The sequence below is a fragment of the Phoca vitulina genome, unplaced genomic scaffold (genome assembly GCF_004348235.1).
Source record: "Phoca vitulina isolate PV1807 unplaced genomic scaffold, GSC_HSeal_1.0 scaffold25, whole genome shotgun sequence".
In the NCBI taxonomy this organism is placed as follows: Eukaryota; Metazoa; Chordata; class Mammalia; order Carnivora; family Phocidae; genus Phoca; species Phoca vitulina.
Window position 1 is genome coordinate 29297170 of NW_022589728.1, and position 144179 is coordinate 29441348.

At 38.0% G+C, this 144179-nt stretch overlaps 1 protein-coding gene and 2 long non-coding RNA genes across 5 annotated transcripts; 1 reads left to right on the forward strand and 2 right to left on the reverse strand.

The window, feature by feature from the left end:
* Positions 1–3444: 3444 nt before the first annotated feature.
* Positions 3445–18609, reverse strand: LOC116642916. The gene is made up of 3 exons (XR_004301434.1): positions 18502–18609; positions 4464–4508; positions 3445–4025 (listed from the first exon to the last, which is right to left on the reverse strand). It is a non-coding gene; the product is annotated as an uncharacterized LOC116642916 (long non-coding RNA).
* Positions 18610–18846: 237 nt separating this feature from the next.
* On the reverse strand, positions 18847–80565 carry LOC116642915. 2 transcript variants are annotated; one of them, XR_004301433.1, is made up of 6 exons: positions 80126–80565; positions 79383–79654; positions 77936–78041; positions 67871–68137; positions 35737–35973; positions 18847–19153 (listed from the first exon to the last, which is right to left on the reverse strand). It is a non-coding gene; the product is annotated as an uncharacterized LOC116642915 (long non-coding RNA). The 2 variants fall into 2 exon arrangements; XR_004301432.1 differs by having other exon boundaries at positions 77936–79654.
* Positions 79648–112241, forward strand: ZBTB10 (zinc finger and BTB domain containing 10). Of its 2 annotated transcripts, none has more exons than XM_032421538.1 (6): positions 79648–79811; positions 91706–92591; positions 105130–105228; positions 109494–109670; positions 109882–110054; positions 110315–112241. In XM_032421538.1, the coding sequence occupies exons 1-6, from the start codon at positions 79713–79715 to the stop codon at positions 110618–110620; spliced, it is 1740 nt and encodes a 579-aa protein (XP_032277429.1). In that variant the 5' UTR covers positions 79648–79712; the 3' UTR covers positions 110621–112241. The 2 variants fall into 2 exon arrangements, with proteins under 2 accessions (XP_032277429.1, XP_032277428.1); XM_032421537.1 differs by lacking the exon at positions 79648–79811 and adding an exon at positions 80717–81718.
* The last annotated feature ends 31938 nt before the right edge of the window (positions 112242–144179 follow it).

Genomic DNA, 144179 nt, shown 5'->3' on the forward strand with positions numbered 1-144179 from the left:
AAATTAATAAAATTGATAAATACCTAGAAAGTTTGGTCAAGAAAAAAAGAAAAAATATATAAATTGCTAATATCAGATGTAAAAGAGGGAATATCACTGTAGTTCCAATAAATTAACAATTTACATGAAAGGGACAAATTTATTAAAAAACACAATTTATAAAAACCGATACAAGGAGGAATTTTAAAAAGCAGTATAATTCTATATCAAAGATATTTAATATATTATTAAAAACCTCACCACATGAATTTCAATAAAATTTTTATAAAGAACCCCCCCCCCCCCAAAAAAACCACTCCAGGTCCCAGTGATTTCTGGTTAATTTTATCAAACATTTGGGAAAAAAACCAATCCCAAACCACACAAACTCAGAACACAGAGAATGAGGGAACATTTCCCAACTCCGTTTCTGAGGCCAATATTAACCTATAAAGCCAAAGAATTTACAAGAAAAGAAAATGACAAGCAAATATTCCCCATGAATCCAGATGCAACAATTCTTAAGAAAAAATACGTAAATCACAACTAGAAATATATTGAAAAGATAAGGCATCATGACCAAGTTAGTTGGGTTTGCTACAGGAATATGCATTTTAAAAATCAATGTAATCTACTATGTTAACAGAATAAAAGAGAAAAACTATATGCATATCTCAACAGATGCAGAAAAAGTGTTTTACAAAATCTAACATCGATTCATGATAAAAATTCTTAGCAAACTAATAGAAAGGAATTTCCTGAATCTGATCAAGGGTATCTTTAGTTACTATTATAATTACTGAAACACTGAATTCTTTCCCCTTAAGATGGAGAACAAAGCAAAGAAGGATGTTCAGTCTTACCACTTTTATTCAACATTACATGAGACATCCTAGTCAGTAAAATAATACAAGAAAAAGAAATAAAAGACATATAGAGAGAAATGAAAGAAAAAAAACTGTCTTTATTCATATATAACATAATCATGCACATAGAAAATCCTAACGAGTTTACCAAAAGCTACTAGAACTAATAAATAAATTAAGTTTGTAGGATACATGGTCAATATACAAAAATCAATTGTGTGTTTCTATGCACTATGTGGATAATTAGAAATTGAAAGTATTTGAAATTTTATTTATAGTAGCATTAACTTATATAATAGCATCAAAGTATATCAAATACTTAAGGATAAATTTAACAAACTATGAATAAGACTCGTACAATGAAAACTATAAAACATTGCTGAGAGAAGTTAAAGAACTAAATACATAGAAAGATAAATTTTATTATTGAATTAAATGACTCAATATGGTTAAAAATGTCAATTCTCCCCAAACTGATCTATAGAACCTATGCATTCCCAGTCACAATCCCAAAAGGCTTTATTGTAAAATTGACAGGTTTGTTCTACAATTTAAATGGATATGCAAAAGATCTAAAATAGCCAAAATAATCTTGGAAGTAAAGAACAACGTTGGAGGACTCACACAATTGTATTTCAAGACTTAATATAAGGAGACAATATACAGCAGTAATCAAGGCAGTGTGGTATTGGCATAGACAGATCAGTGAAACAGAATAGAGTCCAGAAATCGACCCAAACTTACATGGTCTAAAGATTTTTATAAATGTACTTTTTCAATGGGAAAATAGTATCTTCTCAACAAATGATGCTGGGGATAACTGAATAAATATGTTTAAAAAAATTGGACTATGGTCCCTATGTCACACTATATATTGAAATTCAAGATGAATCTTTAACCTAAATGTAAAAGCTGAAACTATAGAGTTTCCAGAAGAAAATATAGGAGAATATTTTTACAAACTTTAGTAGGCAGATTTTTTAAGAAAAAGTACCAAGAAAGCACTAAACATAAAAGTAAATGGATTAACTTTATAAAGAATTTAAATTTTGAAATTTTGCTCATTATAAAATGCCATTAGTAAATGAAAAGGCAACCAACTAAAGACTAACAAAAGTCTTGTATCCAGAACATATAAAGAATTACAAATCAATAATAAGACAACCCTATAAACACTCAAGATTTGAACAGGCGTTTCACAGAAGAAGATTACAAACCATTAAGCAAATGAAGATGTTCAACATTATTAGTCATCAGAGAAAGGCAAAATAAAACCACAAACAGATCCCATTGTATCCTGTAGGGTAACTAAAATTTAAAAAACTGACAGCACCAAGTATGTGGGAAGATGTAGAATAACTGAAAATCTCACACGTTGTGGATGGGCATTAAAATGGTACAAACATTTTGAAAAACTATTTGGTAATTCCTTATAAAAGAAACCCAGAAATTCTACTCCTAGGTGTTTATCCAAGAGAAGTAAAAACAAATGTCCGCTAAAAGACTTGCATAAGAATGCCCCTAGTAGCTGTATCCACAAGAGCCAAAACATGGAAACAACTCCAATGCCCATCTAAAGAAGAAAGGATAAATAAATTGTGATACATTTATACAACACGTTATTTACTTCTCAGCAACTTAAAAAAATGAAACTATTGATACACAGAAGAAAACGGAAGTCAGGTACAAGTGACAGGAAGTGTAAGAAGAGGCAAAACTAATCTATGGAGATGGAAATCAGAAAATGTGGAGTGGGCATCAACCAGAAGGCAACACAAGGGAAACTTGTGGGGTGATGGAATATTCTACATTTTGACAGGGAGGTTGGTTACACAGGTATATACATTTTTCAGAACTCTTTGTACACTTAAGTTTTGTGCATTTCATTATGCATAAGTATTGGCTCAATTAGATAAGTGCAAATAAATAAGAATAGCAAAAATGAGACTGGAAAGATACTTACATATAAAGGGCCTTGAACACTGTGCTAAGGAGGTCAGATTTAGCTCTGAAAAGCAACAGGGAGCTATAGACAGGCAACTATTGACAGGCCAACAAGTAGGAGAGTGCCTTAAAGACTGCATTTAAGGAAGGTTACTAAGGTGCTTTATATGCAGAAAGAAGCTATCTGTCCTAATAGCCATTTTTTATATCAATATCATCAATGGAAATGTTTGAGGCCCTTTGTTGTTAAGCTTAGGATAACACCCGCATGAGGACTTTGCTTACCCTCCCTCCACCACTCTATCTCCAAGAGATCCCTTCTATATCTTATTTTGTTCTATAGAAAATTAAAAAGTACAATTCCTGTATCAGAATTATTTTCATAAGTGTATTCTATAGGCTGATATGGAAATCTGGAAGAGACCCAGAATTTCATTTTTTTACAAAATAGAGTAGACTCTAGACTCCAGAAGGCAAATGGTTTGGCTTTAGAAATGTAGTTTTAGGGCGCCTGGGTGGCTCAGTTGTTAAGCATCTGCCTTCGACTTAGGTCATGATCCCAGGGTCCTGGGATCGAGCCCCGCATCGGACTCCCTGCTCCGCGGGAAGCCTGCTTCTCCCTCTCCCACTCCCCCTGCTTGTGTTCCCTCTCTCGCTGTGTCTCTCTCTGTCAAATAAATTAATAAAATCTTAAAAAAAAAAAAAAGAAATGTAGTTTTAGTTGCAGTCCAGGAGCCTTAAGGGGGGGAGAAAAGAGTCAACAAAAAAAAAACCATGAAGATTCTACATAAAAATGCAGATCTGTGGTAAGTTACAGCCTGTACTCTCCCTTCTGAAGCAGCTCCCTCTCTTCTGCTCCATGCTGTCCTTGTCCCACATAGAGGCTGTGGCTTTTAATGGAGATGGTGTGTCCTGGAGCAGTCTTGACAATGTCTCTGAGGAGTTATTTTATTTTTGTTAGTGTCGTCTCTTTCATTTATGGTTGTAGAGAATGTAAATTAGGATTAAAGACAAGAGGGAGGAGGCCTTGAGCCCATATGGCTCACAGAACATGGTCTGGTTAGGTCTGCTTTGTTTTATAAATATGTAATCAAACTGGATTTCTGGTCACTGGTGTGCTTCCTCCAGAATTTTCTGGAACCACACATTACCTTTCCATCTTCTCCTCTGATAATTTTTCAGAAGCCAAGCCCAGCAGGCCCACCAGTTCTCAATGAAGGAGCTATTTCTATGAGGCTAAGCAAAATTTCTGGTTAAAATGAAACACTTACGTCTGCTCACTCAGCTGTATCACTTCAAAGAGAAAAACAAATAAAACCCAGCTTCCTGTCATCTCCCAGCATTAAAGGAAGACAAACTACAATTGCTTTCCATTTTGACTAGAAGCAAAACTACAGATGAATAACATGATAGATCAAAAAGCCAAACAAACTTAAGTAACCTCTTCATCAGCAAAAGTCAACTAGTTAAAGAGTGAAAACCTCCCACACTGATACCTTCTCTACCTCCCAAAGAAGAAAAAAAGGAAGAGAAACTCTTTTCTAAACATAACCTAAATAAAACCTTGTAAATTATAACCCAATACTATACCTAAACTATTGAAATCTGCAAGTACTTTTCAACTATTTACAAGGAATAAAAAAGAAACGACTAAAATAATAGAATTGTACTCACCATGGAAGCTTCTCCTTTTCTAGAGATGAATTCTCCTCCTGCCACCTGACAGAAGTTTTGACTATTAGTGACCAAAATGGGGACTTTTCAGGTACTCTGAGACAGTCATCACTCTACCTGAACTTTTTCCATCCTGTTTTGGGGCAGGATTCATTGGCTCACTCATTCATTTATTCACCATGTACTCATTCATTCATGCAGTGTCTACCCTCTGTCCACAAATATTGTTAAAGGGCCACATGGAAACATTATACATTATACTTTTATGGTTGTTGCTTTTTTTAAAGAAAGATTTTATGTATTTATTTGAGAGAGAGAGCAGCAGACTCCCCGCAGAGCAGGGAGCCTGATGCAGGGCTCGATCTCAGGACTCCGGGATCATGACCTGAGCTGAAGGCAGATGCTTAACCAACTGAGCTACCCAGGCACCCCATATGGTTGTTGCTTTTTGATGATGCCAACATTTGATCACTTTGTAGAGCAATAGCATTCTTTCAAAAATTTCCAACCCCATCCTCACCCCTCAAGGTAAGAATAGAAGCTTTTCATAAGAAGACAACCATGTTCCAATTCCTGGTCTTTTAGAATATAAGTAGAAGGATGTCAAGAAGAGCTGTGGAAACACTTTGATGACAATTACATTAATCAGATCACCAAAGATCATGGGCAAGCCATACCTTCTACCCTCAGCATCCTTACCTATAGAAGAGTTTAGAGTACGGACGCCTGGGTGGCTCAGTTGGTTAAACACCTGCCTTTGGCTCAGGTCATGATCCTGGGGTCCTGGGATTGAGCCACGTCAGGCTCCCTGCTCAGTGGGGAGTCTGCTTCTCCCTCTCCCTCTGCTGCTCCCCCCCTTCTCCTGCTCATGTGTACTCTCTCTCTCTCTCTCAAATAAATAAATAATTCTTAAATAGAGTTTAGAGGGTGCCTGGGTGGCTCAGTCATTAAGCGGCTGCCTTCGGCTCAGGTCATGATCCCAGGGTCCTGGGATCGAGCCCCGCATCGGGCTCCCTGCTCAGCGGGAAGCCTGCTTCTCCCTCTCCCACTCCCCCTACTTGTGTTCCCTCTCTCACTGTCTCTCTCTTTGTCAAATAAATAAATGAATAATCTTTAAAAAAAAAAAAGAGTTTAGAGTAATTAAGGTTTTTAAATGTGTGGTCTATGGGCTCGAAACTACTTGGGGTCCTTTTTTAAAAAAAATGTACATTCCTGGGCTCTATCCCTAGAGCCTGCTAAAAAATAATTTCTGGGACTGGAGTCCCCAAATCTGCTCTTAAAACAGGCACCCCAAAGAGATTATCATATGCTGCAAAGTTGACAACCATTGAACTAATGATCTCTAAGGTCATTTCTAGTTCTAAAGGTCATGACCAAGGTCTGCCATGTAGCAGAAACACTGCCTCTGAGAGGGTGAGACTTTATTGAGGTGGGGGGATGTTGGGGTAGGGAGATAATTTTGGAAAATAGAACTTTACAAATTATACAGTTGAGTATACATAGAAAAATTATATAAAAACAAGTGTGACATTTACCCCTCAGAGAAGTAAAAACAATATTATTTTGAAACGAATACTTCTAGTATGTTTTGTAATGGCAAAAGATACTAAGAATAACCATGTTAATTATAAAATGTGTGGTTGATAATTAAGCTATAATTAGAAAGAGAATAAGAAAATAAATTCCAGATGCCTCTATTTCATGAAGCAGCACAATGACACTTAAGCAAGCGCTGTTCAACTTAAGTTGGAGATGACAAGGGTTTGCCACAGAATGGAGTAAATATTTCTGGTAGAATGTCTTTAATCATCATTCTGCTGGTGGATTATACTTCATTGCTGATAGAAGGAAAACAAACTGAAGGATCTTAGCATAACTGAGGAAACATAACATTTGGATTTACAGTTAACGGTGATTGTTTGGAAACTGTCATTTATTCAGCTGTTTTTGAGAGCTGCTGAAATAAAAAGCATATTTCTGGGTCAGGAAAATCACAAAAAGGAAAACATTTTAAAATCCAATAAATCCTGTCAGTAAGTAAACCAACCTCTCTAGGCTGGAAGTAGCCGTACACATTCACCGGAATTTTCAGTCTCTCCCAGGAATATAATTAATTATTGAAGGAGCCGGGTTGGATGGGTTGGATGATGTTCTCAAAACAGACACAGGGAATTCCGGCCATAGCAACACTTTAGGCCACGCCCATTACCTCTTGCCCTGACCTAAAAATTAATTTTGAAAATATATGTGTCCTTCTAAGTTTCTGTGTGATGGTCCTCTGGAGGGGTCTAACCTTATTACATCTGCAAACCTGTAGGTCTGTTAGAGCTCCCAGGGCCTCCTGACAAATGCAGAGTTTATATAAGTATTGTCCACCTACACCTCAGTGAGCACTGCATCCTGTCTGGTGACACCATAGCTATCAACCTGTGGGATGCGCTGCCCAGTACTTTCGTAAATAACGCCATGCATCCCAATCCGTATTGTTGTGTGGAAAAACCATGTGCAGCCCAGATTTCAACCACTTTGTCCCACTGTCTGCTTAAGAACATTGTTTGCTTATAGCACCATTAAAGATAACAAGAATACAGGTCTCATTCAATTATTTAAAACTGATCTGTAGGCAACTTCCTCTCCACATCCCCTTTGCGTTAAGTCATTCTGCATTTCTGTTGCTCTCCTCAATCCATGCCCTCTTTGGATCAGATCAGCAGCTATCTCTTACCTGCCTAACTGCTACCTGTCTTTCAGTTCTCAGCTTAAACATCACTTCCTTCAGGAGGTTTGCTTGATTATACACTAGCTTAAGTCCCCTTCAAGATCACTCATAGATCTCCATACTTCCCCTATCAGTACTTTTTATTTGTTACCACTTGAGTAATCGTCTGTCTTCCCCAATAAATTATAAACTTGATGGAGTCAAGGACTGGATCTCTCTTCTTTCCTGTTGTATCCAAGGCACTAGAAGGGTGCCCAGTATTCCATAGGAACTCAACAAATGCTTCTTAAATAAATAAATGGATTATATTACATATCACATTGCTATAATAATTTGTCTAATAGGCCTTTCTTGGAGAGGACTGTTCTACTCATAGTTGCATGACTAGCACTTAGTACAATGCCCATACCTAGTAGGCAGTTAATAAATATAAGTTGAATGAATGAGCTGCAATCAGCAAATCAGAACAGCTGTATCTTTTTACTGAGCTCGTGTGGGCATCTTTGACTCATTCACATTACAGTCCTCAGTTCATCTGCCTAGGACTGTAGACCCACAGTTAATATAGATATGTTATTGTCAATAGAAATATGTTTCTCCCACTGGAAATATAAGCAAGAACATAAATTGGTCCAAGTTTGGTTTCCTCTCTTATTCTTCAAGCATTATGAGAGTGATACTAAATTATATGTTAATCTCTGTCCAAAAAGGAGTGGGCAGAGAATATGCTATAAAAAGAGTATTAAAAGAGAAGGAAGAAACAGGGAACTAAGATCTTTTATATACACACATTGAGCCTAACTGTACTAAAATAGCTCTATGAGGCAGTATAATCATGCTTATTTTTGCAGAAAAGAAAAATAATGCTCAGTTGGTTGGGAAATTTGATGAAGACTGGTTGGCCACTAAATCCCATACTTTTCCAATTATAACATACTATGTAGGCGCAAAAGTTGCCTTATTACTTCAATATTCTCTTTTGTGTTGTACTTCTTCCACTTATAATTATTTTCTAAACAAATGAGTTAACAATCAGAGCCTACTATGAGCCAGGTACTAAAGCTTTAGATAAACTTCTCTTTGAAAAATTGTATGAGCTTAGTATTGTCCCCATATTATAGATGTCAAAACCGAGTCTCAGAGTTACTTTGAATATAGTTCATAAGCAGTAAGTTATAGAACAGGAATTCAAACCCTGAATTGTATGACTATAAAACCCCTGGTCTTTCCATTTTACCATGGTGAGCATTATATTTTTGTTTAACTAAATAAGGATGAAACTTCACATAATCACTCTAAAATGCCTCTGGATCTTGCCCTTGCCTTGGTTCTGGTAGGGGATAAACATTCCAGCCTATCATCTGGCACCTTCGACCTCTTCAGTGTATAAACCACGTCATCGTAGTAAGCCCTCAGCCTTTGGGGCAGAAAAAGGATGAATGGAATGGAGAAATTTTGTGCAAGTCAGTTTATATAGAATAAGTAGGAAAAGCTAAGCTATTCAGGCTGCTTTCCCATAATTTTAAGAATGGAATTTACTTTTCTTGAGATAATTTTTTAAAATTTATGTAATATATTTAAAAACAAGTTCTTTGATCCTGGAAAATATTGAATGTACCTAAATATAAGAGTGGACTTTTAAAAACATATTTTCCAAACCTGAATGCACAGTCTGATTAAAAAAAAAAAAAAAAGAGTGTAATTAAAGGATAACAAGATAGAATCTTTGCAATTGGGACTGTTCTGAAAAATCTTGGACACAGAGTGACCATGACAATCATATAGCGTTTTTCACTTTTCATTATCCTTTAAACAAGTAGTCTGCAGTTCCTAAATGTTGGCAATGCAGTGTTATGAATTTAAACGGATCACAGTAAATCATCAGAATCTGTTATTTATGTCTGAAAAAGAATTAAGTCATGCAGAAAATGCCTTATGGTGTCTTTTGAGTGCTCATGCATCAGTACACTCTATTGCCCTGAAAAACTTCTTGGAGGAGAGGCAGTGACAGATTCCTATTTGCTTCTTAGGAGAATCATAAATGTGCATCCTCTACTTTCAAGTTTATTTCCATTTGCTCAATCAATGATTCTGCTTCATTCATAAGAATCTGAGAGTAAGGAAATCAGAAGAGATGGATCTAGAAGCTGTTTGCTGCCACTTACTGGATAGCCACTCTTCTTGCCTAAACAAATGGAGAAGAACTTTTAACTATTTCTTGACAGTCATATATATGAACCTTCAAATTTCTACAAGTGTCAGAAAAATGTTAGGGACAAAATTGATAAGAAAATTACTTGTCAAAGGTTACATGTCTTCTTAAGAAAATATACACTCCTTCCTGCTATCTGCTTTATTTTTTATTTTTTGCCCAGGAGAAGAAAAGTATAGTTTATATCTAAAGTAGAATATCCAGGAAAAAAAGAGCGGATGAGTAGAATACCACATAGAGTGAGTAAAGAACTAAGAAGAACATTAGTAGTTAATTATAACTCATAGAGTGTTCCAATAGCACAAAGCTACAAAATGGGAAGTTTTTCTCAGAATGAGTATCATCTGCTGCCTTCACAAATGTTTGTACGGCTTATTTGCTTTGGTGCAAAATATTCCAATTGGGTAGTCATGTCATCTAATGCAGGTCATTTCCCCCATTCATGTAGTACCACAAATCTATTAGAAAGAAGTCTTTGAACAATGTCACGGTCAAACAGGTGTCTAATCTTTCTACTACTACATTTTTCACTCTTGATTGTGTCTCAGCTGTTACTGAAGTTTGCATACTTAAAGCTAGAAACATCAGCTCATTCAAAAATCCTACTTGGAGGGTGATTTTGGCTTGTAAAATAGTTGCAGCCTTTTGTGGACATCTGTGTAAATTTAGTCAGAATGTCTGTAGTTCTAATTCCAAGTAAAGTTTTATCAAAAAGTATTATCAGAAAAAATATAACTGAGTTGAATTAGCCCTCTATGACATAATGTTATGTATTTGAGCTGGAATCACCTTTAAAGGCAATTAATAACCCTTAGATAGTGGAGTAGGCTAGTAGTTTCTTTCTCTCATATAAATAAAGTATAGGAAGCTATTTTTGAAGTAAAGGGTAATGGTGATATTGATGATAATTAACATTATGGAGCACTTTGCATGTGCTAAGCATCTTGCAGACTGTTGCATTTATTCTGCACAACACCATGAGTAGGTAGAAGAATAGCATTTGACAGATAAAGAAACTGATACCCCAAAAGGTAGAGCAACTTTCATAGGGTACATGGCTAAGTAGGGCAGAGCTGGGACTCTTACTGACTTTGACAACAGGGCACACCTCTTAACCACTATGCTTTCTTACATCCCCAATTAACTTAGATAAGTATTAATATTCTTGGCATAATACTCTTTTGGCTACCATTTATTGATATTACAATTAATAAAAATATTAGTTTATATACTTTAAAAGATATGTATAGAATAAGCATCTATATCTCTAAGCCAGATATGTTGGGGGGGGATTTTGACTCTCAGTGGGCCACCTTCTCCACTCTCACCTCTCTCCTCACTCTCAGTATATCCCAAGAAGACTCTGTCCTGACCCCTAAGAGTACTCCTCATTCTGTGTCCCCATGGCAGCAAAGGCAACATCATCTATCTACTCAGTTGCCCAAACCAGAAACCTGGGTATCATCTGGCTTTTTCCTTCTCCCTTTCTCTCTACATAAAATCACTAAGTCTGCAATATGCTAAGTATCTCTTAAACCCATCTACCTCTCCGATAGTACCCTGACGGGGCTCCCCTCTCTTGCTACCCTCCAAACTTCTTCACTCTTCAAATTGTTCTGCCCCAGAGCTACTGCCAAGTATAATTTCATTCTTCATTCTCTCCCTTGTTTAAAAATTTTCACTGGTTCTGCATTTCTCTTGGGATCAAGTCTCTTCTCAATATGACCTTCAGCAATATGAGTCCTGCTTACCTCTCTAGTAGGAGAGACAGATAAAAACAACCCAACAAACAAATACAGGCATTTACAAGTTTCTCTAAATGATGTGAAGGAGGGGCGCCTGGGTGTTTCAGTCCCTTGAGCGTGGGACTCTTGATTTCAGCTCAAGTCGTGATCTCAAGGTCGTGGGATTGAGCCCCGTGTCAGGCTCCACGCTCAGTGGGGGAGTCTGCTGGAGATTTTCTCTCTCCCTCTGCCCCTCGCCCTGCTCACACACACTCTCTCTCTAAAATAAATAAATAAATCTTTAAAGAAAATAAATGGTGTGAAGGAAATAAACAGTTAGCTGAGATAGACACAGTGGCTGGAGGCTGTGCCACTGGGGCTCCTTTGAGAATAGGGAAACTGAAAATTTAAAGGCCGTAGGTAGGAGAGAGTAAAGCACTATCAAGGACTTGAAAAAAGTCTGCGCAGCTGGGGCAAGATGATCAGAGGAAGAGTGGTATGAGCTGAGGTTCACAGCCTTGGACCCTGGGATGGAGTCTGGATTCTATCCAAAGAGAAATGACAATCCTTTGCCAATTAAGCAGATATCCCTGCCTGCTTTGTGGAGGGTGGGGCGTTGAGCATACAATAACAGAAGCCAGTAAGGAAGAGATTGCAGAGGTCTAACAAAAAGAATGGAACCAGACTAGAGTGGTGGCAGAGGAAGGGAAGACTGCTGAGTAGATCTGTTACATTTTACAGCAGGGACTGGCGGGACCTGCCAATGATTTGAATGTGGATGTTCTGGAAAGGAAGGAATATAGGATGTCTCTAAGTTCTTGACCAAAAGTCCTAAGCGGGCCACTTTATGAAAAGGGAAGCTTGGGTGAAAAGCAGGCCTAGAATCAAAAGACTTTTTTGAACATGTTAAGTTTGAGATGTTCATGAAACAGTGAAGTGGAAGAGTCAAGGAGGCAACATGGAATCAAGATAGGTTTGGATCAGAAATTAAGAGTAGGAATATGTACCCATATAGATAGCACATGTAAACACCTCCAGCAAACTTCTCCTGACTTGCAGTCTGGGTTGGGAACCCCTTGTGTCTAGCATCGCACCCTGAACTTCTCCTCTACTGTACGGATGATTTTATCCTTTGCTGTACTAATACCATCCCACAATTAGCATGTGTCCTCCATCCAACAGTGAGCTAGTTTCATGAGGCCAGTGACTGGTCTCTATTCACTACTGTGCTCCCAATCTAGTCCTGTGAATGCTCTTCACCCAAAAAGAAAGTGGATATCCAATATTAGCCCACACTTAGTGGAAGAATAAGCTCCAAGCTCCACCTCTTGAAGGGAGGAATTTCAAAGAATCTGTAGACATGTTTTTTGTTTCTTTTTGTTTTAAGATTTTATTTATTTACTTCAGAGAGAGAGAGAGAGAGAGATTATGAGCAGGGGGAGGAGCAGAGGGAGAGGGGGAGAGAGAATCCCAGGCAGACTCTGTGCTAAGTATGGAACCCGACGTGGGGCTCAATCCCAGGACCCTAGGATCATGACAAGAGCCAAAGGCAGACGCTTAACTGACTGACCCACCCAGGTGCCCCTTGGCAAAATATTCTTTAGTTTTTGTTTGATTTGAGTTTATACAAGCAATCTCTGAGTGTGTTGAACTATGAAATTTCATCCTTAGAAAATTTTTGAGATGGCTAATTACAAACCAGATTCTCACTCTTCTCATATTTGACTGCAAGGTTATCCTTGTTTTGAGCCCAAACTTGGAATTATGAAAAACTTTATAACTAACAGAATTGTTCTTACTTCTAAATAAACATACACAAAAGAATACTCAAGAGTGATTAATTTCATTATTAGTTTACATTGATAGTTAAAATAATATTACCTGTCTGCCATCAGACTTCTAGGATAATGAAAAAAGAACCCCACCACTGAAAAAAGAATGCTTGCCAACCTTGCCATGAATAATTTTGAGTTTTAATTGTTAATTTACTTTGGTTAATTTACAATGGGCAGTAAAATGGTTAAGTGCTCTTCTTATCAATATCTATTCTTTCAAGAAAGTTTGCTGAGAAGTGGAAATATTACCGCTAGTCATGAGGTTTTTGTTTGTTCTGGGATTAGTAAGGCAAAGAGAGCCAAAGGCCACCCATAGAATGTACGTGATATTGTTATCCTAATATATCATTAAATGAAGGCTCTGCTAAGTCTTTTTTTTTTTTTTTTTTAAAGATTTTGTTTATTTATTTGACAGAGAGAGACCCAGCGAGAGAGGGAACACAAGCAGGGGGAGTGGGAGAGGGAGAAGCAGGCTTCCTGCTGAGCAGGGAGCCCAATGTGGGGCTCAATCCCAGGACCCTGGGATCATGACCTGAGCTGAAGGCAGACGCTTAACAACTGAGCCACCCAGGCACCCCATCTGCTAAATCTTTTTAAAAGAAGCTGGGAGAAGTCCCTTATTTAAATTTGCTTTCAAGAAACTATTTTACAATGTCATACATTTATTATATTTTTATCAAGGCATTTTTATCAAAGCAACAATGGAGATACAAGATCTTCATTTCGATGCTATAACTCGGGTGTTAACTTCCTGTTTTCTTCTGAAAAGAAATTATTCTTTGCTCTCCATTTTCTCTGCCATCACTGACTTTTCCTATAGTCAACTAATACTAGCATTTCCTGCTGTTGAAGAGCTGACCTGAGCTTTTCTCTTCAGTGGATAAACTGCCAGATCACAGAATATTGTCAGGTAGACATATTTTCACTGTTTAAAAAAATGATGCTCTGTGAAGGCCGCAGAGAAGAGCAAATCCAGACCCTCAACTGCTTTTGTATTGAGGGTCCAGGGGTCTCTTCCCATTAGATGGTCGTTTGCTTCCTGCTGGAGGCCCTGAAGAGGTGGGTACTCAGTGCCTCAGAAGGCAGCCGCTCCATTTTTAGACACCCATAATTATTTTATATAGAAAATTTCTCTTTAAATTGAACAATTCACCTCCCTGTTCTTTTACCTCACTGCTTCTATTCTGTCTCCCAGGGCTGTGCTGCATGATCGCACTCCTCTTCTCTGACTCAAGTGCTTCAACTATTTCTCTTTTTCTTGTTGAACAGTGTTTGTTCTTCCAGCCGTTTCTCATGTGTTAGATTTCCTAGATCCTCCCAACCCAGCTCCCTGTATCATACCTTCAGGCCCACTGTTTTTCAGACGTGATCTAAGCATTCAGGGTGGTATGGCTGAATACTGTCCCGCTGTTTTTCAATAGTGAGCTTTCAGGAATCTGTTCCCAGCTAAGAGTTTGGTCAGACAGACCCGGACCTGCCCCGAGCCCGATCACATACAGGTCCAATTCCGTGGAGGGAGGATGTCCTTACCCACACACACTGGGTGGGACGGAGGCAGTAACAGGACATGACCCAAGGCTTGTTGTGTGGAGTCAGAGGATCATGTGAGGCATTTAGCCCATAACCTGATAGACAGTAAGCATTTAGTAAATGTTAGCCATGTTTGTAATTTAAACATAGAATCCCCCTTTTCTCAACATACTGTGGGAAAGAACTGTCAATTCCTGAATCCTGAATACCAGAACACTCTGAATGTAGCTCAAATCCATATTAACTTTCAGCACCCTCACTGTACATGGCTGACTCATACTGAGATAATCAAAACTCCTCAGTCTTTTTTACATATGATTCCAGTTGACCACATCTTTCTCATCTGTCCTTGCACAGTTTTTTGGTTTTGCTGTTGTTATTCGTAGTGTGGTTTTTTTAAAAATGACTTAATCAATGCTAATATATTAAGTGTAACTGATCATCCCAACCTATAGACATCATTTTGGATTCTGTGTATTCACTGTACTTCCCAGCTGAACGGAACTACTGGAGAGTCCAGTTGCTGTTGGCATCCCTGCCACTGAGACTTTACAAGATACTGTGTATTCTTTGCCAAAAAGAACAGCTTTATTCCTAACAGCTCTTTGCCCGGCTGGCCTCGGAGCAGCTCCAAGTTCCCAGTTAGCTTCAGGCTTTCTGAGGGGTTCTAGGCTTCCGTGAATCCTCTGGTGGTTCTTCTTCCTGATGAATGCCAAACAGCGGCCCATGTGTGTTCTGGCCACTTTTCACATATTGTTTGCCCAGTAAAACTGTGGGTCATGTCAATGCCAATGAACTCTCATGTTACCATGTCCTGTGCACTAAGCACACGGGAGGTAATGGAATTGCTAGAGAAGATATGTATGAGGTTTACACAAACCCCCACCCCCTGCCCCTTGCATTAAACTTAAGACTTTCAAAACACACACTCACATCCTCCCTTTTGAGAGGACAAAATACTTACAAGTCTAAGTTTCTATCTAATTGGGTTATCTTGGACAAATTAGTGAACTTTTCTGGCCACAAGAAAATGAGGGGGTTGAATTGAGATTACCCCAGTTGCCCAAGGAGCAGAATTCTATAGTTCATTTTAATGCTGTTTCCATTGAAAAATTAGTCTTGTATTAGGGTCTCCCTAGATCTTATAGGATTATAGTATCCGTATTTTCCAGCTTTATTGTTCATCCATAGCATTGAACTAAGGATGCAAAGTGATCCATGGTGATCATAATTTCCAACACAAGCCTACAGCAAAAGTATCTTTGGGTGTCTCAACATTTTCAATTTTCTGACGCTCAATGTCACTGAGTGCTATTGAAACACATTACCCTACATCAGTCAAAACTACCTCCTCTTCCTCTCTCCCCTGCCATTGCCTGAGTTTATGCCGCTCTCTGTAATAGCCTCCTGGCTCACAGTTTTCCTGTCTGTCCTCCACAGTGCTGCCAATGCAGTCAATCAAAAATACAAATCTGATCATGAGGTTCCCTAGACCCTTCAAAGCTCCTTTAGCACTTGACACACAAAGCTCACATAATCCAGAGCCTCCAGCCTCATGTCCTGATGTCCTGCCACCTAGAAAGTACAGGTGGAACTGTTGGAAGAGAGGCTGGGACAGTGTGTAGAGGCTGACTACCTCCCATAAGAACTTAGAAGATGTTCAAAATCATTAACCATCAGGGAAATGTAAATTAAAACCACAAGGAGGGGGCCCCTGGGTGGCTCAGTCGTTAAGCGTCTGCCTTCGGCTCAGGTCATGGTCCCAGGGTCCTGGGATCGAGCCCCACATTGGGCTCCCTGCTCCGCGGGAAGCCTGCTTCTCCCTCTCTCACTCCCCCTTCTTCTGTTCCCTCTCTTGCTGTGTTTCTTTCTGTCAAATAAACAAATAAAAATCTTTAAAAATGAAAAAAAAAAAAATAAAACCACAAGGAGGTGTTAGTGTTACTACACATCTGTTACTATACAATGGCTAAAATACTAGTGACAACACTAAATGCTGATGAGGATGTGGAGAAACTGGATCACTCATACACTGTTGAAGGGTATGTACAATGGTATAACCACTCTGGAAAACAGTTTGGCAGCTTCTTAAAAAATGATACCTGCAACCATATGATAGCAATTTTAGTCTTGGGCATTTATCCCAAAGAAATGAAAACTTATGCTCACATAAAACCTATGCATGAATGTTCATAGCAGCTTCATCTGTAATAGCCCCAAACTGGAAACAGCTCAGATGTCTTTCAATGGATGACTGGTTAAACAAACTGGGGTACATCCAACATACCATGGAATACTACTCAACAGTGAAGAGGAATAAATTATTGACACACACAAAAACTTGGATGAATATCCAAAGAATTATGTTGAGTAAAAAAAGCCAAAAGGTTACATGTTATATGATTCTCTTTATGTAATATTCTTGAAATGAAAAAATTTTAGGAATAAAGAGCAGATTAGTGGTTGCCTAGAGTTAGGGAAGGAGGATGGAGGGAAGGAGGGAGGTGGGTGTGGTTAATAAAAGGGCAACAAGAGGGATCCTCGTGATGGAACTCTTCTCGATCTTGACTGTGATGGTGGACACATACAAGATGAAATTATATAGAACTACACACACATACAAACACACACACACAAAGTGAATATGAGTAAAACTGGGGAAATCTGAATAAGTTTGGAGGATTATATCAATGTCAATATCCTGGTTGTAATACTATACTATAATTTTGCAAGATATTACCATTTGGTGAAACTGGGCAAAAGGTTTACAGGATCTCTTTGTATTATTTCTTCCAACTGCATGTGAATCTACAATTATCTCAATGAAACTTTCAATTAAAAAACAGATCTCTGAAGAGAATGGACTGGAATTGAGGCCAGGAGCTGTTAGAGTGGATGCAGGGAGACCGATTATGAGGTGATTACCATGAAGATAATGATGACTTGGGCCATGTGGGTTGCTGGGGAGAGTGGCAATGGACAGGAAGATAACTGGGTTTGATGTGGACCTAGAGTCTACACCTTTGACTTTTGAAAGGAATTTTCCCAGAGAGCTTCCCAAATCCCCAAATTTGTTGTTGTTGTTGTTGTTGTTGTTATTTTAAAGATTTTATTTATTTATTTGACAGAGACAGAGATAGCGAGAGCAGGAACACAAGCAGGGGGAGTGGGAGAGGGAGAAGCAGGCTTCCCGCAGAGCAGGGAGCCCGATGTGGGACTTGATCCCAGGACCCTGGGATCATGACCCGAGCTGAAGGCAGCCACTTAATGACTGAGCCACCCAGGCGCCCCAAATCCCCAAATTTGTAAAAACCATGATAATATATAACAATGATGTTAATTTCAATAATGTATACTTAAAAATTTATTAATATTCTTTAGTTCTCTTGGCCTCAATGATACAAAAACAAGAACAAAGCCAAATTATGAGTGGAGACTGGGTACCTCATCCCTCTCCCCATCTCCTTGTGAGTGGAATCTGGTGCCAAGCCTTCCTGCTGTCCCTACCCTTACCAACCCAAACATCTACAAACCTAGCACTGTCCTCAGGACCTCACCCCTCTCCATCTTTACTTTGAATGACAAAGCGATAAGGAAGATGGCAGGGTCAGGTTTGCTTCCTATTTCCCCAGGCATCCCAGAAACGCACCATCTCACACATGCCACACCTTCTTCTCATTACATGTGTCTTCTTCCCACCCTGTGCCTGAGATTAAGCTCCATTCCTTCAAAATTATATGCTTTCTGCACAGACCTCTGAGGTACTTTTACAAGAAATGTTAAATTTCTGAATACCAAAGGTCTACTCTGCTATTGTTTCCATGTGGAGAGGACAGTGTTTTTCTCTGGTGAGATAAAATGACTTTTATCCAGAAATGTCTTCAGAGCCATGAATAATAATTTAAGATCTAAACAAGATCCTGGCCCCAAAAGATAGGAAACAATTCAAAGAAAGTGAAGTACAATTCTAAAGCAAATGTTAAAAAAAAAAAGATAAAATGATAAATACAACACTTACCTACATTTATTATATTCACCACATTAAAAATGAGGAGTACCAAGCTGTGTAGCTGGGAACTATTACAGATTATGACTGTTTTCACATCACTGGTTCACAGCGTCTTGATTTTTATTTATTTATTTTTTTTTTATTTTTTTTTTTTTTTAAAGATTTTATTTATTTATTTGACAGAGAGAGAGAGATAGGGAGAGCAGGAACACAAGCAGGGGGAGTGGGAGAGGGAGAAGCAGGCTTCCCGCGGAGCAGGGAGCCCGATGCGGGACTCGATCCCAGGACCCTGGGATCATGACCTGAGCCGAAGGCAGACGCCTAACGACTGAGCCACCCAGGCGCCCCTCACAGCGTCTTGATTTTTAGAAAAGCACTGGACATCTGGCCCTTAGTAACTCTACTGCGGCTTTCAAATATCAGGCCAGAACGGAAGGAAGTGATGAAGTCCAGAATGTTCCTGGTGAAACTAACAAGGACAGTTCAGCTACTGGAGGGTCCAAGAGGCCCCTAGTCCACTGGATTCCCAAGTGATCAGGCACAGAAGACATCAGTTGTAGAACGGCTAAGTCCTTAGGAAGTCACTGGGAAAGTTGCAAGGGTGCTGAATGATCCATTTCCACAAGCTGACAGCTGAGTTACAGCTTTAGGAGATTTGAAACTGAAAAGAAAGTTTAGAAATGAGTCAAGTGCCTGGATTCTTCAGAGTGGCATTGACTATCACCTCTGAAATGGAGTGGGAGGTGACAGAGCTACTGGGAATGAGAATCCTGTGGAGAACTATTAGAGCTAAAAGGGACCTGAGAACACAGGATAAAGCTCCAAAAAAATACATCTATTTGTTTCATGACAATTCACTATTTTATCTACTTCTTTACCTCTTGAAAAATGTACTTTTAAATTTTATTTTATTTTAGGGAGAGAGCACGCACATGCCGCTGGTGCAGGGCGGGCTGGGGGATGCAGAGCGAAAGGGAGAGAGAATCCCAAGCACAGAGGCCAATGCAGGCAGCTCCGTCTCACCACCCTGAGATCATGACCTGAGCGGAAACCAAAAGTCCGACGCCCAACCAATGAGCCACACAGGCCCCGGGGAAAATGTACTTTTAAAAAGATTTACTTTGTAGCATAATGTAGGTGAAGATACATACATAACGTTTTCACTGTTGAGGCATTTTCCTTAAAACTGCTGTTTCTTTCCCATCCTACCCCCCCTTTTTTCTCTGTATTTTTGTCCACATACAAAAAGTCATATATTTTATTTTTATTTATGTATTTATTCATTTATTTTAAACTTATCTTTTTTTTTTTTTTAAGATTTTATTTATTTATTCGACAGAGAGAGACACAGCGAGAGAGGGAACACAAGCAGGGGGAGTGGGAGAGGGAGAAGCAGGCTTCCCACGGAGCAGGGAGCCTGATGCAGGGCTCGATCCCAGGACCCTGGGATCATGACCTGAGCCAAAGGCAGACGCTTAACTGAGCCACCCAGGCGCCCCCAAAAAGTTATTTAAATATCACTTAAATTTCTAAACACTTGGTAAAATTTGAAGTAACCTTATCCTTTAACTTTAAGCTCATACTCCTTTTCTTTCTGAAGCCTTCCTAAGAGACAGTGTCCTCCCCTCTGTGTCCCACTCCTTCGTCTCTTAGATAGTAAATATCTGCTTCCTCACCCGACCCCCCCTTTTGTTCATAGTGGAAAGTGTGAGGGCCTTTTTTTCACCTTTTTATTTTTCAGATTACTACAGGACCTGTAACATAGTCGGGCTCAATAAAAATCTATTGAATAAAAGAGAAACCAAACAAAAGTGGACATGGTAGGATTGATATTAAATCATTAAAATCATCAGCTCCTCTGATCACATGATTTGCAAGGCCTGTGACAAAATTCCAGAGCAAGGAATCGTCACTGGTGTCCCTTGTCATATCATCATTTGCATGCCTGCTTCTAGAAAATCCTGTAGAATGGCCTTTAACTAGGGTGGCAGTGCTGAGCCTCTGTATGACTGGGGCATGGTGACCTGCCAAAGATAACCATCCCATCAAGCTTCTTGAGCAGTTTACGCATTGTCACTAAAAGGAAAAACAAGCTTTTCTCATTGTAGCATGGCAAAAGTCACCACCTATCCCAAGGTCACTGCTTACAGCTGATAGGTCCCACTAAAATCTGCTTTGGGGGAACTTGGCTGGACATGGATATTCAAAACACAAAACACACAAAGGCAATGAAATATATAAATAAATATACATATAAACAATCTCAAACTCAGAGAAAATATACACATATAATATAAAAAACTGTTTTTCCTTACCCATTTGAGAGTAAATGGCTGACATTATGCTCCATTACTCTCCAACACTTTTGTATTTCCTATAAATGAAAACATTCTCCCATATAACCGCTAAAGTCAGGAAATTAATATTGATACTTTACCATAATTCTCAGGTTCTATTCAAGTTCCTCCAATTATCCCCAAACATGCACTTTGTAAGAAAAAGAGGCAGTCCTAAATCCAGATCTTGCAAAACAGACAACACCTTTAGTTATCATGTCTCCTTAGTTTCGTTCTATCAGAACAGTCCTTGGTCTTTCCTTGACTATCATAAGCATGATACTTTCAATGTTTATAGGCCATTTATTTTGCATAATGTTCTTCAGTGTGGGTTTGTCTGATGCTTCTTCATGATTAGGTACCTGTTATACATCTTAGGCAGGAATACCACACAAGCGATGATGCGTTCTCATTTTATCCTATTCAAGTGACACATGATTCGTATTTGTACCATTACTGGTGACATTAACTTCAATCACTTGTTTAAGTTCCTGTCTGCTTGGCTTCTGCACTGTGAAATTACTTTTAATAAATATTTTGTGAGGAGGCTTTGAGATTATATACCACTCCTCATCAAACTATTAACTTATTCACTACTTTTTTTATACCTGTTTGAACTCATGGTTTCCTACTTTATTGAATACATTATAGTCTATGCTTCATTTTCTTGCTCAAATTGCCCCACCTTTTTCCAGTAGGAGCCCCAACAAGGTGGTGTCTGTGTTCCCGTCATTCTTTGAGCACTTCTTTATTTCAGGCTCTAAAAGAGGTTCTGGGCTCATCTTGTATTTTCCCTACCTCAGTACTGAAGTCAACCAATTCTCCAAGGACCTCTGAAGAAGAGTACTTAGAAACTAAGATCTGAATGCTAGATGTACTCAATGCTTTTGGGATGCCACTGCTCCCAGACTCTCTCAGTGGACAAAACTAGGAATATATGTATTTGAATATCTCTCCCTCTCTCTTTCTTTCTCTCTCATCTGTTCATTGAAAACCATGAGTTCATAGTGGAATCTTCAATTCCAGCCCAACACCATTATCCTTAGTATTTTCTTACTTGATCAATCAATGTAAGGATTCCTCCATGGCTGACACAACTACCTCCAACCATGTGGACGCCCCATGCCAGACAGCTCCTTCATATGAACACACTCCTCACCTTGCTGAGGCTCTGACAGCCCACCCAGGCCACCGCGAATCTATTCATGCACCGGCACCGTGCACAACCTTGCTCAATCCCACCTAATAGCTTTTGGACCAAACTGAACAGGGCTCAATTCCTAGTCTCTGGGCTGTGTCCGTGACCTCCTGCTCTCTAGGTATACATCTTAATATAAACTGGGGCTCCAGGCTACAGATTTTGTTAGCCTCTTCTCAAGAACAATGAGCCCTACTACAGCCGAGGGCTTTAAAAGCTGTCAATCTAACACTCTCCCACTACCTCAGATGGGGCATCCTTACTCTCTGTTACCATATAAGAACCACAGGCCTGGCCGGCTTCCTAGCAGACCTAGAGTGTGTCAGGCCACACCTTCATCATGCCTACTGCTGTAAGTTTTCTTCTCTTTCTGGCCCATAGACATTTAAATCTTGTTTTGAGCACTGCTATATCTTCACAGATTTCTCTTTTTGTACTTTATGTAACATTGTTATCTATTTGGAATACAGAAAACGAGACAGAATCTGGGAAGAGTTAAGAAATGGGAGAGAGGTTCTGTATCTTTGAACAGGATGATAATATAGGTAGAAAGGGTCATAAAAAGTTAAAGTGCCAAAATCTTTTTAAGAAGCAGTATGGAATTAGACTCCTTTGTGGTAATTTTTATTATGATGATTATAAGTTCTGTGGGAGAGAGTGAGAAGGCTGCTGCTTGAGGGGCTCCATGCGTCTGGCCCTCAGCTTTGCAGGATGGTACACCCAGAGCTGAAGGGCTCTCAGCACCTGCACTGATCCTACTTCAATGGCTTCACTGTGATGCTGACAAAGGTAAAGCTTCAGGCCCATTTGCCTGTGCTCGTCTGCCGTGGAAGCAATTTCATATTTGCCATTTTGTATTCTTTTTCTCAAAGAGAGCCCCCCTAATTCTAAAAAAAATGTTTACAATTCTGGATCCGTCCCTCTCAAATTCTGGATCTGTCCCTGCAAGGAACTTATGGTTAAATCACAATGCAAATTTCCAATGAAGGAAGGTAATTTTCTAGAGAGCATTCCAGTTATCAGTGGATAGAGGTGTTAGGAGGCTGAATAGATCTTCAGAAGGTTGCTTAGGTTGCTTAGGGAGCCAAGAGAGATGGGTGGTCTTGGGGGTTAGTTTGTGTAGACCATGTAAATTTCAAAGCCATTCTCACCCACCTACAGAGTGTGTCTATAATTCCTGTGTGGTCGGGGGCGCCTGGGTGGCTCAGTCGGTTAAGCATCAGAGCCTTGATTTCGGCTCAGGTTAGGACCTGAGGGTGGTGAGATACAGCCTGCTTGAGATTCTCTCTCCCCCTCTCCCTCTGCCCTGGTCGCTTCTCTCACGCGCATGTGCTCTTTCTCTCAAATGAATAATAAAAATAAAATGAAAAAATAAAAATTCATGTGTGGTCAGTTCAGTATATCTCTTGACTATCTCTCCCAAAAGAATATTTGATTAATTCTGTCCAAAATCTTACTTAATGGCTTTTTCTTTCTTTAGGATTTTATATATACCACCTCCTGCCAGTTCTTAATGAACATGTTCTTTCTTTGTTAGGGTGTAATATAATTGATTAGGTAACAGCTTTCAAGATTCCTCTACCCTGCTTGCCCCTTGATAAAAATCTGACTATTCCTAATCCTTTCTACTTTATATAATATCATCTCCTAGGGTGGGTTAATTCTATCACCCACTCTACAGATTTGCTGCTTCCAGTTTAGTTCTCTGAAGGCCATCTTGTTTCCAGGTTATAGAGTCATCTATTGTCCCCATGCATTAAGTCTTGAAACTCTAAGCACAATTTGAAATTAAAAATAGTTAAATAATTTAAAAATTGGGGAAAATTCTTACAGAAAGTAGACATGTAAAAAGTTTCTCCCTTTATTATCTTTATTGGGGAAAGCTTCTAAAAGGCCGCAAATAGAAAAGGCACCTAAATTATATTATCCAGACAGCAAAAGCAGAATATCCACAAATAAGCAGAAGATACATTTTACACTTTCTTTAGGTGCAATTTCAAGAGTTGTGGATTAATTCCATTGCAGACAACCACTGCTTTAGATCTACAGCACACAGGGCAGTGTACATAAAGCAGTAACAGTAGAAGATTTCCTTTCAAAGAGCTCAAATCTAATTCAAGAGTAAAACATACAAATGATTCTGAAGTTATTTTCAAATTATCAGCAATGATAAACAATGACTGAAGATAAGCCAAAGAGGTGAAGCCTGAAAGACATTAATAATAAAAACAACAATGATGATGATGGCTGTCATTTACTGAATGAAGTCCTACTATGAGACGCCACCTACGGTGGTACTCTTAATATCTACACTTTACAGATGAAGAAACTAAGGTTCAGAGAGGTCTGTCCAAGATCACTTGGCTAATCAAAAGGAAAATTATGGCTCAAATCATTCCTCCACATGGGCTGGGCAAGGGTTGGGGGAGGGGAGGAATCCAGAGGAAATGAAGTGAACAAAGGCACTCAAGGACTACCAGGCTGATTTAGTGAGCAGGCAGTGGAAGGGAGAGGGAAGGAGTCAGCTGGCAGCTGAGAGGAAGACGGGGCTGAGAGGTTCTCGTAAATTTAGCCCTTTGGAGTTGATTTGAGAAGCACACAAGGATCAACCAGGGAGAGTGGTTCTCTTCTCATACAGCATTTTGCAGACCTAGAATCTAAAGACCTGGTGGGAAATGAAAGTCTTTGCAACCAGTAGTGTCATTAAAGAACAGTTGACGCTGAAGATTTACCCATCATCTAGGAGGTGCCTAGATAAACAAACAAAGATATGAGCAAGACAGTAACAGTTTGGTGTAAGTGCTATGAATGCAACAAACAGGGTGACAACAGAGTAACTGGGGCAGGGGAACGAACTTTAGATAGGGAGATGTTGACCAATGTACCTTTCAGCTGCCCCTCTTCACACAAATAGCAAATATTAATGAATCTCAGTAATTTTTTTCTGAAATATTTAAGAGTGAAATACATATATATGAAATGTACTTCATATATATATATATATATATACACAAATATTCTTTAATAACATGAAACTATGGGGCGCCTGGATGGCTCAGTTGGTTGGGTGACTGCCTTTGGCTCAGGTCATGATCCTGGAGTCCCGGGATCGAGTCCCGCATCTGGCTCCCCGCTCGGCGGGGAGTCTGCTTCTCCCTCTGAACCTCCTCTCTCTCATGCTCTCTCGCTCTCTCTTTCTCTCTCTCAAATAAATAAATAAATAAATAAATAAAAATCTTAAAAAAAAAAACATGAAACTACAAAGGGGTCTCATATTTTTACAAGAAGTGTTCCCTCTTGTAAAACTAGCTGTAAGAAATGTGCCCTTGAAAAGCATCAAAAAGAATATAAACTGAATTCAAAGTCCATGATTTCATAGGGAAGTTTCCAATTAGAAGGAAATATTTGGAACACATTTTGAAAGACTTAGAGAATGGTGGTGTTATAAGGCAATGTTTTCATTTCAAAATACAAACAGAGTCTGAAAACTGGCTTCATTAGAACATTTGTTAGTGAAGGTTGTGCTGTTAAAGAATGATCTCAGGGTATCTGAAATTCCTACAAACTCCAGGAAACCCAGGGCCCTTATAGCATGTAACCTAAAGGAAGTCGGTTTCCTAAAAGTGGAACACCCTCAGATGGATGCCAGGTGCCCCATGCTCAGAGAGGACAACATGAAAGGTCACAGATGTGAAAATTACAGTGAATCAGTAAGATTCACTCAATATTGATAGCAGACCCTCAGGACTCCAAGATGGAGTCATCCATACCAGTGAAGAAGCAGCAGCTCGTGGTGGTCAAACTAGGAGAGATGCCAAGCTGGATACTGATGTGGGATTTCATCCTAAAGGCACTGCTGGAGCATTTCAAAGAGGTTGCGGCTGGTATTACATCAAGTATGTCAATGTGAAGAAAGCAGGTGTCCTTGGGACTTCTATGGTGCTGGCAGCTTATGTGCTTTTCTTTTTTTTTTTTTTAAAGATTTTATTTATTTGACAGAGAAACAGAGAGAGCACAAGTAGGCAGAGCTGCAGGCAGAGGGAGAAGCAGACTCCCCGCTGAGTGGGGAGCCTGACGCAGGACTCGATCCCAGGACCCTGGGATCATGACCTGAGCCGAAGGCAGATGCTTAACGACTGAGCCACCCAGGTGCCCGCTTATGTGCTTTTCAACTACTGTCATCACTACAAGGAACTCAAACATGAGTGGCTAGGCAAGCAACACTGAAGAGGGCCCAGTGTGGAGGCACATTCTGCATTCCTGACCATGACCTTTGTCTGGCACCCTTGAGTTCTTTCATATTCTACCTTTAGAATTAACACTCAATAAAAGATGACTTGTACATGGGAGAAAAAAAGATTCACTCAATCTTTCTTTCATTAAAATAATACTAGTAACCCAACAACAACAACAGAAAAAAATTATGGAGCAGAAGAGGCTATACTATGGGGTTAAAGCAGTTTAAGCTTTGGGATCTACCGCCCCACCTCCAACCCCCACATTTGCATGGCCCCCTTCCAAGATCCTATAAGGGGCCTTAGCAATGTATTTCTCCAGATCATATGTTTTCGAAAATTTAGAGAAAATTTTCAACTCTATTTCTTAAAGAGGGGCTCCTATATTGTATAAACTTCAGGCTCCAAACCCTGGATCCTCCTGATTGAATGCCTGCCTTGTACTACACACTATACTCAATGCTGGAGATACAAAGATGAACAAGGCTTGCTCCCTCCTGGGAAGAAGCTTGGTGTAAAACAGAAACAAGAAAAATAATTGCAATGGGATACCTGCTTGGTTATGGATTGTGCAATGGAAACAGAAGCCCAAGGGATGCTCTTTTGTTGTTGTCATTAATCTATTCATTAAAAATTTAAACTTATTGAATTTCTCTTTTTTTTAATTATGAAAGTCCATTAAATAATCCAACAATACAGAAATGTAGAAAGAAACAGTTAATAATCTCTGTAGAAATCTTATTACACTCAAGGCCCAATGAAATGCCACTTGGGTCATGAAGCTGTTCACTCCAGGCTCTTTTAGGTGCTTACATCTTGTAGCATGCATATGACACTTAGAGTAACACAGGAACTTGGGACAGTCAGGAGAACTGAAAGCACCAAAAGTATTCAGGTAATCCATGAGGTTTGCATGTAAGAACATACATAAGGAGATAAGCATGGAAAAAGAGGGGCCAGAGAGTGGGGCTTGGAGTTCTGGGTAAGGTCCTCTAGACTCTATTCCAGATGGGTTTTCAGCAGAATATTACTATAAATAAGCACTTCTATTTATTTATTTATTTATTTATTTATTTATTTATTTATTTAAGAATTTATTTATTTATTTGACAGAGAGAGACACACAGTGAGAGAGGGAACACAAGCAGGGGGAGTGGGAGAAGCAGGCTTCCCGCCGAGCACAGAGCCCGATGCGGGGCTCATCCCAGGACCCTGGGACCATGACCTGAGCCGAACAGCAGATGCTTAACGACTGAGCCACCCAGGCGCCCCTAAGCACTGCTTTTTAGAATGGCAGTTGTGAATGGAGCGGAGTAGGCTGAGTGGAGATGGGAAGAGCTGGCTGAGCAGTTAGGAACAAAAAGGTCCTAGAGTCTGGTCCAGTAGTAGCGGCAGAATGAAAAGTAAGGAATGGGCTTAATAGACAAGAGGGAAGAATCAGAACTTCAAAACTGTTTTGCATTTGGTAGTGGGAGGCATAAGAAGGAGCCTTGCATTACTCTGAGGTTTGGTGGAGAATTAGTAACAGTAAAAATGAGTAAGAACTCAAGAGGAAGACTATCTGGTTTTGGGAGGAAGATGGTAAGTTTGAGCTTGGTCTCATTACTTCTGAGATACCAGTAGGTCAAAAAAGTAGAAATGTCTCATTCTTTGCTACTCAGAGTAAAGTGTGGTCCATTGAGCAACAGCATCAGGACCCCCTATGGATTTATTAAACATGCAACACTCCAGGCCACAGACCTGCTGAATCTAATCTGCACTGTAAATCTGCACCTGCAAAGTCCCGGGATCTAACTTGGCCCCAAACTGCTGAGGAAATCACCAAACTTCCTCTCCTCTGGAGGTTAAAACTTCTAAACTTTAGGGCCTGTTCTGTAGATGTGGTTGGTACAAAGGAACTGCAGAAAAAATAGATTCGTAAAGTGGCGTGGGACCCTTTAAAAACTTCTGCCCATAAAGTATACTGAAGCCAAACAAACACCTGTGGGCCATGTGTACAGCGGGCGCAGCCAGCTGACTCATCTGCCCATCCGCCTGTTGCAGCACACAGTTTCCTCTGTATTTAAGAGCAGTGATAGTAACATCAAAGAGAAACTAACATACAGGGGTTGTAGTGAACTTGTCAAATTATAAGAATTTGGGTAGACACAAGAAATGAGAATTGGAGTACAGTGCCATAATTATAAAATCAGTATCTCACTCCTCAAAACTCTTTATAAATGCTGATGTTTCCTTGTTAATCACATAAGTCAATGCCTCAAGTTCACCACAAGACAGACAACTGTGTGTAAGAAATCACCTCCCAATCTCACCAGAAAAATAAACATAACTATGACATTTTCTAATATCCAGTTTATACAAATGCATAAAAAATCTTTTCCTTTTCTTTTCAGCTTCTCTGCTAACTAGAAGAGTATTTATGTAATAATGCAATACTGCCTTTTAAACTCGGAATCTGATTTGACATGTCAGTTGAATGGGTTAGGAAGTTGACTCTAAGTAAAATAATGCTTGTAACAGCATTGTGTAACCAGTAAAGACCATATCACAGTATGCTACTATATTACCATTAGATATACTCAGACTAGTGACCTAATGACTCAATTATTCTGAGCACCTATCATATGCCAGGAATTTGAGTAGACACTTTACATGTATAAACCCTTTAGAAACACCTTAAAATCTCAATTGCACAGATTTCTTGGACATTCATATTTGCTTGAAATCTTCAACAAAAGGGGAAAAAATTAAAAGTGACCCTCATTTGTCGAATGTGCAGAGGCAGTATGTTTACCAACGGTGTGAATTTTACAAGAGGCTGTAAATGAAATGTCACTGTTCCATGGGCATGGACTGCTTCAATCAGTACCAGAACTACTAAGACAAACCATATGACATTGCTGTCCGATGTCAAATTGGCATTTAGCAATCAATAATTGGCCAAATATTGAACTTTCATATGGTTCAGCTTATACTATAATTAGGTAACTTCTTTTGGGCCAACCCACGCTGTAAGTAGACAACAAAGTAGAAAGTGAAGCACAAGGTGTACATCTAAGATTGTTTTCTTTCATGTGGTTGATTTTCAAAGTACAGACATCTCTCTAATGCTATTGTGACAAGGACTCTTACTGACAACTCTGAAACTTGACTGCCAAGAAAAAACTGAAATTTCACGATGAGCCACTGGTTAGAGTGTCCTTGTCTGATAATTGCTCCATCATCAGAGAAAAAGTGACAGATAGTGTGACAGGATAGAAATCATCTCCACTGAAAAAAACATTTTTTGTTTGTTTCTTTAGCTGACTGAAAATGTACATGTGATTTTTCAGCTTACTGATTATACCTTCTTTGAACTGAAACTCTAAAAACCTAAAATGCAAAGACCTAAGGGTAAATGGTTATCTCATTGTTTAAAATCTGTTGCCAAAAAAGCTGACCTGACACAAATAAGAAGCTAACTGTGTTTATTTTCAAGATGTCTTATTTCATGTAATCCAATACTAAATGCATGGCCAATTCACGCCTCTGGCCTTAGGGCTAATTTTGTATCATGGCAGGATAATGGGATGAACATGTTCTCCAACAGTTACAGGGAAAAAATACATTGTTATCTGGGAGGTTTTTTTTCTTTTGAAGATACTATATACATCACATTTTAAATGATTTTATAAAACCTTAAATGGTCAGACAAGGGCCAGCAGAGTAAGGTAAAATTTATTTAACTCACCAATTGCAAAATCCTCCAAGTAGACTATTTCCAAGTTAAAAAAAAAAAAGAAAGAAAGAAAAACAGGAAATAAAAAATGGGTGACATGTGGAGGAGGGGAACGGGCAAAATTGCCCAAAAGTGAGAGATACAGGCTTCCAGTTATGGAATGAATTAGTCATGGGAATAAAAGGCCCAGCATTTGGAATATAGTCAATGGTATTGTAATAGTGGTGTATGGGGCCAGATGGGAGCTATACTTGTGGTGAGCATAGCGCAATGCACCTGAAACTAATGTAACATTGTGTGTCAACTATACTCAAATAAAAAAAAGTGACATAGGTTAGTGGTTATATTAGTACAAGACATGAAAAATAGCATAGTACTAGATATAAAGTAAACATTCAAAAATTTTAACAACTATTGCAATTACTACTAATATCACCATTACTATCACTATAACTATTATTATATATGCTGAACTGTCTTTGAAATAATAGTTCATTTTATTTTATTTATATATATAAGGTCTTAATTTGGTTTCAGATTTCTTTAGTCAGGTCCAGAGAGTAAATAAGGATGTTTTTTTCTAAAAGCAAGAAATTATAAAATTAATTATGTATGCAACACATTACCTTACATGTTGTGATAGTCAATTTTCATAGCAGAATTTGTACAAAACTGGAATCTGAAAACCTGCATTTGAGTGTGGGCTCTGTCACTAGTGCTAACCAAGGAAAAGTTGCTTAAAGCCCATGAGCCTTAGTTTCCTTATCCACAAAACAGGGCCAGCCGGTAGCAACAGTAACAGCTAACTTTCAGAGTACAATGCTTCTTCCTTGCCAGGGACTTCTCCAAGCATTTTACATACATTAACTCAGCTACGAATCCTTCATCGAATGTCTAGCATTAACTTGGTGAAAAGGGAGATTGTGTTGGTCAGTCTCCATCTGGCCTCCACCACTTGCCCTGCTCTGCCAGGAAGCTGACCCTGTAGATCAGTCACTGGGGCTCCACTGACACCAGATTTTTCAGTTCAGACAGGGGGAGGCATCAGGAAGTGATCAGAGGCTGGGAGGAGAGAAAGGCTGGGGTATTTCTTCTCCATCTCCTTCTTGATTAAGCAACCCTGTTTTAATTTGTGTATGTTGTGGTGTATGGGGGTGGGGTGGGGATGGGGTGTTCCCCAAGACTAAATCTCCTGTCTTTTCCATGGCTCTTCTCACTGGGTTCAGTAAAGGCCATGTTCTTCTTCAGCCTCTTAGACCCCTTGGTAATGACTTTCTGCTGTTGCCTGTCTTCCCCAACATCACTCTTTTGTTTCCTTAAATCCCTTCCCACATCACCGCAAGGAATTCCTTCATTAAAGTGTCTTGATTTGAAACCTATGAGTGGGATGTTTTTTCTTGCCGGGACCCAGACTCTTAGAGGGATTTACTATTTTAGCATTTCAGTCAACTACTTGTTACTTAGTACAGGGGTACTAAGTACCCCTTAAACAGCATTTTGTTTTGTTTCATTTCACTTTTAATGAATTGGTATGTTAGGAAATATGATCTTGGATTTCAATTGTTTTAAAAAACTAAAAGGTTTGTTTCTAATTTGAACTAGTTCATTTTTTTTTTAAACAAATCTCTTTCATTTGGCTCACACTCGAGGGAAAGGGTATAAGGGTATCTGGGATTTAATTAATTAATTAATTTATTTTTGAAGATTTTATTATATGTCAGAGAGAGAGCACAAGCAGGGGCAGCAGCAGGCAGAGGGACAAGCAGGCTCCCTGCAGAGCAAGGAGCCCCATGCGGGACTTGATCCCAGAACCTGGGATCATAACCTGAGCTGAAGGCAGACACTTAACCGCCATCCAGGCGTCCCTCAGATTTAATTTAGTTCTGGAGTTCAACAAATTAGTCTGGTATAACCAGTTGATGGTTCATGGTTTGGTCTGGTTCAGGTTCAAGCATAAAACCCTAAAATACTGGAAAAGGTGAGTTGAATTAATTGGTTTCTCTGAGTGGGGCTAATGCATACTCTAATTATGGGGATGCATTCCTACAATGGTAGAAACTCAAGGTCATCCTAGTAATAAAACAAAGTTAGTGATTCTCACTTAATGGCTCATCAGCCACTGGATTTCCCAGTGTCTATAGTCTAGCTTCCTAAATAAAATTGTGACAAACTGTATACTCATGTTTTCTTTTTTTTTTTTTTTAAGATTTTATTTATTTATTTGACAGAGAGAGAGACGAGAGAGGGAACACAAGCAGGGGGAGTGGGAGAGGGAGAAGCAGGTTCCCCGCTGAGCAGGGAGCCCGATGAGGGGCTCAATCGCAGGACCCTGGGATCATGACCTGAGCCAAAGGCAGACGCTTAACCGACTGAGCCACCTAGGCACCCCTATACTCATGTTTTCTAAGTACTATTATGCCTCTCTTCTTTTTTTTTTCTAAAGAATTCTCTTTCAATTAGATCAGTATTTCTCGAAGTATAGGCCCCAGACCATCACCTGGAATTTGCTAGATGTGCAAATATTTGATCCCCATCCCAGATCTACTACATTGGAAAATGTGGGGGTGGGCCCAGCAATCTATGTCTTAACCAGCCCTCCAGGTGATTCTAATGCCCAATAAAGTTTGAGCACCACTGAATTAGATCATATATTTCTTGAAGTCAAATTCTATCTAATATTTCTATGTTGGAATTGGGCTCTGCCCAAAGATCATGTTGATATTATTAGCTTCATGTGTGTGACAAGATAACAGGGGCAACTGATGAAGTGCCCAGAGGCATAAGTGACAGAGTCAGTGTTTGATCTGGGGCAATCTAACTCCAGAGCTTAGCTTACCGACCACGACACTAGAATGCCTCCCTAATGGTCACACAGAGGCAAGATATGAAGCAATATGACACTCTGAGCAAAATCTGAGAAATAATATTCCTGTAAACTTTTTAATCCTCCAACATCCTTAATATGAGAATGCAATACACATTTAGAATAATATATATTTGGGGCGCTTGGGTGGCTTAATCGTTAAGCGTCTGCCTTCGGCACAGGTCACGGTCCCAGGGTCCTGGGATCGAGCCCCGCATCGGGCTCCCTGCTCCGCGGGAAGCCTGCTTCTCCCTCTCCCGCTCCCCCTGCCTTTGTTCCCTCTCTCGCTGTTGCTGTCTCTCTCTCTCTGTCAAAATAAATAAATAAAAAAAATCTTAAAAAAAAAGAATAATATATATTTGCTTCATTATTTTTATCCAGTAGAAAAAATCAAGATGGAATTTTGTTAATATACATCTAAATTTTCAAGCACAAGTCTCTGGTTATCCTGTAACTTGATAAGTTTTTACATTTTCGCTCTTGAAAGCCAGTTTCTTTGCTTAATGAAAACCAGGCAGAGCTGTATACACCAAGCACAGCTGCAGTCTGTGATAAAGCCATGGACACTTAGTTCTAAGCATTCCAAATGTGTTTAATTGTATCTTCTGGCTTTCATATTTTTCTTTCTCTAGGACAATCGGTCTGTTTTAGTTATACATGTTTTTGTTTTTGTTTTTTCCCTGGAGCCAGATCTCATAGCTTCCTGAGAAAACACAAAATGGACAGGAAAACATGGATGGGAGTAGGTGGGGTTGATTTCTAATCTAGGGATTCCCTTAGTCGGAAATGAATGATGTTTCACTACACAGGCACATCTTCAATCTCATAATGAATAATGTATAATGGTTTAGAGAAAGATATAATAAAAGATTCCTATGTTCCAAAGCCAGTAATTTAGGCGTTATGCTAGTTCCTCCCTCTCTCGCCCCCAAACACAATCTGTCACAAAGCCCTCCCGGTTCTAGCTGCCAAACCATTCGCAAACCTGCCTTTTCTTTTTCAGTCTCATTACAACTGCCTTAATTCAGGACCTACACTCTTTGCTGGTCTTCCTCTCTCCTGCTCACCTTTGCCTTTCTGTCACGACAGCAACACTTTTCTTAATGTCATGTTGTTTCCCTATTTTCAGTGTCACCAACAACCCCTCCAACACCCACCTGATTAAGTCATTAACAGGCATGCCTTCTACCTCTTCCTGTTGCCTGGACAATATTCCAGCAATGTGCTGTACAAACCAATCTGTTTCATACTTTCCAGGCTTTGCTTCCCAGCCATTTCCTCTACGTAGAATTCCCTTTCTCCTCCTCAGCCAAGACAGCAATACATGGCATTTCTTTCAAAACATAGCTCAGAGGGAGCTGTCTTAGCCCCAAGATCAGGGACTTCTCTGTCCCTTGCCATCACTATGCCTTGTACATGATCTCACAATTCATCACTGATTATTTTAGTTATTTATTTGTGTGCCTTGTTCAGTTAGGATTTCCAGACATTGTACATAATGCCTAACATGGAATAGGACACATAACTTAAGGATTGATTGCATTCCTCAATATTGTATAACAGTCTTTAGCTATGTTAAATGATATTGGGCATGCATACAACTTGAAAAGTTTTTAACTCTCATGCAAATGTTTTCAAAAGCCAGATGCTTGGAACTGAAACAGCGTTATTGCCTCTGTCACCTATAGCATTTGCTCATTCTTTGTCTTCAGTCATGAAGTGCAAAAAATTATTTCACCTACCACAAAAATCTTCTTCCTGTTGTTGGAGTTATAGTAGTACGGCATAAAGTAATCATAGAGAAAAGCTAGCTGGCCAACCTATTTGCCTTATTCTGCTCTAATCACGTGTTTTAGGTTTTAGTCCAGATATGTCGAGGTGTGTCCAAGAAACTTGACCTTGAAAATGAACTTGAACTGACTCAATTATTAGGTGTAGCTATTAACCTCAACAGTCATAAAAGTTTGAGATATAAAACAAAATGCAAATGTATTAATTAACAATAAAAGATACAGACATGTTTAGAGACCTTGCTATTCATATCCACTCCTGCCTTAAATAGGAGGTAAAATTAGAAATCAGAGGGCCACTTGTTGAATGTGGACTCATAACAAAGGGACACTGGCCAGTCTTATGAGACATTTCTTCCAGACCAAAAAAAAAAAAAAAGCCCGATGAAATATTCCTGACTTCACTGTAACAGAGTCCACTTACTCTCCAGGACCTGGACACACTGCGTCTGGTAGGGTAAATGACTTTCTCCTGACCAGTGCAGGAGAAACACTACCAACTCTTCTGTTTGGGGAGATGAGTTTGGTTTTTCCCACTGCCTAGATTTTTGCAGTCTGCTAACAATTTTGACTTGTTTTGTTTTTTTTAGACAGGGCATAATAAACAGGTGACCTCAGAACTACCCCCTCTCACCCTTGACAGTTCGCTACTCAGCCTTTTGTCTTGGCCTGGCCTTGTTCTCCTAGTTATGATTTTTACTTCCTCTCAATCACCTTACATGTAGATGGGGGAATAAGGCAATCACTCTGGTAAGACTTGGATGGTCGCAGTTTTCTCAGGCATTCAGTTACAACCGGTTTCATCTTCTATAGATGAAATATCTATATCTTCCATATTTTTATACTTTCCGATTTTTGCTCCTAGGCAATAGCATTCTGGAAGTACCTCATAGTAGTTCCCTAGATAGTGACTAGACTCCACACATGATGGTTTTGACAACTACAGTCCCAAGATAACGTTTTGAAACGGAAGAGGCAAAATTAAACACAAAGAGCTGAATCTTTCTCATACTGACCCTCCAAAACATTTCTCTTTCTGCCTCAACTCAAAAGCAGATGGGAGGTGACCTTCATAAAGTTATATTGGGTAGAAGAATTACTCACTGCCAGAGGCTAGTAGAGAGGCTCTCTGTTCACATTATCTCCCCCATGGTTTCCCGCGGTCACAGAGGCTCAGAAGAGAGTGTGTGTACAGGTATTCTCTGTGTAGCCCAGGAGTTGACTTCATTTTTTTTTTTTAATTCTACTCTTGGGATGACCGACTTCTTGTCCAAGGTTGGCCACAATTATTCATGGCCTTGAAGGGCATAACTTGTGCATTATCTGCATTATGTTTCACACCTGTATAAGAGAGATTAAAAAAATACTTGGTTTTGATCTACTATATAGATACAAATCAATGTCAGCTTCTCAGAAAAAAAGAAATTATTCAATGTATTTTTTTTTTAAAGATTTTATTTATTTATTTGCCAGACAGAGAGAGAGAGAGCACAAGCAGGGAGACCTGTAGGCAGAGCAGGCAGAGGGAGAAGCAGGCTCCCCGCTGAGCAAGGAGCCCGATGCGGGACTTGATCCCAGGACCCTGGGATCATGACCTGAGCCGAAGGCAGACGCTTAACGACTGAGCCACCCAGGCATCCCTTCAATGTATTTTTTTTAAAGGTTTTAATCCTAGTTGCTCTATTTTGGGCACTTTTCTGAAATGTGATTCCAATTATTTATATAATACAAAAAAAAAAAGCTAAGCTTCTTTCAGTATATGACTCACAACTCACTACCCACACACAACTTTTAAAATTATCTTTACACAATATGAGCATATTTTGGTGCTTAACTATACTATAGCTGGCCGCTTAGAAATCTGAACGCTCTCCGTTATTCCTGTGAGGAGCATTTGTTTTGGGGACCCTTTTCAATAGATTCATTCACCCTCCCACCAACCTAGATTCTTGATTCTTCCCCCTCCTCATCATAAAATACTTAGAAAGGTTGCTTATACATCTGTATAAGCATCGGAATGATATAAAGAACACTAGAGAAAAGGGGCCTTAAAGAAGTTCATGGATTTTACAGAGTACATTGACATGCAACACATGAATAGCAAAATAAATAGAGTAAGTCACTATAAAAAATTAGTAGATTGGATTGAGATTGTATGTTTTCGGGATAAGCGTATTTAGGGTTCATAAGGAGAGATGAGGCAGCTAGGACTGACTTCCCTGTGTGAAATGAGCGGCAGTGTAAACCAGGTAAAGGGATGGGCGTTGCAGCCAGATAGGCCTGGGCTCACAGTCCGGCTCTCCCACCAACGTGCCACATGACTAGAGAGCTGACCACATCCTTTGGACTGTTGGCATTTAACCAATCTAAGCCTCCATTTCCTCCTCTGTAGAATGGGGTTACTAATACCTTCTTCTTTGTTGATTAAATGATATAAAGCACAGAGAAGTACCAGGCACAGTACCTGGACTTAGCGAGAGTTCAACAAATAGCTGTGTTTTAAAATACAATGCTTTCTATTTATTCAAAGAGTTTTCAGATAAATCATCTCACTTGATCTGGACATCAATTTGGTAGAGAAGATGACCAGGTATTACATATCCCTTACAACCCCCTATACACACACGTTCATCTTCCAGTTGGATGAGGAAACAGACACACAAAATGGAAATGACTTGCTTAAGCTTAGTAACTGCATCAGCACAAAAACTGGTCTAGAACTCTTTTCCACCCTGTCTCACCAAATAGGCGGCAATCCATCTCAGTCCCAGACAGAGTGGCATCATATATGCAATTACTGTTCTCTGACCAGCCTAGGAACACTTTACAGAAAACATGAAAGATTTCAAGAACTATTTGAGTGGAGAGGAAAAGGTGACTCTTAGATGAGTGAAGGTTTGGTGCTTAGCCCTGCTTGGGGGAAAAGCTCACCAGGGGTATATTCTAAGGGGATGGATCCTCAATATATGGCTGAGAATAGTAGAGATATATCAATTTCTTCTGCAAGTAGGACATTACCCACTCACAGAACTGTAGTAAAGACTTACTCGGTTAAAATGCATGAAGGAATTTATACGTGGAGCTCTTACAGAGCTGAGATTCTGGAAGTAAAGAAAGTGGAAAAATTATGCAGCTCCATTCTTTTTCCCTTTAATATATGCTATCCCAGATTCTGTAAAAATTCTTTTATTAGATTTACCTGAATTTATGTTAGGGATTCACTCAAGTTAATAGGCATCCATTTTTAAGGAACACATAGTTCTGAAGTTCACTTATTGACCAGCCATTTATAGATTAATATGTTGTTTAGGGGAGCCTGGGTGGCTCAGTCGTTAAGCGTCTGCCTTTGGCTCAGGTCATGATCCCAGGGTCCTGGGATCGAGCCCCGCATCGGGCTCCCTGCGCAGCAGGAAGCCTGCTTCTCCCTCTCCCACTCCCCCTGCTTGTGTTCCCTCTCTCACCATGTCTCTCTGTCAAATAAAAATAAATAAATAAATAAATAAATCTTTAAAAAAAAGTCCTAGATTAATATGTTGTTTAGTCAGATTGCTTTCCTAACTTTTAAATGACACTGAGGAAAAACTAGAATCATTTTGGCAAGGAGAGGAGGCAGATAATTAGAGGGTAAAGAGCAGTTTGGGGAGTATACAAAATTGGGTTTAATTAACCAGTAGCTGCCCAGGTAATCTAAAAGCCCAGGACTTTTAGGGCTGAGAGCTGCACAGAAGGAGACAGTAGAATCTCAAAATTATTGTATGGCAAAATAATTTTCCAGAGTTATGCCTATATCTAGAGAAAGCATGGAAATATTTTTATTCTTTATATTCCTCTTGTATAAGGGGGCCCTTATGCTTCCTGTAACCTCAAGGTATGGTACCACTCACTAATATTTGACCATATAATATTGACTACATATAATAAACAGATATTTTTGGGCTGGCCCGGGAAGTTATATTATTTCTATGGGAAAATTATTCCCAAGTTTTAAGTAAGCAGCCTACAAATGACATTTTTTAAACCTAGGAAGTGTCTGTTTATATTATACATATTGATATAGAATGCTAATATTTTTAAATAAGAAATAGGCAATTGTAACAGCCTTTATTCCTTAGCTCTCTCTGAACTGAGTACACGTCTTGATTTTCTACTGTTATTGACCAGTGTGTTTTTCTATATTCCTTTACAAATGTAATGAAACAGCAGTAGAAACTGATATGTTTTAAGGATAACTCCAATTGGGACACCTGGGTGGCTCAGTCGGTTAAGCGTCTGCCTTTGGCTCAGGCCATGATCCCAGGGTCCTGGGATCGAGTCCCACGTAGGGCCCTTTACTCAGCAGGGAGCCTGCTTCTCCCTCTGCCTGCAGCAACCCCTGCTTGTGTGCTCTCTCTGACAAATAAACAAATAAAATCTTAAAGAAAGAAAAAAAAGGACAGTTACAGTTGTTTAATTGCGCCAAATTGGTTTAGAGGAATTGTTCAAAGTAAGAAGACCATCCTTTGAAAATATTTACTCTAATGTTTCACAAAATAGACTACTGAATAAAGTCATATATTTTTAAAAATATAGACAGCAGTACCTATTGTAATCCGTGCTGGTCATCAAACTATCATAAGGATATATGATTTCTTTTTCTAAATACTCCATTTTTCTGTATTTGCAAACCTGAGTGAAAATCCCCAAATATGCATGGCACCAAATTCAGTACAGAAATTTTCAGAGCAAATGACATTTATTTGGCATTACTCTTATCCTCGCTGACCTCCTTCATTTTTCACTGAATTTAAATCAAAGTTACAAAATTTATGAGTTAATCTGAGCCAGCTTCTAAAGTATCACATTAACACTGAAGACATTTAAATACGAGGATTTAGACCAATACATCACCACTCAGTACATTTCAGGCCTCTCCCTGTTCATTTTAGTCCAGGTTACCATTATCTCTTACCTGGCATTTTACAATAGCCTCTGAAATTGGTTTCTTTGCTTTCCCTGTGCCATCTGCAATCAAGCCCCAAGACAGTGGCCAAAGCGATATTTTTAAATAAATTAGATCATGTCACTTTCCAGCTTAAATTTCTCCTGGTGCTGCCCATTGCAAAAAAATAAAATAAAATAAAATAAAATAAAATAAAATAAAATAAAATAATAAAATTCAAACTTCCTCCCATAGCCTATCAGGATCTACATGACTTAGTTTACCTTTTTTTCCTGGTCCTTCTTCCACTCATTTCTATATTCCAACCCCACTGGTTTCTCTGTGTTTCTCCAGGAAATCTAGTCTGTCCTCTACCCAGGTCTTTGGCACTGTAACTTCCATCAGGAATGTCTTGGCTCTTGGATTTCACAAATTTGGATTCTTTTCTCTCTTTAGGTCTTAGCCATTCCCTGCTTGTCTCTGTAATGTTGCCCCAAACCACCCAGTTCCTCTTTAGAATATGATCCTGTCTTATTTTCTTCATAGTTCCTGCTCCTAGCTACGACTATTTTGTTTATAGCTCTTTCTCTGTTTGTCTTTCCTCCCCGCTAGAATTTAAGCTCTATGAGAACCAGGATCTTGCCTGGTTCTTAGACACTCTCACTGAGAACTGTTCCTGGTGCATATAGTTGTTACTTAATAGTAGCTGAACTCATGGTATTTTAAACTCTTATAAACTATATTTTACAATAGAAGGAGACCTTAAATATTGCAAAGTACCATCTTTTCATGTTATGGATAATAAATTAGAGCACAGAGAGAGGAAAAGACATATCTGGTAAGTTATAAGACCAGTATTAGAATCCAGTTCTCCTGATTCCACAGCTGCACGCGGCCTCTCCATTATAGCTAGTTGCCCTGCATTTTCCTAGTTGCCTAATTCTTGAGCTAGCTTGATCATATTTCTTCCTCTTCCTTTCTTATACAATTTTTTCTAAGCTATTGTTTTATCTATTCATCACTGTTAACATAATTCATTTCTTTCTGAGGCTTACTAGCTTTATTATTAACTCCATGAAGTGCTTTGTGATGTTAGTTATGAGAAATATCTTATGAAAATAAACCATAATGTGAAAAAAGCCAGTCTATAGCAGTACTGCACATAGTGCGTGTAACAAAGGCTCAGTTGTGTTGTTGCAGGGAAGAGTCAATAATTAGTAACACATTTCTAAAGGTCTCTCTTGCATAATTTTTGTGTCCAGATGTCTATGACATTTGGGTTCTAAAATAGAGTTCCAAATACCACACATTCATGCACATTTTCCAAGAATAATTGGATGATTTTTTAATCTTTCTATTTAATAAACATCAGGACTAAAGATGGGCTACTTCACAATATCAAATTTATTCATTTTAAACATCCGTTTTGATGTGGAAAGTGTTTGGAATAAACACAATTAAGAGTGCCCAATTGTAAATCTTTTGAAGTTTTTGTTCATGATATGTCTCTTCCAACTGCTAGTAGTGTAAAAATGGAAAGTAATTTACATAAAATTTTTCAATTCACATGTTCTTGGAGATTAACTATTTTTTCCCCAGTCTTATTGAGAAATAATTGATATATATCACTGTATAAATTTAAGGCACACAGCATGATTGTTTGATTTACATACATTGTGAAACAATTACCATAATACGTTAACATCCATCTTCTCATATAAATACAGTAAAAAGAAAGAAAAAAAGAAAACTCTTAGGATTTACTCTCTTCACAACTTCCCTATCTATCACACTGCAGTGTTAGCTACAGTCATCATGTTGTACATTACATCCCTCGTACCTATTTATCTTATAACTGGAAGTTTGTACCTTTTGATCACCTTCCTCCAACTCTCTCTCCCTCCCCCAGCCTCCTCCTCTGATAACCACAAGTCTAATCTCTTTCTATGAGTTTTGTTTTGTTTTTAGATTCTACATGTAAGTGAGTATACAGTATTTGTCTTTCTAGGTCTTATTTCACTTAGCATATAGTGCCTTCAAAGTCTATCTACGTTGTCACAAATGGTAAGATTTCCTCTTTTTTTTTTTACTTTTTTAAAAAAAGATTTTATTTATTTATTTGACAATGAGAGAGAGCACAAGCAGGGGGAATGGCAGGTGGAGGGAGAGGGAGAAGCAGGCTCCCTGCTGAGCAGGGAGCCCGATGTGGGACTCGATCCCAGGACCCCAGGATCATGACCTGAGCCAAAGGCAGTTGCTTAACCAACTGAGCCACCCAGGCGCCCCCCTCATTTTTTTTAATGGCTGAGTAATATTCCATTGTGTGTGTCTGTGTATCTATCTGTACATATATGTAGAGATATATACGTGATACAATATCTGTATCCATTCATCTATTGATAGACGCTTTTTGTTTCCATGCCTTGGCTATTGTAAATAATGCTGCTGTGAACATGGGGGTGCAGATTTCTTTTCAAGTTAGTGTTTTCACTTCCATTGGATATATTCCCAGAGAGATTAACTATTAACAATTCCCATGAAACCTTTGGAGGATCCCCATGGCCTGGAGTATAAAGTCCAAGCGCCCTAATACAATACGAGCTCCCTTTCTTGCACCTGGCCCTGACTACCTCTCGAGCTTCAACAGTTTCCACTCCTCCAAAGTTTATGCTTCAGGAACAGTGAGCTGCTTATAATGCCTGGAACACAGCGAAATAGTTCTTGTTTCAGTGCTTCTCGTCTTTGTGCACACTGTGCCCTTTCTTTCCACTTCTCCCAGTTTAGCTCTATGCACCCGTTAAGTTCCAGTTTGTGTGCCACTTCCTATAGGAAACTGTCTCTGATGCCCTCCTGAGAGCATAACTCCCCCACTGGACTACACTGAATTATAACTAACTTTATGCACGTTTCCCGTTGGGTCACGGACTACCACGGGGAGCTCAACTTTGTCTCTACAGCATCTAGTAGGAGTCAAAGAAAGTTAAATAAGGCTTTTACATAAGTACAGAAAAAAGAAAAGCAGAAGTTAGACTTCAGTGATTGTTAGGTGCACGAAAAACCTCAATTAATTAGAACCAACTAACTACTTAAATTTACTGGACTTTTTGAAGAGAGAAGATTTACACTGCTTATGTTTAAAAAAGTCTCAGGAAGAAAATGTTTTTACCAAGGATCTCTTAAAAATGAATGAAAGAATGAAAAGACAATTTCCAGGGTTATGTCCTAGCATACGCAAGATTTAGCACAATCTTCTCAACCTTCCACATCTATTCCAGTGGCCACCAATCCTTGGAGAACTGGGGTTCCTCAAAACTATTTAAAATAATCTCTAATCCACTACTGTAGTCTGACTATCTTTGTATGTATAATTCAATAGTGATGCTATATGAATATTTCTAAATGTATGTTGAGATTAATAAAATATAAACCCATGAAAAGCAATACCTAATTCACAGACCCAACATTGTATATATTTTTCCAATCCAGTATTCATACATTCATTCAATAAATATATATTGAGAGCCTGGTATGTGCCAGGCCATGTACTAGGGATTCAATAACGAACAAGTTAGATGTGGCTCCCGCCCTCAAGGTGTTTACGGTCTAGTAGGAAAGAGATAACATACAAACAAATAATAACAAATTGGGTGAGCCCTATGAAAGGAAAAACTAAGGGCTATGTTAGGAAAAATAGGACAGAAGGAAACAGATATTCAAAGAAGGCTTTTCCAGGAATGTGACTTTTAGACTAAGCCCTAAGGTCTATGAAGCAGCCAGCCAGGAAAGAGGTGAGAGAATAGCATTCCAGACACATCAGCATGCACAAAGGCCCAGCCAAGTAATACTCTCAAGTGTTTGAGGACCTCAAATAAGGCCAGTGTGGATACAGCATACTGGGCAAGGAGCAAGGTGGAGTTGGAGAAGTAGGCAAGACCAGATCACTCAGTATGGGACATTATAAATATGAGATTTCCTTCTAATCACAGTAGGAAAAAAGTGGACAGGGTAGGCCACTCACTGTCTATCTAAATTACTAGATACAGTGAGTGCTAACTTATGCTGCATGTAAGTAAGCACTTAATTGTGTTTCCCAGATACTCAAGCAATATTTCTAAAAATACTTCTTTCAAAATACAGAAAGAAGGGCGTCTGGGTGGCTCAGTCAGTTAAGCATCTGCCTTCAACTCAGGTCATGATCCCAGAGTCCCGGGATCGAGCCCCATGTTGGGTTCCCTGCTCAGCAAGGAGTCTGCTTCTCCCTTTGCCCCTCCCCCTGCTCCTTCTCTCTTTTGCTCACTCTCTCTCAAATAAATAAATAAATAAATAAATAAATAAATAAATAAATAAAACAGAAAGAATACTGGCATACTGAACGGTTTCCTAAAATATGATCAATTTATTCTAACAGATCTAGTCCATAATGTATTCATAGAAGCTTGGACCATCGCAGCACCCTTCTCAACAAACCCTTAAATAAATATCCACAGAAAAAAAGGTGTTATTGAAATTAGGATCCAAGGGGCAAAAATTTTTTCTCTTTAACTCTGGGTACACTGGTTCCAAATGGCAACACTTTATCCAGTTTGTTATTGTCCTGCCATGAGATTTCAAAAGGGGTATGACCTGAGATAGAGCTCATAAGGAAGCGGATACATTTAGCTAGGGATGGATGTTGCTGTCTTCATACTTGAATTCCAGAAGATCACTATATTGTTTGCTCTAAGCTTATCCTCATTGTTTATTTTCACATAGCTGACTTTTTGTGCTTCCAAGGTATTCTCCCAAGTGAGGGGGAGGCTATGCTTCTATATCCTTTTGTGTTTGAAGGACAGTCTTAAATTTGAAATAAGAATATAGTGATCATAAACATATCTTAATGAGTCTCTACATAGTATTTTATGATTTTTAAGCACCTTCACCAATCTGTGAATGCACAGATTCTAAAACAGGAGGCATTTGCCCTCTATAGTACTTTGAGGAGAGATTGAGAAATCAGCTGTCAGTGACTTCCCTGGGGTCCCTGAAGCTTTGGTGATGTAAGCACTTTTCTTCATTGGGTTAAATTTAGGAGGAAAGAAATATCTGCTGAGTTTGTGTTTTTTATGGCAAAAAGCCAATTTTCCTTTGCATATGTTGTTTGCCCTCAGGCACTCATAAGGTACATGGGATTCGTTTCCCCTGAAGGAGAAGCCTTAGAGCATGGGAGAAAGTAAATGAGACAAGATGGTATGCTTAGCTATTTATTGTGATCGGCAAAAAATAAAAATTGGGACTGAAGGCTGGGGATTAGGAATGGGCACAAAGTCACGTTGGCATTCATGAAAGCAAGCAGATTTTCTTGATCTGTTGTGCAAAACAGGTTGCTGGTAAGTCAAGACCAGGAAAACCTGAAGTGCAGGCCCTCACAGAGATCACAGTCCAGTGGGATTTCAGATAAAGAAGCAACCCACAGTTTGATTAAGGGCTCTGAAGAGGGAAGCAGAGATTATCGTGATGGTAGTGCATAGGAAGGACTTGGGGCCTGCAGGGAGGTGGGCTTCCTGTAAGCCCTTTCCTTCTTTCTTTCTTCCTTCCTTTCTTTCTTCCTTCCTTCCTTTCTTTTTTTAAGATTTTATTTATTTGACAGAGAGCGAGCGAGCACAAGCAGGGGGAGCGGCAGGCAGAGGGAGAGGGAGAAGCAGGCTTCCCGCCAAACGGGGAGCCCGATGTGGGGCTCGATCCCAGGACCCTGGGACCATGACCTGAGCTGAAGGCAGACGCTTAACAAACTGAGCCACCCAGGTGTCCCCCGAAGCCCTCTCTAAGCTGAGATCTAAGTAATGAAGATGGAATTTCAGCACAGGAGTGGGATGGGGTGGGCTAGAATGGGGAGCATGGAGGAGGAAGTGTTCAAGCAAAATATTGTTAAATGGGAGGTGCATTCCAGGAACTGGATGTAATTCAAAATGCTGAAGCACTATGTGCAGGTGGAGTGGGCAGGGGGTGATTAAGAGGGGAGGCTGGAGATAAGGATCCAATTATGGAGAGTCTTATAGGACAAGGTAAAGATTGATCTGAGGACAATGGGGACCCAATAAGGATTTTAAGAAGGAGAATGATCAATTGAGAAAAATCAGTTAGGCATCAGTGTGAAGAGTGGATTGGAGGGGTCAGGAGGTAAAATGAAAGCCAATATGAAGCTGCTGCAATCATGCAGGTGATAGACAATGATGACCTGAACCAAGGTAGTGATAATGGAGTGGGTAGAGTGGATGGGATTAGGAAGTGAAAATAGCGAGATTTGATCATTGGTTGGAAGAAGGAGGTGAAGGAGACCTTTCTCTAGTTTCCTGTTTTAAAGAGCTGGTGGACGAGGTGTCTATTCTCTAGCCGGGAACCTGAGTCAGCTGGGTCAGTGAGTTCTTTGCACTAAGTCTTGCTACCTCCCCTCTATCGCAGATCATGCTGGGTTGAGAGGGAAATTTGGGCAGTCAAAACTCAGCTATGCATCAGGGACCATAGTCATGATTTCCCATGTTAGTCCTGTTTTATGTCTATTGACCTGATATTTCATCTGGTTTAGCATTTTTCTGGAGAAGAGTGTCTTGGTTTGGACTTTAGTTATGGGTGACTACCCTTAGAAAGAAAAAATAAGTTAGCTCTTTTCTTGAACACAAATTTTACTAGGTTTGCAGTCATAAGCTAGTGTGTAAAAGGAATGAGTTGGCTGGAATAATTTAGTAATGAATAATTCATTATTCATATCACTTATCTCAGTAAAATTACTGTAAGAGAAATTCTAAGTTATAACTATCCTGATTGAAAAAAGTTCAAGTACTTGTTGAACTTTGGAAATTATCTCACCCCAACCTGCCACTTTAATTTTTAAATTGTAAGTATAAGTGATTCTACATACTCCAGAAAGGGTTAATAAACCATGGACATAGCTATACAGTATTACATGCTTTGCAGAGCTTTTTTTCACATAGATATGATTTATTATAGATGAGATTATTCTTAAGATATATTTAAGGAAGCCCCATTATATTGTAAAGTAAATAGTTGATTTCAGGGCTATGGGGGAAAAAAAAAAAAAAGATCTCCAAGATGTCTGAATATAGTGAAACTATTCTATGGGCTGTCTTAAAAATCTCAACATCTACCTAAATGTTTTAATGTATACACCTCATTTATACATTTATAGCGCATCTCCTTCCAGAAAGTATATAAGATAGCTACAAAAGACTCAGCCCCCATTAGAAAACACTTTTTCACAGAAGCTGATATGTTTCTAACTGTAAACTCTTTCAAAAGAGAACTTATACAGGCTGCCTGGTTATTTCACTTTCAAACAGATTGCATTCCAAAAATGCATTTGAGGGTTGGCTCTTTGGAAGTTGGAATACATTTTTCTTTCAGAAACACTGTGATGGTTAAGTTCCTAGGCAAGTGCACAAAAACCTGGTTGATCTTATATATATACTACTTGCTTGAATTCTGGATCCTAGAAGCATTACTGAAGACAGAGGAATAAAGAGAGCTTTCCCCCATTTTCTACATAAAGAGGAAAATTCTAGAAGATGTGAAGTCTGTCTTGTTTTTTTTTTTTTTTTAAAGATTTTATTTATTTATTTGAGAGAGAGAGAATGAGAGAGAGAGCACATGAGAGGGGGGAGGGTCAGAGGGAGGAGCAGACTCCCTGCAGAGCAGGGAGCCCGATGCGGGACTCGATCCCGGGACTCCAGGATCATGACCTGAGCCGAAGGCAGTCGCTTAACCAACTGAGCCACCCAGGCGCCCTGAAGTCTGTCTTGTTATCTCCACCCTTCTCTCCTTGTTTCTCTCTCCTGCTGGTGATTCTCCAAGGTCCCAGTGCTTCCCTCCATTTGGGCCTGATCCAATTCCTTGAAAATGTCATATTTCCTAATGATGGCTTTATTCTTCCTTAATAAAACTCCTATGTTCTCAGTGTAGTTGTCTTAACTTCCCATTAAAACATTCTAATTGTGAATGACTAATGGATTCTGAATATTTGCAGAGCTCTTTTAAAACACAACAGGGAATGTAGGTTATTTCAAATATTTTTGGTTTTGGAGCAAGAATGTAATGCAATTTAACAACAGAAAGGTGGGAAATTCAGATTAGGAGAAGGCATTTTTGGACCAGGGCCTCCAAAGTTTGATGCTTTAAATTCCTACTTTTATTTATTTACAATTTTTGAAAAACCTTTACTTTTTAAAAAAATTTTTGTTGCCTTTACTTTTAAGTGAATGATAGCAACAATTAACATATCACTTTATAAAGTACACTGATAACACTTTTGAACCTATCAGGTATCATTCTTATTTAACAGAAAGGGAAGCCGAGGCTCAGAGAAGCTAAGTGTCTGACCAAATCGTGAAGAAATGGGAAAAAAAGAAAAGGAGGTACAATCCAAGAGGCCATAATAGTCATTGTTGTAATCAGAATTAAAATGAAGCCTATCAAAATAAAATAAAAAAAGAGTCTGTATCTTTGGAAGAAAGAAAGTACCTTAAAGACAAGGTCTGATCATGGTACGGAAACTCTCTTCCTATTCCCAAATAAATGTATAAACCTGTTAAAAGAACTTAGGTTACTTTCTCCTTTGGGCCCAATGCAGTGAAAAAGATTACATAGGAAAACAGACATGCTCAGAAGTCCCAGCCACAACTTTTGGCGTGAAGCACCCAGGAGACCATCGAGGCACCCATTGGGGTGGTTAGAAGGATGAACTCTCGAAAATCTTGTTTTGGTCTAATACTACAAGTGCTCTGAAAAAGTGACAGGGAAAGAACAGAAATCATTAGCACTCTCTATATTAAAAAATTTAAAGAGACATCTGAACTTAAAAATAATAATATTAGGCAAACATTTATCAAAAGCTTCTCAACAAGGAAAAACTTTTGCAACTGTGATTAAAGGAAGGTATTAGACCATTGCCTGCATTAAAAAAAAAAAAGAGTCATATGATCTTATGGGAAAGAAAGGGGTTTTGGGAATGGGAGTAGTAAACTGAGGGGAGTGAGCTAAGGAGGACTGTGGTGGTGGTGGTGGTGGTGGCTTTTTTTTTTATTGCTGATAACCTATCAAACCTAGATTGGAGAAAATCCCAACAATGAAAATGTTAATCCATTTATTTTAAACAAAGGCTAGAACTTGAAGTAGGCAGATAGGTCAGACTTTATCATTATTTTGGAATGACTGGATCTATTTGAAATTCAGAACCTCCTCAAAGAACATTGAGGTTAAATTGGAGCAAAAGAAGCATTTTTTATTTTGTTTTAGGTAGGGGCACTTGTTGTTTGTCTAGAAGCATATTTGGGCTTACTAAGGTATAGGGAAATTCACTAAGATTAATTTACTGTACTACATTTTATTGGTAAAATAAAGATTCTAAAATCAAAGACCTATTTCTATGCAATGGTTATTTTTAATAATCTTTACTCAGTTAATGCATCATTCCTTAGTTAGACATAAAAATACTGAGTCTCTGCAACCTTAAATTCTAGTGCAAATTATGACTCTGTTCTGATATTCTCCATCAACATACTTCGCTTATGCCAGCACTCAATTCTCAGAGTTTAAGGAGCTTCTTTTGTATTTAAAGGATATCTTCGGATGAAAACAATATATAAATCTTGTTTTGGATCCATTTATATTCAAATCTTTTACCTTTAGATTAATTAATGCTAAGAGCTCAGTAGTTTTTGAATAAATGAATTTAAAAAGGTAGAATTTTTAGAAGAGCAGATTTAGTTGGATAGGACAGGTGATGAGTACATAGACAAGAGCAGACACCAGGAGGCTCGATGGCCGCAGAGGAGCTCCTCATAGCCCTGTCGGTTCAACAAGGCCCAGAGGGGTGGTAGTAGAACTCGAAGTATTCACAGTATTTTGTCATTCACTAAATTTGTCCAGTTCATTATTCTATAACCTCTTCACAACTTCTACCTCCAAAATATGTCTTAAGCATGTCTACTTCTCTCTCTCTCTCTACATATACCACCACTCCTTAGTCTAGGCTTTCATCATTGCTCCCTTGGGTTACAATTGATGGCTTTTACTTCATTCCATTCTCCACACAACTGGTAGGACAATTTAAATCAGATATGTCACTCCCTGGTTTAAAACCCTCCTGCTATCTGATAACCCTTAGAATAATATCCGTATGTTTCACTGTGGCGGGTGAGGCCCTAAAGATCTGGCCCCGGCCCATCTCCAACGTAATCTCATGCCGTTCTCCTCTCCACTTCGCTCCTGCCAAGAGTCTTATTTTAGCTCTTCCAATATTATAAAGACTTTGCCATCTCAGGGTTTCTGTACATATAGTTCTACTTAAAAAACTGATTCCCTACCATTAGCTAAGCTATTTCCCTCTAATTGTTTGGCTAAAATATTATCATACTCATCCTGTCCTACTTTCTCTTTCTTGCTCTTATTTGTTTTCTTCATATTTGTCACAATTTGTAGTGACTTTGTTTACTTCTAGTTTACTTGGTGTTTTTGTCTTTTCCCTCTAGATCCAGGATCACAGAGACTCTGCCCACCTTGTTCTGATGAATGCCCAGTACCCAACACAGAGCTTGGTGAATAGGAAATATGTAATACAAAACTCATTACATGAGAATTCATAAATGAAGAAATGAACAATAATCCTATAATGTGCATACACTTTTCAAAGAAGCCAAAATTATTTAGCAATGATCATACACCTGTTAAGTAGAGACCCAAACAGAAGTTAAGCCTTTATGATCAATAGTTTAAGGTTCAACCCTGTTCATTGATTGGCCACTGGCTGTCTCTCCCTCTTGCCACACACCTGTGTTGAGAACATTACTTAATAATAGGAGGAAAGCTGAGAATAGTCATGGAACATGACCACAAATGATAAATTTGTTATTTTCTATACATGAGCAATGAGCAGACCAAATATAATATCTGAAAAGCATGCAAAAACAGACTGGAAAAGGCCTTGAATGTCAGGGTAGAAAAGTCCAAACTTTATTTGGGAGATAAAGAGCAGCCTGTGAAGGTTTCAGAATAGAGAAATGGTATTTACAAAATGGAACTTTTGAATGCAGAACGGGAGGTTAGTGTATCAAAGGGATATGGAGGGATATCCACTAAGGGACATACTGCTATTTGATTATGTGGTTGTCAAATCACGTCCTTCCTGCACATAGTGTTAAGATGATAAAAAGAGGAGAGTCCAGAACCAGAGGAGAGTGATCCCTACTCGAGTTCCATCACTACCTACCTACCTACCTAAGGTTGTTGTATATCCTTTTTTTTTTTTTTAAAGATTTATTTATTTATTTGAGAGAGACAGAGAGAGAACACCAGTGGGGGTAGGGGCAGAGGGAGAGGGAGATAAGCAGACTCCCCGCTGAGCAGGGAGCTGATACGGAGCTTGATCCCAGGACCCTGGGATCATGACCTGAGCTGAAACCAAGAGTTGGTCGCTTAACCAACTAAGCCACCCAGATGCCCCTTTCTGAGTCTTTCTAACCACTCAAACAAATGGCTTGTGTTAAATAACCTCCAAGTTTCTAACTCTAGCACTGAGGAAAGTGCTAAGCACATGGTAAGCACTAAACACACACTTGTTAAACGAATCAGTAAGTAAATGGAATCTATAACTCTATTTTTCATGTTTCAATTATAGTTCCTTGTAGAAACCTTGACATTTCAGAAGAGTATGAAGAAGGAAACAAAGGTCACACATAACCCCACCATCCTGAGAGCTATGATTAATATTCTTACATACCTCCCTCTTCCACTTCTTTCTTTTCCAATTTTATTTCTTCCACTTTATTTCTTTTACTCTACCTTAGTAAACATGTTGGTTACGAATGGGGAAGGGACTGATTGATTAATATATTCCCTTTATGAGACATTTGGAAACTCCAAAAGAAAAAAATAAATCTTTAGAATCTGTGTGTGTAATTTCATATTCTACTTTTTAAAAACTGTCTTAGTAAAAACATTTTCTCATATCACTAAAAATTCTTCAGATGTATGGTTTCTAATATCAGCAAAATAGACAATGATATGGATTTTCTTTTTTTAATTTATTTTTATTTTTTAAAGATTTTTATATATTTGAAAGAGAGAGAACAAATGCGGGGAGGAGCAGAGAAGCAGACTCTCTACAGAGCAGGGAGCCCAATGCAGGATTCAATCCCAGGACCCTGGGATCATGATCTGAACTGAAGGCAGACGCTTAATCGACTGAGCCACCCAGGTGCCCTGGATTTTCTCTTTTTAAGTGAACCAGTACCTTGTTTCATGCCCATCGATCACCTGCAATGATTCGTTGAGCATACACTGTGTGCTGTGCATGACTACTACTATCTAACTCAGGGCTTTTCCCCCAGTTTTATTTTCCCAGAATTTAATGCTCATCTTTTCACCCTGGGAAGACATCCTGGACTTCTACAATGTCAGCCGAATTATATAGTCCCTCCTCTGTGTTCCCATCTCACTGTATCATTCCATCACTGCAACTTTTACTTTACATCATAATTGGTTATCTATTTCCTTCTGTTAATTATGGGCTCCCAAAGGGCAGAGACGTTTGTTCATCCTTGTGTGCTTATGGCCTAGGACAGGGCCTGGAACTAAAGAGGGTTTTGTTTGTTTATTTATTTTTTAAGTGTCTTTTTTTAAAAATTAATTTTATCTATTTATTTGACAGAGAGTGAGAGAAAGAAAGAGAGAGGGAAAGAGAGAGAGAGCACAAGCAGGCGGAGCGGCAGGCAGAGGGAGAGGGAGAAGCCGGCTTCCCTGGGATCATGACCTGACCTGAAGGCAGCCGCTTAACCCACTGGCCACCCAGGAGCCCCCATTTTTTGTTTTGTTTAAATCTCAATTTTATTTTATTTTTTTTTAAGATTTTATTTATTTGACAGAGAGAGAGATAGCAAGAGCAGGAACACAGGCAAGGGGAGTGGGAGAGGGAGAAGCAGGTTTCCTGCGGAGCAGGGAGCCTGATGCGGGGCTCTATCCCAGGACCCTGGGATCATGACCTGAGCCAAAGGCAGACACTTAACAACTGAGCCACCCAGGCGCCCCTAAATCTCAATTTTAAAATGAGTCGTGAGTATAAATAGCCAACTGTCAGAAATTTTCACCTTTCAGGATTTCCCAACATTTCAACTCACCATATCTACAACTATTAAAACTCATCTCCTCCTACAAGATAACAAACAAATTGAAACAAAAACCTCCCTACTCCTTCTATGAGAGTATTTCCCTTTGTTATTGGTACCTTATTATCTTGGTCAAGCTTTAAACCTTGAAATTATTTTGACTATACTTGGTTGCTTCTTTTTTCCAGTAACAACTTAATCATTCCACCAATATATACCGAGTGTTATTTTACGCCATGCTTTGTTCTGGGCGCTAGGTCTCTAATAGCAAACGGGACACACATGGTTCTTACCTTTTGGAGCCTACGTTCTAGTGGAAGGAGACAACTAATAAACAAAGAAGTAAAGAAAAATATCAGATAATAATTGCTTCATGGAAAATTAGAACAAAACGGTAAGTAGAGAGTAGCTACTTTAGGCTAATCGTCAGAAAAGGCCTCCCTTTAGGATATTTCTCCTGTCTTTCCCCTTTCTTTCTCTTCCTGCCAACAGGCCCTCCTTACCTCATGCCTGCATTAGCATAACAGCTTAATGGATGGGCTTCCAGGCTCCAGAATTAACTCCATATCCTACCACTAAATTGATCTTCTATTTGATTGTTGTGGGAAAGACGGGATAAGATCCGTGGAAAATTGTGATTTTCTCCTTTGTTAAGCACACAGATAATAGCCTAAATTACAGAACTCAGGTCCAATTTTTATTCACCAAACAAAAAACTTAATTACTCATTAAGTTAATAAGGGATTAAAACTGGAGAGATCTCTTTGAATTTTGGCCCAGAGACCTATCTGATTAGTGCTTAGGGAAAAGGGATTCAGAATTACACCCTGGAGGGAGCAAGGACTGAGTCCTTTTTCTTTAACCACTGAGACTAGACAGAAAAGAACATTCATGGAGCTCCAACTAGGTGCTATGAACTGCACTGTTTTATTATCCTTCTATTACTTAAACCTCATGATAACCCTCTAATATAGATATAACTAATTAACTTGCCTTAAGTCCCCACAATTAGGAAGTGGTAGGTAGTACAGTGACTAGCACTCAAGTTTGGGTAGAAACCTTAACCTTTACAAATTGTCTGGTTATAAATGGTATCCTGAGAAACATAAACAAGAACTACAAATCAGTTGAAAGAAAGTGGTATCTAGAACAATTATTTATAGAATAAATGAGTAAACAAACGAGAAAGGAAAATTTACACCTAAAGTAGTCATTTAGGGAAATGGGCAGGGTAAGGAATTAACCACCACTAAAGATACTTGTTTATTCATTAATGCAACAAATAGTCAGATGCTGGGGGCTGCTGGGGACATTGGCACTGGGGACATTGTTCCTGTTCTCTTGAAACTTATGAGATAATGGGGCAGTAGATATTAATATATATGTGCTTTGAAAGAAAAGCACAGCTACATTGAAAGTTGGGGATCTGAGCTACTCTGGAGGGTCCTTAGCAACTGACACTTAAGTTAGAACCTGAAAAGTAAAGAGGAGTTTGTCCGGCAAGTAAGTAGGCATTGAGCACTCAAGACAGAGTGAACATTACATTCAACATTACACCATTATATCTTAAGGCAGAAAGCAGCATGGTATTTGAAAACTGGAAAGGAACCACTATGGATGAAACATGGAAAAGAGTGGGGAGGTGGAGTGAGGGAAATCATGCAGGGACTTAAAGATTTTGGGTTTTATCCTGAGAGCAATGAGTAGACATTAAAGGGTTTTAAACCACAGAAGGACAACACCAGATCTGTATTTTAAAGAGATCACTATGTCTGCTTGGTGGAAAACAAACTGGAGGGAAATCAGTTTGAATGCAGAAAGACAACTAGGGGCAGGGGGGTGAAGGGAGGGGTCATTACAACAGCACAGGTTGATACTTGGCAATATATCTCATTGGGTAGGGAGAATGGGATGGATTCAAGAAGTATTTAGGAGATAGAATAGATAGGATTTGATGACTGATTGCACTAACATATGAGAGATAGGAAGGTTTCTGGAATGGCCATATTTCCAAAGTGAGTAAGAAGGTGGTATTAATTAGTGGCATTGAGACCCCAGATGGAAGGAGAATTGTGTGGGGAGTGAATACCACAAATTCAATTTGCAGAGTTAGGCAGTTGAAGCTGAGGTTTGGGGTGGGCTGTATAAGCCTACTGTGATAAAGGAAGGTTTGAAACTCATTGGCTGAAAACAGTGATGCCTGTGAATTTTTTCTTTTTTGGAGGGGACCCTAAAGCTACGGGACCCTGTCCCTCCCAGGGAGAGTGGGGTGGGGGCCAGATTGTTTCTAGTTGCAGGTCCCTGATCTAACTTTTTTTGTTTTTTCATGCCTATGAGTAAAAATAAATTTTTAGTAAGTAGTCCCATAAACTATAATCATAAAATATTGCTAATATCTACATTAATTGATTGTATAAATAAAATAAATAGAGATAAAAATGGTCTCAATTTCTTCATATACCCCAATAAATCATGATACTCTGTAAGTTAACTGGCTCTAGAGAATTTTGAAAAACAAAGTACTATTTTTTTTTTTTTAAAGATTTTATTTATTTATTTGAGAGAGAGAATGAGATACAGAGAGCATGAGAGGGGGGAGGGTCAGAAGGAGAAGCAGACTCCCCGCTGAGCAGGGAGCCCGATGCGGGTCTCGATCCCGGCACTCCAGGATCATGACCTGAGCCGAAGGCAGTCGCTTAACCAACTGAGCCACCCAGGCGCCCAACAAAGTACTATTATTTCAGACATACAACTCCTGAAAGAACCGAAGCCATCTTAAATCTTTTAATTTAAATGAAATTGTAGATCACAACATGCAGTGAAGTTCGAATATTAAGCTTTGACATTTGTCTTTGAGCTTATCCTATCAATAAATAACCTTTGGGCACCCCCCTCCCCCCTAATGACAGTAAACCATTATTCATCCTGATTACCAAGTGCTTTGGCAGCCCCTCAAATTTTGCACCTGAAGTAAGTGCCTCCTCCACTCATTTCAACCTAATTCTGGCCCTGCTCTGCCTGCCCCTGTGAACTTCACTTTATGTGAGACCCGGAGCTATCTCCACGCTCAGGAAAATTTTCTGCTAGTGCAGTCAGATGCACTCCTAAATCATACCCTTCCTGAAGTATAAGATGTGTGAAGTTGAAGTACAGGCCATCTGATCTTCACCGCTATCTCCTCCAGTTTCTACCAGAGTACCCAGCATTAGAAAACCCTCAACAAACATTTGTTGAAGGACACATTTAAAAATAGACGACAGATAGATAGATAGATAAACATATATATAGATAACATTTTAGAGCAGTCAAGTTAACCTTCTTAAGATTAACACTCACTCAATCAAACAAACTAGATAACAAAGGAAGTTCTCAGCTAAACATCAAATACCTTACCCAAAGTGAGAGGCTACTATCCTGGAGCCCAAGTAGCAACTCCAGAAAAGTAACCAATCAAAGACAGGCTGCTCCCAGCCCACACACAACAAATTTCAAATTTATAGGATATTAGAGCGAAAGTGTATGTTTATCTATTAGCTGGCATTGTTTTAGCTGCAAGAGACAGAGACACACATTTGAACCTGTTTGAGCAAAAAGGGGAATTGATTAGGGGGATTCTGGAGTGTTTTATGGGACCTAAAGAGAGTAACATGGGCTTGGGGAATTGGACGCAGGGACTTGAATCACATCAGTTCCCACTGTCTCAAGTCTCTGTGCCTTTATACATCTACTTCCTTCCTTTCATTATATTAATTACTTTAATTTTCATCACCTTTGAAGTAGATACAAGTAACATTTCCATTTGATGGATGAGGATGATGACCCTAAGTAAGTTGTTCAGGGTCATAAGCTTAAGTGGCACATAAAGGATTCAAACCTAAGCAGTCAATTGCCAGAGTCCATTAACTTATTATTGTGGAGTAGTTTAAAGATACACAAAAGTGGAAAGACCAGCACAATTAATCCCATGCATGGACTAATCTAGCTATGACAATCTAGGACACACAACACACACACACACACACACACACACGGCTATAACAATCATCAACTTATGCTCACTTTGGTTTCATATATACCCCTGCCAATAACTCTCATGGGCATTGGATTATTTTGAAGCAAATCCTGTAATTTAATTTCATCCATAATTATTTCAGTGCATATCTCTGAAAGAGAATTTTTAATATAACAGCAACATCAATATTAGACTTAACAATTAGCAACACTTTCTTTTTTTTTTCTTTTAAAGATTTTATTTATTTATTTGAGAGAGAGAGACACAGCGAGAGAGGGAACACAGAAGGGGGAGTGGGAGAGGGAGAAGCAGGCTTCCTGCCAAGCAAGGAGCCCGATGTGGGGCTGGATCCCAGGACCCTGGCATCATGACCTGAGCTGAAGGCAGACAGTTAACTACTGAGCCACCCAGGCGCCCCTAGCAACACTTTCTTAACATCATAAATATCCAGTCAATGTTAACATTTCTGGTTGTTTCATAACTTTTTTTTTTCTATAGGTGATTAGTTTGCATTGGGATCAAAATGGTACCCAAACATTACATTTGATTGCCATATCTCTTAAGTCTCTCTCTCTTTTTTAAGAGCCTACACTTTATTAGATTAGATAAGACCTAAATAGTTATATTTGAGGTAGAAATTGACATATGGCATAAGACATAGAGAACTAAAGTTAAGATAGGAATTCAGAAATAACTGTTGGTGAAAATCACCACGAATAATCTTATTTTTCTAAAAAAAATATAGTGGGATAGTACATGATACCTATTACATCCCTTGTAAATGACAAAGGATTCTCATACTTCTAAGCACTCAAATACTTTCCTGTATCTAGGAGATCTAATGCTCAAATATACACAAAAGATGAAAATACATTTATACCTAACTAGTTTACAAATTCCTAAAAACTTGATTATGATAAATTTTAAACATGTGACAGTTGACATATTACCCTTGATAAGCTTCAACAAAAATCATGACTAATCTTGTTTCATATATAACCGCACTCATTTATCCTCTCCCATATTATTTTGAAGCAATTCCAGACATGGTATCATTTGATCTATAAATATTTTAGTATTTATCTCTAAAAAAATAAGGATTTTTAAAAAATATGATAATAATGCCATTATTACACCTAAACTATTAACAACGAAACCTATGGGCGCCTGGGTGGCTCAGTTGGTTAAGCAACTGCCTTCAGCTCAGGTCATGATCCCAGGGTCCTGGGATCGAGTCCCTCATCGGGCTCCCGGCTCAGCGGGGAGCCTGCTTCTCCCTCTGACCCTCTCCCCTCTCATGCTGTTTCTCTCCCGCTCACTCTCTAATAAATAAATAAATAAATAAAATTAAAAAAAAAAAAAAACCAACGAAACCTACATATCATCAACTATCCAGTCAGTGTTCAAATTTCCAGTTGTCCCATAAATTTCATAATAGGGCTTTTTTTTTTTTTTTTAAAGATTTTATTTATTTACTTGACAGAAAGAGACACAGCGAGAGAGGGAACACAAGCAGGGGGAGTGGGAGAAGGAGAAGCAGACTCCCCGCTGAGCACGGAGCCCAATGTGGGGCTCGATCCCAGAACCCTGGGATCATGACCTGAGCTGAAGGCAGACGCTTAACCATCTGAGCCACCCAGGTGCCCCCAGTTGATAGTTTCTTAAGTCTCTTTTACTGTATAGGTTCTCTCTCCATTTCTCTTTCCCTCCCTTGTAATGTACACATTTGTTGAAGAAACTGGATCCTATAGTATATCCTACATCCTGACTTTGCTGACTATAGCCCTATGATGTCATGTAACATGTACTTCTGCCTTCTGTATTTCCTATTAACCAAGTAATTATCTTAAAGGATTGATCTTGTACAGGGTTGGTTCTTTAAAAAGACTACTTCATTGGTGGTGTTATATACTTCCATCAGGAGTCACATAATAACTGGTTATCTATCTACCTGATATGTTGGCAGTTAGTAAAGATCACTGTCCACAGCAGCACTGCCCAAGATGAATATAATATGAGCTACATGTGTAATTTTAAATGTTCTAGTACCCCTATTTTTAAAAAGTGAAAATAATTTAATAATATATTTAACTCAATATATCCAAAATATTAACATTTCAACACTTACTAAAATGATTGAGATATTTTATATTCTTATTTTCACACTAATTTTTCAAAGTCCTGTGTATTTTTTCCACTCACAGCTGGTAGGCATTAGAACCTGCTGGCACTGGCCCATGAAAGCTGACTGTAAGCATCTCATCCCAACTCTACATTCAGGACATCCCACTGGTAGCTAAAAATTGGCTGTGGTGGTAGTATTTATACCACAGCAAATATCACAAAGCAGATTTTTTTTTCCATCTCAGAGAGCCAGTTATTAAACATTTACCAGCATATCACTGCTTATAACACATATCACTTTGGACCAGCCCCATTTCAAGCTCTTAATAACCATGGATGGCTAGTGGATATTGTATTGCATAGCTCATTTATGGGGCCTGCAGTTGAGTGTAATCTGTTCTATCATTCCTTCTCTGTTTATGAGCTGGAATAGTTTATAGATTAAAATTTACTTCATTAACTATTTAACTATCTTAATGTATAGCAAATTTAAGGAAGGCAACATAAATCCTCAATTCTTTTCCTTTATTAACTAGTGTTCAAAATAATGAGTTGATTCCCTAGGAAAAGTATGCAATTAGTATTTTTTGGTAGTGTTATGAACTCATAGATTCTAACATATTTGATTGTTTCAATCCATTGCATTTCCTATTTTTATTGATGCCCATATTGTCCCACCTTTGGCCATGGGAAACTTCCTTAAGTTCAGAGCCCACATTTCAGACTACTAAGCTACCACTAACACCAGCCAGACTTTATGTCTCATAATTTCAACCATTATAAAGTGACTGACGTTATTTTCTAGATCAAAAGTTCAAAAAGTCTGGGATTTATTGGTCCAGCTTGTTTCAAGTGCGCACCACTCTGTCCAGCAGTGTCACATGGGAACCTGGCAGCTCTGTTAGGAATCAAGGGAGGGGCTATCTGAGAAGAACGATTGCTTGGTAGACAAAACAGTAGATGTCCACAATAACATATTTAAAAGATGACACAGAAAATTTTAAAGCACATCATCCTTTCCATGTCATTGATTGGTTGCTTTGTTTACTCATTCAACACATATCTATTAAGAACCTTTGATAGACATGGAACTATTATTCTGACTGTAAAAGTTAATTTAAAAAAACATACACTTATATGAAATTCTTGAATCCCTAAAGATTTTTTACTTTATCAAACTGAAAAGAGAATGAGTGTTAAAACACTGATATGCTTCAGAAAGTAGGCACAGGTCCTTTAGAAAGAAGCACAAAAGGCATAATTGCACATATTTCAGAAGACAGAGAGCATCTTGTTTGTTTCATATGAGTTCACGAAAGAGGCACTTTTGACTCAGATTGTCCCTTAGACATGAAAACTAAATTTTATATTAAATGATCTCATTTTAAAATTTATCTATGGTAAAAATTAACTGGGATGATAAAGAGCTCTAATGGAGCAACTGTGGCCCCTGCAACTTCTTAGTATCTTCTCACTGAAATCTCTGAAGGCACTAATGTTCATCCAACATCCCTACTAATCAACTGAAGACTGGGCAGATAGGTATTTTAGTCATGGTCATATGCTTGCGTAATTTTCTGTGAGCAAAATATGAAGAACGTATTTTCTAGTAAAAACAGAATGCACAATAACCAAAACATTCAAAGAATGAATTGTTAAAATTCACCAGGTACTCCAAAATAAGCAAAGAAGTATTTTCATGATTTCCTTTTCCAAAACAAAAATATCAGTAAAGGTTTCAAAACTGAAACTAAACTGACCTTAAAATTGCAGTTGTCTTTAAAAAAAATTATAGTTGTAATATTTAATGTTTTTCAATAAACCTGTTGCACAAGTACATTTGTAGACAATTTAACAAACACACACAACCATAAAACATGCTGTCAGGGAAAATAATTAACCTGGGGAATAAACAGGGAAAGTTAACCAGGCAAGGGAAGGCCTGGATTCCAAGACCCCCATAAACAAGAAATTGTTCATAAAATCAAATAAAATTGTTCATTTTATTTTAGAATCTTGGTTCTTTTTTGTGGGGGTGGGGGAGGCCTAGGAGATAATGTAGGGAAAATAAAAATATTATGACTATATTTAAAATTTTTCATTCAAAATGTAAATAGAATTATTGGGAAGAAAAAAATATATACTTTTAGAACTCAAATGATGTATTTTATTGAAGCCTAGCAATGAAGGAAAGAAAAGGGCATAACCAGCCATTCTTTTTAATTTTGTAATACTGATGATTTTTTTTAAGATTTTATTTATTTATTTATTTGAGAGAGAGAGAGAGAGAAACAACATGAGAGGGGAGAGGGTCAGAGGGAGAAGTAGGCTCCCCACTGAGCCAGGAGCCCAACGTGGGACTTGATCCCGGGGCTCCGGGATCATGACCTGAGCCGAAGGCAGTCGCTTAACCAACTGAGCCACCCAGGCGCCCAATACTGATGATTCTAATTGTCCTGTGCTTTGAATAGCAGTAATGCATGTGTATTCAAATAAAATTTCTTAGGCTTTCTCAAAAAAAATTTAATTAATTAAAAAAACACTAATACATTTTTGCAGATTTCCCTTGTAAGAGGGGCTTGTACTTCTCCAGGAAAATGGGGTTTTTTTGGTTTAAATACTTTCATTTAGAAGTGTGTTATTTAATAGTTCTGATTTGGTTAGCAACCTTTAAATATATTACTTAGTCATTTATGATAATTTGGCATTAAAGATGAATAATTATTCATATTTGCTATATTCATTTGAATTATAGGTTTCAGTGATTTCTAGGGGATTTAAAAGTACAAACAAGAGTTATTATCCTTGCTTAGTCACTTTATTTTATATTCTCCATGTCAATATAATCTGTTGCAAATTCAAGTTGATGATATACTGCTTCTAATTGTGTTCTGCTGCATGCACTAATAATGATACACTGTCATTTTTTCAATCAACATCTATAGAAAGACTGCCAGTGTAAGACACTATGTTAGTCTGTTATGGATACAAAAGTAAATATGACATGATGTTCCTTTAGAGAATTCATAGTGTGGTGGTACGGACAAATCCATACCTAGGCATGTTAATATAATGTGGTAAGGGCAAAAATAGGTAGGGGTCCTGGATATTAACAAAGGCACAAAGGGGTGTGTGTATGTGTGTGTGTGTGTGTGTGTGTGTGTGTGTGCGTGCAGGTAGGTAGGTAGGTAGAAAACACTTTCTAGGAAGAGATGATAACCGAGGTAGGCTTCATTAAATAATAATTAGTAATTAATCAGATGATGAGAAAGAGGGTAGAAAGGAAGGTGTTCCAGATAGAAATAGCACGACTGTTAGAGAGCAAAGTGAAAGATAAGAAGTGGAGGGAAATGATAAGAGATTAAAACAGAAAGTCAGATGGAGGCCAGATCATAGAATTATTGAATTCCATGTTAAGGAGCTTGAACTTTATCTCATAAGCAATGATGATTCACTGAAATGTTTAAATAGGGAGACAAAAGGGTAAGATAATGACAGGGCCAGACCAGAGACTAGAAGACTAGTTAAGAGGATGTAGTATTCAGGATGAAAGAAGATGAGAGCCTAAAGTAGGACAGTGATAGGAGATGTGGGGAGTAGGAAAAGGATTCAAGAACTAATTAGAAGATAAAATGTGTAAGAGCTGGTGATTGATTGAATGTGGGACATACAGAAAATGGAAGAGTCAAAGACAGTTATGAAGCATAGCACCATGCCAAGTACAATAGAGAATACAGGAGAAGGAGTAGTCTTCAGAGGAATTGATGACTTCAGTAATTTTAGATTTGTTGAGTCTGAGGTGTAACTGAAACACTGATGTAGCAGCCAATCAGCAACTCTGCAGAAAGTTTTGAGGTACATCTGTAGACTTGATGCCATTACCAAGTGATAGTTAAAATCATGTCAACAGGTCAAGCAACTCAGAAAGACTGTAGAGAATTTTTCCCTCTCAACGCACTGTGAAGTTATACTTTTAGAGTGCTTATCTCCATGATTAACTGTAGACTTTAGCTTCAATACCTACCATGACTGGATCAATCTACTTGATTCATCATTAATTTATGTATCTTTGAGGTTGTCTTCTGAGTCTAGACACGGAGGCTCATGTTAAGTGAAGAAGCACAGAACAGCAACAAAGACAAGCAAACAAAATATCTAAAATTAAATGTATTGACAGTTCTTCAGGACTATTTCTTACATTCCAGGGGCTCAACGATACCCTCCAACATACTAATTCTTCAGTTTGTTCTTAGTTCAGTTTTTTTTTATCAAACTCTACCTGTCTGGCAAAGATATTACTAAATTTTTAGTGATTCAATTCTTTGTCTATTAATACATCATTTGACAACATGCTATCAAAGTAACAATTAGCAATAGTACCATAAGATTTCTTGTGGAACTTTTAAAGTAGTAGCTGAGTTCTTTGATTAGTTAAAAAAAACTATTACTTTTGTTGACTTTTAAGTTAAATCAAAACTATTTTCTGAGCAGCTTCAAGGAAAGAACCATGAATAAAACTCTTATAATGACATTTCAGAATCATGTGTGGCAACCATGCAGATTAGCACTGACACAATGTCCAAGAGCTACTAAAGATAGACCTTACGCAATTGGGCAAAATGAGTGGGTGGATAATTTTTTTTTTTAAGTAGGGCCATGACCTCTGAGATCTTCTGTTGTTTTCACTATGATCTATAAACTGAACAAAGTGCTATTTTCTTTCTCATAGGAGTAGTCCTTTACTTGTATGGGACCAAGGCAGTGTATAGGAATGAAGGCATAACTCCTGTTTTTTCTTAATAGCAAATATGGACTACCTATGCCTCCTCTCCTATGTCCAATGTCCAACCAAGGTAAACAATTGCTATGGCAATTCAGAGTTCTAATTTTTGACAATTCTAATTTGCCACAATATTTTTTGATGATCTAGGACTCTGCTGCGGAATCCTTCTAATCACATTGTTCAGCAATAATTAAATTGCTATCAATCAACTGGACCTGACAAGCAAGATGAAACTTAACTGCCATTGCTGGTCAAGACCTTCCTTTTCCACACTTGATTTAAGGCAGGCATCAAATGTAATTTTCCTTGAGATAAAAAAGTGACCTGAGAATATAAAGATAACCAGAACTATGTTCCTCCTTTAAGGAGCTCACAGTGGAGTATGGGGGACAGATATGTGGAATAAGTGAGGTTCCTTCACATTCACACTTTAATCTGATTCTACAATTTAAACAAGAAAGGGGAGGGGCACCCGGGTGGCTCAGTTGGTTGGGCATCTGCCTTCAGCTCGGGTCGTGATCCCGGGGTCCTGGGATCGAGCCCCGCGTCAGGCTCCCTACTCTGTGGGGAGTCTGCTTCTCCCTCTGCCTGCCGCTCTCCCCTGCTTGTGCTCGCTCTCTAATAAATAAATAAGATCTTTAAAAAAAAAATAAACAAGAAAGGGGAGATGGGAAAGAACACATGCTTAATCTATGTCATCCTATGCAAGTACATGGGAGTACAAAGCTTCTACCTCCTACCCAAACTGAGACCAGGGCAGATAAACGTATTTCACTCAAAATGCAGGTATTTGACTCTGCTTTTTCAGCTGTAAATTTTATGAAGTCTAAATACAGATAAATATTTCCAATGGGGGGGGGGAACGTATTTCATTCATTCACCGTATTGAGAATGATCTCTTCAAAATGTCACAATTAACAGAGATTTAATGTTAACAATAAATACAAAAATTTAGCCAGTTAGGCATAAAGAGCCAAAATAACTGGTTTACTAGAGATCCTGTATTGGACATGGAGCAAAATCCAAGCATAGCACTGGGATGCACGAAGTTACCATATAAAAAATTTAAGAAAATTCTTCCATGATCCTCAAAGTGAATCTCAAAAGTCCAACGTCCAGCAACGGACTCCACAAGTTAAAGAGGGATGTGGAGAAAGTGGAAGGGATTCAACAGAGAGTCACAGAGATGATTAAAGGGTTGGGAAAATGGGAGCTAGAAATTATTTAGCCTAAGTTAGAGAAGACTACCAGGTTTCTTAATAACAGTATTCAAGCATAGAAAGGGTTGTTATATACAAGATGATGAACAGTTGCTTTCTATCTCCACTGGAGAGTGGATAGAAGAAATAGACTTTGATTACAGCATGAAATATCTAAGTTAGACATAAGGAAGAACTTTTAAGAATGAGGATTATTGGATAAGAAACCTCAGGACCCTCTTATTACACCTGTTCCTTAAATGATACTGTTTCACAGGGTCATTTTTAAATTCTTTCTCTTTTCAGTTTGTCCTTAATTTATTTCATTTACACTGATTTAAATTACCTATTATAACTGATAATCCCCAACCACATATATGTTTGGGGATATTTATATATAATATATATTATACTGTATAAATAGTATATGTACACTATATAGTGTATTACAGTACACAGTATATACTATGGTACAGTACAGTGTGTATATAGTATATATACAGTATATATACAGTACATAGTATATATAGTATATAGTATACATAGTATATAGTATATATAGTATATATACAATATATAATATACTACAGTATAGTTTAGTATAGTATATATACGATATATATGTCCAATCCAGACTACTTTCCAAATGCCTCCTGGACGTCAAGCTTCTATCCTTTTCCTGTTCTACTGCAATAGCATCATAACTGATAACTCTGTCTCTCAGTCTTCAATTCCATTCTCTGGTCTATATGATGGTCTGAACCTTTCTATCTACAAGCAAGTCCAATCATTTCCCTGCTTACAATTTTCTGATAGATCCCATCATTTACTTGCTTTCCATCATTTGGGCCCTTAACCTATCCAATATCATCCCTTGTCATTCCCCAAATGTTATTAATTCCAAGATAATTTCACTCCTTTCATCCCACTGTGCTTTTACAGATCTGTGAGTCTTAGTACTCTTCACTCCTCCTAGAACACACCTTCCCCCTTCTTTCTGTGTTCAACTTCTACTCTTCAGTTCCAGAAATTTCTCATTGCCCTTACCACAGTGGACTAGTGACCCTCAATAAATGCTCATGAATTTCCATGAAAACTTGCCTTGAATACTTTAATGTCATAGTTTGTATTAGTAAGAGCCTTTCCAGACTTCAGATTCAGTAATTGCTCATTTAGAAAACATCTAGGTAGCGTGCTGACAGAATCTAGAGATCAACCTTCAAAAGTGGTATATACCAGACTCTTGTGTTTATCACACTTGACTCCAGCTGCTGCTTATCTGACACTGCTTGCATCATTTCCTCAGACATTTCCATATCACTTTGCCACTACTGGACCCGGTGCCCTTTCTTCCATCTCTTGGCCTGGCACAATTATGGATACATACTTAGGCACTTTATGTGCATCCTCTCCAACTCATTTCTTACAACACTCCTGTGAGGCAGGATTAGTGTGCCCATTTTACAGGTGAAAAAGTCACCACCTATCCACAGATGACATATATGCATGTGCATGTGTGTATACACATATATTTATGAGACATATAACCTATGAGCTGTAGCCTACTTAATGTGCTCACAAATATCTCAAAAGAAACTCAAAATGAAATTTCCAAACATGAATTCATTACTTTACCCCCAAACTTTGCTCTTCTGATGTTACCTGTTTTAGTGACTGCTGTCGGACACTTAAGAGTCTACACTTCACTCTTTTTTAATCCCCATATCCAATCCCTCACCAACTTATATAAACTTCCCCTCCCAGATTATCTCTTAAATTTGTGCAGTTCTCTCCACCTCTACCATTATTAATCTAGTCCAAGTTTTCATCATCTCTTATAAACCTCTATTTCCTTTGGTCCTCATCTTATCTGTTATCTGCAGCCAAGATGATCTGAAAATCCAAATCTGTTCATGGTACTTCATGCTGTCCCTTCTTCCTACTGAATTCAAAAGTCCTTTAGCAGGTTCCCATTGCTCTTATCAAAAAGACAAACTTAAAACTGCTATTCAATGGATCACATCCACTTCTTCTCAAACCCACCTTTTCTCACATCCTGCTCCCTCCCCCTCAACTGCTCTGGCCACTGGTGCTTGCTTCCTATCATTCAAACCTGAGATGACCCATTCTTCTGCAGGCCTCTGCACAGGCTGGAAAGCCATCTCTCTTCTCGTCACCAAGTTAACTCTTCATCATCCTTCAGATGCCACTTTCCCAGAGAATTTTCAGGTTTGAAAATCACCCTCAAAAACCGTCTTATCTTTCTATTATAAGCTCCAAAACCATGTTTTTCTCTTTCTTCTCTCTCTTCTTTGCATTTGTTTTTGTGATTATTTGATTGTCACCCTCCTCCATGAGATTGTAAGCATCATGAGAGCAAGAACTGTCTATTCTTGCTATTTTATCTCTAGTGCTTATCTCTACTACCCACATGTAGTATTTGAAGAATTGAATAAATTAATTTGTTGGCTTATATTTGCCAGGCACTGAGCTAAGTGCTTTACATAAATAATTTCATTGAATTTTCATAACAGACTTAGAAGGTTACTACCTTTCTATTATTAGCTCCATTTTAGAAATGAGAAAACCAGGGTCTAGAGATACTCGGTAATTTTCCCAAGTCTGGAAAAATGAAAACTGAAGTCCTCTACAGTAAAACCATAAGCCCATCACTTGTGGATAGCTTTGCACATGTGTGTATTAACTAATGTGACATTGAGCACATGAGCAGGGAAGAAGTCTCTGAATCACGAATTGACCATTTGTGTCTCTTGAGCAAACCTGAAAATCCTGAAATATTTAAGAGTCAACAACAGAATCCCACGGTTGTTAGGTCAGGTTACTTAAACAGAAGAAAAAAAGTAGGCTGGACCTGAATTGTACTTGTTCAGTGAGCCTAATGGTTCCACTGACCAGTGAGGCATAATACCTTTGCACAGTACAACACCGACTGTGACTGGCCTGGGGGAATAGATCTCAGAGCAGTCAAAAAACTTATCAAGTCAAAATGAATGAACTGATTCTCATTTCACCAAAAAGAAAACAACTTACCTTACTCATGTCGACTGTCCTTGTTCATGCAGAAGCCTCTGCTGAGCCCTTGTAAGTAGCGCAACTACTTTGAGCAGTTTATCCAAAGGTGCTTATGAATTTTTTTCCTTCTCCACCCACACTGTCTGGTCCACTCCTTTTGAAAATAGAGGCATGATGGCACAGCCACTCTTTATGGTTCTTGTCGCAGGAGTAATATCCCAAAGGTTGAGGCAAATTTTATGTTGGTTGATCACGAATATACTTGGAAGAGCTTCATCTTCATTTCTGGATGTTGCATTAAGGATTTTTAAATTATCATTATCATCTTTTACGAAATTATTTTCATCATGACTACTGAATTCTCAATAGACCTGAGAGGCTGTTGGATACGTCATCTTTAGGTTATGATCGAGAAAGTCTTTAGAAGTCCCACTAGCTTTTCAGGCAGGACTTCGAGAAATAGAAATAATTCGTTGATGTCAATAATATTGTCTCAGATCTGCAACTCAGGCTGGAGCATCCCAAAACTGGGTTTGTTCACTATATTTAAAATATATTAGATTTTGGACACTATCTCAAACCAATTCAGAAGAGTTTGGCAATTCATTAGTTTTTAGTAGAACATTTACCTGGCAGGGTAACCTATCTTGTTTATGTTTACTAAGAGAATTTCTTCCTAGTGGGTGAATCTACATAGGAAGCCAAATTAAAGATCAAATTGTTGAATGAGCATTATAATTAGGAATTAGATGTTATTAAGAAGTGTCTGATTTACTCATTTCCCTGCTTAAAAAGTCCTTCAGTCTTTCCATCACTTTCAGGATAAAAAACAAACTCTTTATTGATGTTTCCCCATTCTTTCTTTACAAATCTCACCTCGAGCAGTCCGAGAGTCTAAACACACTGCACTTAAAATGGCCTTACTTTTTTATTTTTTTTAAGATTTTCTTTATTTGAGAGAGAGAGACACAGCGAGAGAGGGAACACAAGCAGGGGGAGTAGGAAAGGGAGGAGCAGGCTTCCCGCTGAGCAGGGAGCCCCATCTGGGGCTCGATCCCAGGACCCTGGGACCATGACCTGAGCGGAAAGCAGACGCCCAACAACTGAGCCACCCAGGCACCCCAAAATGGCCTTACTTTTAGGATAAATATCCTTTTATTTTGGCCAAATTCCTATTTTCATCTATGTTCCCTAGCAATTCAACTTTTAAAACCAGCAATAGTCATTTTATCCTCCATGTTTCCACAGCAATTTTACATATCTCTATCAACACTTAACCATTATAATTATTAATTTACATATTCCTCTCCCTCACTGAAAGGTGAGTTTCTTGGGGGTTGGGACAATCTTACTTATCTACTAAATCCTGATGTTCAGTACATAGCAGAAACTCAAAAAATGTCTTTAAAGTGCTTGTTGGCTATGTCCACTAAACTAGATAGTAAATTGGCTATCTCCATTCCTCAGTAATTTCAGAATATTCTGTTTTATAAAATAAACATTCCTCTTTACATTCTATTAGACCAGTGGTTCTCTCAGGGTTTTGAATTTTGTGAGTTAGTAAAAATAACTTTTTAAAAACATTTTAGGGAACAATGAAGAAAAGAACATTAAAAATAAAGCTATGGTCCATTAACATCATAATTTCAAAATATATCTTAAGTCTAAACCATGAGAAAGGATATAATTTAAAATAATAATCTTTTAAATTGAACAAATTTAACTTTATGAAAATTTTTCTAGTTTTTTTTTTCATTTCACTATCAACTGGTGAAAAATAGATCAGTGTCCTCCCCAAAATAATTCTGAAATACTATGTACCCTTTTATACATTTTTAAGGTAGCATCTGAGATATTTTCATTGTAAATTCAAATTGTTGTAATGAATGTCATTTCTGGCATGTTATAAATATTGACAATACAAAATAAAATATCTTAGAAAATCCATCCAATGGAATCTATATACCATAATTATTTAATACCCACCATTATTCATTTAAAAATACATGAACAAACAGTTGAAATATTTATATTATTCCTTTTTATTTCCATTCCACTTCCAGAGTTTTATAATATGACATTTATACTCAGAAGTCCATTATCAATTGAAATTTAATTTCAAAAATTTCTGGACCTTATATGTCCTAAAAATATCCTGAAATGAGCTACCATTGTAATTACTAGTGCACATTTGGTCAAAGCAACATAAATATATTGATATTAAGCATGATATAAACATTTATTGAAAATACATTTCTTAATTAGCTAAGTTTCTTCAACTAATTAATGTGGTCAGAATTTGTTTGCTAGGCTGAGAAAGGGTTCATCATCATTTTATTCCTTTTTTCCTTCTTTTGAAGACATGCTGAGACTATTTGTTCATGAAAAATTATGAATGATGGGAATAGAAGGAGTTTGTTTTAGCTACGTCACAAAATTCTTTAAACTCCTTCCAAGTTATGTGCAAAAAACCCTTAGTGATCTATTGTTGAAAACTATTTTTAATGATTAACTGACACTTTGGTTAAGTCCTTCTTCAGTTTCGTTGAAAGGAAAAGCTGAAAACCATCTGCAAAAGTGTAGCTACCAAGTAATTAGGGATATTTTACTTCTGTCTCTGGTGCCCCTTTCCCATCCTGGGGCAATGTTAACACAGTTAAGATTAGGAGTGGGTGAAAGGTGTGCCTCTTTTTGGTGACGGGGAAAAAAGGAAGATTGGGCAAGGTGAGGCGGGTTCTTTAGCAGCTCAGTTTTGGAAAGACAGGGCATATGGAAGTTGAAAACCTAACCACTAATTCTCTTAAAAACTATCTATGTGCTGCTCACACATCTCTTAGAAATTCCTGGTATACCTCCAGAGCTGAGTATACCCCAGTTTGAAGAGCACTGGGCTAGACCTGAAAGTATACAAATTCCATTAGCTTTAGTTTCAAAGTGTGATATTTTCTTTTTTAAGATTTTATTTATTTATTTGAGAGAGCACAAGCAGGGGGAGGGGCAGAGGGAGAGGGAGAAGCAGACTCCCCACTGAGTAGGGAGCCTGACGCTGGGGCTTGATCCCAGAACTCTGGGATCATGACCTGAGCAGAAGGCAGCCGCTTAACCGACTGAGCCACCCAGGCGCCCCCAAAGTGTGGTATTTTCTGACTTTGACATTACCTCCAGACCTGGGGGCAGTTAACTTATTTGGAATTTAAGCCCCCTATGAAATTATTGCATGAAGTTGTGTAGAAAGCCTGGGTGGCTCAGTCCTTGAGCGGCTGCCTTGGCTCAGACCCTGGGATCGAGCCCTGCATCGGGCTCCCTGCTCCGTGGGAAGCCTGCTTCTCCCTCTCCCACTCCCCCTGCTTGTGTTCCCTCTCTCTCTGTGTCTCTCTCTGTCAAATAAATAAAATCAATTCTTAAAAAAAAAAAAAAAAAGCCCTGCTTTAGGACATTTCTTCATAGCACTGTACCTTTATGGCCCTGGCATCTTTCTCCCTTCCCTGTTTTCTCACATGGTCCTTCTGAAGGTAACTGGTTTGCATTTGTAAACTTAGGAAAGAGGATTAGCATAAAATCTGTGGCTACTGATCAGAGCCTAGTTAATCAACCTATCAGGAAAATCAATTTGTGAACCAAACAGTATCTGTAAACTAAATATTTGAGATGCATCTCCTATAAAAATTGATAATGTATATGTGGTTTTAGTAACTGAGTCTTTTTTTTTTTAAGATTATTTATTTATTTGACAGAGAGATAGAGCGAGAGCACAAGTAGGCAGAGAGGCAGGCAGAAGGAGAGGGAGAAGCAGGCTCCCTGCTGAGCAGGGAGCCAGATATGGGGCTCGATCCCACCTGGGATCATGACCTAAGCCAAAGGCAGGCGCTTAACCGACTGAGCCACTCCGGCATTCCAGTAACTGGTTTTCAATAAAAATAAATATTAAACCTCTACCCCTACTTCATCGTTCTCATTCTTTACAGCCAATATAAAAAATTCATATTGTAAAAATAATCTATTTTTGTACAACTCACATATACGAAGAAGTCATTTTATTTACTTCATCTTTCTCAGAGAATAGTGAGCTAACTCCTATTTGTGAGTAATTAAAACGCAGAGAAACCGCAACCACAAAATGGTTAGCTATCATTAAATTCTGAATTTTCAAATATTTTTTAAATGCTACTCACCTAATTTTTAATTTTTTAAAAATTTTAAGTAGGCTCCACACTCAACATGGGGCTTGAACTCACAACCCTGATAACAAGAGTCACATACTCTACTGACTAAGCCAGTCAAAGCACCCCTGAATTTTCAAATATTTTTGATTAAAACCATAACTTCACAGGGACGCCTGGGTGGCTCAGTTGCTTAAGCGTCTGCCTTCAGCTCAGGTCATGATCCCAGGGGCCTGAGATCGAGTCCCGCATCGGGATCCTTGCTCAGCGGGGAGCCTGCTCCTCCCTCTGCCTGCCGGAGGCTCCCCCTGTTTGTGCTCTCTGACAAATAAATAAATAAAATCTTTAAAAATAAATAAATAAAACCATAACTTCACAGTTAAGCAACATTTCATTTGTGTGTACTTTTAATGACCTAGTATAGAAGTTGTAATCGGAATTATTTTTATTCACTAGCTTTAGTTCTTAAAAACTTCAAAACAATCTTCCTACAACTGTACACTTTATAGAAATCCCTTACATTGTATAACATGCAAATATTATCAAAAGTTAACACCTGTGGTATTTCTGCTCTACTAGTTTATTCTGCTCTGATCTATTCTGATCTACGTTTTAGTCTTTTGTTGACGTCCAAGATTGTGTATACCTAGTGTTTGCAAATTTGTGCATTCATATATTGATTCATTTGACCAATCCTTACTGATTGTCTGTGATGTCACAGTCACTGTTTCTAGATGATGGAAATACAATATTGAGCAAAGCCAGAAATACTCCTTGCCCTCATGGAGTTTTGGTTTATTGAGGGAGCATGCAATAATCAAATAATTACATGTTTAAAAACTGCAATTATGACAAGTACTGTGAAGGAGAACTAAAAAATGCTAGGAAAATCTGCAACAGGATATTTGAATATTGGTGGGTGTGGGTGGTTAGGAAAAGCTGCCCTGAGGAAGTGATCTAAGGATGACTGTGAATTAATTAGGAGAAAGGAGGGAAAAACATTTCTGACTGGAAACTGCCTGCACAAAGGCCAGGCAGGTAGGTATCAAAGGAAACATGAAGGAAAGAAAAAGGCTAGCTTCAGGACGAGTGTCAGCAGCAGGGGGAAACCAGGCATGAGATGGGGCAGGAGTATGAAAGTCAGCCAGACCTTGCTGGACTCTACAGGCCAGTGTTTAGAAAGTGTTTTGATATGTAGACCAACAGAAAATAATTGAGACCTTTGTAGGGTTTTAAGCATGAGTGTGGGTGGGGTGATAGGATCAGATCTGCATTCTGAAAAGATTACTGGCTTCCCTGTAGGAATGGATTAGAGGGCAGGGCGAGAATGTATGGTGTACTGAGATAGATGCTTCTCTGAACATTTGCATGTAAACTTGAGACTTTGAAACTTCAGGTTTTAAACAGATTGGGATTTTCTAAGAAAAGAAACACTGGTTTTTGTCTTTTAAATCTTTTATGTTTATTTTTTAGGGGCAAGGCAAAATGGGTTCACAGTGTGTGGAGAAAAAGAAGAATGAGTAGTACTCCTTCCCAGAAGTCCTGGGAAAAAGCATGTCATTGATTATCAAAGTTAACTTTTTCTCCCAAAATGAAAATAGCTTTATTGATTTTTGGGGATTATATACCCAATATAAATTATATTCTCAATACATAGCAGTACAGAAAATGTGTCAAGAAATTTTTTTTTTTTTAAAGATTTTATTTATTTATTTGAGAGAGAGAAAGAATGAGAGACAGAGAGCATGAGAGGGAGGAGGGTCAGAGGGAGAAGCAGACTCCCTGCCAAGCAGGGAGCCCGATGCGGCACTCGATCCCGGGACTCCAGGATCATGACCTGAGCCGAAGGCAGTCGCTTAACCAACTGAGCCACCCAGGCGCCCCAAGAAATTTTTTTTCAAAACTGAAATTCAACTACTGAGAGAATTATCATCCCTATTCTGGTAACTATCCTTTTAAACTACTTTCCATGCTAGTATTCACATATGAAGTTATGTATATATTCTAGGGACCATTGCTATCAATAAACATTAATGGTTGAATTGATTATTCCTATTATATATGTTAATTATTGCTTTTTTTCACTCAACACTAAGCCCTGGACTCATAAAATGCCACATCAACCTTTTTAATGGTTGGTCAATAATTCATTATAAGCATGTACCATAATGTATGTAAATAACCCCATATTGATGAAAGCTCAAGTTTTTTAGGCTTATACACAGTGCTACAATTAATGTCCTTGCACAGACATCTTAATATACCTGTCTAGGATAAATTTCTAGAAAGGAAATTGCTGGGTAAAAAGATACATATATTTTTTTTTCTATTTTGATACATACAGCCAAACAGCCTACCAGATAAGTTATTCTACATTCCCAATTATATTTACTTTACTACACCTCTGATGGATTAAAAAATCACTTATCCACTGGTGTTTTTTTTTCCCCCCCACTGGTGTTTTTTATGCACACTGCTCTGATTACTAGCCAAGTCTGCATACCTTCTGATATGTTTACTAGTCATTTGTATTCCTTCTTACATAGTTTTCTATGTCTTTTGCACATTTTTTTCTTCTACTAGATATGTGTTTGACCTATTGATTTACAAGAGCTCTTTGTATATTAGTGATATTAAGCCTTTGTCACATATAGCCCAGATTTCTTTTTCCTAGTACACCTAAAAAAAAAAAAAACTTTATTATGTCTCTGAAAAATTTTTGTTTTAAAAACTTTTGTTTTGGGGCGCCTGGGTGGCTCAGTCGTTAAGCATCTGCCTTTGGCTCAGGTCATGATCCCAGGGTTCTGGAATTGAGCCCCGCATCAGGCTTCTTGCTTGGTGGGAAGCCTGCTTCTCCCTCTCCCACTCCCCTGCTTGTTTCCCTCTCTCGCTGTCTCTCTGTCAAATAAATAAAATCTTAAAAAAGAAAAAAAAAGAAAAACTTTTGTTTTATAATTTTATATAGGCAATTCTGTTAGAGCTTTTTCTTTAAAGCTCTTGTTTATATGTTCTACTTAGAACTAGGTCTTTCATGGCCCAATATTATAAAAATACTTCCCTAACTGGGGGCGCCTGGGTGGCTCAGTTTAAGCGTCTGCCTTTGGCTCAGGGCTCAGATCATGATCCCAGGGTCCTGGGATCGAGCCCCGAGTCGTATAGGGCTCCCTGCTCAGCGGAAAGCCTGCTTCTCCCTCTCCCATTCCCCCTGCTTGTGTTCCCTCTTGCTGTGTCTGTCAAATAAATAAAATCTTAAAAAAAAAAAAAACACTTCCCTAATTGTATTTTCTTTTGGTACTTTTTACACTTTTGAGAGCATTTCTGGAGGGCAATCAAATGATACTAATGACTTTATGAAAATGTTTATTCCTCTTGCAAGAAATTCCCCTTTTAGGATTTATCCGAAAGAAATAATAGACACAAAGTTTTAGTTTCAAGAATATTCACTAAAGAATTGTTTATAATGACCAAAAAAACTGTAAACAATGATAAATCCAACAATAGAAGACCGGTTAAATAAATTAAGGTATATCCATAGCCATTAAAATGACACTAAAAATATTTACTCATATTAAAACATATTAATAACTAGAAGCACAAATATGCTAAGATCCAGTTCATAAACACCAAAAAACCATTTTAGCTAGGCACAGATAAAGATGACTATATTTACACAATAGTGGTTAGTTTTGTTACCAGAAAAAATGAGTGATCTTTTTTCTTATTTTTTTCTCCTATGAGCATGTTTAAAGTATGAAAAAAGTTTAAAATTGAGTGTAGCCTATATTTATGCAGATATAGTGTATCATGTGTGTTTTAGTAGGGAAGGATGCCTTAGACTAGAGACTGTCTTCAAGCTTACAAATGTAACTTATGCCTCATCCAATAATCTTGAGCAAGTTGGTTAACCCTTTTGTACTTGAGTTTCCTCATCTGTTAAATGAGGATAATAATACCTACCTTGATTTAACTTAAAGGCAGTGTGCAAACTGTAATTCACTGTAAGCTACATAGAAAATGGTGTTAATACTAATAATATTATTTATATTTGATGAATATGGAGATAAGTATACACCTGTGAAACCATCACCACTATCTATGCTATGAACATATCCATCACCTTCAAAACTTTTCTACTGCTGGGGCGCCTGGGTAGCTCAGTGGTTAAGCATCTGCCTTCAGCTCGGGTCATGATCCCGGGGTCCTGGGATCGAGCCCCTCAACGGCTCCCTGCTCTGCGGGAAGCCCGCTTCTCCCTCTCCCACTCCCCCTGCTTGTGTTCCCTCTCTTGCTGTGTCTCTCTCTGTCAAATAAATAAATTAAAAAAAAAAAAAGTTTTCTACTGCCCACTTTGTTATTACTTTTTTGTGAAGGACACTTAAGACCTACATTCTTAGCAACCTTTCATACAGTACAGTATTGTTAAATATAGGCATGATGCTACAGTAGATGTGTAAGACTATTCACCTTGCATAGCTGAAACTTTGTACCCTTTGACTAACACCTCTCATTGCTCCCCCCCACCCCAATGCCTGGCAACCATTACTCCACTTTCTGCTTCTAGGAGTTTGACTGAATACCTCATAAAAGTGTATCATGCAGTATTTTTCCTTCTGTGTCTGGCTTATTTCACTTACCATAATGTCCTCCAGTTTTATCCATGTTGTTGCAAATGGCAAGATTTCCTTTTTTTTTTTAGGACACAATAATATTCCATTGTATATATATGATTATTTTTTTAACGTAAATTCAGTGGAAACATTAGTTCAGTACTTTAAAAAATAATGCCTTTTACTTAGTAAGGAAAGAAAAAAGAAGAAATAGAAGAAAAAATTGCCTAGCAAAACACATTGCAAGGAAAGATAAACTATTCAACAAACATTTCCTAACTGCCTACTATGTGCCAAGCTGGGATTGGGGTAGGGGATTATAAGAGTGAATAACACACAGTTACCATTCTCAGGTACTTCATTCTGGTGGATGACACGTGTCAATCCCACAGACAGAATCATAGGCCATTGACCCTAGAAACTAAAGAGGCAAAGTATCCCTACCAAGGCAGTAAAGGACAGTCACATTTGACTAACAAAGATCAGCTGACCAAGGTATAGGATCCCTGCCTCACAGCAGTTCTAGTAGGCCGGTATCAAGGTAACCTACAGCACTTTTACATAGCCTAAAGTGAAGTTAGGGGATAAATTGGTTGGGGAATGCCCCATTCTTGAGGGGTTCCCCTGGTAAGCATAAGGGGGAATCCCCTTAAATATGGTAGAACCCCCAACAGCAAATGTAGGGGCTAAGGGGAGAACAGATCCCTGCTTGCTAGCAGGAGACTGGAACGGGTGGGGGAATTCTTAAAAACTCCATTTACAGAACAGGAGATCCCCTTCTGTTACTCAAAGTCCCCTCGTAGGGCTGTTTTGAGACATTTTTGAGTACTATCTTCTACTTTGCTTCTGATTCCATCTACCTTAGGATTCAGAGAAAGACAACTGAATATATATTTATACAGAATAAATGATAAAAATATAAATACAACCACATAGTCACACTGGTTGTCGGAAGTTCAGTAGTCCTAGATTTAAGTCATTTATTTGTACCATTTGAATCTAGTATTCATTCCTAATTAATCCATGTTTAAATATAATTCCAGACAGAAAACAAGGTGAATTTTACAAAATATAAGGTAAGATATATGTCTGAGAAAAACACAGTCCTGACACAATTCACACCATTAGGTATTCAAACACTTCTGGTGACTCTGGTGCTACCAGAAAGCAAAAATAATAATACTAGCATAAACTTACATAGTGCCTATTAGGTACTAGATATATAAGATGAAAAGAAGCAAAGATACACATTTAACAGTTTGGGAATGAAAACAATTTGTAAAGTTGAAATAAAAATTAAGTTCATTTTCACTTACCATTACTTTAATCCCAGATAAGCAATTAACTTCAGTAATTCTTCTTTTTATGGGGGTGGCAGTGGTGGTTAAAATACAATAAATAATGCATTTATTTGCAAAGTGCCTGGAATTGAAAAAATGCATTAAGGACAAAGTACAGTATTATTATAACATTCTTCTATATATCACATGGAAGCACATATTATATGTGCCCAAGCAGGCAGAATCCTTTCTTCTCCAAGGTACAAATTAGGTCAGTGTCATGATTCTACTGTCTTAGATTTCCCAACAATTAAAACAAAGCAGAACACAAAGAAGAAAAAAAAAAAAACCCACAAACCATACCAAGTGAGGATCTTTATCAGAATTTCAAGCTGTTGATCACTGGTAGGCAGATGACAATATGATTATTAGTGGAAAAATAACTCAAAGCCAAAGCCTTTTTGTGGCAGGTTATCAGCATCATTCTTTACATTAAAATCATATTTCGTCTATAAGATAAAACTAACACTTTTTGTTTGATACATAATACTGTTTATTTCTACAGACACTAAAATTATAGTGAATTAAGTGGAAGTTGCTTTGTATAATACAATCAACAGTATATATGAGTCTCGATGTGCATGCATGTGCTTATCCATTGAAAAATATTAATACTAATGGTATTTTATAATATGTCTGAGAAAATCTGTTTTTTAAAGTTAATCTTCAGAAACATACCATATTCCATACTCCACATTACATATTCAAAGGTATAATATTTTTCTTACTTTAAAAATAGAAATTTCAAGAGAACAGAATCATAAAACTAGAGGGCCTAAAAGCTGTAATACATGTTCTTTATTAAACATATATAATTTTCCATTAATACATAATGCAGACGATTAAAGCCTCTAACAATAATCTGTAAGTGTAAAGAGTTTGTGCATATTTCCAATTTTTTCTATGCACATCCTAACGTATTTAATGTAAAAAGTGTACCCTGCCATATAAATGTCCTTTTTCCCTTTTTCAAGAGTTTATCTTGAATATATTTCATATTAGTTTGTGATTAAACTTTTAATATTAATAAATTTCTTTAAAGTTAAAAAGCCTCGCCATAGTTTGAGAAGATCTTTTTTAAACCTGAAATAGGTTTGAATAAAAAATAAGATTTATTTCACATTTTAAAATAGTAAAACGAGTCTAAACACTTTAAAATTTCAAGAATAGGAGTATAAGGGCTCTAAGTTGGAAAACTCGACCAAGATTATGAGTTTCATTTCTAGCTCAATCTGTTTTTCTAATCATTCTAAATTTCATATGCAATGTAAACAATTAAAAAATAAATCTTAATAACTAATTCTTGTCTTTAGATACACAATCCTTGGAGTCGCACACAACGTCCGTATAAGCAGACTCCTCCCCGCTCCTGGGGAAAACCCTGCCTAATATTTATAACGTTATGACATACTGTAATACTCACAAGGTGGTTGTAGAAGTATAAACACGACTGGAGTTATCTGATTGGCTGGTGGTGATGTAACACCCATGTCAATACTTCCCAGTGAACGCACGTGTTCGACCTTTTATTTAAATTTCCATTTCATCACAGCAATAAGACACTCGGGGCGGTGCATTTTCTGTGAAATGATTATTGCCTTGGGCCTGAGGTGCTGCCTGGCACACACAATGCTGCAGACGAGGAGGTGTCGGTGGTTGTAACCTCCTTGTGTGAAAGGCACCGCCTGGTCCAGTCTTTGTGAAGGAACAAAATAAGTTCACTTCCTTGGGCACCGCCACCCACCCCTAGCAAATGACAAGGCTGGAGCGCAGCAGCCCCCACCGCACAGTTATTTCCAAAGTCCCAGGTGAACTCGTGGCGAGAGAAGGAAAATGTGCGTCCCGGGCGCGGGTAGGTGCGTGCGGGCAGCGGGGAGGCGGCCAGACCCTGACACTCGCCAGCTGTTTGTCCTCCGCGTAGCCCGGCCCCGGCCGCACACGCCCGCCCCCTCCTCGAGACCCCCAGCCAGCCGCTCGGCCTTTTGTCCCCCGCCCCTCGGCCGACTTCCTTCCCCCCCGGCCGCACCCCCGCCCCCAGGCCGGAGGCGCGGCCCAGCCCCTTTCCCGGTCCCCTGGCGCCCCCACCCCACCCCAGCCCAGCCCCAAGCCCAGCCCCCCTCCCCCAGCCCGGCCCCCACCCTTTCCCCCTCCAGCGGTTACTGCTACCCCGGTGCATTGTGGGCGCACGGTCCGTTGTTCATTTGCCATTCGACCTCCGCCAGGGCCTGGTCGGACGGAAACGCTCCGCCGGCTTTATTGTCGGTTCGTTATGTGGCGGAGCCCAGCAGTTTAACGTGCCTCTCGCCTTCAGCGCCTGGGAAGCCGGCGGCGGCGTCGGGACTCCTCGGCGCACCGGAGGAAGGATATCTGTTTGGAGGGTCGGTGTGTGCGCGCGGCTTTAAAGAGGGGGCAGCGGAGGGTCTCCCCGCACTCCGCCTCTCAACTTCGAAGGCCCCACGCGCCCCCGGCTCGCTGCTCACCTCTCCGCCGCCCGCCCCCTTCTCCGCGCGGGACGCTGTCCGGAGCAGAGCGGGGCGGGGGTGGAGGACGAGGAGGCGGCCGGAGGCGTCGGCCCGGCGGGCGGCGGTGGACGCGTGAGGCAGCCCCGGGAGCGAGCGCGAGCCCGGCGGCCGGGCGGGAGGGCGAGGCCGAGCCCCGCGAGACCGGAACGCCGGGGGTGGGGGCGGGGGCGACGCCGAGGGGGAGCGGCGGGGAGCGCGCGGGACGCGGCCCGAGGCCGGGCGCGAGCCGGGGCACCGGGCGGCGGCGGCGGCGCGCGCCATGTCGTTCAGTGAAATGAACCGCAGGACGCTGGCGTTCCGAGGAGGCGGGTTGGTCACCGCCAGTGGCGGCGGCGGCGGCGGCAGCTCCACGAACAATAACGCTGGCGGGGAGGCCTCGGCTTGGCCTCAGCAGCCCCAGCCAAGACAGCCCCAGCCGCTAGCGCCTCAGCAGCTCAATGGGCGGGGGGCCGACGAGGAAGTGGAATTGGAGGGCCTGGAGCCCCAAGACCTGGAGGCCTCCGCTGGGGCGGCCGCTGCCGCCGAGGAAACCAAGGAGTTGCTGCTCCCCCAAGACGCGGGCGGCCCCACCTCGCTGGGCGGCGGTGGCGCGGGGGGCCCCCTGCTAGCGGAGAGGAACCGTCGGACTCTGGCCTTCCGAGGAGGCGGCGGCGGCGGGGGTCTCGGCAACAATGGCAGTAGCCGCGGCCGCCCGGAGACCTCGGCGTGGCCCCTGAGGCATTTCAATGGGCGAGGGCCAGCGGCTGTGGATCTGGAGCTAGACGCGCTGGAGGGGAAGGAGTTGATGCAGGACGGCGCGTCCCTGAGCGACAGCACCGAGGACGAGGAGGAGGGGGCGAGCCTGGGCGACGGCAGCGGGGCGGAAGGCGGCAGCTGCAGCAGCAGCAGGCGGTCGGGCGGCGATGGCGGGGACGAAGTGGAGGGCAGCGGTGTGGGAGCTGGCGAAGGAGAGACTGTCCAGCACTTCCCGCTCGCGCGGCCCAAGTCCCTGATGCAGAAGCTACAGTGCTCCTTCCAGACCTCTTGGCTCAAAGATTTTCCCTGGCTGCGGTATTCCAAGGATACTGGCCTTATGTCCTGCGGCTGGTGCCAAAAGACCCCAGAGGACGGGGGAAGCGGGGACCTTCCTCAAGTGGGGCACGATGAGCTTTCGCGAGGGACCCGAAACTACAAGAAAACCCTTCTTCTGAGACACCACGTCTCTAATGAGCACAAACTCCACGAAGCCAACGCCCAGGTACAGTATATCCTGCTCCTACTTTTTCAGATCTTTTAGGGAAAGATTTATCAGCCAAAAAACAGCACCACTTTTCTTGGGTGAGGAAGGCATCGTTCCAGTTGTGGAATTGAAGGGAGCTGATGCGTGGGGGTTTAGAAAGCCTGAGAACAAGTTTTCAAAAGTTATCTGTGTTGGGGGGTGGGGGATGGAATGACAATTTTCTAATCGTAGCGCTGAATTTATTTTTTTATGATTCCTTCTTTTACCCATCAGAATTTTTAAAAAGTTTAAGAAAGCGAGGTTGAAGGTTTTAAACCCTAAAAAGTGGACTTTACGGTCAAAAATTTTACTAGCTGTGATTTTAGAAAAAAGCTGCCTTATGTTTCAGTCTTTTCAGCATGCTGATGGAAGTCAAATCTGGCGACTCTTTGAAGAATGAATTAAACAATTTCCTTAACCGTTGACGCTAACCCTTTCAGGAAAACATTCAGCTGAGAAAATTTCTTTATTATCAGGTCAGGATAATGTGAAATCTGAGAGCAGTATGTAAATGTAGAGGAAGCTATTTGGATAACACTCCTGTGAATGATTTTACTAAATTCATCTCCCTTGAACTTTCTGTTGAACTTTCTCTTACCAAAGGCATGCTTTGGTAAACTGCTGGAGTTTTACTTGTTTCCTTCTACCCAGATTCTTGCGCTGAGATTTTCTATAATCCTCCCTTTTTAAAAAAGTTTCTTGTAAATGAAGTTTACTTTAAACTTCGCATGTTAAGGATGTTTCCTGTGATGTTATTTCTATCAGGTAGTAGGCTGGTAGAGAATGTATTTACTAAAGTCCTTGAAAGTGTAAGTCCTTAGTTACAAAACAGGTAAGCTATACGTTAGTTGTTATTTCTTGTTTTAATATTTCCAGTTTAAAGATAGTAGGCTTACCATTTTGGTAATCCTTTTTCAAACCAAAAGAGATGATGTTGAGCAGTTCTTGTTTTAAGTCTTTCAGACAACCTGTGTGGAAGATGGAATTCATTCTTTTGTTTTGGTAGCCAGTCACTGATTTTAGAAAGTCAGCTTTTAGATATTAGTCCCTCTATGTGTTTATTGGCGTGATCTTGCTGTTCAGAACACTTACACTGGAGTTAATTAGGTGTTATCCAATAACCCCATAGCACAGTAGTTTCTCAGAAGTTAACTTTAAAGCATAGGGTTATTTTTCCCAGTGGAGAATGGTAATAGTTTTTGCACAAATTTGAGTTGCCTGAGCCCTAGAAGGAAGGTTACTTAAAGATGTACAGTCCGAAAAGGTTAAGTAAATTGTTCTAAGTCTTAGTCCTTGATGACAACTGAGACTAGAGCCTACAGGGAATGTTGTAAAGGAAAACGAATGGGTTTTGGAGTAAATCTGGATTCAGGTCTCAGCTTTCTACAATTACTAGCTTTGTGACTTTGGGTAATGGAGTGAAATATAACTAACATTTACTTGTGTTCTGTATGCCAAGCACACTTTACCTTACTCTGGAAAGTAATCTTTATTTTATAGATGCAGAGTCGGGGGCTTTAGAGAGTTAAGTAATATGTTGTAAAATGATGGAGGTGGGGGACTTGTGAAAATGAAAGTGTACTTTTCCAAATAATGGTAGGTTGGTTATTTAGAAAATTATAAAAAGACAATTAGAAGGAATATTCTTAATATACAGTGGGCCAGTTATTCTTATCAGCATAGTCTGTCCCTGTAGGCAAATCTGAGTGGGAATGCAAAATATAATTAGCTGCTTAGTGAACCTGAAATCAGAGGAAGGGGAATTAGTTGGATAACCTTATGATAGACTAGTTAGTGTGGTGTATTCTTCTCCCCTAGGCATTATCTGGATCAGGGAATTCATTCCCTAGGTAAAACCTTTTCTAAACTTGATCTCTGAATTACCCCTCCTTTTCCCTTTGCCCCCTACAAGAGTCCCCTTTTTAAGACATAATGTGCACACCATCTTTCTCTTAGGACATTCTTTCATTAGGCTGAGGACAATACCAATTTAATAAGTCGTGTGTCTAAGGATATGTATTGGTTTTCTTGATTGGATTTTGGATGTTTCCACTCTGAATTGATCCTAACTTCTCTATTTTTGTTGCAACGTTAGTTTGGGGTGTTAACCTTGCTGTTGACCCCAGGTACCACCAGCATATCTTTGTCTTGTTGATAACGAGTGACCTTTTCAAGAACTGATTCATATGGGCAGAATTCAGTTTTTTTTTCTTTGCCCTGTAGCCTTTGACTACCGGTAGGAGGCAGTATAACACAATCTGTAAGAGCATTCTTGGGCTTAAGGTTAGGGGGACCTGAATCCTAATCCTCTACTTTCTTGGCAGGCAAAGGAGTTTAACTTCTAGTTCCCTTGTGTATGCAAAGTATATGTGCCAGCATGTAATCACTTAGCAAATGCTAGCCATTATTTATTATCATCATTGTGTATATTTATCACCAGTGGCAAGTTTTTTTTGGTAGCCTGGTACCTCATGTGTCTCAGTTGTTAACCAATTTTGACAGTTTGGAAACCACTTTATCTCTTGGGATCAATCCTGATTCTAGAGAATAAACCGGTTTTCCTTTTCATACCTTCAGAGACTTTGGCCATCCAGTTCTTTAAACATTCTGAGACTTTCTCATACATGCAAATTTTTTCACCACTTCATAAGAATATCTTGCATTAGCTTTATCCTGTCTTAGAAATGATTAAATGAGAATTCTGTAGTTCTTCAGGCAAGAATTCACTTTGAGGCTAAGGGTAGTTCACGCCCTTTATTCCCCTCAACTCCTCCCCGCTTTTTTTTAAAAAAGGGATGTTTTTTTGAGAGGAGGTTGGCCAAATCACTAAGTGTTACTTTTCTTTCTTATGCTTTCTGAAAGTAAGAAAAGTTCCTTTTCATTAAATCATGGTGACCAAAGAATTATAACACATTCCTAAAAAGCTTGCTGTTCTGCTAATTGGGTGTTGGTTAAGATTGTTCATGGGAGAGTCAAAATACGCGCTCAGAATCTGTTCTGAGCCTTCTATTTCAGAAAGATCCCTATATTCTTTCTAAGGATGTAAGGGGCAACATACAGTTTCCTATATTCTCTATAAGGATGTAAGGGGCAGCATACAGTTTTTATTTTGAGTAATAACTGTCTTCATCAAGGAAAGTTCAATGATTAGCTTATACAGGATTTGACCATTTGGCCCAGAGGACTTTAAAATTGCTTTAATAATAGTGGTTACTGCTGTATCTTGGTTCAGATCACTTTCTACCCAATTGTGAAATTTTCATAGCCTAAATCACACATTCTGTCAACTCTTTCCAGTTTACATAACTCTCTCCAGTTTACTAAGTCTAAAACATAGTCAAATGTATTACTATAATTTTCATTAATCTTTATAGAAGGTAAATACTGAATTTAGGTCAGTGATCTGATTGACATTACCAATGAGAATATGTTGAGGTCATAACTAAAGCAAAAGTGAGATGGTCTAGAAGCTGTCTTTGCATTTGACAAAGATAAGGTTTAAAGGTTTTTTTATTTTTAACAATTCGGGGAGGTAGTCTGAAAAACCTTTCCCTAAGAAGTATTAAAGATGAGGGGCGCCTGGGTGGCTCAGTAGGTTAAGTGTCAGGCTCTTGATCTCAGGGTTGTGAGTTCAAGACTCCATGCTGGGTGTGGAGCCTATGTAAATAAATAACCAACCAACCTCTGGACCATTAAATAAGCATTTTGTATAATATATAGGTTCTAACATTATGTCTGATTTATTAAGCTGGTTCATTTCCCTTGTGTTTTTGACTTTTTAGTAGTGTCTTTCACTATATAGTGTATCTAGGATTGGCTTCTTCCTCTTTATAAACTTACATTAGGTAGATCCAGAGCACTGGAGATAAAACTTATAAATCAGACATTTTTTCTGCCCTCAAGGAACTTGTAGTCTAGTAAGAAGAGGCAGACATAATAAAACGATAGGTACCATGTTAGAAATATGTTCAGGTTACAGTGAAAACACTAAAGGAAGTCATCAATTCTACTGGTGAAAGTTGGGAGAAGCTTGTATAATTGGCTCTTGAACTTCATCGTGTTAAATGAATAGGTGTTGAATGGGGAGGGGAGGGCATTCCAGGAACTGCAATTGGAAGCAGCATTAACAAAATAAAATTGATGTGTCTGAGAAGTGGATAATTTGGTTGCTAACAGGATGAAAAATCAAGTTTGAATAGGTAATAGACTATGGAGGGTCTTTTGTCATGCTAAAATGATTGTATTTTATTCTGTTAACAAATGGGCAAACTCTTTAGCAGTTTTAAATGGGAGGATCATGAAGAAATATGTTGCCGTTCAGAGACACCTGGGTAGTGTGTGTGTTTTGAGAAGAGAGCTGGTAATAAAGCATATCTTTAGGACCTAAAATTGGCTGGAGGTTAAAATCACCTGAAGATTTCCACTACTGACCTATAGAATTAGAATTTCCATTTTCTTAAAAAATTCGGATTTGGAAGTGGAATGTGTTTTTCTTTCAATATAGTGTTCCAGTGGGCTGCTGCAACAAAAGTAGTGAAGATTTTTTTTTTTAGATTTTATTTATTTGAGAGAGTACGAGTGGGGAGGAGAGGGAGAAGCAGGCTCCCTGCAAGCAGGGAACCCAATGCGGGGCTCTATCCCAGGAACCCAGGACCCCAGGACTATGACCTGAGCCAAAGGCAGATGCTTAACTGATTGAGCCACCCAGGCGCCCCAAGATTTTTGTTTTTAATGCTTTCAGTTTACACTTTGATGTTTTATATTGGAAATGCCTTTTTCTGCTAATCCATTTATTGAAAGGATTATAATTCTGGGTAGGGAAAGTAAATACTAATTGTTGATTTTTTTAGCTAAATATTTTCTTATCCTTTGTGGATTGACTACACATGAACTCAACTGTTTGCAATTAAGTTCTCTCCAACTCTCCTTTCATAAGGGTGGGGGAGATTGTGTGGTGGTCTTGGGTTCTCTGCCAGTTGGTGGCATTATCTAGCCCCCCAAGCTAGAGTACAGAAGACTGACCCTGCAGTACCCCCACAACATCTAGTTGATCACTCAAATTCTGTTAATTTTTATCTTCCAGATATTTTTCCAGGTTCTGACTCATCACCCCTCCCCCCATTAACATTTTCCATCTTAGGTTAGTTAAGGTCCTGGTTTCTTGCAAGTATGTTGCACTATTAAGAGTACCTTCCTTGGGGTCACAGTGTATCTATTAGTTCGCTGCTATTAATTCCCTACTTTGCTGTCACAACCATCTCTTATATCTTCTAATCCAGTCAGATCACTGCTTCTAAAGCTCTGTGAGGCACCTATCACAGTGGTTTTTAATCTTGTTGGGGGGGGAATTTGAATCTCTCGATAACTGATGGAAGCTATAGACACTTGCCTCTAGAAATGTTCATAAGTGCATATTTGCATTTCTTGGGCTTCTGGGGGATCACCTTGAAGTTCTTTCATAAATCTGGAATTGTTAGGATGCTGTAAGACCATCTTGTTTTCTTTTTAATGCTGTTTATTTGCTTGGAATGCTCATCCATCCCATCCTATTTTTTTATCCTCTAAGGCTCTGCTCAGGTCTTCTAAAAAGCATTCCCCCCGCCCACCACCACCAAAAATAACTGGACTAGATAGATAGACCTCCTCTCTGCTCTCGTAACACCTTTGTTACACTCTTTAGTACCTTAAGAGTCTTGCCCACCAGTGATGTTCAAGTTGGGAACTATACTTACTCATTTTGGGTCCCCCGTTGTAGAACTTGTCTAAAGTAGGCGTTCACTTTATGCTTATTAAATAATTCAGTGAAGTCAGGATTTTTCAAACTTTTAGCAGCTTTTTCCTCTCAGTAAAATATTTATATTTTTAGATTCTCTGGAAGTAAAGGTAAAGATGCATTTTTCTTTTTTATATTTTCTTAATTTTATTTTTTATTCTTTTTTTAAAGATTTTATTTACTTATTTGACAGAGACACAGTGAGAGGGAACACAAGCAGGGGGAGTGGGAGAGGGAGAAGTAGGCTTCCCGCTGAGCAGGGAGCCCGACATGGGGCTCTATCCCAGGACCCTGGGATCATGACCTGAGATGAAGGCAGATGCTTAACGACTGAGCCACCCAGGCGCCCCCTATATTTTCTTAATTTTAGAAGAGTTAATTCTAAGGTTTCTTCCAGATCTAAAATTATAATTTTACTTACGGGCATCTTCACAAATAAAAAACTTGAAAACTTTTCACATTTACAGAATCTTTTGTTTTTTTAAAGACTTCATTTATTTATTTGACAGAGAGAGAGACAGCGAGAGAGGGAACACAAGCAGGGGGAGTGGGAGAGGGAGAAGCAGGCTTCCCATGGAGCAGGGAGCCCGATGCGGGGCTCGATCCCAGGACCCTGGGATCATGACCTGAGCTGAAGGCAGACACTTAACGACTGAGCCACCCAGGCGCCCCTACAGAATCTTTGATGTAATAAATTTTCTGATTTTTTTTGAAGTCTGAATTCCTTTTTTTTTTTTTTTTTTTTTAATTTTTTAAAGATTTTATTTGTCAGAGAGAGCTTGTGCACATACAAGCAGAGGGAGAAGCAGGCTCCCCACTGAGCATGGAGCCCAATGCGGGGCTCAGTCCCAGGACCCTGGGATCATGACCTGAGCTGATGGCAGATGCTTAACCCACTGAGCCACCGAGGCATCCCTGAATGTCCGTTTTCTTAAAATCTTGTTTAGCCATTTTAGACTATTGTCTGGGCTAAATTGTGTTTTACATTTTGGGAAAAGGAAAAAGTTTCCCAGCATCTGAAAAGTATTTTAGAAATACTTAATCTTTTCAACAGTAGATTTTTACATACCAGTGAACTCATGTTATCCATATACTCAGTGGGCATTTAGAATGTTAAAGAAGGAACCAGAGACGGAGATGGCATGAGTTCCTTAGGGAACTACTTTAAGATTTTTATGTTTCGTACTAAGATTTTCTTAATTTATTTAGCTCAGCAAATAATACCAGCAATTTGTTTTAATGCTATGTGCTTATTTAAGCTCTGATTTGCCCAAGTGCCCAAATAATACTCCCCTTTGAGAGTACACATACTCTTGACATGGAAAGCCTTCATTGTGAAGAGCATATTTAATAGGTGCTACAGAAACAAGGCACAGTGCTCTAATAAGTAGTGAAAAAGAAATTGGTGGTGCTTATAAAAGCAAGGAAATTACTATTCTTGTAAAACATTAATGAGAAAAAAATAGTGGTTGAATAGTTGTGTTTGATTTGTATATTTTGTGTTAAAATAGAATGGGCAAATATTTTGGTGGATAGGCTTTTGTCTGAGTTATTTTTAAAAATTAGGACATTTGGTCTGATAATGGCTGAGAACTTCAGAAATTGGGACTGGCCCAGAAAATGCAGAACACAGTGACCATCGCCTAAAATGACTGTACAGTGAGACACAGCCTCCTCCTTAAAGGTTTGAACTGCCAGATGTATAAACTCTAGGTGGGTTCTTGATTTGCAAATGCTAATTCACTGCTTCCACAAATACTTCATGATGTGCTGCTAAATTTTGATCAGTGCTTAAAATTTTTGCTGCTTCAAGTATTTATACTGTTATTGCAACATCAGAACTTTGAACCAAATGAGCTTTGCTAGGCAGGTATGGCATGCATAGGAAAGCTTAGTTTCAGGCTGCGTTAATGGAAGGTTCTTCAACTTTGGATGTTTCTTTAGTGAGTGGAAGGCATAAGCAAATGAGTAAAAAGTCTTATCCCAATAGTCTCATAAAAGGGACATCAAGTAAACGGTCTGATGCTTTTATAGAAAATCATACTGTAGCGTTGTTTTTAGTATTGATTTAGTTCTTTATATATTCACATGTTTTCATTCCCTTTTGTAAATTGTTTGAAATTTGACAACGTACTGGTTTATGTACAAGCTCTAAGGTTAAAACAGTGTCTTTTTTTTTTTTTTAATCTCACTTCCTTCCTTCCACACCTTCAAAAGCAAAAATTTGGGACTTACTGGTGAATTTGTTTTGCTTGCTTCCCTCAAACCTTGGCTGATAATCAGTTTTTGATGAAGATTGGGTGTGTGGGGGAGAGGGTGTTACAGTATAAGGGCATTATGTGTGTGAGGCACTGGGAAGGTAATAGACTGCCAAGGGTCAGTTGGAAATGAAAAGGAAAATCCTACTTCCCATGCATCCTTCTTCTGTAGTGATCATATACCCCAGATTTGCAGGGTTATCTGTACTGTTCATTACCCCTGTGGGAATACTGAAGGGGCCTAGAATTCTAATATTTTGGTTCTTTCATTTGAATTCTCATACTTAAAAAGCAACAAAAATTCTTAAATGGACTACTGACCTGGTTTAGTTTCAAGGGAATTGAAATTATTTTATGTATGGCCTCCTGTGTTCAGTACTCAGACTTAAACCTAATTATTTTTGTAATTTAGCCATACCCATGTGAGGTTAAATAGAGTTGTGGGATTGTTTAGGAATCTCACCACTAAAATATATCCATGAAAATTCTTTCGCAGTCTTAACTGTGTTCCCAACACCTTTCTATTTTTTTCTTGAATTCTACCTTCCTCTTTTCTCTTATCCAAGCATATCAGTTTTCCTAGCATGTTTACGATCTAGTATGTATTTTCCCGTTTTCCCCCATGCTCATATAGTCATAGATGTGTGTCATTATTTTACAGAAATGGTCTGTATTTAAATTAATATTTTATGCAAAGAAAATACGAATTTTTAATACTTTAGGGTCAGCATTTTCAGCCATCTTTACTACCAGAAATATCTAAGAACTTCTTTGATTGGAAAAAATGATTACTTCAGTTATCTAACAGCTGTTATTAAAGTGTGCTGTGTTTTATAGGAATTACCATAACTTAAGTGATGCTAAACAGATAGTGAACACTTTTCAGATTGATAAGAAAGAAAATTATAAACTTTTAAGAATTTTGAGTTCCAGGGTTCCTGGCTGGCTCAGCTGGTAGAGCATGTGACTATTGATCTCGGGTTTGTAAGTTCAAGCCCCCACATGGGGTGTAGAGATTACTTAAAAAAATAAAATCTTTTAAAATAAAATAATACATAAAAGAATTTTTAGTTCAGGAATTTTACCTTACATTTACCATTTATGCCCCTAAAAAGATAAGGCATTTTGAAAGTTGATTGGGAAATTATATAGCTGGATATCCTATAGTTGAAACACATTTTCCTATCAGGGTCTTAGCTTTATCTTTAGATTTAATTAATTTCATTGACCTAAACTATTTGGATGTTTGCCAAGACTTAAAATTTACTTCTAGTAGTGTTAAATAGGATGAGCTACCCAACATTGTAACTTGGATATTTTAAGTTCAATCAGAAAGGCTGCTGCATTCCTATCAGAGATAAGGCAAACTAGATTCCTATATATGAAAGTTTCTTTTCATAGGAAAGTAATTGCTATTTTAATTTTAAATAATTCTTAATCCATGTCCTTGGCTTATACATGATACATGTTATTCTTTAAATGAAATCCTGCTGATCCTTAATTCAGATGTTTGACTTTTTTTTTTTAAGATTTTATTTATTTATTTGACAGACACAGCGAGAGAGGGAGGGTACACAAGCAGGGGGAGTGGGAGAGGGAGAAGCAGGCTTCCCACGGAGCAGGGAGCCGAATGTGGGGCTCATCCCTGGACCCTGGGATCATGACCTGAGCCCATGGCAGATGAATAATGATTGAGCTGCCCAGGCGCCCTTTGTTTGACTTTTCTTAATAATAATAGTAGCTTGCACCGAGCTCTTCACACCTCTTCTCCCAATATTTGGGATTGTGAACGCTACAGTCTCAGTACATCATGATTGCTAACAAATTAGTGTATTTGATTAGCGCTTTTTAAAAAAGTTAAATTGATACTTTGTTTCATTTGGGGATTTTTTAAAAGTAAATAATTTAATATTAATGTTTTCCATCTAATTACAGGAGACAGAAATACCATCAGAAGAGGGGTACTGTGACTTTAATAGTAGGCCAAATGAGAACTCTTATTGCTATCAACTTCTTCGACAACTAAATGAACAAAGAAAGAAAGGTATTCTTTGCGATGTCAGCATTGTGGTGAGCGGAAAAATCTTTAAAGCTCATAAGAACATCCTGGTTGCAGGCAGCCGTTTCTTTAAGACTTTATATTGCTTTTCAAACAAAGAAAGCCCTAACCAAAACAATACTACCCATTTAGATATTGCTGCAGTTCAAGGTTTTTCAGTCATCTTGGACTTCTTGTATTCTGGTAACCTGGTGCTCACAAGCCAAAATGCCATTGAAGTGATGACAGTGGCCAGCTATCTTCAAATGAGTGAAGTTGTTCAAACTTGCCGAAATTTCATTAAAGATGCCTTAAATATAAGCATTAAATCGGAAGCTCCAGAGTCTGTAGTTGTGGACTATAATAACAGAAAACCAGTTAATAGAGATGGTCTGTCTTCATCACGGGATCAAAAAATTGCCAGTTTTTGGGCAACACGGAATCTTACCAATTTGGCAAGTAATGTAAAAATTGAAAATGATGGTTGTAACGTCGACGAGGGCCAAATAGAAAACTACCAAATGAATGACAGTAGTTGGGTCCAGGATGGTTCACCAGAATTGGCTGAAAATGAATCTCAAGGTCAAACAAAAGTGTTTATTTGGAATAATATGGGCTCCCAGGGAATTCAAGAGACTGGCAAAACAAGGAGGAAAAACCAAACTACAAAGAGATTTATTTATAATATACCACCTAATGAAACAAATTTAGAAGATTGCTCAGTGATGCAGCCACCTGTTGCCTATCCAGAAGAAGATTTATCATTCATCAAGGAAGAACCAGGTAAATATTTTATATACAAAGATATTTCAGTTTTCATTCTAATTAATTACGGTTGGATATTATAATCTTGAAGTATGTTTTTAAAGTATTTCTTAAACTATAAAAGTAATACACAAAAAAGTAATAACACAAATACTAAATTTGAGTGTTTATCTTAGAAAGGAGAAAATTAATAATATAATTTTGGTATATGTTTTTTCTCTGAGTTTCTCAAAGTTTGTGTTAATCTTATATGTGGTGTGTGGACTCTTCTTCATTTATAGTTCTTTGACTTCTGGATCTTTGGCATCTCTGATCACTTTTTTTGCACCCAGTGCTGGAAAAGATACAAGATAATGTAATCTTAGTTAAAATCTTAGTTGTAATACATAATCAGTTTGTCATTTCAGAACATTTTTGAGACCTAATTAACATTATTTATTCCCAATTTTTTTTTATTTGGTAATTAAACATTTAAGTGTTTTTTAGAATTTTGCAAATGACAGTGGGATTATTCCAATTTGTTTAGAGCTACTATTCTATTCTCACCATAAATCTTACAGAAGCTGAAATGTTTCAAATTTGTCCCACTGTGCCCTCATTTTCATTTTCATTCATTAAGAGAGAGGACTCTGAGACCTTTCTCCTCACTATATAACTAAAAGGATATGTACAAAATCTTAAGCATATCACATTTGTGCTGTGGACCTTTTTTTTAACGGATTTTAATGGGATGGGGGACCATTGTTACAGAGTATAAATAGAAAGATTTGAAACTTTAATTGCCTTTGCCTAATTTAATTATATTTGAAGAAGCAGTGGATTTGAGGTTTTCCTATGCAGACCCCAGACTTGAGGTATATGTCTACCACTGTCATAAATGATTCAATGTTTGTTTTGCTGTCTCAAAGCTCTGTAATTATTCAGTGTCTGATTTACATCATGGTGATTATCTGGGGATGGAGTACTTGGTTAAAAAGAATCATTGTTTTTAGTTCTAAAGGGCAGAATGCCATAGTAAACCTATGAAATGGTTTGTCTGGCTTTTTAGGTATGGATTTAGTTTTCATTGGTTTTCAGATTTACTTAGGTGAAAATCATATCTGCATAATGAATATGATTTACTGATCTTTTCCCTCATACTTGTCTACTGTTTAATAATTAAATCTCAGAGGCAGTTTCTTTAAAGTATTAAAATAGGGTAGACTTTCTTAGCATCACTTTATTTTGGCTTAATTTTTAATACAGAAGACCTTGAAGTAATTCTCAAAAATGAGCTACATTGTCTTTCTGCTATAGAGAGAAATAGTTTAATAGTATGGTGGGAACCCTGTGGTGTTTTTTAAAATACACACACACACAACACCATGTAAGGCATAAACAGGTTTTGGGGGTAGTAATTGGCAAAACTAATCACAGCTAACCCATTCTTAATGCCACATATAATTGGAGTGATTCAAAGAAAAGCACTACTATTGAACCACGTTGCATACTTTACAAACTTTTTTTTTAAAACATTTATTTATTTATTTGGCAGGGAGAGCAGCAGGCAGAGGGAGAGGGAGAAGCAGGCTCCCCGTTGAGCAGGGAGCCCGACATGGGGCTCGATCCCAGGACCCGACTGAGTCACCCAGGCGCCCCCACAATGCATACTTTAAAAAATAACATTACTAGCTATTATCTTGGCAAGCACCCCCTCAGCTGAGTTTGTATCAATGGAATAGGTGTATCATAAATTTTTGGTAGTCTAATATGCTTTCAATTTATCTCTTACATCTTACAAAAATTGTATTATGTTACGGGTATCACTTTGGTTTCTGAACCTTGCTTAATTGACATTTGATTTTATCAGTGATACGCTATATTCCAGCTGTTAAACTTTTTGCAACTTCTCAGTGCCTCTAAATCCAGCCTCACTGAATGGCAGGAAATGGGGGTTTTATAAGAATATTATGATTAGGACATAATATGATGCAGAGCCAGAGTTTGGCAAATTTTTACTGTAAAGGACCACAGTAAATATTTTAGGCTTTGCTGGTCATAAAGTCAGTTACTTAATTGTAGCACGAAAGCAGTATTAGGTATACACAGATGATCATGGATATGCTTCAATAAAGCTTTATTGCCAACCCTTGGTATAGAGCAGTGGGTCTTAATCTTTCTTCGCTGCATATTGTGCAGACCTTGGTGCTTGGGTCTTTCCAGTAGGGATTGAGTTAATTGGTTCTGGGATGTCGCCTGGTTGTTGGAATTTTTATAAGCTCTGTAGGTGATTACACTGTGAGTGAAGGTTGAGATCCACTGACAAAGAGGAAAGAGCCCAAATTGAGTCATGATCTGAAAATGAGCTCTGTACTTACCTACTGTGTGACCGTGACCAAATTAAATTAAACTCCTGTCTTCAGTTTCTTCATCTTTAAAGTGTGGTACTTATTTTAAGGAATTATTACGAAAATTAAATGGCAAAAGCACAGCTGTCATGGTCATTCTAGATCCCCTTAAAATTGGGAGACTTGAGATTATTTAAAATCAGTTTTCCAGTGTAGCGTGCTTTCTACTGGATTCTAGAAAAGAAGTTATTGTATATTGAGCCAAAATTCATTCTTTTTAACTTCATGAACCTGTCATTTTGAGTAGTATAATCTGAGCCTAACCTCTAATCTCTCTAATCTACCTGATAACCAACCCTTCAGATAACTATAGATAATTTATTAAACTAAGTGAATTCCTTATGAATTCCAAGTGCCTTTACCATCTTTCTTACAGTCATAGACGTGTTTTTTTTTTTTTTTTCCCACCCAGAAATTTTGGTGTACAGAACTAACTACAACTCTGGAGGCAAATTCTGACCAATATAGAACACAGTGGGTCTGTGTTTATCAAGGTTGAGGCCTGGCTCAAGGTCACTCAGCTAGTAAAAATAGAGGCAGGTTTCATGTTTAAGACCGTCTCACATTAAAACCTTGTAATTAATGAACTGGTAGACTCAGTCTTTTAAAAAAAATTGGTCCCTTTTAAAACCTCAGAACATTTTTATGAACTGCACCATCATTGGTTACACTTTGATTTCTACTTATTGAGAAAATACTGAAAATGTTCAGTGAAATAAATGCTTTTAAATGAATTTAAAGTTATGTACGTAAATATCTGAAAAGTCATAATAAGTTATTTATACAGTCTATGAGCAGTGCTTGGCATATTTGGACTTGTAGATCCCTTTGAGAACTGAGTTCCCCAGACTCTTAAGCCTGTAGTCTGTAAACCACAGCTCTAAATAATATCTCCTTGCCACGTACTGTTGAAGCTCGTGTTCCAGTGCCTCATAGAGAAGTGTTGTAAGATACTGAGATAAGAAGGTATACCCAGAAATAGGGATTTATTTATCTATTTTTTTAAGATTTTATTTATTTGCCAGAGAGAGGGAGAGTACAAGCAGGGGGAGTGGCAGCCAGAGGGAGAAGCAGGCTCCCTGATTTCCTATGTACTTCTGGAGAAACAGTATTAAAATATTTGTAAATTTTTATTAATCCCTTATAAGTAGAGTTGAAATCAGGTTTCAGCTTCACAGTTTCAATTTGTATATTTGCCTTTTGGGTAAAAAGCACATAATTTGAGTATTTAGAAGACAACCTTGAGATGTGGGACTCGATCCCAGGATCCTGAGGTCATGACCTGAGCTGAAGGCAGACGCTTAACCATCTGAGCCACTCAGGTGCCCCAATATCAGGGATTTACATGGGTTCTTTTTAAATATATATATATCTTAAACTAGTATATCCATTATTTGACTCACTACTGCAATTTGCTTCAAATCATTTTTGATATATGAGGATACTTGAAATAGAACTTAGGAAAGGTAGAAACTTCTGTCCTTTTTACTGTTTTACTGGAGATTATGGGATAATTATAAAGGTAGTCATTAATGAGTTGCTCTGATATTATAAAAATTTTGAATCCTTGTCTTGCTGATTCACAACCAGAAAATAAATTTCAGCCAAATAAAGTATATAAAAATCTGAGATTAGGAATTAAATTGTAGGAGTAAATATAATACCTAAAATTGTTTTACAGAGTGTGTTCACACATGCTATTGTTTTTAATCGGAGCAAGTCACATGTTAATCTTACTGTTGATCTTTTGATGCTCTGGGATTATAAGGAACATGATTTTCTGAATCTAGATTTTTCTGTTACTTCACTCACAATAGCAGGTTGCACCCATTATAAATAACTGCTCTGCATGTGTACACATAACGTTTAATTTATGAATGCATACATACTTCATTTTGAACAGACGTTTTTGAAATGACTGACAAGAAACATCAGCAAAACAAATAACATACAGCAATAAAGAAGTTAAGTGTGCTAGTCGAGACTGTTAATATAGTTGCCCTAATTAAGCTTTTAATTGGCTCTAAGATAACAAGCAGCCTCTCAGGAGGAGGAAAGATGCCAGTTCTGGAAGATGACAAACTTCTCTGGTACTGAATTTTGAAAGGAATTTTTTCAGTGGGGTTTTTATATAGTTGATAACATGTAGTATAAAACAATTTCCTCAAAAACATTTTCTAGTAAATGAAGCAGCATATAATTGATTTTCTGTCTTTAATACAAGCTGATATAATTCTATGTAGATGATTTTTTTCTTAATGTCATACAAATATTCAGATGCAAGGTGATTTTTTACTTGACCAAAGAATATAATTTAGAGTTCTTTAAATCTAAAAGTTCCTTTCTTTCATACGTACTTCTGGGGAGAACAGTATTAAGACATTTGTAGATTTTTATTAATCCCTTATAAGTAGAGTTGAAATCAGGTTTCAGCTTTACAGTTTCAATTTGTATATTTGCCTTTTGGGTAAAAAGCGCACATAATTTCAGTATTTAGAAGACAACCTTGAGAACAGAATGCTCAAGCTAAATATCTTTAAGATACTCTAATGAGTCATTTGAAGTAATGAATTACTCTATAGTGAACTCTTTGGAGTTACCTACTAACCAGCACTTCTGCTTTTCTATGTTTTGGATGATAATTGATATTTGGCATTACTTTCAGATCTTGCAGAATCTTAAAATGCTTTCTAAATGATTAAATTTTTATGATTTTGAAAACTGGCCATAACATTTGAGACTTAATATTTTGACCATGCCATATAAATTTACTGTATAAACTATTTAAAATACGTTTAAAAATCATGGAACTTAGCTTTGTTTAAGGAGATGTAGGCTTTGGACTCAGTTTTACTTGACCATAACCAGCCTTGAGTGTATCCCACATAATGCCTCTAATGGGAAGAAAGAAAAATTTTGTAATTCTGATATCTTGAAATCAGTAAAAACTACCCAAAGCTTTTTCTTAATCATTTTGGCAACAAAACCCAATACTCGGCAGCAAAACCAGCTATTTGTATCTTTTACGCATTTCTTTAAATGTGAATATTCATGTTTTGTTGCCAAAATACTGTTCTGATTATAGGATGCTGCCCTAGACCCCACTTACTTTTCTGAAATCTGAAAATTGTTGCATCCTACATCTTACTCTAAGCATTTCAGATAGATTTATGGGTCTGGATTAGTTTTTTTGTTTTGTTGTTTTATCTTAGGGGGTTCCAGATGTACTCTACCTTCCAGGAATCCTTTTGGTTGAATGTTATGAAGGATGAGCTACAATGTTAAGTTACTCTTTTTCAGAAACTGAAAATTGGGTGTTAAATGGTAGTTTGAAGGCCTGATGTTCATTTTGTTTATTTTTTGATTTTTTTATTAACATATAATGTATTGTTTGTTTCAGGGGTACAGGTCTGTGATTCATCACTCTTTTTTTTTTTCTTAAAGATTTTATTTATTTATTTGACAGAGAGATAGCAAGAGCAGGAACACAAGCAGGGGGAGTGGGAGAGGGAGAAGGAGGCTTCCCGCCGAACAGGGTGCCCGATGTGGGACTCGATCCCAGGACCCTGGGATCATGACCTGAGCCGAAGGCAGACGCTTAACGACTGAGCCACCCAGGCGCCCTGTGATTCATCACTCTTACACAATTCACAGCACTCACCATAGCACATACCTTCCCCAATGTCCATCACCCAGCCACCCCATGCCTCCCACCCCCCTCCACTCCAGCAACCCTCAGCTTGCTTCCTGAGATGCGAGAGTCTCTTATGGTTTGTCTCCCTCTGTGGTTTCATCTTGTTTCTTTTTTCCCTCCCTCTGTGATGTTCATTTTTAAAAAATAAAGGTCCACCAGTAGTTCATGGGCTGTAAAATACACTAATACATAAGAATCTTGCAGTGTTTAATCTTAAGAGGATAATAGTAGGTAGTAGGAATATTCTGCCATCTTCTTTTCCCTTCTTTACTTTTCCTCTGCCTAGTGTTCCTTTCCTGCCCTATCTGCCATATTCATCCCAAGAGATGGCTGCACGTATTTATTAACCTACGAGTTAGAAACCCTAAAGAAACAATCTGTGTGGCCAGACTAGGTGTTGAAGAAGCCTTATGGATCAGTTATAAAAGCATTTTTTGAGTTCTGCCTGCTCAAAGTATAATGTTGTCTAAACGCTTTGTCGATCCCTGAGAGATCTATAAAACTGAAATTTTGATTTCTGACATAGTCTTACTATTCTGGTGTGACCAGATGGTCTTAAATCTTCATCCATAGTTTTACTTTCCAGAGAATATTACTTTTCCTGGGATACCAGAATAGCTTTCGACATCATAATAGGAAATTTGGTAATTAAATTTTTATTTAAATCCCCAAAAAGGTAAGCATCTTGCCAGATGATGTTGATGTCAAGATTGAGGAGTTCCTTGCCTGGAACTTGTTCATAATAGGATTGCTGTGGGCTAGAAACATACCCAGTGTGTTGTGACAAATGTTAAAATAAGAAGTACGGCAGGGTGTGCAATGGGAGGTTCCTAACTGCTCAGAAGATGTGGAGAAAGCTGTATAGAGAAGGCAGTAATAAGAATTGGATCTTGTGTAGGAGTTTGGCAGGAGAGAGAGAAGGGCATTCACTGACCACCAGGTGGCAAGAAATCAGGTTAAGTAGGTAAAATAATAGAAAGAATGCAATGGGGAAATGAGCTTGGGTAGATAGGTTAGAGCCAGGTTGTGATTCTCTTTGTTCTATGTGGTAAATTTGTGGATTTTATTTTACAAACTGAGGCAATAGGAGGTTTTTAACTAGAGATTAGGTCCATTTATATTTGCCTTTAGGCAAAAACATTTGAAGGGTGTTCATGGATTGGAGTGCGGAGTGATCTGGGTAGACCTTTTTGTAAGGACTAGTGTGAGCAGAAATAACAGCCTTGTTTGAGTAGTGCAAGGAAGAAACAGTAGAGCTTAGTCTAAGATGGGGCAGTCACTTGAGTCAGTGGGTTGTGAATGGAAACTACTATATGTTGAGTCTCCAGGCTGTTACAGGAACTCTCAAGGGTTGGTTTATAGAATAAATTTGTAAGTGAATTTACTCCAATGAAAAGTGGAAAAAACCTGATCACAGTGAATAAGGAAAAATTATACCTGTTTATGAAAAAACAAAATAGTTCTGAAACTGTCTTCAGAGAAGAGAAACTTGATGTTGATATATGTGAAAATGAAAGTGGGGAAAGATCTGAGTTTTTATTTCTAAAACCTTGATTTTTGATGTCTTCTCTCATTTCATTCTTCTCAAGAATATTTGTCTTTTAAGAAAATCTAAGTTAGTCTGCACCTGCCTCATGTTTGGAATTTTGAGAACCAAAAGAAAATGGTCAGGGAAACCTTCTTCCAAACTTAATTTTGTTTAGCACTTAGAAGCAGGTGCTGTACTACTCCCTTACCAGATGATTTGGAAGCATTGCTAACCTGCCAAGGTCCCAGAGAAACCTGTAACCACAGGCACCAAGATTAACCTCACTTAATGACACTTAGATTTATATTCCAGTTTACATTTTACTCAGTATTTTCACTTAGTGATGTCACTTTTCATAGCAGCTTTGTAAAGTGGGCAAACATTGCTACTCTTTATGTGAGAAAAATAAAGTTGATTGTTAAAATTTTGAGGAGTAGAAACTGAGATTTACTTTATCATTCGTTTTAATCTCATTTTCTTTCCATTGCTTGTTAATCTGATTTTTTTAAATCCATGAATGTCTTTTTTAAAAACATGATTAATCAGAATTATTTTAAAATGAACCTGAAGAGAAGATTGCTTTGGGTTAGACAAAAATGTATTAACTATGAAGAACAAAAATAGCTGATATCTAGGTATACTTAAGATTTTGGAAATAGTTTTATTAAATAAAGAAGTTACTAAAGTGAATGTTGGTTTAACCCAGAGTGTAAGGTTTATTTTTGTTCATTTAGCAAAGAAGTATATGAAATACCACTAGGAAAGTAAGTTAAGGATGGGTCTACTTCTTCACTCTTTTATTTCTAGCATTGCAGATTGTGGGTTTTTGTTGTTGTTGTTTTGTTGTTGTTGTTGTTTTTTTAATCTCCTGAAACTTTAGATTTTATTTTCTGACGAGAGAGAGAGACAGCGAGAGAGGGAACACAAGCAGGGGGAGTGGGAGAGGGAGAAGCAGGCTTCCCGCAGAGCAGGGAGCCCGATGTGGGACTCCATCCCAGGACCCTGGGATCATGACCTGAGCCGAAGGCAGACTCTTAAACGACTGAGCCACCCAGGCGCCCCTGAAACTGTTTTAATAGCTCTTCAGAAAGATGTTTTGTTTGCAGAGATATCTTAGCCCTTTTTGCTAAGTTTAAATGAAGTGAAGGATTTCCATAGGAAGGTCACGAATGTCAAAAACCAAGTATAGTAGAGTTTATTTTTTAATCCTATAATTTAGAGAAAAAGATGATGACCAAGAGTTACTGCTTTCACTTCCTAGTGAAAAAAATTCATTTCTGTTTCAAGTGAATGGTTGGTTGCCTCACTTCTATCCCACTTAACATCAACTGATTAAAAAATGAGTTGCTAAGCAGTTTGGCTGATTTCAAATAAGGTACAAGCAGTGATATGTATTGATTCCTGAGTTAAGTGTGCTATTTTTGAAAGCTTATTGTCAACCTGGAAGAGCTCACCTATTCTGAAATTTGTTTTTGATACCAAGATCCAAGTAATAACCTTTCAAAGCGTTCGAGAAGAAACACTGTACACAGGAAGAATATATTTGTCATCTGTTAAGCTTTCAGGTTGAGGTGTTCTGTGCTTAGTGTAGGATTAAAGATCACAAATTAAATTCTAATACTTAAGAGCAGTAGGGTAGGAGACAGGAAATGTCTATTTTAAGAACTAGCTGAGGAAGCCTTCAACAAATCACTATAGAATGTTATATAAATAGAAACACCCTGCCTGTATTTACAAACCCACTTGGCAGAATTTTAAGACATGCCCTCTGAACAGACTGTACACTCCAGAATAATGACTTTTTTTTTTTTTTTTAAGATTTTATTAGAGAGTACAAGCTGGATGAGAGGTGCAGGGGGAGAAGCTTCTCCCTTCCTTACAGAGAAAATAAAAGCTGGTAGATGAATGTCCTTAAGTACCTGTTTTCAAACTTCTGTCTATATATTGTCTTTGCTCTCTCTCCTAAATACCTAAACATTTGCTTCAGGATTCCATAATCCTTCTCTTTGAATTTCAGTACTTTTAACTTCTCCTTTTCTTAGTGACTTCATTTCAGCTTTATTTAAAGGTTTATTAGTTTCACCTTTAAAAAAAAAAACTCTTAAACTCTATGTCTTCCCTTTTGCAACCAAATTTCTCAAATTGTATTATAGATTATAATTCATCATCTTCCATTCATAACACAGGCCACTCTTTTTTCTCCTTGTCCCACTGATCTACCAGAGTCACTTGCTCTAAGATCACCAGTGACCTCCTAGGTGTTCAGTATTTGTGGAATGAAAGTAATGTATGTTTCAGTCCTTACCTTAAATTTTTGGCAGCATTGTCGCAGTGGACTAGTTCTTGAAATAACTCTTCCTAAAATCTGTATCATTTTCTAGTTGATTAAAATGCTAGGATTCCTCAACATATCAGTCATAGTTTTTCTTCATGGTCTCATCTACTTGCTTCCATTACCTTATTTACCAGCATAGTCTGACAACTCATTTTTATCACCAGCTTAAGCATCGTATCTGTATAGCCTTTGGTGTTAATTTCTCCACTTGGGAGCTTAAATGAAAAAAGAAATAGTTAAAATTTTGAGTGTTTGTTATATACCAGGCAAGCAAAGAGTTAAGCACTTTTCATTTATGTCATTTGGTCCTTGGACAATAATAAATGAAAAGTACATAGCTCTTTTCCTGATAATTTCTCTACTTGTATAATAAAACCTTTCTCAATCTTTAGTAAGCATCAGAATCACCTAGAGGGCTTTATAAAATACAGATTTCTGGGGCTCACCTCCATAGTATCTGATTCAGTAGGTTGGGATGGGGCCTGAAATTCTACATTTCTCGCAAGTTCCTGGATAATGCCCATGCTGATTTGGGAACGACACTTTGAGAACCACTGCATTAGAGAAGTAAAATAACCTGCTTCACAACTGTCACACAGCTGGGATGTGGCAGAGCTGAGAATTGGTCCCAGGCAGTATCTAGAGTTTACCCATTTAACCCACTGTTCCCACTCCAGACATATTAAACTCCTCTTTCTTAGGTATCTCAGACTCAGTACTCAAAACTACCTAAAAGTGGTCCTAAACTGGTCCTCTGCCAGAGACCCCTAACTGCCATTAGTATAGGATGGAAGCTTCCCTCATTACCTTCAAACCCTGCCTCTCCCATATTCAGTCTCACAAAGCACTGTTGGTTCTTCCACAAACTACTTTCCTCCATTTGCTACTGCCATCAACCAAGTCAAGGCCACCGTCTGTTCTCATCTGGATTTCTAAAATAGCTTACTAACTTAATCTCCCTATATCTCCTTTTGCCCTCCTTTAATTCATTCATACAATACCAGGAATAGTCTTTTTAAAAGGTGAATGAGATTAATGCCTTGTTTAAAATCCTTCTACTGCTTTTAGAGTAAAGGCCGAAATCTTTACCATGGCGTGCAGTGTTCTATATGACCTAACTATGCCTGCTTGAGGATCATTTTATTTTTTTTCCTATTCTTTCTCTCCTTCATTATGCAATTACATAATCCTACTAGCCTCTTAGAACATAAGTACTAGATCTATTCAGTGATTTGGGGTTTTATAACTATGTACTAGAACCATTATTGGGTGGTATTCTCTTCTATAAATGTACCAGTTTTATTTGCCCACCATCAGTTTTTTTGAATCAGGTACCTGCTTATGTAGAGAGGAGTTTGTGTTTTTCTTTTTCTTTTTTTTCTTTTTTTATCTTGAGTGTTGGGGGAAGCCAGAGCAGTACGGGATGGCGATATCAAAGATGAGTCTTAAATGACAGAGGACAGATTGTCCATAAAAAGTGGCATTTTTTAAATGTCTTCAAATACTTTAAAGATTTATTTGAGAGAGAGATTGGACGAGTGGGAGGAGGGGCAGAGGGAGAAGCAGATCCCCCACCGAGCAGGGAACCCAACACGGGACTTGATCCCAAGACCCTAGGTTCGTGACCTGAGTTGAAGGCAGACGCTTAAGACTGAGCTACCTAGGTGCCCTGTCTTCAGATACTTTAATTTGGGAGAGTAGATAGTATCAGTGGGATGATGCTGGATTCACTAGTGCTAGTAGGAACTCGAACATTAGGACCTTATATTCTAAACTAAGGAGTTTGAAAAAGCTCTGGTGAACCACTGAAGATTTTAAGTTAAGGGAGCAATTTAGGCTTTGTGTTTTAGGAAAATCTCTCTGGCATTATGAACAGAAGTACGAGCATTATATTTTGAAGCAAGGAGACCAAGAAACTATTTCAGTAATTCACTAATATAAGAGAACGCTGGTGGGTAACTGAATTAAGGCAGTGGTAGAAAAATGGAAGGGATGGAATAGATTTAAAAGAAATTAACAGATTAGAACCAGTATTCATCTCATTAGTATGTCTTTTCTTTTAAGCTGCCTCTCTACATCCTTTCCATATTTCAAGATGAAGGAATTAGCTCCTTCAAAGTCTTCCTTTACTACTGTAGTTTTTTAATTGGTCTTTTGCACTTCTGAATCCATACAGAAACAGTAATGTTTTACACAGCCAGTACTTAGTACTAACAGTAGCAGCTGTCATTGGGTGCCAAATGCCATAATTTGTAACACTTGACTTGCATTATCTAATTTAATATCTATGATCTGGTTGGCAGCATATGAGGAAACTGAGGCACATGCTCACATAGCCAGTAACCTAATTCACCCTGCCTCTTAAAGCTTATTCCTATTTAGTACACTGTTCTTACTGTTGAGTGTGCACTTGTTCTTACTGTTGAGTGTGCACTTGTTCTTGTAGTTGTCTTATGATTTTGTGCCTTAGTAGTATTAAGCACATAGTAGATATTATAATTTGCAGATATCTTTCTATTTAGTCAGCATAAGAAACAATACCAAGAAGGGAGTGGTTGGTGATAGCTATAGTGTGGTTGTAAATAACAGATTATTCTACATCTCCTTTTCAGATCTGGATGGTGCTCTACTCTCAGGGCCAGATTGTGATAGGAATGTGAATACAAATTTATTGGCTGAAGCCGGCTCCAGTCAGGATGGAGGTGATGCTGGTAGGTACAGTAGGATTTTAGTAAGAGTATGTTAAAGAGGATTTGAAGATTGGGAAGTGTTTGTGTACATATTTAAGGACCTATTGCAGTTTCTTTCCCTTAAAAGAGAGTATTCTATGTAAATACTTTCAATCCGTGGTAGCTATGTTTATGATAACACTTCGGAAGCCTGGTAAATACAAATGGATGGGTGTTTATTATTGTTTGAGGGAGCCATTTATTTAGAGCTTTTAAAATCTTAAATATCAAGTAATTAAGTTAATAGAGCTGGTAGCTTCTTGCTAGTATATACATAGAATGAAAATGGTAATTATCCAAATGGTTGATTAATGTATTTTAATTAGCATTGATGTAAAATAATAGTATGGTTGGTAATGGTGATAGAAAATGTTAATTCTAAATAGTAATATTTCGTACTCTGGGAGGAGTATCCTCCTACACATAGAGGCAGAGAATCCATAAATATTCCAGAGAACAACATGAGTATAAATAAATTAGGAAGGGAAAAAGCTTTCTTTAAAGAAGAATGCCAAGCTAATAAATACAGAATGACAATTGAAAAAATACCCCACAGGAAATAATTGAAGATTATCCATGGATGTTAAGCCACTGTTAATGGGCTTATCTCACAATGATTGGGCAAAAGGCTGTTGTAATAGCATATTCACATGGTCTCCATATCATCTCACAGGTTACTTGAGTTACAAAGAGGAAAGATTGCTTTATAATAAAAGAAGCAGAAATACCATGGCTCTTGTCATAATGCACTAGCCAGCACACAACATCACCTATGTAATATTCTTGCCAAATGTTTAACCCAAATCTAATCATGAGGGGGGAGAACATCAGACTGGTCTACACAAATCCAGCTACTCTGGATTTTAAAATGTTAATGCCATGAAAAACAAGCAGAGGAACCACTAGATTCAAGCAAACCAACTAAATGCATTGTCAGTCTTGATGACATCAGGGTTCTAAAATGACTAAAGGGGCATTTGGGGAACAGTTGGGAATTTGAATGTATAGTATGGATTAAATAGACAATTTTAAATTTCTTGGATGTGATGAAGGTACTGTGGTTATGTTGGAGAAAGTTCTAGAAGATACATGCTATATTGAGGGGAAAGCAATGATGTGCAAGTTTCCAAATAATACATATAATACATAAAAGGTGGGTATGTGTGTTTATAGAGAGCACACATGGCAAAACAAACATCTGTCAAAGGTACACAAAGGGATATAGATGTTCATTGATTTCAACTTCTCATAGCTTTGGAATTGTTTAAAAAACTGATGGGGAGGGGGACAGCTAGGGGTACTCTTATATAAAGCTTTCACAGGTTTCTGAGTATAGTATGCACTGACCAAAGTTAAGCCATGTAATTTTGAAGAAAAGAAATTGCCTTAAGGTGGTTTCTCCTAACTGTTGAAAAGAGTTTACAGAAAATTTTGAAATTAGCCATTTACAGATCATATGGGTTGAATTTTGAAGACTTTTTCCTTGTACAAAAAATCACTAATAGTACAAGGTATTTTATATTTGGTTTAGAAATCTGGTTGAAGAATGGGTTTAGACAGGGTATGTGAATTCATATGTAAAATTTTCAATTCTGCACATACACATTTTCATTGGAGAATGGTTCATATAATACATCTCCTTTTCAAAAAAGTAAACTCTTAATTTAGACTCATTTCTCTTTAGGGGACATTTTAATCCATTTTTGTTTTTGCAACTGAGATCAGCCTTTGTCTTCTTCAAAAGAATGCTTTCTTCTTAGTTTGCCATTATGGAAAAATGCACCCTGAAGGATATTACTGAGCAGTGAGCACAATTTTCAAGTAGATCTTGAATGACCTTAAAGATCTTTCAGTGAATGACCTTAAAGATCTTTCAGTGATTGAATTACAAAAGCACTACTTTTGTTAATTTGCTCATATACTTCTATAAGTAACCTCTAATTTGGCCAGATGAGAGAAGTTTGGGATGAGGTTTTCTTAATTTGAATTATCATTTTGATATTCTAGATATATGGTGTCTCCTGTCTGTTTTCATGGATGCTTTTTATTAATCTTTAGGTTATCAAGAGAAACATGGAATTTCAAGTATTAAAAACTTAATTCTGAATCTTGGGTCATCAATTTATAAATTATTTTTTGAAACATGGAATTTCAAGTATTCTAATTCTGAATTTTGGGTTACCAGTTTATAAATTTTTTTAAAGATTTTTTTGAGAGTGAGAGCAAGCCTGGGTGGGGGGAGGGGCAGAGGGCGAGGGAGAAGCAGACTCCCCACTGTGCAGGGAGCCTGATGTGGGGCTTGATCCCAGGACTCTGAGATCATGACCTGAGCCGAAGGCAGACGCTTAACTGACTGAGCCACCCAGGTGCCCCTATAAATTATTTTAGGGCTAGTTTGTTCTTACATGTAATGAAAGTACTAACTTGAGGTTATTAACATACCTAACATGATTTCTGATACTAGTTTTGCAAGTATTTTGAGCAAATCAAAAATATATACATGTTGGTATTTGCTAAGATAATTTATTCAACAAATAATTGAAGGCTGTAAGCTTTGGACATTAGAAATACAAAGGTGAGTAAAACAGGCACAGTCCTTGCTCTCAGAGCTTCTTTTTTTGCACTGATTTGATCAAGAACTATGAGTCAAAGCTCAAACTTTATTTAGAAATGTAAAGCTGAAAATTGATAGATTCATGTTCACAGGCTACCACCCCCATTCTAATTTCCATCCCCTGCCCCGCCCCTCACACACACAGATAATGGTGTCTCAGTTTAGGATTCTGAAAACTTTCCCTCAAACAAAAATACATTATAGTTTAATTATGTAATTATGGAAACAGCAGGCTTTCCTGACATTTAAAAAATGGGTGAAGATATTCCAAGTATAAAATAATTTACATTATTAGTAATGAAATTTTTAAATACCTTAGGGACCTTTTTGCATTGTTGGGTATTGATACTTTCACCAAAGAGGAATACTAGGTTATTTTAATTTTTAGAGAAGTAGTATATATGGCAGATAGATGGAGGAAAACGAATTTTTAAAATACCCATTTTGGCAAGCATTCTTTTATAAAATCCATGGTTTTCATGGAAGGAAAATTAACAAATTACTGCACAAGTAAGCCAGCATATAGCCTGGAAAGGAGTGTTCATGCAGAGGAAAGAGTGCAAAGGTCTTGCAGAGGGAGCCATTTTCCCATGGAGGAACAGTACAAAGGCCAGTATGGCTGAAATAGAGGAACCCAAGTGGGTGGTTAGATCAAGGGCTAGATTAGGTAAGGCTGTGTAAGATAATTGTAAGTCTTTGGTTTTTATATGAGTGAGATGGGTAGTCCTTGCAGGCTTTTGAGTGTCAGGCTCTCACTTAAAGTTCTGAAAGAATCTATAATTGATGTGTGGAGAGCAAACTCTAAGAGGGCAACAGTATGAGAAAAACTCTGATGGCTATTGAAAATAATCCAGAGGCAAGAGTTAATGGTCGATTGGATCAGGGTGGCAATAGCTAGCTAGCTATGGAGAACACTGGATATGTTTACATTGCCAAAGGATTCCTGGAGCCAGGTAAAGACATACATATTCAAGAAGGAATCCTATCTAGGAGGCATCTGGCTGGCTTATGATAGAGCATGCAACTCTTGATCTCAGTGTTGTAAGTTGGAGCCTCACATTGGGTGTAGAGATTACTTAAAAATAAAATCTTAAAAAAAAAAAGGAGGGGGGAGGGAATGCTATCCAGAGGAGGTAATTCTTATCTTAGCTAGTCTGAAGATCCTTAGGCACAAATTCCTTAAGGGACATTGACTATTTTGATTCTACTTTTCGGATTTTCACTTAAGGATGGAGTTAGAAAGAGAGGTTTATATTCTTCATTCTTAGTCCATTTTTCTATACTGATAAGTCTTAAAACAAGATTATGTGATTGGAGACAATAAGGAGACTATCCTGTTCCAAAGCTGGGCTTCAGGGTGACAGTTATTAAGAGAGTTCTGTTTTGAATATCTTTGAAGTACAGTATAAAAGAGTAGTTTCATGTGGTCTCCATGCACTATTAAATGAAGTATGAAGACATTTCGGTTTCAGACTACACTGTAGAGATTTTTATCTAGCTATTTATAATAAGCTATTCTATCATAATGCTCATAAGATATAATAAATTTATTTTCTGGGGTTATTTTTTATTCTAATAAGAGACAGATTTTCATTACCATCATTACATCAAAATCACTTTTCAATTGTATTAGGTACTTCACATGATTTCAAGTATGGCCTGATGCCTGGCCCTTCAAGTGATTTTAAGTATGGATTGCTACCAGGTACTTCAAATGATTTCAAGTATGGATTGCTACCAGGTGCTTCAAATGATTTCAAGTATGGATTATTGCCTGAATCTTGGCCAAAACAAGAAACTTGGGAAAATGGCAAGTATTAGTCAACTGAATTCTACAGAAATTTTAAAATGATTTTTCACAGTTAAAAGCTTCCATGTTCTGGGTTTTAAAAAAATTAAGATACTGGTAGTCCTATAATAATCCCTATTCCTAGGGATAGACAAGCTTTTGATAGCAGGTTTTCTGTTCAGTATATAATTGCTTTGTGTGTGTTTGTTTTGGTTTTTTTTTATTCTCAAAGGTGAATCATCTCTAATCATGAACAAGTTAAAATGCCCTCATTGTAGCTATGTAGCCAAATACAGACGAACACTAAAAAGGCATTTGCTCATTCATACGGGAGTCAGATCATTTAGCTGTGATATTTGTGGAAAACTGTTTACTCGCAGAGAACATGTGAAAAGACATTCCCTGGTAAGTAACTTTAAATGTAACTGATCTTTGAGATAAAATATATGTCAGTGAAGTTTAAGGTATTTTAACACTGTTACCTGAATTTTGGGAAGGTTGATTATTAAATTGCTTTAAACAAATTATGTGATTTATGAACTGAACTTTATACAGAAAAACAAGGGTATCATTCACTCATTATTAAATGGGTGGTTTAATTGAATGGTTGAAATGCATTATTGTCTATACTGTCCTTATATTGGATTTTTCCCCCCTTTAATTAGGTGCATAAAAAGGATAAAAAATACAAATGTATGGTGTGTAAGAAGATCTTCATGTTAGCAGCCAGTGTTGGAATAAGACATGGATCTCGACGCTATGGTGTTTGTGTAGACTGTGCAGATAAATCACAGCCAGGAGGGCAAGAAGGTGTAGATCAGGGACAGGATACAGATTTCCCTCGGGATGAAGAATATGAAGAGAATGAAGTAGGAGAAGCTGATGAAGAGCTGGTTGATGATGGAGAAGATCAGAATGATCCATCTCGATGGGATGAATCAGGAGATGTTTGTATGTCTCTAGATGATTAACTGACCTATACTCCTCAAGGATGCTGCATTTGGACATAATATGAATCGACAATTTGAATTGTTGAACTTGAAGGCTTGCAAAATATGGTACATGCTGGATGGTAGTTATGTTGCTGTGAAAACTGTAGGGTCAAAAAGCCTTATAGCAAAAAAAAAATTTTTTTTATATTTGCACAGGACTGTACAGCAAACAACCTTGTGGTTGGATTACATGGAGTCCCCACATCTTCAGTCAGTTATCAAAGTAAAAGTATTTTTTATTTATAGGATATACAGTAACTACTTGGGTCCTACGAATATATTGTACCTATCCTTAAAGAGCTTACGTTCATGTGCCACTTTAACATGAATGAAGAAAATCCATTTTTAAGACTACAGTGACAGCTGACCCAATTACCCTGTCCATCAAACCACTCAGGCTAGTTTGTACTAGTAGAGTTTTGTTTCTATTTTTATTTTTATTAATTTTATTTTTTTTAATACAGATTTTCAGTGAGGGGCCTTTTCAACCCCATTGGTTCTACTTTTCTGTATTTTTCCATTTTAATTTGCTTCATAACTTAAACCAAGTCTCTTCTAGTCTTAGATATTATTTCTCAATTTTGTGCTGATGGGCATGTTTATAAGAACTGGAGAGGTAATTTATTGGAATGAACTGACTTCCTCCATTCCCCCTTTCCTTTTTGACATGAATTTTACTACTTCACAAATGAAGAAATGATGTTGCAAAGTTAACGTGACGAAGTTGACAAATACCACTAAAATGATTATGATTTAGAAGTAACTTTCTCCTGCTGCTCTAATCTGATAAATGGTTATTACATGACGTTTTCTGACATGGTATTCGGTTTTGGGTATCTGTTACTTTGGCACTATTCTTGTTTGCCTCTTTATTTTTGCCAGTGTACTATACCTCAGTCCTATTTGAAAAGACAGAAATCTAATCAAAAGAAAAGTCATAGAAACAATAAGTAAAATGATTTGTTTCCTAATTTGACCTCCATGTCCAGTTTGGTTAGCTTGTTATGCGATATAAGTGAAATATCAGGTTTTTACTCCTGTGCCCTTTTTATCATTAAAAAAAACACAAAAAGTGCATTCTCTTTTGTTTGATACTTACTGGGATATTGAGCGTTTTGAAATTATGATAATTATTTTTTCAATTCCTCAACATTTTACTACATCTTCATATTTAGTCTTTCTGGTAGTCACCATGATTCAACAGTCTGCAAAAATCTTACAAATAAAATATTGAGAGGCTTTACAATTATTCTGTTAACTAAATTCTTCAAGGTACAAGGGGTGATATATTAAATTGAAATTGTCAGATTTATTTAGTCTGACAGATGAATTAGCTGATAAACTCACAGCAGCATTTCACATAATTAATATTAACATGCATGTCATTTATCAGGAACATATTGTATATTATATAAGATTGAGGGATATCATATTTTCAGCTTTCTTTTAAATAGAAATTGAGTATATTTTCCTATTTTATATCAGGTCACTAAATTATGCTATTTGTGTGGAAAAAATTGCTAAGTACACTTTGACAGACATAATCCTTTGGTGCTCCATCTGATCAAAGTTGAAAGGTTGATTTTTTTTTTTTTTTTTTTAAAGAGACAAGCTTTCTCATTGTCTCCAATTTCGGTAGTATAATGGTTTAATGTTAGACATTGATGTTTCTGCTTGGATAAATCAAAGATAAAAAGTACAGTTACATGGTTAGATACATATTTTGTCATCTAAACTTTATTGTAGTTTCTACATAACTGTAAAACTGACATGAATAGTTTGGTTTGATTTTTGTTTAAGACTGAAGAGTACATCTTATTTCTCAGTGTTCTAGACAAATGAGTATAATGTAATTCTGGTGGGGTCCAAAGTAGACGTTAGTTGGGCAAAGATACTATGAATGAAAAAGTATTTTAAACGTAAAATGTTCTGCTTTGTGAATATGTAAGTATAGTATAAAGATTTCTTTCATCCCATTTATCCCCCTCCTTTAAAATAAACCATAGTTTACAATTGGTAGATCTGTCTATATATAAATATATATTAAAGAGAAAAGATATATATCTGAAAATCACCTAAATCTGCTTTATTAGACTACAGTTCACTTATTGCATAGAAACTGGACTTGGCTTTACATTCTTATGTACTTTTACTTTTCCTCAAGATATGAACTTACTCTCTTTAAACTGAATTTTCTTTTACTACTTAAATCATTTATGTATATCTGGTAAATTATGACCAAATTTTTGTTAGATTGCATACAGTAAATTGAAATACACACTTGGTACACTACGGGATTGTTGTGCTTTTGTTTGGTTTTAGTTGGAAACAAGGTTTGATGTAGATGGCTTGTTACTGTTAATTTAAAATATTCTATAATTGTCCATTACCTTTTATGTTGTATTGTGACAGATTTGGCTATATTTTTAGTCAACTGAAATATGATACTTTAAAAGTTTGTGTTTAGAAAGGTAATCCAAAGGAATGTTTATACTCTTGAATATATTAGCCTCAGCCTATATAAAAATTTCTTCTTTAAAGTAAACATTTTACCAGAAACAGAATTGACAGATTTTTCTACTTGCTGACTGCCTAACTTATTTGTTTCATGATCTCGAGGGACTGCCTTTTCCCTTCTAGGTCTTTTTTTAAAAAATAGTTTTAGTACTAAGGTATACTACTGGACGTTTCTATTTTTTTTTTTTTAAGTATATTCTTTTTCTGACTTACAGTACAATTTCAGGAAGTTGATAGATACTAAGAACTTATGATTGGTCTCAGAGGTGACAATGGAATACTCATAATTTTGTCTGTGGAGCCCTGGCAGAATTATGTGTTACACATTTGCTGAATTTTTCTCTTGTAACTTATATTTTAAATGAAACATATTTTAGAGCTGTAATTTTAATGAAGAGGAAAAATATAAACTGTTTCTTTCCTATTCACTCTAGTAACAGACCCTCTCCTATAAATTAAGATCATGTATTCTTTCTTAGGGTTCTCAGAGACAGTTACTTCCATATGGTCCCTGCTTTGTCATTGTTCCTGGCCCTCATTTTTCATATTCACTAGATATGTTGCTAATTTTAGTGCCCTAGCAATTAAGAGCTTAAAAAAACTGTAGGAAGGGGAAACTGAACACTAATAAATAGCTTTGAAATTTGGGGGGAAAACACTAGCTGGTTTTGGTAGAGCCATCCTGATGGAGAAGAGGGAGATAGAATGAGTGAATTCACGTAAAGTGCTTCCAACACTGGTACATAATAGAGGCCTAATACATCTTAGTTTAATAATAGATGCAAAACCAAGAGGAAAGGGGGAGAAAACAGAAAATGAAAGGATCAGGGTTGGGAAATCTATAGTCATACAATAAAGTGTAAAAGGCCTGAAGATGACAGGGGAAAGTGTGATGGAAGAGGAGTTTTAAAAAAAGTCATAAATTTTAAAACTTTGGTAAGCTTTATGTATATTTTTAGGATTTTGTCAACATAGAGTTTATTTTTCTGAATAATGATTCCAAAAGCTAACTTTTTTTTTTTTTTTTAGTGCCTACATGTGCCATTGAGCTTTACATTATTTTCTCTAATTCCCAATAAGGTAGGTGCTATTGTCTCCATTTTATAGAAGAGAAAGGCTCCAAGAAATTTGCACAATATAACTTGCCCGATATAACACAGCTACTAAGTGGTAGAGCTGGGTTTTGACCAGATTTGATTTTGAATGAAGCCCATCCTCTTTTTAGGGGGCTCTATTAACTGCCTCATTAAACAACTTTTGTAGAGTTTCAGGGCTTTAAAGGAGTTTGTATGGAGACCTATTTTCCCTGTAAACCATCTATGTTAGGAATTTGAGTGTCTAATCTTTCCTTCCCCAAATACCCTTATCACTCTTTTCCTCCTAATAAAGCAGTTTTGTCACCTGGCTAGAAATAAGATACCTGACCTCAGTGTAGCACATGCTATTAATTGGCTGTGGCATTTTTTTTTTTTAAAGGATGGTTTTAAAGTGAAGAACTAGACGTGAACCCCAGTTTTTGTGCCGTTCAGTCACCCAGATCCTTAAACTTAACTATGGTACATAATATATGTGCTTAGAACTAACAGGTGTTTTTTCGTAGTCACTTTTAGGATTTAAAGTGGAAAATTTTTTTCCTGCTGTATCCCTGCTTTCAAGTGAAGTTGAACCGTTCTAGATAGATGAAAATGTGTTAGGGATAAGCACACTTTAATAGATGTTTTCTAGCCCTGAATTTTAGGACATTGGGTACTTAATTTGGAGTACACTGGCTATTGAGAACAAAATTTTGGGTTGAGGAGAGAGGGATGGTTGAGGCCATTATGAAATGGGAGAATCGGCATTTTAAACACTGTAAACATAAAAGAACGCTTTCTTCTGCCTGCTGTTTGTAAAAGCTCTTTGGGAAGATCTTTTACGAAGACCAATTTTTTTAAATGTAATTTACCTACCTAGTATAAGTGTCCTAAGACATGTATGTAAACTTCCACAACTGTTTTGTCTGTGTATTTAGAAAATACACAAGAATCTTTATCAAACCTAAAAATATAAACTTGTGAGCACTAAACTTGCTTCTGGCTTTGTGAATTTTGTTGACTCTGACATTTAATTCAGATTTCTTTGCATTAAAAGTGTACTAATTTAGACTAATTGGGGTAGGGGAACATCTTTGTAAACTTTGACTTATGTATAATTCAGATACCTTTGTACTTAAGGTTTACAAGTTTGAATTACAGAATGACTCAAACTACCTCCTAGTGATGCTTGGAGAGCTGTTTTAATAGATAACAGTGATTTGTAATCAGCATTTCATCTATTCATCTTTATTACTTGTGGGAATTCTCTATAGGTTTTAGAAAACATTAAGATATTTCCCCTCTAATTTACATGTGTGCATAATTTTGGAAGTGGTTTGAAAAGCAAAGGTAAACTACTTCATCCCATATTTACTGCATATTAGCAGACTAATGAATTATAAGTAAATACATGTTTCAAGTCTTTGAAACTTTAATAATACAGAGAAAACATACTTACTTGGGTTTTGTAAGTAATAGAACAAAGGAAATCGTACAAATGACTAGATACTTTCCAAAGGAAATGAGAGTTTTGTTTGGAGAAGGCTGCCCATGTAACACATAGGCCTGGTGTCTTAAAATTGTAAAAGAGCTGTGGCAGAATAATTAGGTATACTGTATGGTTTTGAGAGGTTAAGACTGGGACCACTTGGCTCAAGATTAAAAAGCAGCTTTTAATAATTACCAAAAGATTAAATGTGATTGCTTCAGAAAGAACGAACGAAATATTCTAGTGTTTGAGATGTTCTAGAGAAAGTGAAAGATTACCTGACAAAGGTAATATTGGCTAAGGTAATAGTGACTAAGGTAATATTTTGGCTAAGGTAATATTGACCAAACATTTCTGTCTATAGGTGTTTTTTTGTTTTGTTTCATTTTTTGCTTAGAAGCTTTTGGACCATTGTAGTTAACCAGCTTTTTGTTTTGCTTAGCAAAAACATTGATAAAGTCATGCATAAATATCTCATGACACCAAAAAGGACTCAGTGGACATTTAGAAATCATGCTTAACTGTATAGAAGAAAGTGCTGTTTGAGCTTTTTTCTTTTTCACTTTGCAAATCATCACGGACCAGTATTTGGAAGCTGGTGTAGGAAATTAAATTACTGGATCCATGGTTCGATGAGAAAATTAAAGGTCCTTCGGATCATAGTCTTTGTTGTAAACTTTTCTGAATTTTGAACTAAAGAAGGAAATAAATGAACCACAAGAAATCTATACAGTTGAATTAAAGTGAATAAAAAACAGGCTGGCTGACTGCATGGTGCCTTTACATGCTGATGATACTACCTTCTGCCTGCCGGCCAGGTAACTTCTTTTTTCCAACACAACCAAAGTTTGGCAATAAGAAATTACTAATCTTCCAAGCATAATTAAGTATGTTTTAGAATAGTAGTGAAAGATAAGCAAAAGACAATCTTCTTGGCACACGTCTCAACAGTCAACTCAGTAGGAAAACACAAAATATTGCAAGATAATTGTAGAATGTTTCACATTAAGATTTTGAGGGAGAAAAAGAACTGATTCCCAGAGAGGTTACAATGATTTTCAGTCCGTTTTGGGATCCAGGACTTCTGAACTTCATTTCAGTATTTTACCTGTATCTAAAACTCGTTGGATAAGTGATTTAAGATTTGGGAAAACTGAAATTAGGGACTACAAAGTATAGTCAGGTGCAATTCCTGGCACAAATCTGAGCTCAAAGTTGTTTACTAAGTGATGATTAAAAGATGTCAGCAACTTTTTTAGGATTTTGCTTGCTAGTATCTAATGGCATATAGTTAACAAGCTAATTGGGTTTACAAGCAGTTTGTGTTGCCAAGCACAGGGTTATGTGGGATCCCTTGGGACTTTTCCCCACTACACCCCTAGGTGACCATATCTGAAGACCTAATGACCAAACCCAAGCTATAACAAATATGACTACAGAAATCTCAATGCAAGTAGCCTTTGGGTTTTTTTAACCTACACCATCTACTTAACTTGGAATACTGACAAGCTTAAGTATTAGCCATTTGCTGCAAAATACTTGTTTGAAAATAATGGCTGCCTTGTCACCACTAAAATCTTAAGTGTCTAATATTCAGTGTATATAAGGAGGATGTGAAAACCTAGAGAAAACCCTATTGGAGTTTATACCTTGGTGGAGAGTGCAACAATGCATCAGTAAAGATCATTTAGATCTGTCGCTAATAATGATTTTTGTATTTGTTAGAGAGGCATGTTGAGTGGGCATTTATACCATATGAAAGACAAATGTGTGTTCGTGTGGAAGATGGAGCTTAGTACTTACGTCACCCTCACCTTCTTCCCTGTTCTTGCTAAAACCTGGATCCCTAAACTGGGATGTTGGCATTCACATAGACAATGTGGGTAAAGTCTCCGAAGTACATTTTACCACAGTAATTTTTCAAGTAATTGTCACCTAAAGCATTAAATCAGTGAGGTCATTCCAAAGAAGGGTAAGTCTACGGACTGAGTCCTTGTCCACCAAGAGTACTAGTCCAGGGAATTACCGTCACCCAAGGCAATGGAGATTTGAAACAGTTTTTTATGCATTGGTATGGATTTTCTTTTATTGGTAGTCTTAAATTTGCCTCCTTTTAGGATTTTGTCATTTCATAGACTTAAAAAATGTTTGTTAGAATCCTACATTAGATTTCAGGCAGTTTTTGGGAGGCATTCTAAACTTTGGCCCTTACTTGTGCCTTCTGAAGGCAGCTGACTCTTAATTGGCACCCCGTCTATTTTCTGGCCCTTCTTTGTTCCTACTGGTGACTTATTCTGTACTCAAAATGTGAGCTCCCCTTTTAGCCTATGGACTCCTCTCTTTGGTTATATATGTATTCAACAGATAAATATCGAAGACTCATTTGTGAGAAAATGGTTACCTGTGATGGATAATGACTTCACATTCTATTCTGTTCTCAATTATTACAAGCCATTTGCCAAGGAAAGAGATTCAAAATTAAGCAAGCAGGGAACAAATAGGCCCTTCATTTCAGTGGTTTTGAAAAGCAGGAATGATTGGGAATTGTGGATGGATAGGATAACTAAAAATATAAAATGGCACAGATTAAGAAAATGCATACACGGCACTTTGCATTGTCTCCAACATAATAGAAGGAGAAAATGCTTTTACTTTGAAAATATTTGCATGGACCTTATACAGCAAACGAAAATGTTTATATCCGCTATTTATCTTTTTCTGGGATAGGAATATATTACTTTCTAGGTGCCTCCTAGTTCTATAGGACAAGAACTATATTGGACAAGTGTGTAAGATTAGACGAGCTCTTCAGAAGATTCATTTAGGTACTCAGGGAAACTGACACCTTAACAGAGTCTACCTCCTATTTGGAGGTGGAGGGGGATAATGAAGTTACTCGGACCTAGAGTTGTTTTCCTATCCAGTAAAGCAGTTCAGTACAATTGCAAGCCCTTGGGGTTAATGTTCAGTCCACTTATTTTTGGCCTTAGGGAAAGAACATCACCTTTTCTCAAAGGATGAAATCACAAGCTTCTATAGTCCCCCCCCCCCCACTCCAAGTTAATTAGTAAGGAAAGTAATAGCCTAAGTATCAGACTCCATTTTGATGCGCCTTTTTTTCTTTAGCATAGTATATTTACACCTAAGTCTCAACATCAAATATCTAATCAGTGTTCAAAAGTCCAATCTTACTCACTTCGCACATGTTTGCCTTGTATTTTACAGTTTGCGTTTTGGTCAGGATTCTAACTGTAGGAGTCAGCAAGCTTTTTCCTTATAGGGCCAGATAGTAAATATTTTTGGCTTTGTGGGCCATAAGGTCTCCATTACAACTAGTCAACTTTGCTGTTGTATCATGAAAGCAGCCATAGACAGTATGTAAATGAACAATGTGGCTGTGTTCTGATAAAGCTTTACTTCCAAGATTAGGCACCAGGCTGCACTTTGCTGACCCCTGATCTGTAAGTTCTCACTCCACTCCACATGTATTCATTCTCTCTCACTCTCGCTTACTCTCTCTGTCCTTGCAATATATACATTAAAGAATGATGTGCCTTCTTAATTATTTTCTTTCCAGAATTACAGACCTGGAGTAGCAACAAGATGTAACACTTTGGTGGCACCATTTTAGCTGAGAAGGATAAAAACCTTACCATCTTGGCTCTGATTAGACAGTAAGACCTGTTTAGGAACTCAGTTAAATACCATATCCCGGTACAGAGGTGTCCTCCCCCAGCCCCATTCCCTGGTTCCTAAATAAGAGAATTAAAGAATACATCCAATTCAGAAATACATTCAGTGTTTAATAAGAGGAAATGCCACTTGCTGATAAAAATACATACTTTTCTAATCTAGACCCTTTTATTGCCACTTTATCCCATGTTAAAAGATTATTTTACATCAGTCCTCAACCTTAATCATGTTCTACAATATTGACTTTCCATAACCTTTAGAATGTAAACTATTTGGGAGTCTTCAATATCTCCATTCATAAAAGATGTCAGTAAATTAGATTTGTCAGTCATCTTGGACATAGCTTGAAAATGCTAAGCTTGTGAGTAAATGAGCCAAAGAATCTGACCTGAAAAATACTTTCCATCAAGCCCTTGAGGAAATATTCCCAAGACTAAAGACTACTAAACTGAACCGGAAATCTGTCATTGTTTCAGACACTAATTCCCCATTGTAAGCCCTACTGAGGATACCCTTGTGGTCTTGTGTTCCTCAGTTTCCTGCAAATAGTAGGGTTTTACTAAATACATGTCAAATGAACCAAGTATTGAACACAACTCTTCATAGTCAAAATTTCTATTTAAAAGTTTCAGGGGCACCTGGGTGGCTCAGTTAAGCGTCTGCCTTCAGCTCAGGTCATGGTCCAGGGGTCCTGGGACTGCTCTGAGTTCTAGCTCCTTGCTCAGCACAGAATCTGCTTCTCCCTCTCCCTCTGCCCCTCCCCCTGCTTGTGCGCAGCCTCTCTCTCTCTCATAAAATCTTTAAAAAAAAGTTTCAACGTTGACTTAAAATAGTTTCAAGAATTTTTTCTTATTATTAAGGCCCAAGTTAATCAGAACAGAGGTCTGATTCTAAGGAATTTAGAAAAAGTTTTGTCGCTCTTCTAGTAAGATACTATCCCATCAGGAGCATCAGATATATTCGGGAAGGACATATGATACAACTCTGAGAAGAACATAGTCACTTAAGAATGCAGCAGGGTTACTGTCTGGGCAGTCCATTCACTCAACCCACTGCAATCTCGACTGCAACTTCAGTATTTGAAACTATCCTCATAAGGGCCACTAATGACTAGTTGCAAAATCCTCATCTCTGCAGCGTTTCGTTCTGTTAATGACTAATTTCCTTCATACAACTCTCTTCTTACTTGGCCCTGTAAGTATTGGTATTGCCTTAATTCTATGCCGGGCACTCACCCAGTGTTCTTTCCCTTGGTGTTCTTATTCAGCCCAAATGATCACAATGACAAGCCTTGGGGACTCTCACCACTGACCTCTGTTCAGAGTTTACAAATACTTGTTTAAATGACACCATGCATTGTTGTTTGAAACACAAAGGACTTTCACTCAAATCCTAATTTGGGTCACCGTTCTTTAATTTCTCTTGGATGACCTCAAGAGTCTATTTAGATTTACATTCTACTATATGGGGTCTTACCATACCATACTACTGCATAGCAAAGTCACCTTAATTAAAACTATAATCTGGTTTCTCTGGAGATACTTAATGCAAATAATCAGGTTAACACTTTATTTGGTGAGGTGTGTATCTAGCTATCGTATCAACATGTATGTATCTCTGTTAATTATAGGGATCAATAGAATCTGTGAACTGAAGTAACCTTAGAAACAACTACTCTACACATGTTTCCCCGGCCTCTGCTTGATTTCATTCCATAAATGTTCATCTCTAGCTCATTACCTCACATTGCAGGTCCTATTAGCTTGAGATGCTTCTCTATTCTCTAAACTGAGTCGAGTTGAAATCCGATTATTCATCTCTTAATGCCACACAGATTCTCATCCTTCCATGTAATAGTCTACATAACAGTGGAAATTGGAAGGGGGGAGGGGTGAGTATACTATATTTGAGGAGTACTTAGGGACTTAAAATTTTTCCATTCCTAGGGGCGCCTCGGGGGCTCACTCGGTTGAGCCTCCCAACTCCTGATTCCCGCTGGGGTCCTGATCTGAGGGTCGTGGGATTGAGCCCCACATAGGGCTCTGTGCCAAGTCTGCTTGTCCCTCCCTCCCCACCCCTGCTCACTCTCTCTCAAATAAGTAAAATCTTTAAAAAATTCTTTTCCATTCCTAGAAAACAATATTGTATGTCTTCAGTCCTGTAAATATAGTATCAGAAACCCATACTGTTCACCCTTTTCCAGTTTAATGTCTCACTCTTAAGGCTAAGAATTAAATAATATAAAAAACCAAAAAGAGATTTTAAAGAAAAGCATCCAAAAATATTTCTTATAAAGTAGAATATTAATTTGCTGGCACTGGTATAGAACATTTAATGTAACATTAAACTTGCTTCTCCAGGGTAAGATTAAGTTTGCAGCTTGATATAAGAATTTAAATGTTGCTTAATCCTAGGCTTTTAAGAATTTCATAATTAACTGATTTTAAATGCAGTATAATTTTAATATGTGTAAATTTAATGATTCAACTCCCTTTAGAAAATGTATTACAAGGAAGATGAGGGTTACTTTTTCCTTTAATTGCATTTTAGATCATAGTCTAAAAGAGGTGAGAAATTTTTCATTTTTATTAAATTCTTATAAAACTTCAGGTCCCTCTGGCCCAGACTACTCCTCTCCTTAAGCAACAGGATAGATTTATAATTATGGCTGCTTTAATTTTTATACTTATTTTGAAAAAATTTATGAGGACAGTCCTAGTGCATTTATGTCACGAAGATGGAAGAATGGGACTATTGTCTTTATTAGGGTAGCCATTAAGTCTTAAAAATTGCTGAATGCTCCCTAGCATAATATTTTTTCTCAATGTGTGCACAACTTTAAAAATATGAATCAGGGGCGCCTGGGTGGCTCAGTTGGTTAAGCGACTGCCTTCGGCTCAGGTCATGGTCCTGGAGTCCCGGGATCGAGTCCCACATCAGGCTCCCTGCTCAGCAGGGAGTCTGCTTCTCCCTCTGACCCTCCTCCCTCTCATGCTCTCTGTCTCTCGTTCTCTCTCTCTCAAATAAATAAAATCTTAAAAAAAAAAAATATATGAATCAGGAAATTCCATAAAAAATTACCAAAAACACATTTTGTGAAGTTTATCACGTTACCCCATGCTGTTTGAAAGTTACATCATATCCTTCATCTTTGTCTCAGCAAAAATCCTAGATTTGAGAATCCGAGGACATTTTGCCTACGTGTAGGTGATGAATGTCATTGCCATTTTCAGCCATTTATGGATATGTTTTCACTCTTTAAGCATTTATCACTCACTGACATGCCAATTTGTTACAACTTTTAGGTTTAATGTAAGCACTTTATAGTATTACTGTGACTCTAATCTAGACCTCCGAATGGCCATTTTGGGGAAACTGAGCATAAATGATGCAGGCGTAGTATTTTCCACAAGCGAAAAATAAAATTGAGTTAGCTTGTTTTGCACTGTAAAAGTCTGTTTTCTGCAAAAGGAAGTGACTTGAAAAATCTGATTTGAGAATTTTCCCAATATATCATACTGTCATTAATGCCCTGCTTTTTAATAGAATCTTTTTTTCTTATATTCTCACCTTTATTAACATAATTCATTGTTGAAGACGATCAATAAGACAACTGCATTTTGTATATCTTAAAAAACAGTGTCAGTTTTATTTTTTAGCCACAGGTACAAACAGAAAGCCAAACTTAAGCGTGACAGTAAAGCAGAGTCTTAAGCAACTGAAACTAAAGATTAATGTGCTATATAATTGCATTCCATTGTAATAATTGAAGTATGTTTAAAGTATTTTCATTGTGGGATGAAAAATGAGAATATGGTATATATTTAAGCCCTTTAATATTTTAGTTTCAGAGTTGGAAGCTTTCCGAGGCTTCTAAGAAGTAAAGCTGTAACTCATTTCTGTGGCTCTCTCATTCGTAGACATTGGAGAAGGGACTTACATAAGCCTCACGAGGTATTGGAAAGAGAATTCCTCAAGCAAAAGTTTCATGATTTGTAGATGAGATTTAGACAGTTTTCAGAATAAACGATTGAGTTTCATGTGAATTTTACATGTTTGAGCAGGTAAATTTGGTGAGTAATTAAAGAATGTTTTCCTTTAATGTGTCCATTTGGTATTTGAGATCATTATTATCAGATCAGATACATTTCTTTAGCTCTATTAGAGACCCTTTGTTTTTTCTTTACAGTGATCCAAATTACCAGATATACAGTGACTAATTAGCATGAACTCTTCAAATATGTCAAGGCATTTCTATTTTAAAATCCATCCTTAAAGAGAAAATATACTTTGTAGGATAATTGCTAGTAACAATATTCATTCTGTAAATAAATAATATAGTAAAATTATTTATAATGTGAATTTTCAAAGTGAATGCGTTGTTTAAACATTTATTTTCCCTTTCTGCATTTGTGCGTAACGGGCAGTCCCCCATTCTCTACCCTCATCTCTGAGTTCCCTACTTTAGCTCCTTGTTTACCTTCATCTGATCTTTGGCTAACTTCTTTCAACTATATCCAGCTATGTTTTAGATATAAGTACAAAGCTAAGGATCTACTTCATCTTCAAACGAACCTGAAGTGAATTTTAATCTTATTTGCCAAAAATAGTGTCAATTAAAACTTTTTATTCTAATGGTAACCATGTAAATTTACTGCCTAGTGTGTTTCTCTCTACCTTAAATTTGACCATTTTGCCCTGACTATGACCTTCCTTAGTTAAGCCTAACTGGCTGACAAATGCAGAGCAAACCTCAAAAGACAAGCATTGTTTTCACTTCTAAATAACCTTCTTCAGGGATTTTCAAACTGTGCTCTAGGATTGTAGGGGTTCTTTGAAGATGCCTCTCTGGGTGTGGGGCTAGCTGGTGTAGAGTAGGTGGGGCCCTGGGCCTTCAGCCAACCCTCTACAACAGCTTCACTTTTATCTGATTCCTTATGCTTTCAAGGCCTAGTGTTTTTAAAAAAAAATTTGTAACTGCCAACTTAATCTTAAAATATTCATGGATAATAATAGTAATAGTAGCTTTTATTTATAGAGTGCTTATCATATGCCAGACCCTGCTTTAATTATTTTCTAACATTAATCCATTAATCCTTAAAATAACCCGTAAGATTAAGCATTTTATTATCCCTATTTACAAATGAGGAAACTGAGGCTTAAGGATTTTAGCTTGCCCAAGGGGTCACGGCTAACAGGTGACAGACTTTGGACTCAAATCTTGGTGCGCCGATTAACGTCTTAGTTTAAGTCAGGAATGGTAAATGTAAGGTCAGTGTGCCCCCATTCCCCCCCCCCCCCCGCCCACTCTCCCACACTTGAGGCTGACAGGGACAGTGGCTAAAAACCGTATTTCTCACGGATCACCAACACAGCCTTAGAATTCCCCATGAGGTGCTATGGGTAGTCACTCCTGATCCATTGGTGTTGGCACTCAAGACCTATTTACCCGCTGTAAGGTGAGGTATCTGTGACCTCACACTTGTGATTAGAAAAAGTCTCCTCCAAAGTCTAAAAGTGTTGCCAATGGCAGCTTGAATATTGGTAGTTGAAAAACACCAAATTATCTTTGATCCACATGTTAATTTTTCATGATCAACCTATTTACGAACAAATCCCTAATTATATCATCCTCATTTTTACCAACTTCTAATAGAGGATTTTTATTTCTGTATTTATATATTTATAACTTGTATAAATGTGTAAATTGATCATTATAAACACTATATACAATCCTCATAATTAGAACAGTTAGGATTTTTTAAGCTTCTCTTTGAGTGCCTACGGAAATAAAGACCTAAAGTAATTAATATTCTGAGAACTAATGTTTTAAATGTGGGATGGAGGTGGAGGGAGAGGGTGGAGAACTTATGCTTGGGGGTGAGTCTGCCAGTTTCCATATTGTAGAGAATTTAGTGGTTTGAATAACCTTCACTATTTCCACTACCAGCATGCCCAGCCCAGGAATGTCATAGCCACAGGACTGGGTAAATGCCCAAACACTTAAAAAAGGAACACACATACACACCCAACCCCCAGCTGATCTTTCAGTTGGTCTTGCCAGGAGGTAACCAATAGTTCCTGTGCTGTGCCCATTCGTACCAGGGAAAGCTGGGCTCAATTAAAGTTTTTCCCGTTAGGTGCAAGACTTTTTAAATGACTCATAGTAGTTCCTGTGCTCAAGACAGGGTCAAAGAGGCCCAAGGCTATATTTAACTTCTCTCTGAAATTACCTGTCAATCTCAACCAGTTTTTTTCAATACAGTATATATGGAGAATTAGTAGCAAGTAATTTGTAACTTTCAATACACGAAGAAATCTTAAGTCACTTTTTTGTTGTTGTAAACAGGTATTGAAATCCAGATTTTCTTAAATGGATGGAAATTCCTTTTGTGAAATTATTTAACATTCATTCAGCAAACACATTAGTATATTGGAATGATCTTCCTATGACCATTATCATGCAACCCATTAAATTCTTGTTCATAAAATTGTTTGAGTATTATGTCTTAAATGTTCTCTATATGAATAAAATATTTCTTCCTAAAAGCCATTTCTGATGCATTCTCTTTCCAGTTATTTGTAAAAGTAGAAATCGCTGAGCAGTGCTATGGGGAATGAATCAGAGTGACTGGTCCACATGACACCTCGTGCCACCAACTAGGAATTTCTCTGAAGAGAGTTGAAAGAACCACCTTCCGCTGGTGAGGGTGTTGGAAAGTTCTCTGGTTGCAGCATATAGTGAGCTCCACAAGCCTCTTTTCTCCTGGTTTTTGCTTTTGTCAAATGAGAAAATAGAATAGCCGATTGTAAGCTGCCCTATGCGAAGCTGATCAGGGCTTGCTGAAAATGTCAACCAAAGCCAGCGACTCAATCACACGAAAGACTATTAGGATTGGTAGCACACATGAAGTAGAGAAAAGCCAGCTAAAAAGAACTATGTGATTCTAAGATAAGACTTTAGAAATGTAGAAAGAAACAGTATAAATTAAGACTGGAGATGATATCAGGATTATATTAAATGGGGTTTGGTAGCACTTAAGGTTTGGCGAGAAAGGGTTAGTTATGTGTGTTTCAAAAGCTTGCTCTCCTTCATAATTCTAAGTCACTTTATTAAAGCATCTAAGCCTAAACATTAAAAGTTGAAGTTTTGGGTGTGTGTGTGTGTGTGTGTGTGTGTGTGTGTGTGTTTTAAGTAAACAACCACACCTCTGCAGTTATCTGATGCTACCACATACTAACTGCATTAAAAATATTCCACAGAAATAAGTCCTTTTGGATGTTAACTTACAAACATATATATGTATGTATCAATGGCAAATACCCTACTCTAAGTTGAATATAGTTTTTTTTTTCTTAATGATTTAGTAGAATGACTATGATCTAGTCCTAATATCAATACCAAAAGTTCCTTTAACAGCTAAAGTTAAAATACTGTAATATCAGAATAGTCCCATGTGGTGGATTAATAGAAGGCCATCAGTTTTTTGAAAAAAAAAAAAAAAAAAAAAAAAAAAAAACAAAAACAAACAAATAAGAGTTACAGATAAAGTTCTTCCTTAACCCTACTGTTAGAAAAAAAATTCCTTAAAACCTTTCCATAAATTTCTGGCCCATAATTTATTTATTGTATAACTGTCATCAGGATAGTGCTATGATAATAGCACTTGCCATCAAAATACCATTTACAGGGGCGCCTGGGTGGCTCAGTTGGTTAAGCGTCTGCCTTCGGCTCAGGTCATGATCCTGGAGTCCCGGGATCGAGTCCTGCATCGGGCTCCCTGCTCATCAGGGAGTCTCTGCTTCTCCCTCTGATCCTCCCCCCTCTCATATGTTCTCTCTCTCTCAAATAAATAAAATCTTTAAAAAAAATACCATTTACGTGGCAAATAAGCATACAAAGATAATTCAGTGTAACTAGTCAAATATAAATTAAAACATTCTAGAAAATGGATGACGTTATTTTTAAAAATTTTAATACTCTAAATTGGCAAGTATGAGGTTAATTAAGATTATCGGGACTCCTAGAAGAGGCTCTCTGGAAAGCAATTTGGTAATATGTTCAAGAGTCACTAAAAAATGTTTATGCCCCCCAAATGCACTTCTAGAAAACTGTCCCACAGCAGAGATGATTTTTATACAAGGATGTTTTTCAAAGTGTTATTTGTAAGAAAGAAAATAGGGGTGTCTGGCTGGCTCAGTCGGCAGAGCATGCAACTCTTGATCTTGTGGTTGTGAGTTCAAGCCCCATGTTGGGTATAGAGACTACTTAAAAATAAAATCTTAAAAAAAAAAACAACATATTTCCAATCATGTAGGAATAAATAAATTATGGTAGATTCTCATTATATTAGGCACCCATTAATATTTTTAAAGAATATTTGATAATTTAGTGTGTTATCTTTTTTTTAATATTTTTTTTTTAAAGATTTTATTTATTTATTTGAGAGAGAGAGTGAGAGAGAGAGAGAGAGCACAAGAGGGGGGAGCGGGAGAGGGAGAAGCAGACTCCCTGCTGAGCAGGTAGCCCGATGCGGGACTCGATCCTGGGACTCCAGGATCATGACCTGAGCCGAAGGCAGTCGCTTAACCAACTGAGCCACCCAGGCGCCCTTTAGTGTGTTATCTTAATACTAAGATAAAAAGACACAAACTTTAAAAAATACACAAAAAATGATAACTTTTAGGATAATTTATTTTTCATCCCTTACTGTATTTTCCAAATTTTCTTCGATAAACATTTATTTTAATCAGAAAATTGTATGATAAATCATATATAAATCAAAACATTTCTTCTTATTTTAGGAAACAAACATCATTTCCATTTCACAGTTTACGGAAATGGTGCTCTTTGAGTAATTAGCTGGTTGCTTTATTTCATTTTCCAGACAGACATAGCTTTTTTTCTTTTTCCTGATTATAAGGGTAATGATGCTGTTAGTTTAAAAAAACAAACTAACATGAAAATACAGAAAAGTATAAATAAATAAAAGAGAGACATGAAAAATTACCATAATCTCACCACCCAGAAATGGTCATTGTTAGCATTTATTGTTTATTCTTCCAAATAATGTTGATGCATATATGTCTATTTGCAGGGCTGGTTTTCAGGGATATACAGTGATAAATAAGCATATCAGTTATTTACAACTGGCAACCGTTCTCGTGGCTTGGTGTCCATGCCTACTGGTAGCAAAATACGGTAATTATCACCCTTTCGCAATCTATCAGTTGGTTGATCAATCCATTGGCTGGTATTTTTATATTTTAAACGATATGATCATATTATGTGCTCTGTTCTATAATATGCATTTTTTTTCATGTAATCACATAGCAACATCTTTTTATGTTAATAAACAATGTGGGTCTACTTCATCGTTTTAACAACTGCATTAGATTTGATTGTGTGTTTAGAAAGACCTTCTCCACTTCAAGATTATTAAAACAGCCATCTATATTACTTTCCAGCTAAGCTTGTCTTGAGCCCAGTGGTCAGCAAACTTTTTCTGTAAGGGGTCAGATAGTAAATATTTTTGATTTTGGGGGCCATATGGTCTCTATCAAAACTGGCCAACTCTGCCGCTGCGTTGGGAATATAGCCATAGACAGTACTTAGGCAAATGAGCGTGGCTGTGTTCCATTATAATTGTACTTATGCACACCAAAATTTGATTTCATGTAATTGTCACATGCCATGAAAAAATTTTTTCAACTGTTTAAAAATGTAAAACCATTCTCCCTCTTCTTAGCTTGCCAGTCATACAAAAACAAGTGGCCGGTCAGATTTGGGCTGGACTTGCAGACTTCTCTAGCTGAATGCTTCCCTTCAAAGCTTTCGTTTTCTGCCATGAGGCGTATCAGTGTCACACCTAAGTTTCCTGCAGTTAGATGCTAACCTTCTTGTAAAATGTTCTTTGGATGGTACAGAGAATCCCTAAGGAGTGTCACACATTTCCAATCTAAATCCTAAAACCACAAAATTTAGAGGTAGGCTGAACACCTTCATGTCTAGTCTAGAATCACAATGATTTCACTTTTCCAGAAACTGAGCATGTTCATTGAATGCAGGCAGTGGTGTATTTGATAAATTCCATTTCTTTCTTTACTTGTAAAATTTTCCCATTGCTTTTATACTTTCACTGAGACAAAACTGACTCCATATTGAAGACAAAGACCTTACCTTAGTGCAGTCCTGTGGAAGCCACATTCCCAAGCTTCATTATACATGCTTCTTTTTTAGTTTGTACTGTTTAGTATTGTTGTTTTTTTCTTAAATGACTGCCACAAAGGAATACTGAGCATTAATAGTGACCGTGTACTCAGAAATGTTTTGTTTACCAAGTACTCTCCCAAAGTCCTAATATACATTATCTCGTTTAATCATCATATAAACCTTATATAGTAGGTATTTAGGTCCATTTCACAGATTAAAAAACTATGGGTCACGAAGGTAAATAAACTGCCAGCTAGCAAGTGTAGGATCAGAATTTAAAACCTAGATTTGGGAGCCTTTCAAAGGCTGTGAGTGCTCTTGAACAGTGCTAGCCTGCTTCCTTACAATTTATCTGCCCCCCAATTAAGTATAATTTTTGGTATTCAATAAAAACCTTGTTAGAAGTTATTTTGATGTAATTACAAAGGCCTGTTTCTACAAGATCCATATCCCACCCAAAACAAATTACAAATTGGCCAGCATGGTCAGAGGCACAGAATGAATTAAGCTCAACAAATTAATTACATTTAAAAAACCCGCAGTGGAGAGAGGTATGTTTTTCTGTTATACAACACATACAGTTAAAAGAAAAAAACCTTCTAAACATTGTTTTGGGGCGCCTGGGTAGCTTGGTCAGTTAAGCATCTGCCTTCAGCTCAGGTCATGATCCCAGGGTCCTGGCATCGAGTAGCACATCAGGCTCCCTGCTCTGCGGGGAGTCTGCTTCTCCTTCTGTCCCTGCCCCCACTCGTTCTCTCAATCTCTCTCTCAAATAAAGAAATAAAATCTTTAAAGAAAGTTGTTTTGCCGTACAGATTTTTTTAGGTAAATGTATAGACCAGTTTTTTGACATTTTTATTCTCTTTATGGTTTCTGCCTTTGATGTCTTGTATAGAAAGGCCTTCCTCAATTCAAAATCATTAAAATAGCCATGATTTTCCTTTCAATATTTCTCTTAAAGTAAGCAAATCTCCAAACTGTTAGTAAGATTGCTTGGCGATTTATTTAGAAGAAATCCACGTCAGAGGATCTGAGTTTAATACGCTTTCACCTTGGTTTCAGTCTCAGCCAGGTAGATAACAATTTTACTATCACATCCTCTTCTCCATTACCAGTTTTGATATCTGAATTTATCATGTTCAAATCTAACTTTGCTTTATAACAGATTCAGTTACCTTTGAAACTGTGCCTCATGTTTATGAATTGCAGAGAAACCCATGAACTGTGGAAAAGACAGTTCCTACAGATGAATCTCAGATTACTCTCTAAATAGTTATCTCCCATCTTAAATGATCTCTTGGATGGTCTCTTATTAATTTCCCATGACAGATAAAATTAATTCAGAAAGTGCTTGTTGTATAGCTTGTGTGTGTACTTGTGACACTTTGTGGAGAGAAACTAAAATGTCAATCTCCCTAAAGCTCCACTAAATTCTCCATGATAACTTTTTGTTTTGTTTTGTTTCTTCCTGGTTCCACAGAGATGTTCTAGTTCTAGAGACTTCCTCTTCTGCTCAAGGTGAAATACTACTGAGTAGCATGTGAATTTAATTTCACTTACATTTCTTGGTATGTGTTTTTCTGATGAGAAACACAAAGCCATAAGATTGTAAACGTAAGTGAGAAAAAGCGGTATACAGAACTGGCAGAGGGTCCAAATTTTGTGCAAAAGAAAAAAACTATATTATTTACAGAAAAATAAAATCCTGGAAAGATCTTAGCATTTGCAGTGGTTATTCCTGAGTGAAAGGATTATGGACAATTTCATTTTCTTTATAATTTCTTTTGTCATTTCCAAAATTTTAACATGAACATGTATTACTTTTACATTAGAAAATACTTCCTTGGGTCTCCCCTTAAGTGAGGGTAGAATCTGTGACTTGTTTTTATTTTTATTTTTTTTTAAAGATTTTATTTATTTATTTGAGAGAGAGAATGAGATAGAGCATGAGAGGGTCAGAGGGAGAAGCAGACTCCCTACCAAGCAGGGAGCCTGATGTGGGACTCGATCCCGGGACTCCAGGATCATGACCTGAGCCGAAGGCAGTCGCTTAACCAACTGAGCCACCCAGGCGCCCTGTGACTTGTTTTTAATCAATAAAATATGAGAGAGGTGAAAAAAAAAAAAAAAAAAAGAAAAAAAATAGTTGCTTGGGAAAAAAATATAGACCTATTCCCTTTTGCTAAAACATACTGGAATAGATGTTGTTACAGTTATAATAACTTTATTTCTAAGTAAAAACGCAAAAATAAAAATATAGCAAAATATAAAAAATAATTACCAAGACCGTGCTTATTCTATAGCACTGTAGAGAATAAGCTGATGAAGAAAACCCAGAACATGGGGACAGGGTGCAGATGACTGATTGACAAATGGTGGGAAGACATTTAGGTTCTGGAAATTGTTTCACATCTATTTCTCTTCTATTTTCTTTATTTTTTAATTTATTTATTTTTTAAATTTATTTATTTGACAGACAGATAGCGACAGCAGGAACACAAGCAGGGAGACTGAGAGAGGGAGAAGCAGGCCTCCCAAGGAGCACGGAGCCCGATGCGGGGCTCCATCCCAGGACTCTGGGATCATGGCCTGAGCCGAAGGCAGAAGCTTAACGACTGAGCCATTCAGGCACCCCTCTTTTTTTTTTTTAAAGGAACATTTATTAGAATGAGAAAAAATTCTTGAAAACCAAAAGATTTCTGTATTTATTATTTAGAAGACTGAATTAACTCTTTGATTACTAGCACTGGTGATTGTAATTTTACCATTTTGAGGAAATTTATTTATTGAGATAACATATACAGAAAACTGCCCCAAAAGGGTCTCAAAGGAAGCCAGTCAAGACCTAAGAGAATTTTTATTTATTTTTTTAAAAGATTTTATTTATTTATTTGACAGAGACACAGCAAGAGAGAGAACTTTTTAAAAATTCAGATGTTATGTTTCATTTCTTGATCTTGGTAATAGTTACAGGGGTGTTTTCATTTTGTAAACATTCACCAAACTCTATACTTAGAATGTGTGTACTTTTCCGTATGCATTACACTTCAATTAAAAAACACTTTGCTTGAAAAAAAAAAAAAAATTTCACCACAGTTTCTTTTTGCAATGTACCGAGGTAACTCTGGTGTTTGGCTCCCCAGGACATTTCTTTTTATCCCTCCAACTCAGGATGGGGCCAATCAGTGTCCTTTCTTTAACCTGAAGGTAAGGAAATGTTTCCCTCCTCCGTTATGGAATCATGTGAGAAAATGAGTCTTAAGACCTATACAAATAAAAAAGAACAATATTTAGTCTTCATTCGTATTTACCTTGTTGTGATAGCTTGAGTAAACACAAGTGTGGGATATTTTGTTGGTGTATTGTGCATTTGCTACTTCCCAAGAAAAATACATTTCATCATCTCTATTAATAAATGTTTTATTTAAATATTTAAACACCAAGATACCTGATACAAATATGTAAAAGTATATTAAAAATATGAAATTATTAAAAAAGAATTGTATTGATTCATGTATATGTCTCTAAACATTAAACATTTAGTTCTATAACTAAATGTGTAAGAGTGACTTCTTTCATTTCTGGCTTTACTGTACTTTGTATATCTTTCTAGTATCTGCACATCTAACCCTCCATGGATGGGGTCCAAAGTAATTCTGTGTACATATAAATGAATTTTCCCCAAAATCATTAGGAATGCATGCCACAAATAATTTCAAAGAGCATCAGAAATTATTCAGTGCACATAAACCTTAAACTTCTAAATATGAAAAGCCATCATAATAAAAAAATAAAAAGACAAAAAATTTGCAAATTTATGGCAGACAGAAATTTACTGGGGCGCCTGGCTGGCTCAGTCGGTAGAGCAGGCAACTCTTGGTCTCGGGGCTGTGAGCTCGAGCCCCATGCTGGGTGTAGAGATTACTTAAAAATAAAATCTTTTAAAAAATTACTGTTCTGTGGGTATAATGAATTTTTAGAAAACAGGAAAATACACAAACCGAAAAATAGGTATGGGTCACAAACTGGCAATTCACTAAAGAAGAAACAGAAATGGCCAAGGAATGTGTAAAAATACTGCACTTCATTAGTAAGTACAGCACTGCCACAGAGCACGACACTGGGTGCACATCGTTACGTAAACTCTACCCAAATCTTTTGAATTAACTATCCCCTGATATCTAGGATGCTGGGAAATAAGCACTCTCATTTGCTGTCAATGGATGTAAAATGGGGGATGCCTGGGTGGCTCAGCTGGTTAAGCGTCTGCCTTCGGCTCAGGTCATGATCCCAGGGTCCTGGGATCGAGTCCCACATCAGGCTCCTTGCTCGGCGGGGAGTCTGCTTCTCCCTCTCCCTCTGCTGCTCCCCCTGCTTGTGCTCTCTCTCTGACAAATAAATAAAATCTTTTTTTTTTTTTAAGATTTTTATTTTATTTATTTGACAGAGAGAGACACAGCAAGAGAGGGAACACAAGCAGAGGGAGTGGGAGAGGGAGAAGCAGGCCTCCCACGGAGCAGGGAGCCCGATGCGGGGCTCGATCCCAGGACACTGGGATCATGACCTGAGCCGAAGGCAGATGCTTAACGACTTGGCCACCCAGGTGCCTCTAAATAAAATCTTTAAAAAAAAAAAAATGTATGTAAAATGCTGGAAACTGTCAGGAAGGCAATTTGATCATATGTCTCGAATTCCTACTTTTGACCAAGGGATGCAGCTTGTAGGAATCTCTTCTAAATAATAATAGATTAATTCAAGGATGTATGTATAGATATTGATCACAGTATTGTACACAACTGTGAAAAATAAAAAATAAAAACCATCTCAATGTCCAACTTTCACAAATAAGGAAAACTAAGTATTTAAGAAATCTTTCAAATCAGCAACTAAAATGCAAGGCTGAACTTAAACCCAGGTCTGTGTGCCTCCAGCGTCCCTCCTTAAGCCCCTTTTATAAAGCTGGTGGTTTTCCTGGAAATTTCTTGAGGTGTCTCTCAGATTCAGGAATTACGAGTTTGTTTCTGGTTTTTGTTTTTGTTGTTTCTGAGCTTAGTATTAGATAGTGGTTTTAAACCCCTCCTGTGGCCCAGCTTCAGCACTCTGGGTCCAAGTAAGATTCTGGGGACTGGGGGGAAGTAACGCTACTACACAAAACTTTTGACACCCTCCATCCAGCTGGATGTAGTCCTACACTGTGCCACCGTGAGCCAAAGAGGCAGCCTCTGCCTCTCTGGACCATTCAGGAGCCGAGTCAAGGGCTGGCAGACTGGCACAAAAAAAAACCTTAACCCAACACTGCATCATCACAATGGCCTATCTCACAAACACCAACTGCACTTAGATGCGGATTATCACCATCTCCAGGAACCAATGCCCCCTACCCGTCTTTTCTGTTTTATTAACAAATAAACACTATTTTCTCACTAAAGAGGTGGTACTTCTAAAAGCCTCTACTGGGGGCGCCTGGGTGGCTCAGTCGGTTAAGCGGCTACCTTCGGCTCCCGGGGTCCTGGGATCAAGCCCTGCATCGGGCTCCCTGCTCAACGGGGAGTCTGCTTCTCTCTCTCCTTCTCCCTCTGCCTGCCACTCCCCCTGCTTGTGCTCTAATAAATAAATAATATAATATATAATATATAATAAATAAATAACATAAATAAAATCTTAAAAAAAAATAAAAGCCTCTATTGTAGTTCCTTTGCCAAACATTGACATGGAAGGACAGTGGTTGTGATGTTGCTCTCACAGCAGATAAAACACAGGCAGAACTGTGATCTCTAAAGTGGGTATCTGGGTGCCTTGACAATCTGAATCAGAGGCTCAGCTGAACAAGCCATACATTTCTCACACCCTGGTTCAAATGCCAACTAAACTTCACGACCCTAAGCTAGTGATTTTCAAAGAATGCATCATCACCTGAAGCTTGCTAGATATGTGAATTTGGGGGCCCCACCCAGAATCCTCTGGGTCCTCTGGGGGGGGGGGGAAGGGAGGGTGTGGGAAGGTGCAGGAGGGTGGGGCCCCACATAACAGGCCCTCCAACGGATTCTGATGAGTTCAAGTCAGAACCGCTGCACGAAGCCTACAGTCCCCATTCTTTCATATGGCTGTTCACATAGTATCTGTATCATAAATCAACCTATTGAGAAAGTTTCTTTTTTAAGTTCTATTTTACTGAGCCCCAACCAAGAGTCATGCAGAATCCTAGATGGAGGGCGGACATACAAGAAGCCAAGTGAGATTCTTCTTCTTCTTAGGTGATGACAAGACTAACAGTATGAAATTTAGTTAGTAGTTCAAGTACTGTAACACTGCAGTTCCTGATTAATTACCAAGGGAATGATGGGGAGGAAGAGGAAGAGAAATTCTGTGGCTAAACAGGACTGGAGAATCCTTTGCCCCAGTCCCAGGCTTGCTGGGATCCATTCTACAAAGCTGGAGAAGTTTCTTGTTTATGCACCACTTCTTCCTCAGCTTGTCACGGTGTAGACAAGTAGTTGATGTCTGCAGACTCTTCGATCCCTTGTCGTGCACACTTACTGTATTTCTGCAGAGTATGTGTATTTGTGGAGAGAGTGCTTGCGATACTGGAGCCAAACCGTGAAGGATGGAGTCCTGATATCGTTTTCCACGTGACTGAAGAAAGTGAGAATCACTGTCATTGTCTTCTATACTTTGTCCCCCAATACAGCTCTTCCTGGACAGAGATGCCTCTGTTTTTTAGACCTGAATCTCTCTAGGTGCAATAAGTAAGGAGGGGTTCTCTGGCTCTGAATAAAACCTAAGGCTCTGGAGAAAGAAAGGGAAGTAGGTAGAGGGAATCTGGTCCCAGAGGAAGGGAGGTGGTGAGGCTCCAAGCAAAGGGATGGGAATTGGGCCTGGGTACAATCTTCCCAGCTTGCTTCTCCTTGCTTTTCGACCAGGCCCTCTTCCTGTTTACCTTGGTGTTCCCAAAGATGTATGTGTGCACACACAGGTCAATGAAATATGACATAATGTAATATACAATGCATTTCAAATGTCTGCTACAATGCCTTGTGCATGATAGGCCTTTATTATTATTACTGATTATTATTCTTTTCTTTCTTCTTTTTTTTTGCCGTTTAGTTATCTGCCTGGCAAACTCCCACTCCAAAGGCCCATTAGCAATATGACTGCTTTCTCTGGGAACCCTTTTATACCCCTTCCATCCCTCCCACTAACTAGATAACATTGCTCACACCCTTCTTCCATGTGGACACTTGTATTACATTATGTTGTGAGAGACACAGCGAGAGAGGGAACACAAGCTGGGGGAGTGAGAGAGGGAGAAGGCTTCCCGTGGAGCAGGGAGCCCGATGCGGGGCTCGATCCCAGGACCCTGGGATCATGACCTGAGCCGAAGGCAGATGCTTAACGACTGAGCCACCCAGGCACCCCGTGTTGTGTTATTACATTATGATTTTGAGTTGTGTGTCTGCACTCCCCCCACTGTGAACTCTTTAAATGACAGGGCCCAGGTTTTACACATGTTCCTAACTTCAGAGGAGCACTTAGCACTTACTGAATGTGTGTTAAATGAATATTGAAGAAACTGAGTCACTACGAGAAAAAGGAAAGTCTCAAAGCTACATGCGTTAGTGTGAGAATACGATCTATCAGCACAGTGGATGACCGCCTATTGCTATGTTCTCAGGTTTCCAAAAGCTGCCTCTCTTTTTTTATTATCTTCGTTTAAGTCTCACCGCCTTTTTTAATTCATCTGAATTTCTAGCCGATCTCCCACTGCACAGTATCTTGAACTGCAATTCGTTCCAGTTTTCTCAGCTTTGTCACATCGTCCATGGAGCGCATTTTTTCCTTTATGTTGGAAATCTAAAACATTGTTAGCTAACATTTACTGAACCCTTACTTTTTTTTTCTCTAAAAGTCACTTTAAAAATATGTTTTAATTGAAGTATAGTTGATGTACAATATTCTGTTAGTTTTAGGTGTACAAGATAGTGATTCAACAATTGTATCTAATACGAAATGCTCACCATGAAAACTATAGTTACCATCTGTCACCATACAAAGTTATTATAGTATTACTGACTATATTCCCTATGCTTTACTTTTCATCCCTGTGACTTATGTTATAGTTTATACTTCCTAATCTTCTCCTATTTCACCCATCCCCACCCCTCTTTTCCTCCCTTCTGGCAACCACCAGCTTGTTTCCTGCGTTTATGAGTCTGTTTCTGTCCTGTTGTTTTTGGGGTTTTTTCTAGATTCCACATGTAAGTGAAATCATATGGTATCTGTTTTGCTCTCTCTGACTTATCTCATTTAGCATAATACTAAGTCCATCCATGTTGTTGCAAATTGTAAGATTTCATCCTTTTTTAAGGCTGAGTTGTATTCCACTGTGTATCTATAACACATCTTTATTCATTCATCTATCGATGGACACTTGGGTTGCTTCCATATCTTGGCTACTGTAAATAATGTTGCAATGAATATAGAGGTGCAGATATCTTTCTGAATTAGCATTTTCATTTTCTTCGAATAAATATCCAGAAATGGAATAGCTGGATCATAGGGTAGTTCTATTTTTAACGTTTTGAGGAACCTCCATACTGTTTTCCCCAGTGGCTGCACTAATTTACATTCCCATTATTCACTTATTTAACAAATATGTAGAGTATCTATGATACGCCAAACACTGTTGTAGGTAATTACAAAATAGAAGAGATAAAAATTTGTGCTATGTGTCTGGGCTCTGGACTGGATGTCTTCTACGTATATCATCCAGCCACATGTAAGAATTAACTTTCCAAGTGTCTGGTGCACTTCAACCTAGAGAACTGGGAAAAGTTTCTAATTTACATTAATCTCTTTTATTTTGAGTGGCAAAGAGACCATGAAATTATCACTAACTACGCCATATCTCTCTACAGATTATAAAATTTACTAAGTTCCCTTTCTGGTTCATAGCTCTTCCTTGTTCACCATCGAGTAGGCACCATGAAAACTGCCTCCTAGCCCATGGGCTACATCCATGGGCTACAGGGTAAGGTGACTAATCGTATTTTGCACCCAGGCAAAGCTTCGATAAGACCATGAAAGCTCATGCGTGCCCAGGTTCTTATAACTACTCTTATTTTTAGGATAACAACCACAGGGCACATAACTTTGAAATACCTGACTTGATTTGTAATCCCTTGTTGAACCTAGGGACTACTGAAGAGTAATGAAGAGATAGTTTATCTAATGTTCCTACCTAAATAGTATTTTAAGAAACACGCATGATGAAATATAGTTTTACTATGGTAAAAAAGACAACCTAAAATTTACCATCTTAATCATTTTTAAGTATTCAGTTCGGCAGTGTTAAATATATTCATAGTGTTGTGAAACAGATCTCCAGAACTTTCTCATCTTGCAAACTCTGTGCCTATTAAACAATAACTTCCCTTTCCTCCCTGAAATATATTTATAGGGCTTTCATATACAAAGCTTATAGCATTCAATCCTTTTCTTGAATAGGTTTCTAAAAGCACAAGAAGAGGGGCGCCTGGGTGGCTCAGCTGTTAAGAGTCTGCCTTCGGCTCAGGTCATGATCCCAGGGTCCTGGGATCAAGCCCCGCATTGGGCCCTGCTCCACAGGAAGCCTGCTTCTCCCTCTCCCATTCCCCCTGCTTGTGTTCCCTCTCTCGCTGTGTCTCTCTGTCAAATAAATAAATAAAATCTTTAAAATAAATAAATAAATAAAAAATAAAAGCACAAGAAGAAAATAGTAAAGGCAAAAAACTGCTGTTTCCCTATGAGTCATTTTCTCCATCTGTAAAAATCAGTGGCTGTCAGAGAGCTCCTTGAGTGGCTTCATGCCTTTAACAGATAACTCAGGCCCTCAAGTGATGCCAGGGAGTTGGAACACCTTTTGCTTGTTTGTGTGATTTGGGAGAACTTCTAGAACAGGTTCTAAGAGATAAAATGGCCTCAGCGCTGTGGGCTCATCTCCCATCCCCCCACACTGGCATTCTTTCCCTCACATCTCAGACAATAATCACATGGCTTATACTCAGAAAGTTCCAATGACAGAAATCTCACCACACCTAAAGTCAATGTTCCTTCATTTTCTTCTCTTTACAATTACAATAGATTTTGAGAAAACAGCAAAAAATGGCTCTCTTGTGTACCTGAAAGAAAAGTGTTTGGAATCACCTGTCTGGTCTGGTTCTGTGTCTTGACTGCTTCAGGCTTTCTTTCTTTCCTCCTAAATGCAATCTGAATGTAGGAGATCTTAAAAGAAAATATTTTTAATGAACAGACTATGTGACAGCTGAGCCTTCCACATCAGTACAGCTCATGCATGCATTCAACAGTCAGCGGTCTAGAGAACAGCCTGAGGTGCAATGGAGCCTGGAAGCTGCGAGACCTCCTAGGGGGATACATTTGTTTATTTGGTTTAGTCTTTTGTCTTCTCAAGATCTCTGATGTCATCCTTCCTCCCATTCTTCGTCCATGTGATTCAGGCAGAGCTCTGCTTTAATGGGCAAGCATGTCATCCCAACCTACTTTCCCAACATCGCATTCCATGTGATGACAGAAGCCACCGCATGATCCCTTATCTCTGTCTAGGGCTCTAAGAATTGCCTCCTGCCAGACGCGGGTGTCCAGAGCAAGATCCAATAACAGGTACTATAGTGTAACTTTTAACCTCAGGGTAACATGGTCAGAGAGAGTCAAAGTGACTGGTCACAAGTGAAGGTCACCAGCTCAATCTGATTGGAAGGATAGCAAGAAAATTAGATATATTACATGAAAGGAAAATGAGATTTCATTAAGAAATTGCTATGAATGAAGGAAATGTAAAGGTAGATCTGAACCTGAGAACATTTTTAGAGAACTGAGAATCAAGTAAAAATATTCCTAAACTATATTAAACGGCATATGTGTATCTAAAATATATTGAAACTATTTTTTTGACAAAGAAAAAAAGTAGTGCATGCTATCTTCACACTGAGTCCTGTATAATGTTTTTTTGTGACACCGGTACATTAATATATTCTATACAGATAGTTGATTTATCTATCTCCTATTTCAAGAAATTTTTCTGGACATTTTGAAGTGAACTGTGCCTTTGAGTTGAAGATTAACTTGTTTAGAAGACTTTGTGCTGCCAAAAATACCAAAAGATAACAAAAAATAATAAAGAAATAAGCAGCTCAAACTTTGCTGATCTTTATGATAACCTGATTTCTCTCATGGCTGTCTACCTTTCGAAGTTTCGTTAACTCTATCTTGCACGGGCTACTAGGGCAGTAGCTTTCCAATTTTTTGAGCCTGACACATGTTAAGAAATATTTTAAACTGAAATCTAGAACAAGCATTTACATGTATACATATAACTGAGAAAGCGTTATGAAATAGTTCTTTCCTTTTCCTCCTGCAATGCACTGAATATTTTTTATTCCATTCCATCTTAATCTGTTCCTCTATTTGTTTCGTTCTAATGTATTCTGTTTATTTTCAAAATGTCAATTATGACTCAGAAAGTTGATTTCACAACTTACTAATTGATCTTAACAAGTAGCTTGAAAAACACTGCTCTGGTCTAGGATACAGCAAAGAATGAAAACTAGAAATGTCTTATATATGTATCAGCTCCCAAAACTTTGCCAATCTACCTCAGATTCACTTTCCACTCTTCTTTTTCACTCATTCATTCATTCCTTCATTTCATTTATTAGAGGAAGATCTATGAAGCCTCTGCCACGAGTTGGGCACTTGGTCAGTTACTGGGAATATGGTGGTGGGCAGGATAGATTCCAGACCTTACAGGACTAACCAACTCTAAGAGAACTTGAGTCAGAAAAGATCAAGACCCCAAAGGAGGGGCAGTGGTGGAGGGAGGAAGGAGGTGGAATGTGCTCTTATATCATGGCCCTAGGGGAGTCATTTACTTAAGAGTTTCTTGGTGGCAACAATGAATGAAGTTTAAAGAAAGGAAGACACTGTACTTGGTTCTGCTAATATGATGATGATTAAGTATGGACAGTCTCTTCACTGCTGATAGTTTGATAGTGTGGGGGTGGGCAACACACAAATTATTATGATAACCATGTAATAATGCAATAGACCAACATAACCATTTGTAGTTGCACGGATTTAACAGATAGTTAAAAACAGAGAAAATGAAGACTGCCTGCAGGGAAGGAGATGACAACAGTGGAGGACAAACACTGGGAAAGGAGCCTGGTTGTTGGCAGACCTTTTCCAGGATAGGAAGAGATTTGGATATTTTTTTTATAGGTTGAGGGAAAGGAACCAGTGTAAAGGCCAACACTGGGCATGACTAATTAATGTAGTAGGGTGTTGGTGGATTTGGGGGGTGAGAGATCAAGTACGGAGGTGGAGGGAATCACCTGGGAAAGAATAACGGTGACAACTTTATGGATAAGACAAACAAATAATAGTCAAGGCCTGCAATATTGTTAAATTTTTTATGAGAGCAAAAATTTTATTTGATATGGAGGGAATTTTGTCATTAGCTGCCTTTTCTCATTTTCTTGAATGATACATAGATAGCACATTGTCCTGAAACTACTCAAATTACAAGTCCTCTTGCCTCATCCCTTTATTTCATTGATTTCTTTGAGTTGGTCAAAATGACATCATCTTTCATTCCATGGCCCTTTATTTTCTTAACTTGTACTTAAAGAATAACATAATACAGAAAAGTGAAGGCAACAAAAGTACAGAGCCTGATGAATTTTCACAAAGTGAGCAGAGCACATCTGTGTGAAACTTGTACCCCTTTTAAGAAACAACATTACCGGCACCCTGGAAGTCTGTCATTCCCAGGGATCCTTAACAGTTATTCTCTCTCCATCCAAGGGTAATCACTCTCCTGACTTCTAACAAGGAGTACACTTTGAGCAAGAAAATAATCCAAGCTCTCCAATAGATAAATCCACATGAAAGAAGGTATTTCTTTAAAAGTTGTCCAAATAAGGATTCCATTTCCAACCTGTTCTCAACTGTTTACTCAAGATGTTTCCCTTACTCCTATACTGTTTGCCTAGCTGGAGTAAAAGTAGGGTGAATAAAAGGCCAATCAGAAGGCTTTTTTTCTGGAAGACTCCCCTTAGAAACAAACATTTTGAAATGAAATGGGGAGAATTAAAACCAAATGTGAACACCTACTTACATAATAAATAACCTATCTCTGGCTATCTTATGCATCTGGTGCATTGGTATCTTTTTAGAAGCCAAATTATGTTTTTCATATTACTTACAAATGAAATTTTAGAAAATACAATAAAGTCAAAGCAATTCACAATCATCCAGAGATGCCATTGTTTGTAAGAGTGAAACACTAGAAACATTTTAATGCCCATAAGTAGGGAATGGTTAGATTATGGTATGTACCTAATACCTAAGATACCCTATTAGGTACATGTTAAAAAGAATGAAGTAGAACTATATGAACTGACATAGGAAATAGCCACCATCAATTTAAAATGAAAACGTCTCAGAATTATGTGCATAAAATGACCTCATTTATGCTAAAAATGCAGATGCAAAAGGATTTGGATGTTTATTTTTTATCCAAAACATCTCCTTTGATCTCACATAGACATGACTTAAGTTTGTTTTAGGAGTAATTAAGGAACACGTTATACTTGAGAAATAGTTCTGTTTGAGAACAATGATAAATGGCTATTTATTCATTGATTCAATGCCCATTTATTGGTAAATAATGGTTTGGAAACCAATACTCTAGTGTCTTGTGGAAACATCAGGTATTTAGATTTATAACACATTTATAACATTTCCTATTATGTACTAATTCCTGGTTTTTAGTGTGTCATTCTCTTAGTGAAACACTAAAGTGTCACTAAGTCAATTATGACCTATTCAGATACATTACATGAAAAATTAAACTTAAGATGCAACCAGAATAACCTGAGTACAAGATCATTTATTTCCAACAGTCTGAAAGTTGGTATCGTCATTAGAAATATAACTGATGAGGTATCTTGTTCCCACCACTATAAATGATTCCTCCGCCCCTCCTTTTTTATTACCACACTTCTTAAGAGCCAGCATAAAGGGTCCTCCCCTGTGAAGGCCTCTATGTTTCACTAAGATAGAATGAGATAATTGTACTTAGAGATCAATGGTAGTACCTAAGTATTTTTAAAAACAGACTTCTTAAAAAATTAGTATTTCCATCTGAATGATTTATTTAGCAACTGTGGAAGATTTTATTTTCCAAAGACGGCCATCACAATATACCCTATCCCACATGCTCCTTGTACAATGAGACCCAACACTCCTCTGATCAAGTAGTGTGGCTTAGGTCTCCTCCTCTTGAACCTGGGTGGACCTCTTTGACTGCCTCAATCAATATAATATAGTTGCAAGTGATGCCATATGACTTCCAAAGGAAGGTCATAAAAATGCCATAGACTTTTGCTCTGTCCTCTTAGGACATGTGCTCTTAGAACCCAGCTGCTATGTGAAGAAGCCAAGCAGGCTCATGGAAAGGCCACATACTGGTGTTCCATCCAACAGCCCCAGCTAAAG

What these genes read in the sequence shown, in the direction of transcription:
- ZBTB10 (XM_032421537.1), top strand. Translation starts at nt 80,741, where the DNA reads ATGTCGTTCAGTGAAATGAACCGCAGGACGCTGGCGTTCCGAGGAGGC. An exon ending in TCCACGAAGCCAACGCCCAG is followed by an intron (nt 81,719 to 91,705) that starts GTACAGTATATC and finishes ATCTAATTACAG; the next exon opens with GAGACAGAAATACCATCAGA. An exon ending in TCAGGATGGAGGTGATGCTG is followed by an intron (nt 105,229 to 109,493) that starts GTAGGTACAGTA and finishes CAATTGTATTAG; the next exon opens with GTACTTCACATGATTTCAAG.